The sequence below is a fragment of the Watersipora subatra genome, chromosome 2 (genome assembly GCF_963576615.1).
Source record: "Watersipora subatra chromosome 2, tzWatSuba1.1, whole genome shotgun sequence".
NCBI classification, from domain to species: Eukaryota; Metazoa; Bryozoa; class Gymnolaemata; order Cheilostomatida; family Watersiporidae; genus Watersipora; species Watersipora subatra.
In genome coordinates, this window is record NC_088709.1 from 17,362,605 (window position 1) to 17,476,692 (window position 114,088).

Sequence of the window (114,088 nt, forward strand, 5' to 3'; positions counted from 1 at the left end):
AAAATTTTTTGCTGTTTATGAGAATAAATACTTCAGAGTTATACATGTATTTAAAACCTGGCTCACATTATTACAGTGTATCATCAGTAATTCTCCAATATGTCAATGATTGTCTGTGATAACATTGTTCGCGCTATCACAAACCATATGTTTACATTAGCAAATAGTCTGTGACATAGCGTCTCATTCACAACGTAGGCACTGAATTGGCAAAATTCTAGTCCCGCAGCAACTATCATGATGGGGAAATATGAGCCAAGCAGTTTATGACAGGCAATCAAAACCCGAAGTGAGACATGTTGCACAGACTGTCGTGGATGCAGGGCAAAATATCATGAAGGTTTGACAGATACACTGTTTCCCGACATATCGACCTTGCTTTGGTGATGCCACATAGACTGCGAATTATCACCGAAAGTACGATCCCGGCATTATGTGATACAATGTGCACCAGTCTAAGCCTAAACTGCATACATGAAAGACCAGCCGAATGCCTGTTGCACGGGTAGTAGAATAATTACATAATGAGTTTGAGTAGCTTATCTAGAAAGCTAAGTCTTTACTGAAATCTTTACTAAAACCATACTTTAGCTTTTTAGGCCTTTACACGTAACGGTCTACAGTGCTGGTTATTTACCCCAATCAAGCGCTTCAAGCGTGAGTCTCTTAACTAATGTACATAATGACTATTTGCCCAATGAATCCATCATATTTAGTGTTAAGTTTGTCGCCGAGGTTCTGAGATCAAATCCAGTGCCTTGCGAATTTTTTATTGTTAGATTTTAATTGCAATAACTGGACACTGCCTATTACAGAAAAGCAAAAAGACAAACGTTGAAATTTATATATAAAAGATTATGCTGCAAAACAATGCAGCAACATATTAAAATTGGACCAATAATGAGGAAGAAGACAATTATGCGTGCCATCGAAAAGCCACTTTGATCTAAATGGTATGCTGGAAATGGAAATTTGATCTAATGGCAAAGCTGTGCCTAAATCAGAACTGGTTCAATAATTTGAACACTCAAATTTTTGAATTTGTTTCTGTTTTTCATTAGTTCACTGAATTTTTTCACCCGTGTGTTTACTGACAGAACATGGTATTCTTTATTCCATCATAAAGTATGTCCATTCATTATCTGATCTGTTTGGCAAATCTAAATCTTAAAGTACTTTATTTATATATATATATATATATATATATATATATATATATATATATATATATATATATACTAGCTGTGCCACCCGGCGTTGCATGTGTAATAGAAGAGTATTTGGACAGAAAATTGATTCATATTTAACATATAACAACATTTGCCATTCTAACTTTCAAACTACATATCATGAGAAAAGTTTTTTGTCTTATAAACAATGAGAAGTAGTGAGAGTTTTGCTATTAGGCAGTTTAATAATGTGAGCGAACAGCTTCTTGTGACGTTATGCTATGACCCGTGTCATAGGTAAAGCAGTTAGGTATTGCTCTGATATAATGCCTTATATTGGTAGGCTAGCAATTTGACTTCCATAGTCCAGGAGCTAGGCGTAAGACTTGTGAACAGCTTGGTCCGAGAACGAATCCTCTTCGGGTACGCAATATTTCTTTCAAGATTTTAAAATCTATAGCCGGATTTCCGACGAACACACGGACTTTGAGAAATATATATATAGACTAGCTGTGCTACCCGGCGTTGCCCGGGTAATAAAAAAGTCTGGACTGAAAATTGATTTATATTTAAAATATAACAACATTTCCCATTCTAACTTTCAAACTACATATCATGAGAAAAGTGTTTTGTGTAGTTGAAATAAATTAAGAGAAAAATAAAAACACCTGTGAAGGTTTAAAAGCTTTGTCAAATAACTATAATTTTCAAGCTATTAGCCTGGCACATTTCCAATGGAGAATTCCGGTAAGCTGCTAGGCTTCTAATAACGGTACTTCATGGCGTTGCGTCAGCATTGTTGTCCAGCTACAGGTATTCTAATAATAGCTATAGCCGGAATGCAGACATACGGACATACTTTGAGAAATATATATATAGATAGATACGTATATATAATAGATATACAGGACAGATAGCACAGTTGGTAAGGTATTGGGACAGTGATCATTAGGTCCTCGGTTCAAACCCCAACAACTGCACTTTTCTGGTGGTCCTTAGACAAGACCCGTGCTTGTGGACTGAACAATGGCAAAGAGCTTCAGTCGAGTTAAATCAAAAAACCTTCTAAACCTTGAACAATTTAGTACAGAAAAATCATTGCTGTCAGCATTATCATATAGAAGTTCTGATGCCCAAAACAATAAAATTAATTTAACTGTAGGAGTGAAAATGAACATATTTGGCTTTTTAAATGCTAATGGATAAATTATTACAAATAATCCGCAAAGTATTATAAATCATTGCAGCTACTTGCAGTTATTTTATTATAATATTAAAAAAGTTATTTGCTTCTATTAAGAATTATCTATGTTGAAGTATTTTCATAATAAAAAGGTTACTTTATATTGCTGCTTTACTCAGAGAGTAAACTCAAATATAGCTCTTGGGAACCTGATCAAAGTATGTACAGTAGCTCAAAACAAACCACTTGCTTTAGCACAGCATCATTTGGAGTATAATAGCTAAATACATTGGTAAAACTGAGGCTAAATGACAATTTATTAAATGATAAGTTTGTGCTCGATTATACTGTAATGCAACAGAGTAGAGATGAAATGAAATTAATCTGTATTCATTTAAAGGTAATGAAGATGCATGTAGTTGTGTATTTAGGTAACTAGCTGAAGTGTCATTTAACAAGGTTAAATGACACTTCAGTTAAACTCCTTAAATGACACATTAAAGGAGTTGTTAAACTTAAATTTGACAAGGTCAAATTTAAATTTAACGAGTTTAACCTTGTTAAACTCAAATTTAATTTCAGTTTGAATGTAACAAGTACTTACGTACAGTTTTTTTTTTTGTCTCGAAACTTCTGCGAGTCAGCTAGGAAAATCCAAAGTTGAGTGCTGCAAGAAAAACCCTTTCTAAAGCCATGGTAGTTTTCGACTATCATGTTATCCACTTCTTTAGGCACCTAATGTAAAACAACCTGTCCAAGTAACTTGCAGGGTATGCTTGTAAATAAAATGGGTAGATAATTCTTTTGATCATGTTTTAGCATAGGACAGACATTTGCTATTTTCCAGTCATTTGGCAATTTACATTTTTGTGTGGAATAATAGAAAATTTGAGCTAGAATTGTTGTTGTGGTGGTATGCAGACACGTGGCAACAATGCAGATATTACATTTATGCTTAAGTGTTGCTTCTTAAGACCATCTGGTCTAGGAGCTTTTCCATTTTTGTTCTTCAATTCATTTCATTACTCCATCTTTACATACTGACATTTGATGATTTGGTGTATCAGTTTTAGTATTTTTAGTAGTTTTAGTATTCAATAGTGTATCAGTTTGTCATTTTCAATTTCAGTTCTTTGTAAGTAATCACTCAAGAATTCATCTTTCAAGTTGTAATGTTCAGTTTTTAACTTATAAATTGTGGATTCGCAACACTTACCTTTATGATATAGCTAACCAGTGATTCGCTTACTCCTTCTCACAGCGGTTACTATAATTTTCTGACCATATACTCTTTTTTGTACTATATAAGTACTGTATATACTGTATAAGTTTTGTACTTTGATACTTGGAAAGTTTGTGTTCATTGGCACTACGCTTACAGCCATTAAAATAATTTTGGTTACTTTTAGACAAGACTTTTTGCTTTTCTGTATCATATGGAGTTGTTTCCCTGTGGTATTCTGGGTTTTATTTGATCAACAAATAAAGTTAGAGCATCAATAAATTCTCTCTGGAATGTATCCCAAACAGCAGATATTCCTTCATAATTTGATTTAAGCATATCTAATTCTATTTTGATTGATGGCGGCGATTGAGAGAAAGACAGATTATCAACTTTTTATAGCCTCTTAAAGTCTTGTTTGGCATTTTCAGGCATATCTGCCTAGACAAAATATGTAGGGAAAATTTTACCATATAGTGATCAGATAAACCAAGATTTACAACTTCTAATTTTTCTATTGCCAATTTATTGTTTGTACATACAAAGTCTAGGATGTTTCCTTGTATATGTGTTGAGACTACAATTAACCATTGCATATTTGAATCATTTAAACATAGTAGGAATGCATTATTGTTTACCAAAATTTTTTGAAAATTTAGATCATGCCAATTCATTACAGGTACCAATTTACCCAGGTAGGCCTGAATTAAAATATCCTAATACTATGTGTTATATTACTGGATATTTAGCATTTAGTGAATGTAGGTAGTCAATTATGTCGATGTTTATCTGTAACCAGTTTAGATGCCATTTTAGTTCCGAGAGAAGTAATACTTGACCACTTGATGAAATAAAATAATTACTGTGATTACGATACTATGGTTCCAGTGGAATTGTCTTCCTTCATAGACCCCATTTTAAAAACGGTAAATATCTTTTAGCGATACTTCATAAATTTATTATATATTTTTAAAAAATTTATTGACATTATTGTAAAAGTTTTTTTGGATCCCAAAAAATAAATTGCATATATTACGTACAACCGAACTTAAAAATAGTCTCATCCGGGTGACAAGACGCCATAGTACCCCCAGCGAAGTGAAGAATTTTGACGAACATGGCGGCATCCACGGTTAAGTGGAAACGCATTACTAATACAACAGGACCATCACCTAGACCCAGACATGGTCATAGAGCCGTGGCAATTAAAGACCTTATGGTTGTTTTTGGCGGTGGAAATGAAGGCATTGTGGATGAACTTCACGTTTTCAACACTGGTATGAGCCATTTATCATGTTTACAGATAACATTAGTTTTGGCGTTGTAGACTAGTATGTTTAATTTTCAAATGATAGTATTGTAATATGTAAGAAGGTACGACAGCATGTATTAGCATCATGTGATTATTAGCTTTGTTTTAGCAAAAAAATCTTAATTATGGTTTAAATAAGTTGGGTTTTACTCCCAGGTTTAAACTTAGGATATGAAGTATATTGGTGTCAGGTGTTGTGGTCTTCTTATGATTGCTTGATTGTTAGTATCTAAATATGTACTTTTATTTATAATACCGTTATCTATTTTAGTGAAGACAAGATATTTGTATATATTTTGACAATTTATGTGTTTTGACAATGTACATTCGCATATATCTTTACTGTATGTAGATGAATATGTAAGTACTTACATGTGGGATATGATAATCTTGTCTACAATATTAATTTATTTTTGCTTGCAGCAACAAACCAGTGGTTTGTACCAGCCGTGCGTGGGGATATACCACCAGGCTGTGCAGCATATGGCTTCGTTTGTGATGGCACTCGAATTCTGGTTTTTGGCGGAATGACAGAGTATGGAAAATACTCTAATGAGCTCTATGAGTTACAAGCAAGTCGATGGGAATGGAGAAGATTAAAGCCAAAGCCACCAAAATCTAACCCAATGCCCTGTCCTAGACTTGGTTAGTTGTGTATAAAAGGTTTTAGTGTCTTAGTAAAAAGTTTGTTTTATTGTACTTAATAAGCATACACCTATAAAAATAATCAAGTCAAGGTTATATTTCCAGCTTGAAAATGTTCATATCCACCTAGTCAGCTTGTTTGCTATGTTCAAAACCTAATACACATGGGAAATCTCAGTAAAATAAATTTGCTGTATGGGGCAACTTCAAACCATCGTAGAAATGCCATGGGTTTTGTTTTATGGTTTTCTACCCTGCTGGCTAGCAAGCTATAGGTATTAAAATAATTTTGCTAGTTTGTTAATATATAATTTTAGTTTGTTATTATCGTAAGATGTGCGCATAAAAATTTGGAAGCCAATCATTTTAGCTTTAGAGTTGTCTTGACTATTTAAAGATAAGACAACTGCTTGATTTTCAATCAGGCCTACCAACAATATTATGTTAAATTCTCTGATGTTGTAGGTCACAGTTTTTCTTTGTGGAATAATAAGGTATTCCTTTTTGGTGGATTAGCTAATGATTCAGATGACCCAAAGAATAATATACCTCGGTATGTATAAACAATCACTTATGTGTATGGAAGTGGGTATATTATATTATGTATACATAAATGTGTATAAATAATAATGGATTTATTGGTTAGTGGATATATTGCATTTCCTATCCATAGCTATTTATAAATATATATATATATGTGTGTGTAACTGTAGAAATATCGGCATATAATATATATGCATATAAACATCAGCGGGAGGTCATGATGTGTATACATGAGATGTACACATAATCACAAAAAATTAGGATACATTAGTATATTTGTACATGCATATGTAAGCATAAATCATCCCAGATATTTAGTTGAGTGAGTGTATCGTGTAATATGAAGGTATGTTTATCTTAATAGTTGCATTTGTGTCCGCTTGATTATTTATAAATCGTATTCAATTTGCTATGGTAGTATTTTTACTTATTTTATAGTTGTGTAGTCTATAATGTTTGTAAAAATTTTGACTCGTAGTTGGAATATACTTGCAGCTATTTGAATGATCTCTACATACTGGAGTTGAAGCCAGCCAATCTTAACAACGCTCTTTCCTGGGAATATCCGACAGCAACAGGCACTCCACCCTCCCCTCGAGAGTCACACACAGCCAATGTGTATGTAAGCCAGGAGGACATAGGTGGAACTCCCTACCTCATTATCTATGGTGGAATGAGTGGATGCAGACTAGGTGACCTCTGGACTCTCAACCTTGGTATGTGTACTGAATATGGTGATTCTTGGACAAACTGTAATCGTCTTTCTGGATACAGTAGATACTCCTTTAATGTAAACCTCATTTTACGTAAACTTCATGTAACGTAAAGAGGAAATGTTAGGTTTTTGCTTCGTATTATGTAAGAAATTCCATATAACGTGAAACATCAAATTGATGCATGTTGTCAAATGCGGTTTGAATAATGAGTTTGTCCTATAGTTAGCCTTAAAAATGGTCTTCTCTCTTGCCGCACTTGGGAGAGAAAAAGACGTGTCTGGGTATCTCTATTATATATATGAGTCTAGTGTGGTAGTCTAGTGTGCCGTGAGAGATCGTCAAGTGTGCCGATAAAGCATACAGAATAAGTGCACAATTATTCAGAAATATGTAAAGGTTGGTGCAGGTGTTAGAGTGTCTGTCTACCAAGCTGAATGTCACAAGTTTGAGTCTTATTCAAAGCTATTTTGGCCTTAAAATCTAACCCTCGCTTCGGACAAACGGACACACAGACAGACACTGCTTTTACTATAATTGTATATTTTTTACATTATTTTAGACATGTACAATATTTTTGTTTCACAGCACATATCTTACTGTCTAGAAAAAGGGAGAAAACCCCGAAACCTCGATTCATATTGACATTGAATGTGTGTGCTCCCCCCCCCCACTTAATGAAAATTGCTGTAATTATGAACCCTAAACCAAGTGAAAGTAATATGAGAAAATTTGTCGTTGCATACCAATAATACCACAGTTATTGTACAGTCATTAAATTAAAATGTTAGGCTTAGTTGGTTTCCTATTTGAAGGGCCAAATGGGTTAGTTTGATACAATCTTGGAATGCACTAAGCAATTTACAAGTATTTTTCAGTTTGAATAGAGTAAAATCCCTATAAAGTAAGTGTTCTCAGAACCGACGATTAACGTTTAATGAGTGTCTATTGTATTGATATTACATTTAGCTTGTCAATGTTGTCTTTGAAACAGATATTACATACACGAATGCAATACAAAAATTTCAGTTATTTTGAATTGTTTCACATTGATGAGTACGTTATGTTTCTGGATCCGAACATTGCAACAGGCGAAACATAAATTTCGCTTATGGTTCTACTATATAATTTTATTTTTGTTTACAAAGCATTGCCTATCTGGTTTTCACATTATTATTTTGATATTAATATATTAGTTCTCACCAGCATATATGCTATTTCTGATACTACTGGCAGATAATTCCAAAAGGAAACACAACTTTGTTTTCTTTGGTTTTTTGAACACTCGAATTTTTACATGCTTCTAACTAGATTTTTTATCCAGACTGATTTTGCTCTTAATCTAGTTCTGACTTAGATCTATGTCATGTTGCTATATCCTTGATGGTGCTTTTGTAGTTTGTTCACATCGCTTGTACAGGAGATAGCTCTAGTGGTACAATGTCTGATCAAGGCTTTTAAATATTTTGGGATATGATTGAATCGGATAGTGGTTTATTTTCTTATGCGGGAGATTACATAAATTATTGTCTGATTGCCTTTTGATACCTTTAATTAAACCAACCAATCCAAAAAATTTTAAAATTCTCCTAAGATAGCTAACATTTTCCACAAGTGTAAGCATGCCTTGCAAAAGTAATAATTTTTATAAATTCCAGTTTAATGTTGGAATTAGTGTATCTATTTTCTGACGCCTAGATACGCAGGGTTATACCGCAGCTACTGCTATCTTGTAATTTGAAGGATCACCGGTGTATCTTGTTAAATTGTGGCTTCATAGGTGAAGGTTTGGCACCGGTGTGGGTACTTGTTCTTCATCTGGGTACCAGAATTCATATGCTTCTCATTGAATTATTGGATTCTCAACAAGTGCACTTTTTGGGGTTTTTAAAACTTCACCAGAAACGATGTGCCTGCTATTATGGTGATTTTTCAGCTAATAGAAAAAGCAAATGGTCAAAAATGGCCTTAAATGTATAAGCGTCCTTTAAATAATATAAAACTTGTGTGGATATAATATAAAGGTGCATATAAGTCATCAGGAATAAAATAGTCATCATTAGCTACTGAACATTAGTGGTTGGAGATTTAGATAACTGTGGTAGAGACAATGGACGCTAAATAAATTGTCTTGCATTAAAAGAAACACTTGGGCAAATAAAGAAATAGCTGAAAGAGAGTTAAGAGATTAAACCATGCTTGCTTCCTATGGAAAAAAATCGATGAGCTATATATTACTTTCTCTGTCTGTCAGAAACACTTAACTGGACAAGACCAACGCTGGAAGGTCAGCCACCCTTACCTCGCAGTCTACACTCGTCTACTGTCATCGGTAACAAAATGTTTGTGTTTGGTGGCTGGGTGCCTCTTGTAATGGATGATGGCAAAGTTGCAACACATGAGAAAGAATGGAAGTGCACCAACACTCTTGGCTGCCTCAACCTAGGTAGGTAGCGGATGAACGTTAGTTCGACAGCCCTTATGTGTTAGAGCTGAATCAAACGAGTTGGTGATTCTAGCTTCTGAATGCGCCTTTCCCGCTAAGTCATAATGAAATTCTGGATATTTCGTGGGAAACATCTTTGTTTATGAAGTTGTTATGAGTCGCAGATGTCATAACTGATCTAGCCATGTATGTATTATTACATTCCGTTCACCTGGCCAAAGGTCTATACGTTGATTGATAAATGGTATTATGATTGATAAAGGTGAGATATCCTTAGGGACCTCTGTTTTGGTCAAGGCATGTTATAGATAAAAAAAGTGTCTCCTCTGATCTGTAGTGAGATGTTCTCGGACTATAAAACCATGTATGCCGGGCCTGATGGCAAATTTTTTTTAAATGGTGTTACCACAAGTTCACAACATATCGTTGTAGTAATGTTCATAAGCCGACTCCAGAGTATATGAAGCTTATTATGCTTGTCTCAATGATTTGAGGAACGTTGATAGGTTTGCAGGATTACAAAAGGTTCAACTTGACTCAACTAAGATGAGAAGTTGGTGCTATGTAGTAACATTTGAGGTGGTTTGAGTAGTTTTAATTATAATTTAATAATTTGTAATATTAATAATAAGCTAATTGTTCTTATTGCTTTCAGACACACAGCAATGGGAGCCAGTTCTCTATGAGATGGCTGAAGACTCTTTGCCTCGGTCACGAGCGGGTCACTGCGCTGTAGCCATCAATTCAAGGTTGTATGTCTGGTCTGGTCGGGACGGATACAGAAAGGCGTGGAATAACCAGGTCTGCTTTAAAGATCTTTGGTTCCTTGAAACTGGTGAGTGTATTTATTTGCATGTTATCTTGTCGGTCTTAGTTAATTATAGCATTCAAACAACTATGTCACAACCCAGAGGGTGGGAGTTGCTTTCTCTACAAATCTTCAATGATCGTAATCCCATAATCCCTTCTTTTGCACTAATTTTGTACAGTTTGACAAGAACGCTTTATTCTTACCGTATAACTTTGCTTGTAGCTGCAACTCGATAACCTAAAACTATAATACTTATCTGTTGTCACAATATGCAATGGCAACATGCAATGCCCATGCAAATAGCCATTTGCATGGCTGCTATCACCTTCTAACATGCCTTTAGCATTGTTCGCTAATCATTTTGGTTTTACAATTTTCTCGCCTGATTGTTTCGTATTATTTCATCATTTCGCTGTTTTTATGAGAGATTAATTAAAAACCTGTATTGCAAACACTTTATTATAACTATAATTCAGAGTGGGATGTGAGTGACCATTTTGAATTAGGCATATGACAGTTAGATGGCACACTTTTTATTGTAGAGAAGCCTCCTGCGCCATCCAAAGTACAGTTAGTCCGAGCATCTACAATGTCATTAGAAGTGTGCTGGCCTGGCCTCTCCACCGCTGATGCCTACTTGCTACAGATACAAAAGTTAGCTTCCCCTCCTTACAAACTCAACTTTGCTCGTGATAATACACTAGTCAAAACATTCTTTTAGCATGTTGTCTATATGTGGAAACACTTCTCAGGGTTCCTCTAAAATTTTGGCTCTAATGGCCAAATGAAGTTTGGGGATGGTGCTTATTGAACCCAAACAGTCACTGGGTGTCTCATACCCATGGCTGGCATCTGATGCTTAGGTTCAAACGAAGAGTCTGTTAATAGTTTGTCATAACAACTCTCGTTTCACTGCTTATATCATATCGCTATCCCAGCAATTAACATGCATAAAATGCTTCCATAATCCTTTTAGCTCTTGTTAATGTAACATTAAAAGACTTTCCAAATATTTTTGTGAACTTTGAAAAACTATGAAATTTTGCACTTTTGGAGCAGTCCTAGTATGACTCATGTCTCATTTCAAAAAGAATTTTGTGAGATCCTTTGTGAAGTTGAGGATGTTGCCAGTAATATGTTGACAGACCTGATGAAAGAATTGTTATGATAGGTATGATATGGCTCCCACAACAACTGCATCCTCAACTGTCAGCACAGCCACCACTCCTGGCACCCCGACTGTTTCTAAGATTGCTCCTACTTCTCCACGTATCATCCAAAGCGGCAATGTGCGACAGCCTGTCAAGGTCATCACATCGACTGCTACCCAACAGGTTTGATTCTTTACACATTGCTAGACCCATCTATTTCTGTATTGTGTGTATCCTTTGATGCGGTCAAATATTATTTTCTCATATAATAAAGCTTTTTCTGTATATCGTATCTAAAGGAAACTCACATTTTGCGTTGTATAGGTATGAAAACTAGCAAGTTTTTTAGAGGGTTTGAATATGATATCGCCGCTGTGCTTATGGCAGCTGAACCTGTGACATGAAACTCACTGAGTGTCTGCTTCACTAATTGATTAATCTATGGAAATTCCACAAATAACCACAAAACAATTTATATTGAAAGGTTTAGTGAAATGGTACTGGAGTGACTGTTTGTATACGATGTAACCAATTCTGAGAACAAAGATGTTGTTGTGAAGCTTATCAACTAGACATATTCGTTTGGAGCACTCTAGTTGAACTATGGTTATGTGCTACGCTTTTCTTTACAAAAACATCGAAGATTGACAATACTAAACAAAGATAATCAATATATTTTATTTATTTTAATGACTCCGTTTTTTAATCATTCATTTGATATATATTTCATAGCTGTCATGTCCATTTTCTTTAAAGGTTGACTTGCAGCAAAATTCACATTACAGTTATTTAGTATCAAAAGATTCACCATGTCTTACTCTGTTGTGTTGTAGGTGCAAAATATGTGGAAATGTGATTATAAGCTCTTAAAAACTCAAAAACGACAGTTAATCGCAGCCATCACCAAAACACCGTAGTTTGGAATCTCTTTATTTCGATGACGTACTCAAACATTATGGTTATTGTTTTGACACATGATGTTATCGCTTGAAATTAAAGGCCAATATAAGGCTCAATATAAAACATCTCGTAGCACTAGTTTATGACAAACACTTCAGGTTCTACCGGAAAGCCTTTATCAAATATAGATGCTCGCTACATTACAGTTTTGTTTCAGCTTGCTCTAATCAACTAGTCGTAATCTGATCATGTGACCCGTACTTCCTGTCAAACAGCGCGAACAATTTCTGCAGCACTTTTCGACTATCACAGGTGACCAACAGGCTCATGTTTATCAGAGGATGGTCTGCACTCCTTCGAACTAAGGTTAAAAAATTAAGCGAGTTTTTACGGTAGGTTTTGAGATGTCAGTGTAAAGACGATAGACATGATTTTATTGAATGCGTGAAGTATATTTGTGAAAATATTTCGACAAATGAGGTTGCATGAAAGTGTAACCAGAAGCCATCGTGTTCAACTACGTCCCATTTGAGCCATTTTGGAAAAGGATTCCAATCTACGGCGTTTTCGTGATGGCTGCGATTAACTGTTCATTTTTTGAGCTTTTAAGAGCTTGTAATCACATTTCCACATATTTTGCACCTACTACACAGCAGAGTAAGACATAGTGAATCTTTTGATACCAAATAACTGTAATGTGAATTTTTTTGCAAGTCGACGTTTAAACATGATGCGAAGCAATGAGCCAAAATCATTTCAGTATATTTTTATGAGCGTATGCATGTTAAAGTAGATCAGTGACTGCACGATTTATTATTCATGGATATAGCTCAACTCTCCTCAATTGTGTTTAAATGATTTGTTTCTCATCATGCAGAAAGAGCTTACTCAATGGTAATACACTAGCAATAACTCGGTAGCATCTCTTTACTTTTAGGAGTATTTCTTATGATAGCATATTTAGAGTTAATTGGAAAATAGTAAACCAAATTTATCACATAGAGTAATCCCTCACTTTTTGTGGGTAATGAGAACCGGTTTCCTCCACTAAAAGTGAAAATTCAAAAAATAGAAACTAATTTTTAGAGTATAAGTATGAACTGAAATTGAACACCAGAACGATTAAACTGTTTTCTAAACGTATTGTACTTATTTCCTATGTAAGAAATAAGTAAATTGAAGTTATGTTGATTGACTTAGTTTATATTTCAACTTTAGTCCCAGTATTTTGATACAGAAAATACAGTACACTTACGTAGTACGGGCGTAGTTTGAACTTCATCTGGTCTGAATAGTTGTACTTGCGACTAACTGGGCTTGCTGTGAGAAGGACGTCACATGTTTGTACTTATGTATTTTATGTATGTATATGTATTCGTGGATTTTATTGTTTTTTCTTCATTAATTTTCTCTCATTTTTTAATTTCTAACGGACATTTTGAAACTGTGAAGTAGTGAAGAATTACTTTATCTTCGGTAGCCATTCTAGTATGACAAGCAGTATTTATTATGTAGCTCTTGCTTTACTTTTGTGCATTCAGGTATGAAAACATTTAAATCCACAGATGTATTGCTCTCAAAGTGTAACTGTTACCCCTATAATCAGTTGTACTTATTAAAAATTTTCTTTTTAATATGTCACCCTTACGTCACAAAGTCAAGGTCGTGGATGTGTCCCATTTTAACACAAAGTGCATTTAAGTCCTGTTAGTTTTTGTAATCTGCTGACCAATTATTAGGATACATTGCTCTGTTTCCTCCCTGCGTCATCATGGAGGCTTACTGTCTTATCACTTTAGCCAGGGCAGATGTCTGGCATAGCTGCTTTAGCCGCTGCTGCCGCTGCTACATCTAAGATCAACACTCCTGTCACTCCAGGAGCCATAAAAGTTGTCACGCCCCAACACACTCTCGTCACTCCTCAAGGTGTTCGAGTGACCCCTGTCCAAAGTAGGTTGTCAGGATCTTTATTAGCCATGTTGTTTATAGTCTTCTGTTTAGAGCATACAATTTTTATTGCATATTGTTTAGAGAAGGCTGCAGGGGCTGCTTTTGAATTTAATATTATTTGCTAATAACTTACCAGTTCCTTTATTTGCATTATTCTTTAACTAGATGTTTGATGTTTCACTCATCTTCTTATGAATACTCAAAAGAAATTAGTATAAATTTTATAGTTCAACAATATTATTAATATTATAATTTAATAATAACTAAGTTATAACATTAGTAAACATTTTCTGTTGAAATATTCAGTAATGTTTTTTTCAGTTTTTGGTCTCGCTTATTAGTAACTGGCTTTCCTTTTGTTCGATACTCTAGATTTGTAGCATTTATCTAGTCCTTAGATTAGACATTTCCATTCTGTGTGACAGATAACACAGTTCAGATGGCTACGCAGGGACGACCAACGACTATACTGCGTACTACTACCCCCCAATACTCAACTACTCCAGGTGGTAAACAGATAATAACTGTACACAAGTCCGGCAACACCAACCAACCTCAGATTGTCACTCTGGTGAAGACTACACAAGGGATGACTGTTGCACCGGTAGAATATCATCCTACTCTTGTTGATGCCTGCTTGTTCGGTGTATGTTAGGCTGGATGATGCCTGCTTGTTCCGTGTATGCTGGGCTGGTTGTTACCTGCTTGTTTGTTCTGTGTATGTTAGGATGATTGATGCCTGCTTGTTCTGTGTATGTTAGGCTGGTTGATACCTGCTAGTTCCTTGTATGTTAGGATGATAGATGCCTGCTTGTTCTGTGTATCTTAGGTTCAGTAGGACTTGTTCAAAGCTTTAGGCTTCATTCCTTTGCTTTATTTCGTCAGAAAAGAAAATTCTTATGGTTATTTCGGCCAACAAAAACCGCTGCCAATAGTTATGTCATCCTGTTCAACAATTTTAGTGGGATACACATTTATGAACTACCGTGAAACCTGTATTTGAACGCCACCTCTATTTGAGAGCCACTATGTCATTCAAATCAAGTTTTTTACGGTATAGGCTCTTTACCTGTAGCAGGTGATTGGTTTATCATATCATAGAATATAATTGCGAGTCAAAATATGTTGGATAGCTCTTCTGTTTACCCAAATTATAATAGCCTGAGAAGTAATGATGCACCGTACAGTTCTTGCCATTGAGTTGTGTTTTACTCTTCACTGTTAGTGTGATTGCTATTCAGCATTTTAATATTAGCATACACAAATTTCTTGATGTTTTAATGTTGTGTTAGGTATGTTCTTCTGTTGGTCCGCTAACTGTTCAATTACTGAAGGTGTGATCGGGGTGTTATATAGCGGTGGGTAGCGTTAGAGTTTTATGATCTATTTCAGCAAGGGAAGAATCAGCTACCTCAGGGTGCCACTATCGTAAAGCTGGTAACATCGCAGGCTGGTCAAGGAAACAAACCATCGGCTATGATTTCAACAGCTGGCAACAACACGCAGGTTCCAGCGCAACAGATCATAGGCCAGGTAAAAGTCAAAGAAAATGCTTGGACTAAAAGCAAGAGTGTGATGATTGTTTTCTTGTCATTGATTGGCTGAAATGCTATAAAATCTACACAACAGTGTGCATACTCATTTTAATGTTTAGTACTTTTGTTGAATGCGTATCATGGCTCTAAATGTAGTGTTTACCATCTGTGCCGAGTCACGTTCAACTCATTTGCGAGTTTAGAACAGTTGGCTAGTTTGTTATAACCTCAAGGATGTGTCTCTTAACAGACTCTAGGTAAACCAGTCATCAAGACACTAACCAGTTCTGGCACAGTCATAAGCACAACAGGTGGTGTCTCAAGGCAAGGTCTTTCTACAGTTACCACTACTCAGGGTGGGAAGCAAACCATAGTTATAGCAGCGCCCAGATCCGCAGCGAATCCAGTTGGACAGCCTACTCGAATTGTTACGACTGTGCCCAAGACAGCCGGTATGTGTGTGTAGACTTTTATTCTAATTCTGTTTTCCTTGGTGTTGGTTAAAGTTGGAGTTAAACTTGGAGTTGGTGTTCTCCATAAATATTGTATTTTATTTGCTTTCGCTTATCAGTGTCCACCATATTTTAATATGTTATTTTTTATGTTAATTAAGTTGTAAGCTAACGCATAACATAAAACAATGACATTTCCTAGAAGGTTTTTACAAGGCGTACAACTGCAAAGTCCTCTACCTCAACTTGGTTCTTTCTGCTCAAAATTAAATGTCCTAAGTTTTATAAGTTGAATTATGTCGTTTTAGGTACTCCCGGGCAACAGATTATTGTGATGAACACAAGTGGTGTCACCAGTAAAACTCCAGTCAGCATTGTTCAAGCAGCAACCTCTAAAATAGGTCAGCCTTTCCCTAGACATTTATTTTATTCACTTGTTGATGCCTCGTTTAGGCCTGCCTATTTGATCTGGCATGGTTTCAATTGCTTAGTGAACTACGTTTGACTTGGCCAATTTATGTTATCTTAGCTGTAGAGAGTGCACGTTTGATGGTATGCCCATGTACAACAGAAGTATTTGTAACATGGAGAACAGAATTACTTCACACTGATCTCACATTCATATTCTCTTATCAGAACCTACAACCGTGCAGCCAGTGACCTCTGTAGCCACCCTGGTGGCGCCTGCTCCCTCGGGCAGCTTGGCTCCTGTCGGTGAACAGCCACCTGCTGACATTATGGACACAGGCGAGCCAGAGCCATCCCCAGCTATTAGTGCTGATGCCTTGGTAGCACCTGCAACAGTGGAGGCTACAGGTGTGTAGCCACTATTCTCTATTGTCTATATACCACGCAAACTGAATAACTATATATGTATAGATATATATATATACAGTGCGCCCTCGTAACCTGAGGGCGCACTATATATATATATATACACACACACACGATGTGCCCTCAGATTATGTTGACCTTGTTATAAGATTTGTTCGCCCTGCGATGTAGAACATTGATTTTTTCGACCTATTCATACGAATTATTTCTAGCCATACGAATATCAAATATGCCGATTTCCTATTCGCCGGAATCCCTCTAACAATTAATGAAAGAGATACGTTGCTTGATCTCGCTCAGTTCGGTGTTATTATTTATTGTGAAAATGAAACCTGAAAATTTCCTATTCGCCGGAATCCCTCTAACAATTAATGAAAGAGATACGTTGCTTGATCTCGCTCAGTTCGGTGTTATTATTTATTGTGAAAATGAAACCTGAAACAGATAGGTTAGAAAATTTTAGTGATGGAAATTTTGAAGTTCAGTAAAATAGTTAAAAATACATACCAAAACTTAGCTTCAAGTATGTGTTTAATAAGCTAAATTCATTTCAGTTAAATTCAACGTTTATATTATACACCTGCCTCGAAAGTAAGAACTGGCGATGGTACTTGATGCACATAGTACATTGTAACGTTACATTTTATCGCAGATCATAACCATTAAATACCCTAAAGTTACTGTAGGTAATTATAGTTACTTAGGTTAACATATTATTTTGTTACTAATTCTTAATACGTACAGCACATACATAAAATTTTGATGATTTTCACCAGGGAGTGTTTGCTTTAGGTATTTACTATGGGTTTCTATACCCCCTCATGCAAAATTTTTGCCTTATGATGCCAACCCTTGATGTCAAATTAAAATCATATGGCGAGGTCCGCTGTATATATATATCTATATATATATATATACAGCGAATATTCACAAATGAGAATATTCTGCTCATATGCGGTATACACACATACATGTATGTATGTGTGTGTGTAAAAGAAAGTGTTTGACAGCCTTTCTTTCTGGCTGGATCTATCTATATCATATTTTAGGAATTTGTCTAAATCATGGAACTTTGAAATTATTCGTAGTTGCCGTAAAGCATCAGTTTGAACGCCACCTCTAATAGAACACCACTGTAGGTGAATTGAAAAATACACCGCCACTCCTTAATTGAATGCCCCCCTCTATTTTACCGCTACTTTGACATGTCCACAAAATGGGACTAATAATGACTCGGTTGCATCAGTAACAATTAATTCTTCCATTGTTGCTTTCGTGGTTGCCATGGCTTTAGTGATGGTGTACTTGAGAAGGTCGGTCATCAAAACTACACTCTGATTCGAAGTCAGTAAGGTCTAAATCCAATCCATTGTTTTCAGCTTCGTCCATGATGTAGTTTACAAACCGGCCTGAAGATGTGAAAGCATTTTGATGAATGATGAGAATGTTCTTCAGGAACACCGTACGATGTAATAGCATTCATCGTTATGGCGTATCGAAGTGTGTTTTTTAACTCCAAATCTTTGCAGTTTTTTTCTTAAAAATTTGAAAGTGACGCCATCAAAATAATTAATACTCGTATGAAACTAATATTTTTTACTCAAAAGTAGTTCTCGTTTAATTCGGTATGATACGATGAAAAGCGGTTTAGCAAAAATGCTGAGGCCGATGGCATTAATGTCGCTCTGTCCTGAGGAGAGAGCAAAGTATAAGCTACATTGGTGATGTTTCACCCGATAAGGATTTAATTTATCTTCCCAAAGTTCTGGCAAACTAGTGGAAATATACAGCGCTACCCTCTATCCGAACGTTACCTCTACTAAAACGCCACTATAAGGGTTGAGAAATAGAGCGCCATGGTATTAAAATACAGATTTTACAGTCTGAATTACGGATGAAGCTGCTAATTGTAGTATAAATTGTTGCCGCGGAGACGAAACCATATACTCATTATGTGGATGAAACAAATGTTTACAAACTTCTTCTACAAATTTTTTTCTTGTAATTGTTCTCTACCTTAGACCTATATTAAATAAAAAATGTGAGATTATATATGTTCTGCAACTATCATTGCAGATGGTGATATGAAAGGAGACACAAGTGGTGATGCTGAGCCACCCGCTACTGTTACACTTACCCAACCAGAAGCTGCTGCTGCGGCCACTAGTCAGGGTAATTCGTTTATTCCTGCCTATATCCCACTCCGCGTCGTTATCTGGTATCCATTTGTCTTTGTAATATGCTCTTCTCATTTGCGGTATTCTATCTATATATAAATTATGTGTCTGTTAGTCTGTCCAGCTATAGCTATTAAAATCTTTGAATGAAAAGCTCGCATTGTGCTGGATTTGGACTCGCAAAGATTGCAACCGCATGTTTGAAACCAATCATATAACCGCAAGTCTACCAAGGTTCTTACGAATCCGTGGCTTGCTATATACCGTGTACCCTTTTTTCGATTTCACACCGGTTGAGATGCCCCTGTTCCAAAATATTTTTCGCTCAAGTTTATAAAACACTACCTTTTCGTCCTCGTCATACTAGGGCGAGTTTGTTTTTCACCATACGATATCAATAAAAATGTAACGATTTTTATAATGATTACGACGAATCTTTTTTTATAATGATTCCTCTGCATTAATATTGATTTTTGCTGTTTGTATTAATTGTATCATTTGTTTTGTAGTTTACATATTTGCTCTTCATTTCACATTCATATTTATTTGCTCTCTTAACTTATTAAATCTGCTCATAAGACATTTTTTCAGCTACACTATGTTTTCTTTTTACTCTGATTATAGCACATTAATTTATAGGGATTTCTTGGCGCTTACCTTGCGTTCCACAATCATTAAATACGAACAAAATGTGCTTTTCTTTGTATTGATTTACTTTTGCATCTGTTTTTCTTTTCAGTTTTTAAAAAGTTATAATCATTGCCTTTAGCAATTTGTAATTTTCAAATGTGCTATTTCAATCAAACTTCTATTTTCGGTTTTTCTATAGGGCATTCACTAACAATTGCAAAACTAAAAACTGTTCACATGAAAACTCTCGATTAGGATTTGCCTCTACATTCTCTCTCCATTCAGTAGGACAAAGTACCTTCATGCGCTTCACCAATGTATTTAATTTTGATATCCTATTTTTATATTTACACCTGTATCGAGAAGAACAAGTATCGTCGTATTCAAAGTTTGGATGGATAACCTTTGCTGCAACAGTAACCTTTTTCATAGACACACTTCTATGTGAATATGTTGAATTAATAATTGTTATTATTAATTCAACATATTCATGATTTTTATTTTGCTTTCTTAGTTCATATTAATTGTATCACTATCAAATTATTCTCCGTTGTAATTATTGTAGCAAAACACATTATCTAGCCATTACTTCCTAATTATTTCACATTTAAACACTTTTACAGTTGTTTTTTCTTTCCATTTATTTTCTCTTTTCATTTATTTTAACTGAACAAAACACTTTACTCATAATTTGAAGTTTGAAAGTTAGAATGACAAATGTTGTATATATTAAATAAAAAATAATTTTCTGTGCAAATACGCTAGCGACGCCAGACATTCACCTAGTCTATATATAAATTTCAAAGTTTGTCTTTGTTATTTAGTCTCTGTCCAGCTCTAGCGATAAAAATTCTGTATTGGAGAAGATTAGATGTTGGAACCTCCCATTCACAAGGCGACAAACTAACCTATTCAGCTGCACGGGATGCAACGGATGTATTGTTCGATATGAGTCATTATCTGGGTTAAAATACGCATGGCGACTCTGTGTTACACGCAACGACTCTGTGTTGCACGCAACGCCACTAAAGCTTACTCTCATGGTTTTTATTAGCAAGTCTAGCAATACAGATACTAGCTTACCCAAATTAGATAAAAGGCGACTACATTACCTGCCACTGTTTATAAGCTGTTTTTTAATACCCTGGCAACGCTGGGAATTTGGCTAGTATTAGCATATAGGCTGCGAAGTGCTACACGCATTACAAACTGTCTCACTAGTAGAATGGTAGTAGGAAGGTATTCTATACACCAAACAGGTTTTTATACATAAATTATTGTTGTCAGTTGGAAGCGAAAGCAGATATCTAATGTACCCCTTTGGGTAAAACATGCACTGCCTTTTACTGCTCAGCTAGCCACAAACATACACCTGATGGAAACAGTCCTTTCTCTGACAACACTTTGTTTTGACAAACGAAGGACTGTGCAAACAGTCTTTCATTTATATGACACTGAATAATTAATTGATTGTTGTTGCCATGTAAGGCTATCAACACACTTGGGAGCCCGAGTGTGTTAAGCTCTTATCCTATGTATTGAAAGTCTATATAAGGCAATCAATGCAGCGCTTGCTTAGCCTTTATCTTCTCTCCATGGTGTACCGGCTAAAGGAAAGGCACACTATGCCAATGGTGTGTCTGTTCTACGCACTCCCTGTAGTACAGACACATTTATACTACAGCGCTGCTACTGTTACACGCTTTCTGTATATTACAGGGAACGTGTAGTAGTAGTGCTGTATTGTAGATGTGTTTGTACTACAGGGATATATAGTCTCTGTTATCCTATACTACATGCTGCCTGTTAGGTAGTGGAGCTGTATGTTGCATATGCTGCCTGTTTGGTTGTGTGTTGCATATGCTGCCTGGTGGTCTAAGCAGCAACTGGGAAGCTGTGTAGGTTAATATTCCTAGTTAGTCTACCAGGTATTTCCTATCACGCTCTAGGCCCACAAGTACTAGTGCAAGTGGCTTTCCCTTGTTTCAAAGTACAATTTATTCAGATTTGTGCTTTCCCATTCACAATCCTCAGTTTGTTTTCACTGTCTGGTTTTCCACTTGGTTATTTGTTGTGGTAGTATTGACCACTTAGTAATGGATTGTAAATAATAATAGTACTTTGTCTTATGAATAGTGTAATAGCCATATCCATGTTTTGGCTTAATGAACTATTTGAGGTATATGACAGGTTTTTTCCATGTGTTTTTCCTTCACGCGGGGAAATAAGGCAGGCGGGGATTGTTAGGCAGGGTTATAGATTGTGTTGTTCCATTCATTGATGCATGACGCAATATCTATTCATAGCGGTGAATAGCTGTGAGATAATGGATATCGACAGCTATCACCTTACATGGCGTTGAATAGTTGAATAGTCTACTCCTAACTGTCAGGTGGTTTTATTAACAGAATGAAATGCACAACTATCAGTTTTTGTTTATAATTTTTTTAAACTACATGTATCTGTTTTACCTCGCCATCTTCTCTGGCTAAACTAATTGGGCCATGACAAGTTATGTATGTATGAGCTGATCTGCCTCTTGTGTTGGTAATACCACTTATGAACAATAATACATGAAAGAACAAACCATATATGCATTTGTATATTGCCAAATCAAAAGTACTGTATGTAAACAAGCACGTTTCATACCATACTGACTTCATCTAAATACCAAATTTCTCTGCTAGATCGAAATGATTTTTCACATCCAGTTGACCAACAGCAGATGATTGTTTGATGACTACACATTGATTAGCTTTTAGTGTTACCCAGTGACCATTTCCTTCACAGAAACCTTAACTGACCAATAGTTAGTTTGCTAACAAACAGTAAATACGAAGAACAGTCACTTGTAATTATTATCATTGCCTGTTATGTGCCGGTTTCTATATGTCAATGCTGAAGGTGATAGATAGTTGAAAACTTCACTTGCGTATGAAATTTTTTCAAAGAGGTTGTAATTGCCAGAGAAACTCATTTAGGCCAGTGCCTTACGTTCACACGAGAAATACACAAGTCGAACTAATTTTTCTGCTGTCTGTTATACATGTGTGATCTCATTTATCTGACCTGTTATTGGAACTGGTCAGGCTTGTTCCCATCCATTCTACCAATCATAATTAAAGACTGCTATGCGTTTTTGGTGACCTCATTCAATTCGCCACCTGCAATAATTGTGTACAGATATGGGATGGGATTAGATCATTTACTTGTTACGCGCATGCTAATTCCTTTTGTAGAGACCCTTAACAGTTCGTTATTAGGGGAGTTTTGTTTACCAAAGTTTTTGTTCTAAAATATGTATTATCGTTATTCATCAAGTAATATCATTGAACTTTTCTTCAATCACCATTGAGCTTTCTCGTTTATTGAGCTCCAGTGAACTTTACTATTAGAATAGAATTCCCCAAACCCATCTTTACAGCGGTTTTGTTTTTTGGTCATTTGTACTTGGGAAAAATCAATCTAATAAGTAATGTAACACGTCAACACGTCTACGCATTACACGTGTATTGATCGAAAGCCTGCTCTTAATATCTTGTTTCATTGGCTGTTAGAGCCGTATGCTCAGTCAGTGGGCTGCATTCGCCATTCGTATTTCCTATTCTGGCTCGGCAGTGGGAGTAAACAGCTTAGTTTTATAGGTCAATTGCTTGCCAATCACAATTCTAGTCAGACAGTTGGTTGAGTAATTATCTTGCTTCATAATATTGACATTTGATGGCCTTGCTATTGGACAAGGCGAGAGGCTTCCTAGCATAAGCCTGGATGTGTATGGCAGCTATTTCTCCTCCAATAGAGATTTTTTAAAGTCCTATCGGGAGACCTTTGGTACTCCCTTCAAAATGAATTTGTCAGATAATCTTCCTTTTACCTGTTCCTCAATAAGTTCCTGGCTCCATGATCATTTATTCAAAATGAGTGAGCTTAACAAGCTTCTTCTGTGGTAGAGGCGGCAGTTGCTCCTTCGGAACCCATCGAGCCCATTCCAGAATCTTCTTCCGCTGTTGATGAGCCGCCTTCAGCAGAAGAAGCAGCGGAGTCACATCCAGCTAGCGAGGAAAGTGCTGCTGCCGCCAGTGAAGGAGTAGCTGATGTGGACAGTGATCCGCTGAGCACTTTGGCCAGTGCGGCCATTACTGCAGCCAGTAAAACTGATTCAGATGAATCGAAGGTAAAATTATGTTTTGCATGCTAATCTGTTTACTTTTTGTCAAGTTTTAATTTTAATTGACATGAATCCAGCGGAGCCTTGGAAGAGTTGTTTTGTACCAGTTTAGCTGAAGGTTTTGCATTGTAATTACATTGTTCAGCTCCTACGCTGTCTACATAATGAGCCACAGGCAGTCAGTATTCAACATAACAAATGAGAGCAAGCCATTTTTAATCTCATGACCTTGTTTGGCAGCATCTTTATACCAAAATACTTAAAAATCTATTATAAGTCAACCGAACCCGAGACATCCATCACTTTGTACAGGTGAAGTATCTCTGCTTCGAGTGGAATGAGGAAACATAATTCTTTAAAAGCTGCCATTAAATCTTTCAATGTAGTGAAATCATTTCATAGATCGGAAAAGTGATGCTGATAGTCTTATTTTGGATTTATATATGATGTTATATATACCATTGCTTATAATTCACGCTTTGGGTCGTGCCATCTAGCAGATTCCTAGCTGAATATCCTATAAGGGAAATGTTCATGTTGCAGGCCTCCAATATTTAATATTTTATGCTAGTCTCATGAGTACGATAGGCTTATTGTAAATTTTACGCGTTTTTGGTAGACAGATAAACAAATGAACTGCTTTAAATGGAAGGTGCAACAGCACACACCACTTTTCTTTTCCCCAGTAGAACAGTCACTAGGTATGCACCAATTCCAGTATGAGCCAGGTGACAGACTATTTATAGCTCTTAAAAACATTTTACTTACATGACCATTCAGTGGCTTCAGCTGGCTGATTACAGGTAGGATCATGTAACAAGAATACTAGTCAAAATACTTAATTGCTTCTGAAATGCTATCTTACAGCTAATGTACCTCCAATATTAACTGTTGAAAGAAGTGCACTCTGGTTTCAAGAGAGCCAAAGAAGAAGGCTTCTTGAAACCAGTGTACACGGAGCCTTCTTCTTTGGCAGGTTACATAGATAGTACAAGAAGGTCCTTGTACTATCTATGTAATCTGTATGGCTAGGTTACATAGATAGTACAAGGACAGTTTTAACTAATACAATTAGTAGCTGACCAGCTTTCATCTAAAATTTTGTCATATCTCTGCAAAATACTGCCTCTCTGTAAGCAAGCTCTGATATATTCGGCACAATTATTTAAAAGAAGAAAGAATAATGAACACAAAAAATGTTGTTCTTTCACGTTTGGTTTTCACGCAGCTTTTTATGTTTTCACATTAATTAATTACATGCCGTATTTATTGTTAAGTTTGTGGGTTGTAGACTGGACTAGCCACAGTGCAATATAATCTTGTAAAACTATTTGCTCTGACATAACAGTTAAAGATAATAAGCAAATGTTGGAACATGAACTTCCTAGGTTGAGGTTTGTTGTCTTGTGAAGACCCTAAAAATTCCATATATTGAAATGATCCTGTGGTGGGTTTCTTTTGCTAGTCATCTATAGACGAGCAATTTTTGGTTGTTGCATTTTAATGCACAGTTTCGTTTTAAAATCACACTGTACTATCTTACTTATGTCAGCTGTTAGTGTTAGTCAGCGTTATGGCTGCTGATGACCATGCTACTCATTTATCGATTTGCATGTTCATACTGACAACCACCTTTATCCCACACGATGCATACTCTGATGTTTGTTGAGACAATTATCTCTTCTGAGTTGCTCACTACAGTACAGTTGAAGAGTCCAATGAAGTTTGGTTTTTGAATTGAACCTTGATCATGCTTTACAGTCACATGTTTTACTGGTGGCTGATAATGGCGATTACCGTATCATTTGAGTTATGAAATCCAATATGACACCCAGCATTATTTATAATTTATCATTAACCGTTATTTATTTGGCTAAGTCGAGGATTTTGTCCTAAATATTGTCATTGTTTGGTTTTGTCCGAGCACGTGGCTTCTCATGTTCTCGTTGTTTTGTAGCCTGAAACAACTGTGCCTGGAGCCAGCAATTCAACGACGGTTATGGTAAAAAAGGAGTCGGCGTCTGCGAACAGCCAATGGTACGATGTCGGTGTGGTTAAGACAACCAACATGCTTGTCACCCACTATTTTGTTCCATTAGATAATAGCCAGGCCAATGGAGAAACTACTACAACAGCGGTGAGATATAAGACAAACCATTAACTGTTGCTGATTCGTTTGTATCTTTTTATAAGACATTTTATTATATAGCAGAATGCAACTGTGTGCCCAGTTGCAGAGTGATATCGTTAATGAAAATTATTGCCTCTCCTGTAAAAGCTGCACTTTTTATCACAGTTGAGCCACAATCAGGCTCTTGTAAAAGATACTGATTCAGTGGGAAACTAGATACACAAGATAGATTGCTGTGGCTTAGCCTCCTGCAATCAGTTGACAAGCTTTAATGAATCTATAGCCTTTGGTTGGAGTATTTAAACTAGCATAAGCTTCCTAGAATCAACATGTCTGGGCCACTGGTTGTGAATACCTTGTGTATACATGGTCTAGGTGTATCACCCATTTCCTTGTCAACATGTGTGGAGAAACATCAATAAAAGCCTATGTGAAGGTGAACTGTCAATAAGTGTAAGCCGGCTTTGCACAATATACTCTTTCATGTAGATCCTGTGAACTTTTTTGTTTTGAAGCATTCCCATATTTTTACTCGCTGTTCGTCTGTTAGTAATAACACTCAGGGCCAGGTCAAACATGCCTGCTAACATCGCTTTTTAATGATTTGCTTCATATCTCTTTACCTCTAGGATGCTGACATCGCCAACATTAATGAGTTGAACAATGCTGGCAAGCGGCAGGTGAAACTCCAGCCTGGGATGGCATACAAGTTCAGGGTTTCAGCGGTGAATTCGTGTGGCCGAGGGCCATGGAGTGAGGTGTCGGCCTTTAAAACATGTTTACCAGGTTTCCCGGGTGCTCCATCAGCCATCAAGATCAGCAAGGTCTGTCTGTATGAGAATTTGATAATTACGAGCGGATTATATCCCTTCTGTAATTGATTCAGTCAAACCTATGCATATGGAGCTGATTCGGAGATCTCCTTCGTTTGCTGCAACTGCCATGTGTTGGGGCATACATTCTATGAGCATACGCTGTGATACAGCTCACTAAAACTAAAAATACTGCAGGTGGTTACACTCATATCCAAACAAATGCATTCTATGAAACTGTGAAAAGCTAATTGTAAAAACAATTTATATGTAACTTAATTGATGTTGTGTTGTAGTAATCGTATGTCTAAATGGCTGTTTTTGCTTTGATGACATGAAAATGTAGGCTCAGCAATATGTCAGTGCAGAGGTAGAGGAGGTGATAAAAAACATTGTGACTTGATTGTAACTGTTTTTTGAAATGTTTTGCCAGTCACTTTTACAAATTACAAGGCTTTCAGAAACTTCAAACATCATCTATTAGCAATTACTTCAGGTGTAAAAACTAATTTTTTTGGCATTTTACCCCATGGCAAACATTAGTAAAGGCTTGACTATACTTCTTATCGCCGAGCTATTTAGTTGAGCATGCTGTCACAGCTTGCGTTCTATGGATTAGCTCATATGATTTATGAGTTGATTGATTGTTACATACTTGCAACTTTTCACAAATCATGTGATGTTCTCATCCTCCATGCATTAGCAAACTATTTTCATAAAATCTGATCATCCCTACTAGGCTTGGCAGGTTTCCCATCTTAGCATTCTGTTCCACATATTGCATGTATAGAAAGCTGTAGCAACCTTACAGCTTAACTGACAACAAAATTTTATTGCATTAATGGTAGCAGATAGGATTACAGATTTGTGTTTGAATAATATTTGTGTGTAATTTCAACCAAATACTAGGTTTTATCGTAATTTTAAAGTCATGAAATTGAACAGGAAGATTCGCAGTGTTTGCAAAATATGTACCAGAAGCGTTGTCACGCTATATGATTATATTTAGATTTGAATTTTTTAAAATGGATCATCTAAAAGTGTGCATCCGAAATCCTTATGAAAGCAGAGCAGATGCTCATTGGTTTTAAGACCGGGCTACACACACCACACCATACACACACTACACCAAACACACACCACACCATACACACACCACACCATACGCACACCACACCATACACACACCATATACACGCCACACCATACACACACCACACCATACACACACCACACCATACACACACACACCACATCATACACACACCATACACATACCACACCATACACACACCACACCATACGCACGTCATACCATACACACGCCACACCATACACACGCCACACCATACACACACCACACCATACACACACACACACACCATACACATGCCATAACATACACATGCCACAACATACACACACCACAACACACACCACAACACACACCACACATGCCAATGAATTGCATTGTCTTGGATTGAATGAATTGGCCACGTGTATTGTAGGTGTTTGCTTTGCTGTATGGATCAAAGCTGCTCAATGGCGCGTCGTGTTGACAAACAGTTTAATCAAGCGAATTTGCTTCAGTCATGTGAAAGCCATGATATCCTTGGTAGTTTTTCAGTATTGAAGTAACATTAGCATGTTATTATTTAATGTGTGTCATCTAAAATTTGGAATAACAATAACGCTTGTGCAGCTTTTTGTATAGCTATATTTATAATAGTGGCTCTTGTATATTTGTTAATACTTAAAATATGTTCATAATTTGTTGACTGTATGAAGCTGCGTGATCATCATCATTAAAAAGTTGATCTTAGACGAAATTGGGTTGCATTGGAGATTAGTAAATTTGAATGAGATTGGTAGAATCAGCTATTTCACCCAATCACACGTGCATCAGTTGTACCCTATTAAAGAAAGTCAAAGAATGAATCACCAAAATATTCAGAACATATGAAGCGTATGATCATGGATCATCACATTCCGTTCAGCTCCTTCGGTTGTTGACACTATAACTTATTGTTCATGGGATCTGCTACCATGATGTAGTGTATATATGTGTATCCTAACTCAATGAATGCCGTTACAGAATGCAGCAGGTGCTCAGTTGTCGTGGGAGCCACCCCAAAATACCAACGGTACGATCCTTGAATACTCAGTTTATCTGGCAGTTAGGAACACGTCTCAGGTAGCTCAACCGGCTGGCAGCAAAACGACACAACTCGCCTTTGTCAGAGTGTACTGCGGAGCACTACCCGCTTGCACAGTTGGTATGTGTTTTCGTCTTGGTTGGTAGAATTGCAGGTGACTTTTAGGTTCAATCTAGCAATGGCTAATGATGAATTATCCTGAATTCCTGTTTTGCATATGCTGTTGAGTGTATCTCTTCTGAGCCTCCGTTTTTATTCGAATGTTAGCTCGTGTTTGCAAGGATGGTTACTACCGCTTCCACGTTTATTGGTTAAAATGAAAAAGAGTCAGTTGATTAAATGCTCTAATATTATGTTATCTAGGTTCAAGCTCGCTCCAGTCAGCACACATCGACTACACTACGAAGCCAGCAATCATATTTCGAATTGCAGCTCGCAATGAAAAGGGTTATGGACCGGCGACGCAAGTACGCTGGTTGCAAGGTAGGCAAACATATACCTGAATTCAATCAGCTCTTGGTCAGCATACAGTTATACTTGGCATCTCCTCATCTGTGTATCCTCTATAGGATAGACCGGATGTTTTTATTATGGCTATATTCAGGTTCTGACTGGCATGATATTTAGATAAGCTGTAAAAATGTTTTAGGTATGACAATCCGGCATCCTAATGAGCTTAGTTTTTCTCTCATATGTTGCGGAGAGTAGTGTGTCTGACCAACACAGGAGAGAATAAAATAAACAACCCTCAGGCTGGGTGGTAAACCCAATGGTAGAATTCGTGTGACACAGTCAGCTGGTATAGTAATTGCTAGTAGACATTGCCTAAACATTCCGTACTTCAGCTGGGAATCAGCTTGCTCTAGCTGACTCTCAGTGCCAGCTCTGTTGAGCATTCATTGGATGTTGTTCAATGATTTAATCAGAGCGTGCTCTAATTAATGGCATTGATCACTGCCTGGTTAATTCCATCCATGGCTTGTGTAATAACATAGGAATGCTTGGCTAATTCCTTAGGCTAGGCTCCTTTAAAACTCAGTTCTTGTTGCAACACAGACGCTGCTGTGAACGCTGGCAACTCTGTCAAGACACCGATTAAACGCACAATCTCAACTGGTGATGCTACTAAAACTCAGATCCTTCAGGTGACGGCCAATCCTAACAGCGCCATACCTGATGCCAAGCGTATCAAGGTTGAAGCCACAGCCAGAGTCGGGGATGTAACTCCAGGTGTATCGGCATCAGCTGAAGATGACACATCAGTTCCACTATAACCTCATCAGAAAAACCTTGCAAAATCGCGAATGACCTTTGTATATTAATAGCGATACAAAATTTACCACGCTTACTTGATCTTCATGCAATATTATAGAGTTAACAATATATTTTAGACAATTATTTCCTGTATCTATAATTTAAGTCACACCCTGTCTCTGTAAATATGCGCAGCAAGGATGGTTGCTTGGTCAAAAAAACTGATACTCTATTTAGCACGAAGAATCTATTACATGGCTACTATTGGCAGACTGATATATTTTGCTATTTACCCTATTATAGCTGTAGTTTGGGACTCATTATTTTCCACTGCACATAAGTGATACGTGTACATTGTACCACTATTAAGTTATTACAATAAATTGTAAACCTAACGCATCCATCCAGTCAACATTTCCATCAAAAAGATTTTTGACTTCAATCATGTGACTTCATGTTGTGAAGAACGCAGAGCTGTTTACAACTTGATGACTGAAGCGGCATCATAAAAAGGCCTTCACAATAAACATGGAGGAAGCCTCACTGGTGTTCTCGCAATAACAATTGAGCAGGTTTTGGCCATTGATGAGACAATGTTTCACTAGAATATGATTTATTTCGAGTATAAACATGTACTGTACAGGTGTAACTAATATTATTATTTGCAGCGTCTGATGGATTCAACAAGTGAGGTAGACATAAAACACGCATAATAGCAAATGAAACGGACCACTCAAAATGTACATACAGTAATTACAATTGTGTTGTGACCTACCTACATTGTTATAAATATCGAAAAATTGAGCAAAAGATTGTCGGCTCAAGCCTTCTCATACAGTATTGCCATAGCTCGCAGTATTGTCTGTATTCAGAACCGATAGAATTCCATACGAAACTGTAGGTTTATGGATATTCAGTATGATGAACTACTCATGAGTGTTACTTGCAATTCATTCACTGAATAATGCAGCATGTCCATTTTCCTCCAACCAGCATTAACACGCTCGCAAATTTGGCTTATCAATGCATGAAGATGTTGGCAATAGACGCAACCCTGTTGAATACATTGATTCCAACAGTATATGCCTGTGCCCAAAACTGTTCTTGATGGCGAGCTTTGGGACTTTTGTAGAACTGTATAAATCCATCCTGCAATTAAAATACATATGGATTACTATAGTAATTAGTTTCTTCATTTTGACCATTCTACAGATTAGTATAACACAAAGGAACTTTAATTGATGTTTTTGAATGAACAGTCAATCGTAATTCATATAACCAGTATTCATTTACATAACGATACTAACAATTAAAATACTACAAAACCGCTAACATATGTTAATTTATCGGTAACAAAGGTTTGACAGAAACAGTGAATAACAAAATACTGTTTGCCTTGTCGAAAAATTAATAACTGATCCTACACTCAAATCCTGTCAGCTGCATAACATGTAAATTGTACAGACGAACACTGCCAGCTATCACTAGGGTCAACTACCTACCCAGCCTCCATGTTGATTAATCCAATTCGAGAATTGGGTTCCTTCTAAATAATCTCCAGTCCAGTATATCAAATTTTCAACAACATCTGTGCGATTACAGTCTCTTGCTTTAACTGCAAGTAATGCCGTAAAAACAAATATACCGACTATCCTTCCATATTCAATTCCAGAATCACATGTGACGTTGAAAATGTTTAGTAAAACCTCATGCAGATCGTCCCCGTGTATGTTAATAGAGCTGGTCATATCGTCAAACGCTTGAAAGTAAGCATTGGTAAATTCGTCTCCCATCATTCTTAAAGTCCGCTTCAAACTAGCCGATGCAGTTGATATATTTTGTACATCAGAATCACTAAGGTCATTATAGCCAGCTTTTTGTAGTCTGTAGTAAACGAAATCTTTTACTAAATCCCGCGTAATACTTCTAGTATTTTGGTGGGTCATTTTTTAAAAATCAGATGTAGCCCGGTTGCTTCTACAATTCAAAATGACATCCAATCGACTATAAGCAGTGTTTATAACCGCTACATCGGCTGGTCGATGTTCAACGGAAATGAACAGGTCACGTGACTATTGCGCAAAACGATAGCTGTAGCATTGAAATGTAGTCTTTATTTTTATTCGGACTACAATGATGTCGCTCTTTGTTTTCGAGTTGAACTTTCAATAAGAAACAACTAGAACAAGCGAGTAAGAAAGTTCGAGAACACGCGAGTCGATTCTGTCGCGGCTTTCTTGGCGACGCGCGTTGTAAGAAAAAACCTTCATTGATTAAACTTCATTAGTAGGCTGTACGATATTAAGAACGTTTTCTTCTAAACAGATTGTGACGTAAATATGAACTCTGGAGGACAACCGGTAGTTGTTTTAAGTAAGTTTGAGAATTCCTGCAGATGATAACCCGAATGCCTGACCTCAGGCGTTGTAAAGCTTTCAAGCAACTTCTTTCTGAGTCCTTATTAAGCTTCCACCATGTTATCGTTGTTCTTTACAAATAGTACAGGTGTAACAATATATGGCTATGTAAGCTTTTTCACATTTTTGTTCTCATACGGCACGAGAAGATGATGTAAAGCTGGTGATAGATGTTTTGTTTGTTGTTAGAGATTCGAGTTTGTCCCGTAAAGATCTCCATAATTTGATATCAGTCTTAAGACAATGCACATTACTGGTGCTAGTGGTTTAGGATTAGCTGCGACTTTAAGCAAAGTGTAAAAACCATACGCCAGAGCGAAAAGTGGCATTTGCTAAGTCACCTGGAACATCATTAATATAGCAGAAAAATATGATGTACAGACGGTTCCCAACCTACGAATGAGTTACGTTCCGAACGATTGTTCGTAAGGTGAATTTGTTCGTAAGTTGCTTCAGTGCTATATTTTGTAGTATAATTTATGTTTTAGGCCTATATAAGTATATTGAAGGTTTATATAAGTATGTTTAAGGCTTGTATAAGTAACCTGTATTGGTTTGTACTGAAAAAAAATTTAATAAAATGGAGATAATACTTTGATGGACGCCGGGCCAGGATACTGCATTTCTTATTTATTGTACGTCTTGTCTATTTTTTATACAGTCATACTTCGACTTACGAGCCTAATGCGTTCCAAGACTGAGCTCGTATGTTAATTTGCTTGCATGTCGGTGCAATTTATTTACATATAAAAGAATTAAATATATATTGATTGGTTTCCAGACTCTAAAAAATGCAAATAAAACACTCAAAACAAGATATTGTTACAGAAAGAACATGTTGGTTATTGTCCTAACTTACCACATGCTTTCAAAAAGCAACAAATAAAAAATAATGCAAGGAAGTATGATTAATTAAAATGTAAAATTAAATACATACAATAGCAGCTAACGCTAGCATTTGCCAGGGAGGGAGATAAAAGTTATCCTTCATTACGACAATTGACTGTGATAAATCTGGATTTTATCAATGTCTTAAAAGACAAACTTAGAAGCAAACCTAAAAGCAAACTTTTATTTTCAACTTAACGTAATTAAAATTTCTTCGGCGTTCATAGTTTGAAGTTTCTCGCTGGTTAGCTAATTTTTTCTTTGTTTCGCTTTCACGACCAGCCGGCCGTTTTAAGATAAACCTATCTAAGAACGTTTGCCCTTGTCGCCCTTTCAACATGTTGCAATTAGGACGAGCACAGGTGTCATCGCAAAGGGTTAATGCACGACCACTAGCCAACTTGTCCGAATGTCTATTTTTATAGTTTTGATACATAGCACCGGCCTTTTCACATGGCATCGTTTCGGTACGCTGTCACCGGCCAAATGTTTATCTTTTATCCAATGCCTGAGCAGTCTCGCCATCAGCGGTCGTGAAGTTCGCTGTGCCATTTATAAACTATGGTTAGTCCTTTTGCGAACTAAATGCCCTAAATATAATCCTTCTGTTTGATAATTGTGGATGTATTTCTGTCAAATTGCTGAGCTAGCTCAATCACGCATACACATTTCGTATATTTTTTAATAGTTTTCCGTTTAATATCAACTGTTATCATTCGCTTTTTCTTTGCATTATCTTTCATTTTATTGGCAAATTTTCGGTCCACGCACAGTACTTTTAATTCACATAATTCTGCACTGAAAATTGTGCACAAAAAACACGGTACAAAAGTATAACATGAGCAGTTGAAAAATACAGAGTGATACTGTTCTCATAAAACACCTCCGGCATACTTAGGATGCACCTATCAATACCAGAAATCCATTACTATGTTGGTTTTGGTATGACCATTGTTTGCAAATGTAACTAGGTTATTGTTGACGGCACAAAGTTGAATGTGACAAGTAAGACCACTGCTGAAACCATGTTGTTCATGCTAAAGATGTTTGTACAAGGTCTCATTGAGGTAGCGCAGCACAATCAGCTCTATGAATTATATTTGTTACACGATTTGGTGTCATGTTCTGATATACTGGTTGCGTTTCCATAGTTGAGGAAGCTTTAATAATGAGTGAAAGACAGGCAGCAGTAGTATGCAAGTCGACAAGCATATCAGGTTTCCTGATTTCAACAGGCCTAAAGTATTTTTCATTTGACAAGCCTAAGATGACTTCACCCATGTTTGTCAAGATATCATGCCATATTGGTAATGTTGCAAACCATGAAAGTCATTGGCAAAATGCTATGCAGAAATCAAGGAGTTCAAAAGCCGCACAGTTTTTTGGGTTCTCCAACAATACCCCATGTTCATCTTTGAGATTTGTTAAACATGAGTTTTCATTTTTGTCTGCTCTCAAGAGATTGTACAAAAACCATAAGTTATTAATGTATTCTATCGAAAAAGTATGATTGTTGGATTACTTGCATACCCTTTTACGCTCACTCCTATTCTGTTCACTTCTGGTAGTACAGAGTCCATCGTAATTGTAAACTGTTTTTTCACATTGGTCAAAGCATCAAGACTGTATTAAACAAGAAACTACTATTAGCCTGATACAGTTATTAATTATTTCAATGGCACTGCTTTCAAAGTTATCAAAAAAACTAAGCTTTGGAGTGGAAAAATAGACTTTAATACGAACGGCAACCACAAAAGAAACCGAGTCATTATTTGTACGGTTTCATGGACACTATTCTACTAATCACTTGCTATTATAGGTTCGTAAAAATCAAAGTATTTCAAAGTGGCAGTCAAATGGAGGTAGAGTTCAATTGGAGGGTGTGCTCTATTTTTCAACCCTCCTATAGCAGCGGTTAAATAGGGGTGGCGTTCAAATAAAGGTGGTGTTCAATTAGAGGTTTTACGGTATGTTAAACTTTGACTTAGATAATCCATAACAAAGTCCTAACAAAAAAGCCTCCAAGTCGAGATTACACAAAAATTACGCATCACCTTTTTATTTCCTTATTTTACTGACTGATATTATTGATGTATATTAATAAATCGTTTCGATGAAATTTAGAAAGTAGCCCGTGTGAAGTAATTGCTGAGGTATCTAATGAAACAAGAGAAAGAGTTCAGAGATGACAAAGGCTGATTGCACAATTGCATAGCTAATCGAGACTATTCAAGCTCATGTGGGTAGTTTATGCCACACTTGTTCCATACAAACAACAGATGGCATAACATAGGACATTGTTTAAATTACCAATTTGTTACAAGTATGTTAGTTGAAATCTTCTTGTGTGTGAAATTTGTAAATTGTTATATTTGTCATGCGATCGAATGTATTTGTGCTAATGATTATGGTGAGGCAATCAATGCATTTTCTAGCATTTAATGCACATATTGAAAAATCTTAGCAATGTTGGTACTGTGGCTGTAATTTTAGTTGTATTTTGCTTTTTGTAAAGTTATTTCAATCATTAGGTTTATACAATCAGCGCATTAAAATTCTGTTTTTGATGAAACACTTCGATGAAAAATACTAACAAACGTGGAGTACTTGCCATAAAAAGATCCAACAGTGTTTGTTGTATGTTTGGCGTAATGGAACCAATAAAAAGCTTATGCAGCAATTTTCACAAAACCGGTTTTGTAACACCAAGTGCCAACAAACAAGTACTAAAAAAAGGAGGAGTTACTCATGACCTGTATAGGCAATTTTATATGCCTTCAGCAATACTGCTACACTATATCAACTGTTTTCAATTTTAACCTATGTCTAACTAGGAGCCCTGCGGAGCCTTCTACTTTTCATATATAAGTCGCATCTAAGCTCAAAATTACTTGAAGTTTGAAACCCTATTCTATTAAGTCTTCAAAAACTTCAATTTTAACTGACCCATTTTAAGCTGGGTGTGTTATTAGTCGTATTAGGTTGACATAATTGCAACATGGCGCCATTCTTTTCCATCCTATGCTGTAACTAAACCTTTATGACGTGTAGATCAGAATACTAAACGAGAGCAGGGACGAAAGGTTCAACTCGGCAATGTACAAGCTGGAAAGGTATGTAGCTTGCACACCATGGATCATCAATTTTTACCAGGAAGCTTTAGTGTTCACGAAAGAGCTTGCTTAGAACCGTGTTGATTTAGTAGTTATATTCCTTGTGAAGCTAGTTTGGTATTCACCCTGATTCCTACATGAATATTCATCCGGAAACAAACAATGTTGGCATATGTCGTTATTATCAGTAAATTAAACAAACTGACATGGAACTTGAAAAGGAGCATGAGGTCGCAATTAAATCTTCCAGGATGGTCCAATGTTGAGTATGGCAAAGATTTGATAAAGTTTCAGGTCTCAGGCATATCATCCTACGAGTGGAACAGCATCTGTTTGCTTATGGCGTTTGAGGAAAAGTTTTAGATGCTTTCTAAACGATTTGCTGCAGTAATTTATTCAAAACTTAAATTTCTTATCCTTGTCAGTGCTGTCGTAAAATTAAACATCAAAACTACTTTAACTACTCAAAATATCCTTCTCATTAGTTAATGCATTGACGCATTGGCTTAGCAACAGATTTGTAAAATGCTTTTTGTAACATAACATACTTGTGAAAATTCACCTTTTTAGGATATGTTCTAGCGAAAAGGCAAGATTTATAGTTTCATTGTTTTGTTTGTTTTTCATCTGCTGGCAGTATTTCCGTCATATTTTATACCTTCATCTCATGTCTAGTAGTTTATCGTTTTAGCTTTATTGGAGCTTTGACATTCACTCATTTAAAGGCATTCTATACTCGCAATCCATAAAAAACTAGCTTGTGTAGAAGATATTTCACTACCTCCAGTCAATTCGTTAAAGTACAGAGTTCATGTCCAGTTGAACACATCCTCCAGAGCTTTACAGATGCGCCTTTTAGGGTTACTTTTCCTCCAATCGTTTTAACAGACATAATTCACTTCGCTACTTACACTTACTACATCAATACAAACAACTCATACATATACTAAGTGTTAGGTTTGTCACTAAAGGCATGTTTTTATTTAAGGTTCAACCTTTCTCTGTTTGTAGACAATCGCTGATGTGATCAGAACATGTCTCGGGCCACGCGCCATGTTGAAGATGTTAATGGACCCGATGGGAGGCATTTGTATGACTAACGATGGAAATGCAATCCTTAGAGAAATTACAGTGCAACATCCTGCTGCCAAATCACTTATCGAAGTGGCTAGGACACAGGATGAAGAAGTCGGTGATGGAACAACTTCGGTGATAATTCTTGGTAATATGCTTTTTATTGTGGCCTATCATCAGTTGTTTCATTACGCTCATTGAATTTGCTAAAACATTGCTAATTTAACATTACCTAGTTCCAACCCAAAGACTGATCGATGTCTGATTCAGGGAATTTTAAAGGAAAAATATGTAAAGTTGAGGTGTTACGCAGTTGTCACTTGAATTGATTATAATTCACTTTGCATCTCAATTTTTTTTAATTGTCACATGCCACACAAAAATTAGATTTTCATTAATTTGTTAAACTTTGTCATACCTTTATTTAGAAAATATAACTACTTGTTTGATATAAAGCTTTTTATTGCATATCTCGGTATATTTTTAAGTAAATATTAAAAGCGCAAACAGCATGTTCATTACGAATAATATATTATTTACTCCTTAAAATGAAGCATAATTGGCAAGTGCAACCAGCTATATCATACATATCATTAAATTTATAATAGATTTTATTTAACATTGTTTATACATGAGTACTATACAGAGACCAGGTTTCTCATTCTGATCCGTTTGTTTAGTAAAAAAAACTGTGAAGTTGTCTTTTTAAACAAATTGCCTACAGATAGCCCAGATCAATCATTATTATTTCTGTTAAACAAGTCCACCAAAGATAGATTTTACTGTTTAATCAAGTTTCACAATTCTTTTTTGTAAGTTATCAACTTAGACTGTTAGTAACTATTGTTGCCTATATATCCTTGTAGCAAGAGCGTCTTTTTTTAATTGAAATAATTTTTATCAGTATTGAACTATCAAACAGTTGGTCCCATCTACATTCGCTAGCGAAAGTCCAAGTTTTGTCTCCTGTTTGATCTTCTTATTCCAATCATTCAGGAGATCCAACTTTTCAAATAAGTTTAGCTGTGTTACACGTGGTAGACTGGGCTGCGCGCGTGTTACATGTGGTAGACTGGGCTGCACGCGTGTTACATGTGGTAGACTGGGCTGTGCGCGTGTTACATGTGGTAGACTGGGCTGTGCGCGTCTTACATGTGGTAGACTGGGCTGTGCGCGTGTTACATGTGGTAGACTGGGCTGTGCGCGTGTTACATGTGGTAGACTAGGCTGTGCGCGTGTAAAGTGTTGAATATGTTTCAGCCGGAGAAGTGCTACAAGTGTCCGAGTCCTTCCTCACACAGAACATGCACCCAACAGTCATCATAGCAGCCTACAGACAAGCTTTAGAAGACATGCAAGACATTCTCAAGCAACAAGTTAGGTAATGTTTTCTACTCTTTTCTCCCTTCAGTTTTTAAAGATTTTCTCGATTCAACTATTGAAAACCTAATAAGCCCGGTGTATTTGTACGCTTTCTCAAGTAAAAAGTGCAGCGGTGAGATCATTGCAGGAAACTGGCTACATTGTTGTACGTCGCTATTGCAGTTTGGAGGTAGATGTAACCAACAGGGAAGAGATGCTAAAGATAATCAAAAGCTGTATAGGAACTAAGATCATCAGCAAATGGTCAGATTTAGCTTGCAACATTGCCCTTGACGCCGTTTCCACAGTCTCCCTTGAAGAGCACGGTCGCAGGGAAATAGATATAAAGCGCTATGCCAAAGTGGAAAAGGTATCAATTGTTGTTAGCGTGTTGTGGATATAATGGAATACTGTATTTCCCATATTCCATACTAATTCGTTTCAGGAAAAAACTAACGTATTATTAGTAATCACTTACTCCGCGTAATAGATTGCGTCAAAAACAATGAATTAGAAATTGTAGAAAATTTATTGTTGTTCTTATGCATTCCATTCGGAGCTATGTAATGGAAGCTTGATATAAATGTTACTACGGAGATTTTCCACTGATCAGTGAAAGCCCTCCATGGTTTTACCTGCGTTTGTTTCCTTGGCTAATTTAGAGTGTATTGCAACATGCACAAGTGGTAATTATATCAACATTGCGAAATAGGTTAGAGCAGTTGTAAACGCTGCATTGATCATGGTTGTACATTTAGTTATCTGAAGATCTCTTTAAGGCAGATATATTTCTATAGTTCAATTAAGCTTTGAGTGACCTTTGCAATGCTTTGCCTAGACATTAAAAAATCTCTTATCTATAATAAGCCCGCTATAGAAGAGCTTCAATATTTTCTTGCATGTCATACTGTGTGTCTAATTTTACACAATTGTTAAATCTTCCAAAAACTCCAAATGCTATTAGTTACCAGAATACAGTAGATGCTTCCACAACGTAAATAATCTGTTCCGATAACATCTACATTATAGGGATTATGCATGATGTGAACAGTAAATACAATACATGTGAATTGCCTGATTCACTCTAAGATCTTCCCAACTCATCTCTTTGACCCTTTAAAAAGGAAAAAGCTAGACTCATTAAATTAAAACTTGACGTTTTAATTTAATGAATGTAGAGTAATTGTAGTATTATTGGTTTGTATCGACAACTTTCCTCCTTTTTCTTGTCACTCGCACTCAGTTTATGGTCCATGATTATGGTAATTGTACGATAAGTTTACTATCAATTTACATCGATTTTGTGCAAAACAGCAAAGTTTATTCTGCCAAGAAAGATAATCAAAAATATTTTAAATGACTAAAATAATGTAAAACAAAAATATACCTTTACTATAATAATAGTGGTGTCTGTCTGCCCATATGTCACCAGAATTAGAGGTTGAGATGAAAAATAGCCTTTGACAAGACTCTCACTCGTCACATTCAACTTGGTATGCCAACACTCTAACACCTCCACCAATTGATCGCTTGCCTTTAAGTATTTTTGAATAATTTCCCAGTTACTTAATCTCTGTGTTTTATGGACACGCATGATGATCTCTCACGATGTACTAGACTGTTAGGGTACTAGTATATATAATGAAGATATCCCTACAAGACGTTTTCTCTCCCAAGTGTGGGAAGAGAGAAATTTTTAAGGCTAACAATGAGATTCTCATTATTCAAATCAAATTTGAGAACCTGCACTGACTTGACACTTTATTTTATATGGAATTTCTTACGCAGTACGCAGCAAAAGTTTCACATAAATTATTTACGTGATTTGGATTTACATTATAGGAGGTTTATGTTAAAGGAGCATCTGCTGTATAAACTTCTGGCTTGTCAATCCCTACAGTTCTGCTGTGTGACGCGTTTAGATACCAGGTGGGGCCATTGAAGACTCTAAGGTTTTGCGAGGAGTCATGCTCAACAAGGATGTGGTGCATGCCAAGATGAGACGGAAGATAGTCAATCCAAGGATCTGTCTACTCGATTGTAACCTCGAGTATAAAAAAGGGGAGAGTCAAACCAATATTGAAATTAGCAAAGAAACTGACTTCGCGTAAGTTCAGATGCTGCTAGTTTCACGCATACATCCTTAAAAGACAGCCTTTGCAACAGCTATTTGCAGAACTAAATAGGAACATAAATTATTTTGTATCTATGAAAAAAGTTTGCTATTACATACTGCTATAAAGCTGAGTATATAGTATATATTGTCTAGCAAGGTATAAAAGCTAGACAATCACCATTGAAAGGATACTCACCAATTTTGCTTTTATTTCATGAGAAAAGACATATCTAGTCAGTATTTGAACCAACCAAGGGTCGATATAATTCTCTTCTTTGAGACTTTAGATGCTATTGTTATGGGGTACCCTTAGGCTCAGTCAAGGTTATGTATCGCTCACAGATAACCCTCATATCACGAGACACCCCATCTATGAGACATTGTAACCATTTGACCTGCGTTATTTGTTCTATTTCATGCCCTTGACTGTTACAGATTAGATACAAGTGTTTAACTCATGATTGCAATTGCACATTCTTCTTGACGACATTACTTTCCATCTAGTTGTGATGTTGTTGTTTTCTTATATATCATTCTTTATTTACTCAATCTTATAACATATTGTCAGCAGTCTTGTTTAGCACTGTTGTAATCTTACTCTCTCCCGACTTGGCCTCTGCATTTGAGAGCCACTAATACCAAGCACAAATATTTCATCATCTAAGATGTTATAACACTCAATCAATCTAGTGTTTACTCCAGCCTCCTGTTGGCATTTACCAACACTATTGTCTGTCTATATGGTAATATTTGTAGCTCTTTCCCTTTGTGAGAAGTCTCTCAGTGTGGCCTATTTGTAAACCTGCTTCTCAGTATCGTATTCGCTTCAGTCTGAAACCTGTGGTAACGTAGTCATAGTAACATAACTATCGTTGATCCCCTATCGATTACTTATCCACATACCATTATATAGGAAATTTTTTTCCTTATCCACTCCCCTTTCTATGTGCCGCTAGAGCTAGCTTTGCTTATATGGTAGTATAATTTCCCAGTGTATCCGAGGGGAATTTGTGTTTGCCAAAAACTTCATCAAATGCATAACTGCTCTTTGAATTGAGGGGGTAGTAGTATTCCCAACATATTATATTGAGGAAATTTTTTGTTAACCATATCAAGTTGTTTCATTTGGAAACTGTTAAGTCTTCTTGATTTCAGTCGTATTCTCGAATTAGAAGAAGAATACATTCGACAGATCTGCGCAGAGGTAATCGCTGTTAAGCCAGATCTAGTCATCACTGAAAAAGGAGTTTCTGATCTCGCGCAACATTTCTTCGTTAAAGCAGGCAAGTCTGTCACGAATAGTTGCCATTGCATATGTCAGGTTAACTGTAAATTTCTACTGGTAGTCACTCTGCCAGTGTACGTCCGCTCTACATTTTCACTTCACGACTGTCTGCCTTCGCTTTACGTCTTCTGGGGTGTCAAACTTGCATTTACAAGGCTCAAGTGGGTTACTTATAGATTAAAACATACTCAACAATGCATAGTGGTGCTTGTTTGAGTTTTACTCATTGTCAGTCATTCATGCAAGGCACACTTGCGTATGCATGTTATAGTTGTATAATTTGTATAATGTGGGTCTGGCAAATGACAGTTATTGTACAGTGGACTATGGGGCAAACATTTTTTTGTAGTTATTTCTTTGATTATGGTATTACGGTGTTAAGCGTAATATCGCATATATAATGGAAAATAAAATTGTGTAGACTTCCATATTTCGTTGAAATTTATGTGCTTGTTTGCATGGAAACCTAGTCTTTCAATTGTGTATCTAAAACTGACCAGTTCTTCCAGTGTTAATATGAATGTTATACAACATAATGGCTTCAATTTCAAATTTATGTTACATTTTTATGTTTTAAAGCTCATGCATTTGGTAATATCTCATACATGTACGAATATGGATAATGTAATAGAGTTCTTTAAATAGTGATGATTGTTTTCATGCTTTGTTGATTATTCGAGGTGATTCCAGGCTCGTTGTTTATGCATTACACGCTGTACTGTTGATCGACCCTATATCGATTAAAAATGCGTGTCAGTTAATAAAATTTCACTTGTTGACAAAATGCCTTACAATATTTTTATCTTAGGTTATGGCTTGGGATAAATTATTTCAAAATGATGGCTCGTCTGCTACATATTATATTGTTTCGATCATGGATTAAACAAATATGTTGTGATAAGGTTTTTAATATTTGTAAACAAATCTCTAATCTTTATTAGTGGCCCTTGGCAGGTTTGCCCCTGTACAAGAATCCATGGAGTTATGTTTCCATTCCTTATTCTTTAAATTAGGTTTTTATTTCAACAGGTATTAGCGTCCTTAGGAGAGTTCGCAAGTCAGACAACAATCGCATAGCAAGAGCGTGTGGGGCTACTGTGGTGAACAGGACGGATGAACTCAAGGAAGAAGATGTCGGCACTGATTGTGGCCTGTTTGAAGTCCGCAAGATTGGCGATGAGTAAGTTAAAATTTTTGCTAATTGCCAGCGGCATATGATCATGCGCGTGCTGGACTTTGGTACGCTCTTGAACTTGGGATGTTTGTAATAGACTGATTGTGACTCCCGACTTAGTTTTAGTGACACCCAAAAATATGTTCAGATGGACTATTTTTCCTGTCAGGGAATAATAATCCATGAAGTAGTTTCAATATTTCAGCCTTCACTGTAAATTATTATAGGTTGGACGAGTGTTTGGTGCCTTTGTAAATATTAAAAATAACAACTAATTTTACGTATTAATATCATGTTTAACAAATGTATTTTTATGTACGTGTAGTTTACTTACACAGGTGGGTTTCCATTTCTGTAAATCCTTTCAACATTGCCACACATACAAACTACATATGTCGGCTTTCCTATGACCAATATGTTTGTTTATGTTCAATAGCAGCATGTGGTGAAAGCCGATAAGGATATGAATCACAAGGAAGCGATTGCGCAAGCCTCTAGTGTCTAGGGTTTTTTTTGTGGTTATCAGTCCTAGGAAACGAGCTATAAATATCAAACATTATGATAATAATCATTTGGATCCCCTCTAGTACAACATCAACTCTAGCAGTTATGTTCAAACAAGCCTGTAGAGAAACTTGTTCATCATGTTACATAAATTATTGGTTTCTCTCTCCTTGAGAAGATCTTAAAGCATGCAAGTTTAGTAGTTGTAGTGATTGATTGCTGAATCTATTGACAAATTTATTGTTTGTGCTCTAATGATAGAATACTTTCAGTAGCTTTCCATTGCTCAGTTTATCTGGAGTGAGTGTTGGTTGTTAGCAACCTTCAAGGATTGCTTCACGCCAGGGTATAAAAATTAATTTCACTCAGGAACTTTGGTAATATTGTTTGTACTGGTTTTATAAATTTTTGTCTTTTGTGTTATAAAGTTACATTGAAGTTACATAGAGTGTAGACTGGATGAGCACCTAAATAGTCCGATTACTGTATCAGCCTGTCAGAATGTGGTACATTCTTACAAGAGAAAGGTGTCAAATGCAAACACGAAATATTCATATATGGCCAACACAAGAAGACATATACTGTCATAAGCTGATGCAATTGACATCACTTACCATTACAGCGTCTCATACGGAATATTGATTCATGCAGCATCTTGTTGTGTATCTTAGGAGGCTACGTCAATTAGACCAGTCTGTTACTAGCTCAAATACATGTGAAAATAGGAATAGTGCAGCCTGGAATGAACTTGCTTCTCATTCACCACTGGTCTCAATTCAAATAGGTTGAAGTACTTCGAAAGTCTTAAAGAGTCACCACATTTACCAGTTTTATAAATTAATATTTTTCTGATTTTTGTTGAAACAAAATTTGAATTAGGATTTGCCTCTTGTCCACACAATCAACATCACCAAGTATCTATACATTTGCTCATATTAGCTTACGTAGGAAAGATAAGCATCTGCATGGGGGGGTGTTAACTAGAGATGCCCCGATTCTAAATTCACCAGCCGATTCAGATACCGATCCGATATACCGATCCTAATTGAAAAATAATCCGATTCAGATCTTTTGTGTTGCATAGATAGTAGCTCATTTTATTATGCAAATACAAACATAACGTAAAGAAAACATGAATATTATTGTATTTATTTGTTTGCATTTATGGAAAAAAATATATACATATTCATATACTGACATACCGTGCATGTAGTAACAAAACAGTCCATGTTTCTTGTAATTTGTAAATAAAGGTAATTACTGTTAGTGGTACAGTTCTATCTGTGATAACGAAGTCCCTCTTCTATTGTTGGATGAACTGCTGTGCCTGTACAAGTTTAGAGCAAATCAATGTTTCTTTTAAAAACCGTTAGTGATTCAATTATCTCAGTAAGACGTCTCTTTTCTTCCATCATTATCAATGTAGCCAAGCGTACTGAAGGGGGATTTCCTTGCAACAAATGTTGGAGGACAGGCTACATACCGATACGCCACTGGGGTTACCGTTTTTTGTACAATACAAACGATCCATTGTATCGTCAGGATCAAGAGAGTGATAGATAACTTTATGCGTCGACTGTTTAAATTACTTTCGTAATGCTAGTAAATAGAAATATTACACTGCGTTCTTGTTTCCCTATTTTGTTATCTTGTTCGTGATTGCTTGCAATAAAACCTATCGCTGTAATTGGGAAATACCACACTTTTTGTTTACGTTCTGGCTAAAAAGTTTCCTTCGCTGTGTTGATCAGGCTATAGACATGAAATAAATTGTGTGGCAGGCCTGAAATTCATTAAGTAAAAGTAAGAAGCTTACAGCTGATGATTTTTTATTAGTATAGCAGGCTAAAATACAGTTTTCTGCTAAATGGTTGATCTGTAAAAAGTATCGGAAGGTTCAGATTTTTTAAGAAAAGATCGGCCGATACCGATTCAGATACTTGACACTCATATCGGCACCGATACCGATTCCGATACCAAAATCGGGGCAACTCTAGTGTTAACAATACCTGCCCTGCCATCTAATAGGTATTTCAAATGAGTAAACTGCAAAGATTAATAGAGTTGAAGTAAGGTTTTTCGAAATCAATGTTGTCCTAAAATGATAAAAATGTTTTTGCCATCGACAGCATCGGAGTAAAAATTTTCTTCGAAACCAATAATCTGTATGCAGTAAAAATTCATTATTCATGTTATTGGCTGTCCTATTCTGTCCAGCTGTTGTAGTTATTGTGGTGATGCAAGTCTGTCCAACTCCAATGTGCACAAGCATCCATTTTCTCACAAAGTATGACAATGCTGCAGATGCAATACTGCAGCTGCAATGTTACTAAATAAAGCATATAATGAAGTGCAGCGCAGCTGTCAGAGATCTCAACTACATTGTTAGATGCCATCTTGATTTAGGTTTTTCATTACTTAAATACTAGCGTTGCCTACAAATATCTCACTTGTTAATGACATAAAAGTCCATCTGGTGTAGTAATATTGCTGCACTTTATTCGAAAGTGATAGAAAGCTGTTTACTAGCAATCTAGTCTAGCCTTTTTAAGACAATCATGCCTAACCGGTCCAGATCAATCCGGTTCACCAGTGTTGTTTACATGAAATGCCTAGACTGATGTATATCCAGCGAGTTGTGTATGCTTTCAATCAATGCATTCAGGCCTATTTTGTTTACTTTGTAAGTCATAATGATAGCTAATAATATTAACAATGCGTTATGCCCGGTGTTTACCATTCTAGACCATTCCACGTAGCCATGAAGTATGCGTTATAAGTATTGGTTACCTTCCGCCGTGCTGTTTTTGCTGGGCCGCCGTTTACTTTGATAATACAATTGAATTTCAATAAACAATCATTACCAGGCAATTTTGCCTTTGTTGTTCGGATCAGTCAGAGTGACTGACTGTCCCATTGAGTGTGCCAAGTGAAAAGGAAAAATGTTTCTAGAGCCTTCGCAAGTGAGCTGCCAGCAGTATCAAGCCTTAGTAAATAGTTTACAGCCAAATCGTAGCATTGAGGAACTTCCTTGAGCGAGTGTTTTGATATGGAGTCACTCTATATGAGAAAAAGGCAGTCTTTAGTTCTGCTACCTACATGTATGTGCAAGCAACAGACAGCGAAAGATTTCTTTCTAAGAAGCTTTTTTATTTAGCTACAAATGCAACATGTTTCAAGTTATTGACACTACCGTGCGCCGGACTTTTGCAAAAACCTACCATAAACACTTGTAGATTTTATAATGGTTTTACCAATATAAAGTTGAAATAAGCAATCTAAATAACTCAGCGGCAACCTACTTATTTAGCTAAAAACAAGTTCTAACTGCTTTAGGACACATGACAGCACTCAGCCAAACTTTTGCTGTTAAACATGACATGGAATGTTGAGAATTTTAATTCTACAGTTAAGTAAAGGAATGCATGGGCAGCAATAAACTAATGGCTCACTGAAGTTTCCCTCATCCAACTGTAAATTGAAAATTGCGGTGTTCAAAACACTTGAGCAACCTTTATAAATAAATGTCACTGCTAATCTCAGCACAAAATGTTCAAAGGTTTAATTCAATTTGAGAAAACACATGTTGAGATGTGTAAGAATAGCAATGATACTTGGACTTTAATCGGTGCACTGAAATCGTGGTGAAGCATTGCCACCCCAACCAATGGTGTTTACATTATGAAAAGTTTTATTGCCCTGATTTTATTGACAAGCGTTGTTCCTGCCTAGATGAAGGACCGGAACAACGCCTGTACTTCATCTGGGCCATCTCATTTAAGATTTCACTAATTTTGTGGATTACCTTAGATCTGACATTTTGGATATCTCTGAGCAAACCGTTTAAAATGAAAAATATTGTTCTGTTAATCCAAGTGACTAAAGACAATTGTTTTGTGATAATAGCAAATGAATTATATGGCATAGTGATGTTTATGCTAGTAAATTAGTTCAGAATGCGCTTCAAAGCAATGTGTTAGTCTTTGTGTTTTTATTCTCTTCCATGAAGCACACAAGCATTGTTTGCACTCACTAGCCATTGCTGATATATTGCTGTTGTCATTTTTACTTTTGAATAAGTTGACAATACTGAAATATCCGTTATTTTTATGCTTTCTAATTGTTGTATTATTATTCCTTACTTTCCATATTAAAATAAAAGCTGATCATTAGCGCTGGTGGAAAGTCTGGAAGTTGCTATTGCCATTCAGTTTTGTTGTGTTTCCAGACTCATACATCCTTTGCATGGGCCAATGATTTTTGTCTAAGTATGGTTAATGTTTCTCTCAAATCAATGAGGTTATTTCCTGAAACCCATCTGCCAATACTCAACCACCTGGCGTAATAGTTGCTTTGTTTAATCTCAGACTTTGGGCAGATATATATTGGTTCTTGTTTTGCGCTATTGTTCCTTTGTTTTAGAAAGGAAAGCGCAATTCTGTTAGTCTGTTTCCATGAAATGATAAAGCATTGCTTATCACCAATTCCTTCCATGGAAACAAATATTTTAGACATTCCATTGAAATGTAGCTGTTTTCCAGCTAAACTACTAGCTAATGGAAAAGTCACTAATTTTTCCATTCAGCTTTTGTTGCTTGGTGAAACAATGCTTTCTATGGCAACTAGCATAGAAGCGCGTGTTTGGTATAATATCCTAAAGTTGTATGCTAGTAATATACTGTTTGTAGGTATTTTGCATACATTGAGGAGTGCAAGAATCCAAAAGCATGTACCATCGTGCTACGAGGCGCTGGCAAAGATTTCCTAATGGAGGTAGAACGTAACCTCCAGGATGCTATGAATGTAGCTAGAAATGTTATGATAGACGCTAGATTAACTCCAGGTGGTGGAGCCACAGAAATGGCTGTTGCGTGGGTAAGCAGTGACTTCCTATCCATAAATAATGATGGCTGGTATGTTAAGCTAGATGTGACCTCGGCCAGGATAACGTTAAAGATTGAGTTCTACGAATATCATAAATAGTTTGACTTCCTTTCTAAGTTTTTTGGTTGCTTTCCTTGTCTGTCTCTATTCTTGTAACCAAGGATGTACTGACTTGCTCACTCAAAGTTTTGTTGAGAGATTCTTATTTCATGTCTTTTTTGCTGTTAGTGAAATAAATGTTCACAAATGTATGACTGATCAAGGTAAATCACTCAACTAAATGTAAACTCGAAGCTGCATATCAAGCTTTGTGAGTTACATCAGTTCAAAATATACTAACTAAAGTTACAGTAGACCACGATTTTAATATCGATTTGCTGATATTTTAGGCATTGAACGAGAAGGCAAAGTCGATTACAGGGGTAGAGCAGTGGCCGTACCGTGCTATAGCCAAGTCTCTTGAGGTCATACCGAGAACCCTCATACAGAACTGTGGTGCCAACACCATTAGGACTATCACTGCTCTCAGGGTAACAACAGTTCTTTCTTTTTAGCTGCTGGATATGAGAAAGAAATTCCAAAAACAGTGTATTTATTAATTCGCTGACGGCTTTTCCCCATTCCTACTCATGAATATCTTATTATCGTAATAATAATAAAATATTTGTGAATGCGTCATGCAAGGCTCACATACTTTTATAGTCGTTGATGATCTTCCTATTTGAAATAATTCAATTGATTAGTTCCTTGTGTAGTACATACATGTACATGTTGGTCTGTTTTTCATTTTTATTTTTTATACAGGCTAAGCACGCTACACCTGGTAACACTACTTGGGGTATAGATGGAGAGTCTGGTAATATCGTAGACATGAAAGAGTTTGGTATTTGGGAGCCATTCTCAGTAAAATCACAAGTTTATAAGACCGCTGTTGAGGTGAGTCCATGAAATTCAACAAATAAGTTGTAACCTTAATTTGCTCTTGGCTGTAGACCTTTGTACTTGTGTCTGTGTACAAACAGATAGGCTAATGATGTTTTAGTTACTGTTTTGTCAGTAATTATAATTAAAGATGTTGCATGCGTCACTATGTTTGATCAACATTGTAACGTGGTATTCTAAAAAAATAGACAACCTTTTGTCGCAATCGTCAACTATTGCCGAAATTGCTATAAAGTTGAATAGTGAGCAGAGTTTGAAAATTTTATCAACGATGAGGAAGTTCCTTCTTGAACTAGCTCAACTTGTCAGACGAAATGAGTAGTTATTTTTATGTAATGTACTGATGACTTTCCCTTATCAGGCTTTTTTGATTTGTTGATTGCTATGACTAGAGCTTTTTGTTTCGCAAGTAATTTATAAGTGGCCCATTTCCTGATTCATTTACAGCCAGTATATATGTTGTTTTTTGTACCTGCTAAACAACCCCTTTGTTAACATTGCACTACAAAACATTCGATTGAGTAGGCTGTATTACCAAAATTAGGCATCCCTCAGTTGCTATGCAAATTGCAAGCGCTCAGTAAACCTGAATTTTATGATACTGTCTGTAGAATCAGTTATCCAATCAGTGCTATTAAGTGACCTACTATAAGAAACCCTTGCTGTCCAATGACCACTAAGGATCTGGTCATAATAAAAGTTTAATGATTGTCAAAATTATTTTATGTGTGTCTGTTAGGAGAAACCATAAAATATTGCTAGTTGACTCAAATACTTTTAAACATATTTAGCTATTGCAATTGCAAGTTTATTACATCAGTTACAGATAGTAGTAAAATAGGGAGATACATGAACTGCTATGATGATGGCAATTGTCTGTTAAATATGTCAGTAATTAACTTATCTATAAATAAATCAACTCATCTTGAAAAACTGATTCGATGTAGTGCAGAACCTTGTTGGCTATTCCAGCATGTTACCACTGATCAGTGAGAGGCGAAGACCTAACTCTCACATGTGATTGATTCACTTCTCATTAAATATATAGAGCATCAGTTTTTTAAGTTTTCCCTCCAAGTGTCACGTAAAACCTTTTTTAAAATTACAGGTAAATTCTACTTGAAAATGTATACATCATTGTATAATTATCATATTTCTTAGGCTTTTGTTAGTTGGTTAATTGGGAATGTGCGAGGAACCCACTGCTTCTGAACAATAGTAGTTTTTGTTTAAAAATATTAGAAGACTTGAAATTTGGTAAGGTTACATTTCTGAATGAATAATAACAAAACATTCTGTTATGGCGTATGATTAAACTAAACATCAGCTTAACAATTTTCAGTTTGTATTGTTCACATAGTTCTCTGCAAATAAAATGAGTTAATCCCCAATTTGATCAACTTGGAAAATGGCTTTGTAAATATATTTTCGTTGATCCTTGTGGCAAACCTTTGAAAAGTTCAAGCAAGCTAGAAAGGATATCAGCAGCTCTTCCAAACTGCTTCATATTTTTTAATAGATCACTTTGTTTAAAGCCTGCTTTTCAGCATTTTGTAAGTTTACATAGGAGATAATTTTAGAGGGCTGTAAACTTTCTGGTTGAACTTCAGGACAAAAATGCTAGAAGCAAACATTAAGATTTAATTTTACATTCCAAGGAAACATTTTAAGGTTACCAATATTTGTAGTTGTATTGAAATGATGATTTTATGATTACTTCATCATATCTTTATATGGATTGAGTTTTATTGAATTATTTATATGGGGCTTAGTTGCTATACGTTTCTACAGGAGTTACCATTGCTCTTATAAATGTCACATTTATTCTCTTTTTCGGCTTGAAACTTCATTTTTAATGTATCTACAATGGCAGTGTAAACCTGATAAAACAGTTTATAGGTAATCTATGATAGATTAGTAGGCTCTTTGTTGTTTATCATGGATAATATATTTTTGAAGCTGCCATCGATTATCACTTTTTTCAACCAAATATTTCTTACATTTGTTTTTTATAAAGGTTATGTTAATCCAATAATATTTTAGAAAAACGAAACACAAATTTATAGCTTTTTGCTTTACTTGAGTCGTGCAGTCCCATTTTTCATCAAACTCGCAGCAAAGAATTCAAAATCATGGCAATCCGAGTGAGGTTTTGTTCCGCTTACAGTATATAAACCACTACTTGCCTACTCTTACTTAGAAATGGCTTATGATACAAATATGCAAGTATTGAACTCTACACCCAGTGTGGCTCTACCACTAATTAGAAAAATCTAATGTAAGACATGGAAATATTCCTATTATTAGGGTTATGCCCTATGCATATGCCTTTGCTTGTTTTTAATCAAAATAACATGCACTGTTTGGCTATTTATTTTTGCCACTGGGAATTTAATCATGCAATTTAGATTCAGAGTGAAAACTAATATGAACCCAGGGCAAATGGGGACCAATAGCACTGTTAATCTGTTTTACGTAGAGCAGCCCAGTCGTGGTATACTATTTCTGGCTCACTTGAAGACTCTTAAAAAAAAGAAATGTCTTCATATAGGGCAAACTCATAAGTCAGTTAGGTTGGCTTTAAACTCACTCTAGGTTGGCCCTAATAATTTACTTACAAACCTTATTTGTAATGACAGGTTTGTTTTCTTTTTTTATTGGTTTTTGTTTTGTAGACTGCAATATTGCTACTGAGGATCGATGACATAGTTTCTGGAACCAAGAAGCAGGCTGGCGGTGATGCCCCACCACAAGCTGCTGCATCTGAAGGACCAGAGGCCTAACTGTGTGAATATGCATTTATAAAGATTTTTTACTTGTGAGTGTATGTTGTTTGAAAATATATCAAAAAGAAATACTTCACAGTTGTTTAACTGTGTCATCTGTGTACCTCGTATTTAATAGCTTAAGTGTAAGTGAATGTTTTAGTATAATAAAAGGGAGGGTAAATTGCCATGTTACATGGTAAATGGTTATGACTAGTAGGGTAGATACATTTCCAAGACAAATGTGGTTAGCAAGGTAAAGGGTCACACAATAAAGACCAATACCGGTTGCACAATAAGCGGTTAAACTTGAATGACAAACACTAGTGGTAGGGTAAATAGTTACACTTCCCTTTTATTCCAAATCAAAAAGACAGATGATTCTGGTTCATAAATTGCTTGTGCAGCCTGTTTAAATAATATTGTTATCAAAACACGATGCTGCCTGCTATGTAGAAACACTGATAAAAACACACATTAGCTAATATAAAGTAGAAATAATCAATATAAGCCACAGGTGGCAAAGATATCTGGCAAATGAGTGAATAATTTTGCTTCAAGGGACGGTATTCTGATACAATGCTAGCCTCACACAAATACTAAGTGGCAAGTGATGCAAGTAGAAATCCAGGGAGCTTTAAGGACCATTCATAACATGTCGGTAACCTGCAGCTCTCATCTCCTCTATTTCACGAAGCAAATGATCATTAGTTTCCACCAAAGACCTGAAATTTTAAGAAAACTTGGTTAGTCAGGTAAAATATGTACAGCTTTAATACTGAGAAGTTGGTGACAAAATTGAGTTATAGAAAGAAATTAATGGATCAAACTGACAAAACTAAGTAGCCAGAAAAACAAAAAACTCAAAGGCTCCACAGTTTGCAGTCTGTTACTTACTTATGACTTTCTTGTAACATGGTTGCCAACTCAGACATCTGACTGAACTGCTTGAGCTTGAATTGCAGTTGATAATTCTCATGCTTGAGTTCATCTAATTCACGAGAGTTGGTAAAAGATCCTAGGAATAAATAGTTGCTCTGATTAGATGTTCCAAAGCTCCAGATTTTATGCGCACTCTATTATTTTATTTCATTATCAAGATTCATTCCCTCTTTGCTGCATGTATGGCAGTTTATTCCAAACCAGATTTATCCTGGAACTAAATATACTGTGACCATCTGCACATGGGATTATTACTTACCGGACAAAACAAAGTAATTTTCAGCTAGATTATAAAAGCAGCGTTAGCCAAGACAGTAAACCTAGCAACTGTTGCTTAGGTTTTGTTTACCACTAATAGCAAAATTTTGCTACAAATAAAGCGGATTTATACCAAAACATGTTAGGCGTAATGTAACACTCTCACAAGTCATCTGCTACCATTAATTATACACACTTGTGCCGGTTTGTCCTGACTGTGAATTTTGTGCAACTCGGAGTCTTGTGTTCTCTTCTTGAAGTTCTGAAATCTTTGTTCGCAGTTTTACCTAAAAATCAAAGAGCATGTGCATACAGGCTATTCATCCCTCAATTGTGCACCAACACCTAATAATGATATGAAGACTGGTTTGCCCAAGAAGTTCACATCGAGTCACTGCAACACAAACTAAAGAGTATCCAACACTGGTATGATTGTAGCAACTGATAATAAAGTCGATTTAAAATAAATTACTAAACACCTGCATTATAGTTATCATATTAAGACTTATGTTCACTATAAAAACATGAGAACACAACTATCACAAAAAACCGGGCTACAAAAGTTTTTGTTGTTACGAAAGGTACCTTTGGTTAATTTTCTATTACAGGAAACTTATACTTACCAACTCTGCTTCGGCCTGCTCTACTCGTGTCTTGACTCTCTTTAGCGCTTCATGGGCATGAGCAGTCTTAAGGAGTTCTTCATTCTCTAATGTAAGCTGCTTTATCTGAGCTTGCAAAGCTATCGTACCATCTGAAGACATTTTGGCCTGTAGTTCTGTGGCCATCTCTACAAAAATTCACCTGAGTGAATTCACAAAAAGGTAACGCCAAACCATGGAACCTCAATCAAGAGCACTTTTTTAATAATTAACAGTACCAGCAACAGTTACATCATGAGTGGAGTGAGATGTTGAAAAACCATTAAAAGCTATTTGTAGGTAAACAATGGAGAGAATGAGATAGCAGTAACGAGCAAAGAACAATTACCAATCTGAATAATAGGGCTATCAGACATTGCTTTCGATATTTCATAAGAAAATTAAGGTCTATATAATTTAAACATTATAAAAGCTCAATGTAGTACTCATAAACTTCTTGTTATCATGGAGAGACTTGGAGCCATTCCAGTATTTGTCAACAAGGTCAAGGAGAGTGTTCAGGTGTGCATTAGAAGATATCTCTTGCGTGCTGTTATTAGCAGGCTCTTCTCTGAAAAAGATAGTCCCTCAATTTGAAAAGTATTGAAAGTTTTATGACTCAATTATTCTTCAAGCTTTGTCCTTGAATAAATGTTTGAATTATCAAATTTGCCAAGATCAAAAACTTCATAGATCTATACGGAATTTGTGATTACATAAGCAAGACTTGAAATACCTTGGTGAAGAAGAGTTACAGCCGGTATCTCCAGCAGCAAGCTCAGGATTCGGAGTAAAGTGACCCTGTCCTTTGTATGTTGTGTATGCATCGACCTCTTGCTTGGCAATGTCATTGCCAGTGATCTCAGAGAGCCTACAGAATATGTATGCATTTTGTACGACAAAGCCTGAAAGCATGCTGCATATTGCTACTTCAGTCAAAATAACTGAAAAAATAAAACCGTATCTCAAACCATACCCATTACCTTTATGCATTATCATTTAGTTATAATATAAAAGCTGAAGCCAAAAGTGATGAAAAATGTATGTTCAAGTGTTATTAGCTCTTCATTTTAGAAAACATAATTATTATATCTATAAATATATAATACATATAATTACATATATATCTATATATATATATCTTAGTCACACTTGAAAGGTAATTCTTTTTATAAGGTAAATTCTTTTTATAGGTAAATTCTTTTTATAGGTAAATTCTTTTTTTAATATATGAAAACTATACATTGAAGGCGGGTAGGCATGTTAATTTATGACTAATGAAGTGTGGATAAATTTGTGGGCACAGTAACAAGCGATAAGAGATTAGAGTGCGGGTTATGTGTGAGAGCCCGAAGGTTCTATTCAAGAAATCATTCATCGCCTTCCTAGTCTACTGCCAAGCATGCACTACCGCCATAGTTAGAAAAAAATGAAGAAACAAAGGCTCAATTTGGCTTTAACATTCAAAATCGATTAAGAATAGTATTTTCAACAGCAAATGTCTACCAAAGTGCCCAAGGATACCTTGTCAAAATTTCTTAGCTAATGACAATGCTCCAAAATACATCTACATCTTCTATACCTATCTCAATGTTTGTTGTTTGTCTGTCATTGGTGTGTCCAGTTATAACAATGTGAATCTAGTAACGAAAAAACCGCTTCGCATTGGATTTGAACTCTGAACCTCCAGACATTTTACCCACTACGCTTATTCGTCTTTATCTTTGTTATATATCTTATCTACCCTTATCTAAAACCTTTTGGTTCGGCATTATTTTCCCGCATTGAATCAGTTCGGCTCTTCGGAGTTTTATTACCACTTTTAGTTCTGAGAGTGATTGCAAGTTACAGGCTAAGTATGTACTTTTTCTTATTAATTAATACTACCTTTTGTTTGTTGTTCTATTGAAAGTTTTTTAAAAGCCTTATATTTATTACTTTGTTCAATTTTTCATTGTTAAATGTGTCGCTTCAATTTACACGCCTTCGATTTCCAGTTCTACTAGCAACTATTCCTAAGGTCTATCACTAAAAACATTTAACAAAGACAGTTGTATGTTGCATCTTGAATAGGAGTTGCCTCTACATTCTCTCTGTTCAGTCAGACAAAGACAGTTGTATGTTGCATTATCTTGAATAGGAATTGCTTCTACATTCTCTCTGTTCAGTCAGACAAAGTACCCTCATGTGCTTCACTGCTTCAGTGATGTATTTAATTTTGATATCTCCTTTCTACGTTTGTATCAGCACAGTTGCATTAAAACATTTGTGGATAGCTTCCACTGCAACAGTAACCTTTTTATACACACACTTCTATGTAATCATTGTTATTATTATTTCAACATATCCAAGATTTTTATTTTTTCCTCTCAGTTCATATTAATTTTATCAGTAAAAAAATCATTTTTCATTGCAATCATTGTAGTAAAACGTACTTCATCTAGCCATTTCTTGCGTATTATTTTACATTTAAACGCCTTCACAGTTGTTTCATTTTGTCTCTAAATTTATTTGTGCGTCACAAAACTTTTCTTTTCATGACATGAAGTTCAAGTTAGAATGGTAAATGTTGTATATCTTTCATATATATAAATCTTAAAGTTGGTGTGTCTGTTCTTCTGTACTTCGGTGTATTCAGCTATAGCTATTAAAATCTTAGAATTAAAAGCTCACATCCTTCTGAATTTGAACTCACGCAGATTTCAACCGCAAGTTTCAAACTGCATTTAGCCACCAAGCTACGATTTTTTCACTATTCAATTGCTCTTATCATACATTGTATACCCTTTTCTCGTTTGCACATGCTAAATGAAGTATTAATTGAAACTCTATTAACTCTATGAAACACGATGATTTTTCGTCCTTGCCATACTAGGGTCAATTTGTTTGCCACCAAATGATATCAACAAACATTTCTTTTGAAATTAAAATTTGGTGATTGTATCTCAGTTCAGAGTCATCCGTTATGGTAAAAACGGATTCGGAAATTGCTAGGTGATAAAATTTTAGTTAAAAGTTTACTAAAAAATGCATATTAAAACATCCTTCAAGTATGTTTTAGTAAGCTAAATTCATTTAAGTTAGATTCAACATTTATTTTACGGTAAAAACTCTGCACGTAGTACATTGTAATGGTACATTTTCTTGCAGATCATAACCACAAAATGCACTAAAGTTATTTTAGGTAACTATAGTTACTCAGGTTAACATAGTATTTTGGCACGATTTTTTAATATTGATGATTTTTACCAAGAACTGGTTGCATTAGATAATTACAATGTGTTTCTAGACCACTCGATACGCCTATACAATATTTTCGTATAGACGTCACAAGCGCAGTGGTACGAGCTGGTGGTCAAATTCAAAGATAATTCTATCAAGTTTTAGTATTACCATCTACAGAACAAACCTTATTAGTCTGGTTTGGTTTTAACTTCAACTATGCTCATTTTGTTGCTGGATTAAAACTGGATTTGAAAATTAAAGAGGTGTAATTTAGCAGTTTATAATAGATATCTATCTGACAGGTATTAAGTTGCAGCATTGTGCAAGCATCTCTAGATGTAGTAGGTAAATGAAACAATGACTCGGCAGAGTACATAAAATATCACAAGCATATATTACCTGTGGGCTGGTATATTAGGATATTTGGATTGATAGTAGCTAGTTTTGCTAGCAAGATCATCAGGATTCATCATTGGATCTTGATTTTTACCCTTCTCACTTTCTAACTCAGCAGTTCCCATTGCTTTCAGTTCTGAAAACCAAGTTTATGTGATATCATACAACAGGAATAATTGTATTATGCATAAGTGACGTTCAATAAAAAATAATTACTGTGTAAACAATGGTGAATTAGTATGACTATCTGCTTAGTAGAGAACTGGTCTTTGTACAAGCTGTAACAAATATAGTGTGAATATCGGAATCAAAATGCTGATTAATATCAAAGGTTTCTGACAAACAAGCATTCAATTGTAATGGTTGAAAGAAAAAAGCTGACCTTGGAGGTTGTAGTCCTCTACAGCAGTTTGGGCATTAGATGAACCAGTGTTTGTAGTCGGTTCATCACACTTTGACAGCAAATCAAGAACTGCCCGATCATCAGCATCCATGGTAGTGGCACCCATGATACCTGCAATATAGCAGATTTAGCTTAAAGGCTGGTTCACACTGTATCGCCGTATCTCAGTGTTAATGCCACAATGCTTTGGTGATTGTCGATGATAACGATGTTCACACTATCACATACCCATCCGCGTTTGCATTAGTCATGTAGTGTTTTCATTTTTCTTTTTCACATTTCACAAAGACACCTTTTCGTTTTCGCATAACTAAAATCAAATACTAGTCCCACAGCAACGTTCATAAGCGGAAATAAATAAATCACGCTATCGGCAACTGCGAATTACCATCACTGAAATAGTTCACAGTTGAAAGGCTGTCGTCAATGCTCGGCGAAATATCGGGAAACTTTGACAACTGCAAACTTTCCTGAAGTGACCGCGTTGCTTCGTCGATGCCATTGGTTTACAGTTCACATAATCGACGATAAACGCCAAAATGAAAACGTGGACCTATAGTGTGAACCAGGCTTTAATCTTTATGCAGTTCTAAATACCTAGCCTTGAATCTTGTCTATGTATATATGCAGTAAAGAATACTGCACTGCTTGTCTGAACTGACACTTACAGATAATTAGAGGCTAATTGATGAAGTCATTGCAACGATCAACTGATGAAAAGCCCCACATTTAAGAAAATGATCAAACATCAGTCAAAAGACTCGGTAGTTGTAATGAATCTTTTTACAGTATGTATTATGTATCTAGATGACACAATTTTCAGTTTAGCCACAGCGAAATGTGAACCAGTCGAACATAATTACCAGAAGGAATAATTCTGTTTTTGCTCGAAGACAACGGCTTCACTTCAAAGAGTGGATCAGTACCAAATGCTTTCTGACCAAATATCTTAGTTGGAGCAAAATGGGCAGCAGCAGAATCCCTTTCACTTTCTCTCACAGGTCTATCATCTATAAAATATTTGCAACATGAGTTAAGATTATAGTAAAGCACGGAATCCTTGAGTCAGTGCGGCTGAGTCAGAGTGATACATACAGTGGGAAATGTCCAACAGTTGCACTATATTGTAGACAATTATAAGACCACAATGGATGCACACTCATTCAACGATTTAACAAAAGCGTTATAATTGCATGTGGGCCTATATAAGTTTTAATAGATTTTCTCCGCTGTTATTATATAACTATCTGAGTTGTAACTAACTTTACATTCCGTTTCCATGAATCGAATACTAATCTCTTCAATTTAAAACTATTTATATTTCTAATGAAGCCGTTAGGCAACCAACCATTGGCTATTAAAAAGAAAGTTCCTGATTGCAAGCAGAAATCAATAAATTGCAGTAGTTTAGCTTATTTAAAGGCTTAATGCATCATTAAAAAATGGCATAAAGTTCACTGAAACTCAGCAGAATTTGGAAAACACTTATCAACATGCTATGTACTTGAAAATACAGCTGTGCACTGACAATTTTCTAACTAAATAACATTCTATCGAAAAATCATAATTTTAAATAGAGGCCAAACTAGATTAAAACAGAAATAAATGCCTTTTAAGGTTCAATATTCTTGTCTTACGTTACAAATTTATATGATATGATTTTACTACTTACTCCAAAAATACTATGCCCAAGTTTAATCATTCAAATTTAGTTAATTGCAAATCATACCCAATATCTTGAGATTAGGAAGGATATTAACCACAAAGAGTCTGTAATCGGCTTCAGTTCTGGCAACTGGGTTGAGTCTGAGGTCGAGATTTGTAATCTTTGTACAGCGTCGGAGTGGCGATAAATCTTCCAGGGTTGTTAGATTATTATAGTACAAGTTTACATTCTCAAGGAGTGTGCAGTTCTCAAGGCCCTGTAGTAAATATCGATGAGAGCTTGTGGTAAAAAAAATCAACACCTACAGTCACATAATGTAATAATCACGTTAAACCGCCATATCTAAAGATATGAGCTTCCTGAGCCAACAAATTTAAACAGTGATTTTAAGGGCTTTTTGTTGCAATTGAGCTTTTATTAGCAGAGGCTTATTCATGACCAGTAGCTACTGCTCCAAAGTTTTTAACTGTAAAATATAGTAGCGAAAAAAAGAAAATAATGTGCTGAGAATTGGAGATATACCGGATGTTTGGGACCTTGGTGGAAACTGATAAAGAAAGATTTTTAAGTTGTTACAAATTATAAACAATCGTACTTCAAACCGAACTGGCTATCATTTTGGTGTCCTTTCCTCACAGTAAAAAAAGGAAATTGTACCTAGATACTGCCTCATTCATATCATCATTTTGTTGAATGCAAGTACCACTCAGTGCTCCATAGTTAAACAATATTTTCATCAAAACAAGATATAAAGAAAAAACCACCAACTCAAATAGCAGTTTCTAAACACCAAATAATTGGTAAACTTATTTAGCAAACGAAATATTTGGTGGTTCACAGAAAATACTTCTATTATCGTTATAACTTATGACTTAATGTTAAATGACAATTTCAAAATTGAACCAACAATAGATCTTATTAGCTTAATTTCACAAACCTTGACACTTTCTAAACTATTTCGTGACAAGTCTAAATTTTTAAGTCGAGTGAAATTGTGCAGCGATGTTCCAAGTGTAGTGATCTTCTCATGATATGTCCCAGGTAATGCTAGCGACTTGACATCTTCTACAACAACAACAAAAAACTATTTACTTACACAAAAAAGTCTAAAAATATTGCAACAGCTAGTCAATAAATGAACAGAAAACAACCAATGTGTGTCTACAACACAGCCCGTGGTGAACTCTGTGTCATTGAAATACCATCAAACCAGTAGGTTTCTGCTAAGATTTGACAATATGGCAACCACATACATTGTGTCTTGAACCTTCCAAAACTAGCAAGAAAATGATAACACCCAATATGTATAACATGATGTTTGTAAATCAAATTATACATATTTGATGTATAATTTGATGTATAAACAAATATATATTTGTTCATGCAAGTAATAGCAAATATATAATTTGATATATAAACAAATATACATGCATATATGTTTACATATCAAATTAAACATTTGCTATTACTGGCATGAATAATAACAAATATTTATGTATAGACTATAATTATGTTCTGACGCCAGTCAGCATTTGTTAAAGCGATTTAATAAATAAAACCATTTAACATCTAAACATTTATGAACGATGGACACATTCTACAGATGTATTCTGGAAATCTAACTAGAGTGGATAAATTTTAAACAACAAAAATCCATTAAAATCATAAATTTTGACAATGAAGCAATATTAAAATCGTATGTCGAACCAAGGTTTTCATGGTCTAATCCAACTCTTTGTCTAATCCATTCTTCGGATATTGCTGTTGTCAACGCCGCCATCATTCAAACTGACAAGCGCACATCTGCGGAAAGATTGACTAGCCTTTGCGAAAACACAGTATGTTCATTTGAATTTCGACTGGTGATGTTTAAATAACATTTGTAACTCTTAGGCTAGATTGATCTGGGGAAAGTTGACGAACTTGCTGCGTTTAGCTTTTTATTGACCTCTCATCGATGCTCATTTGTTTGTTTGAGAAATGTTGCGAAGAGGTTTAGCTACACACGCGCGGAATTGTGAAAGTTTCATAACATGCTAAAAGAGTACTAGAATTTTAGTATTTTCTCCATACTTTCCTCCTGAATGTTCACCTAAAATAGCTACATGTAATATTTTATGACTAATAATTAGCTTATTGTTATATAAAACATTGTTCCAACTTCATTTGCACAACTGACAAACGCATCGACAGGCTTATAAAATAGATTTACTCTCTTTGCCACATCAGGTCCATACTGCTGTAATGTATTTTTCTATTTGCTAGTATTGTTAAATATGTCGATGCGTATTGTTATTAGAGCAAAATAAGCATACATAAAATACGTGCTGCTGGTTGTCTAGAGCATTATTGCTATTACTGAAATTCCTTGGAAACTTATGTTAATAACAAAATACTCGTAGAAATATGGCAGAGTGAAAGTAAAAGGCGTATTAGGTGAATTTGATAGTGTGAAGCACTTTCATCACATCTAACTTTACAGTAATCTAGTTCTGGAATGTTTTTATTATAAACATTTTAGTTTGTGTGCTCTTCCAGATTGTTTCTCCCTAGTCACAGATTCGATGGTTTACTATCCATATAGGTAAAAACGCTAGGCATTTCTCGAGTAAGTAGCCAAACACTTAGCTTTTGAACGTAAAATTGTTTTTATTGTTTATCAAAATTACATAGAATGAATTGTGCCAATATTTATATTAAATAATGACACAAATACAAAAAAAATTAGATATTCTTCCAGCAGACGTGCAGTACAAATGTATTCAACTGATATAATATAATTTTGATGTAGCGCATATAGAAAGTAAAAATGCAAAAGTGAGTAATTTGATGTATATACCAAAATGGCTCAGCCATTCCTGAAACATTACCGTACGAGAACTCTATATCCTGGGATAACTTGAAGAATAAAACTTAGAACAGTAGTATGTCTACTATATGTCAGTTGCTCTGTGTTACATGTGTTGTAGTTATCGCTTTACAAGTTCAGCACCATTTCAGGTTTTAGGTATATATGTTGCATTATCTTAGGTACGGAATTATTTCTCTGTTGTTATTATGAAAATAAGAGTGATGCTTGTCCGTTCATCCATATATTCGTTCAAGGTTAGAATAAAAGATAGATTTCAACCAGACGCCAGCTCGTCACATTCAAAGTTTTTCAAGTTGAAACATTGAAGCATGTTAATATTTGTTACATAGAGAGCAATTGATGGATGATTGGTCAGGTTCAGGCATTGAAGATGGTAGGAATGCCACACCCAAGTCTCTTAGCAGATGCAGTCCAGATCTGTTCTCAGAAAAAATAAGCCAGTTTTCCGACTTTGATATAGAATCCTTCTGCGAAGCTTCCAATCACACCAGCGCATTGGGAACAGAGGAAGATGCAAGACATAGTGGTAACTCACTTATCCTCAAATTTACAAAAGTGGTCATTAATGGTCAAGTGCCAGTATTAAATGTTAACTTTTTATAATAAAGTACAGAAGGTATGGTTACTAAACTCTTAGCAAGTGTTATCAGCTGTTTTTCTTCTTTTGAACAATGATGTGGCTGATTGCAAACTTTAGTATGTTCAAACTGCAATTTGAACAACACCCTAGCTGTTGAGATGCAATGTTGTACACGCTTCTAAGGCGAAGACCGCAGAGTAATGAGAACATAAGAATCTTTTCAACTTTATTAATTTAGTCTGTATATATAGTTTAGCCTTTCAATTTAGTTTTTATACATAGTTTTAGTGCTATAAGCAATGAGCTGATTGTTGTTTTTGGGCTCTAGAGTGAATCGAGCAAAATACGATGTAGTCTAACAGTATTTGCTCAATCATATGATAGGCTTGACATAAGCAAATATTAAACTAGATCAACTTTGGTATGTCGGTGTTTGACGGTATAATTTGTAAAATCCTCCGGAGCACGCCTCCTTGAACAGCGCACATGTGTAGACTTGGCAATGTGTAAGTTAAGTGGTAGAATGATGAAAAATGCAGCAGAACTTGCTTTGATTCACACTAGATATAGTATAAATAATCATAATTTTCTGTATTTTAAATTTCTACCATCTTTTTTGTAACATGCAAAACTATTTTTTGCGAAATTCTGGATGTCTTATATTAAAAATGTTTTCATCGCAATATTTCTCAAAAATCATAATTTATAAAGATGATCTTAAATTGAGTTTGAACTGTGCATTTATAATGTTTTCAGATATTAATCTCAAGCCTCCCTTGATCTACTTGGGTCGCAGTTGTGTGTTAAACCGTTGCCAATTAGCCTACACATTTTTTGCCGCCTTTACAATATTTCATAAAAATTGAAATAATTCTGTTTTCATGTTTTAAAGCAACAAAAAATGTGAGATTTAGCTTGTGCCTTTTTGTAATATTTGAACCATTTTGATTTAAAATTTGGGCATTATTAATTTTCCTCGATTTTCAAATAGCAATTTTATATTGCTCGTGCTGTTAACGACCGCACACAATTGACTTAAATTCCCTAGCAATGTGTTCCTGAAAATTTAGGTGATTCAACGATATAACCATAACTATTTTTATAGTAGGTTTGTTGTTGTAGCGACTATAAAACTCTATTGAAAGAGTTTTACAAAGTCTTCTGATAATATAAAGTTATTAGGTAATATCGCATTGCTCATAGCTTTATGACGCTTTAGGCCTCCCATCAAATAGTCAATCGTGTATATGACTATGTCAATAAAACTGTTTGTCCTTGACCTACTTTATTGCTCATGATCATGATGAAACATTTTAACTTGTTTTACAAGAAAATTAAACCAGACTAGAATGAAGTTGCCAGTCCATCAAGGAGTTTCACATAATGCGTAGCCTCTGCTTTGTTACACCTCCTTTAACCTGCAAAGGTACTGTATAATTAGTCGGATGGCAAATCATTAGATGCTCTTCATTGCAATAATGTGCAATGAACTGTTTAGTTAGCTTCTGCTTATAACTCCATGCTTTTAACCCTTTCTGTAGTTACCCAAGTGCTACGAAGAATGGTTGTGTCACCCATGTCAATGCATGATGGCTTGTGTTGAGACTGTCGTTGTCTAAAAGGTTCCACTATGATACAGGTTTGACCAATGCTTTCTCAGATGGGGATCCCATTGCGTCTGGCGCCAACACTGATTGGCTCACCTCTCAAAGGGAGTCTAGCCTGAAAACGCAAAGATCTGGCTCACGCTCATCTGCAAGGAACAAAAGTTCAAAAAGTATGCGTTTTTTGCTTTTCTGTGAGCATATAGTTGTTGTTAACAGGTGGTGTCATTGGTAGTTGGCTCATTTGAGCAACGTATATTTCATACTTGATAACAATTATGTGTGTAATTAGTTTAGTATCAGCTCTGTGGTGCAAGATCATTTTTTCAAGATTCTTAGTTTGTTAAATGATCTCATGCTTGCGTACAACTGATTTGCTCTCATTGGATGAGAAATGGTTGCAGAGGGGCCAGAGTCAGTTAAATGGAGCCAAGATTTCCCAGATGATCATGAGTCGGTAGATCATGACGTCAGAGCAAGTCTCAATAGAGATAAAACCCAGGCACCTCCTTTGCCTAATTTCTCTTTCCTCAAGAATGGCAGTTTGCAGTCTAGTGCCAACTCTCCCTCGCCTCAAAAAGTCACAAGTTTGTTTCACAGTAGTGGCACTGGAAAACAGCCATCAGTGAAGCGTCTTGGAAGGTTTATTATCATTATATGTAACTCATTTGAGCTCACTAACTACTACTAGGGTGTGTTCGTACGCACTATTAAATGGTTTGTATATAATAAACTAAATATGTATAAATATATAAATAAATATAATATGTATATATAAATAAAATAATATAAATATATATAATTTTCAAGCATTACAAGTGATCATTTAGAACTCTATTGTATATTTTTCATGTTAAACACTTTCAATCTAGCACAATTGAATCGAATGTGCTAAGGTTTTTGTTAATGTGTTTCTTCAGAACTTTCTTGTAGGATTGTCTCCATAATTTTGTGGGCTGCTACAGGACCATAATATATTCATATTGTTTTGATTATGCCATCCTCTAGCCTGGATATATTTATTGTTGCAATAGGTTCAGCTACCCTCGAAGCAAGTCCAATGCTAGTACGCTAAGCTCTGACTCTGTGTTAGATGTAAATCTGGACCTGATAAAACCACCTGCTCTTTCTAAAGGTATCAATCACTTCAGATGTATATAAAATAGACCTTGTATTTTGGTGTATCTGCCTATCAAGAGGCAGTCTTGTCTAGTTCGTAGTTTCTTTAGCTTTGTGTTTGGCTCACTCGTTGTATTTTTATTTTATTAATCCTTTAACTGCTATTTCTGCCAGTATTAATACATACTGCATTAACCAAACACTACACATATACTAAAAAAGTCTAATGCAATTCGACCTTCTCACTCGTAGTCATTGCGCAAAGAGAATGTAATTTCTGATAAAGTTTATTGATATGAGAAAATAATATGATATTGTATAGTCTATCAGCAACATACTTCTTGTTGAAAATAGAATTGTGGTTTAGAACCTTTCAGAATTTAGTTTAATCATCTGTAATTAATCCCTGATGCAATGAGCTTCCTTCATGCCGAAGCAAATATTGTACCCGTTCAATTTTTGTTGTTTCTATGTTATCTCTGCTATACCGGTGGCGAATGAATAGAAGCTAATCATAAAGTAATATCGTTGTGTAGTTTCTATACAACAGTCTTTATAAGGAATGGCTCCTTGAGGAGCCAGTTTTTAGTGAACGCACGTTCTTGGCGATTGAGGCGATGAACTAAAGTTTAACATCTTTTTTGTTTCATACCATGTGAAACAATTCGTAAAATAGTAAAAATAAAATGCGTTTAGTGGTCATTTTTTACATCTTTATTCTACCTTTATTTAAGACCAAAACTTTGCCTTTTTATTAATCAAAGATACGTTTTGCTGCTAAGAAGCAACAATTTTTTGTTTCTCCGTGGTTGAGTACTTATATTATTTTATACAGCGCTAGCTCTGTTGGTGCCTTTTTATGTTCTGGTCTGCCTCTGAGTTGTGGTCTCTCGCATACACACACTTGCATTTTGGCCTTGTTCCTCAGTGGTTTGCCAGATTTTCTTTGGTGAAGCAGTTGCCTATGTGCTTGCATATATATTATACATGTAGCTCTGTATTGCAATGTCATGGTATATATATAACCTAGACTATATATCTATATATATATAGTCTAGGTTCTGATATTTGATTGGAACAGTGAGTTCTGATCATCATAATGTATGGTGTGATAGGCATTGTCATCATTTTGTCTCTTGCATGCGCTAGCAAACAAGATTTCGCAAGTCGATTTGACAAGAGGTCTTTGAGAGTCTGGCTATTATTGTCTCATTGTTTTTCGTAGACTTGAAACAGGAAAAACAGCCACTAGTAACCGATTCCAGAGCTGCCAACAGCGAGTCGGAGTCGCTGATGTCCGTTGTGGTTGACCTGCTAAAGCCATGCCCAGACTCCATGAACGATGAGACCATTATGTCTGTTGCTACTGTCAATACAGGTAAAACAGGTTTTCATGTTTGAGCTGTCAGACGGTTTTAGGTTGTTGGCTGTACTCTAGTTTGTGCAAATGGTTTGTTTCTCCGGTTGTGCTCCATGATAGCCAGTATTAAGCCTACTTGTTAACAAAGGATGTACCTAAGAGCCATCAGAGGTCAACTCTTTATTCATTGCCGACCATGAGTCGTGTATCGCCACTCGGTACATGGTTTGCGTATAGCACATGGTTTGCGTATGGCCTAGAGCCATGTCGTGTGGCTGTAGTGCCCGTCATACAAAACATTTCTGATTAGTGAGTAGTGATGCCTATCGAGTTTGTACTTAAACAAAGTGAAACGATTATCTGCCCGCATTGAGTCAATAAAAAATTCATTTACAGACCACTCTGAGTTTAGTTTCCCTTTGCAGAAACTTATCTTTCATCGTGGTTTCTTTTTCACCATGACCAGCCGGGTCAGATGGATTACAGCTATGGAGGTTTCACTAATTGTACATCAATGCACTTCGGATGATTGTCTATTGAACAATAGTTCTACTGAGTGATTATTCTATTTTAGCGGTAATAATAATGATGTAAGTTATAATAATATTGATAACTCGTTCGACTCAGAACACTACTTGTTACTTATGTTAGTAGTGGAAATAGGCCTAAAAAGTGTCCAAGCTCATTCTGCAACACATGTTTAGCCTTTTTAATGGCATCAGCTGTTGTAAAATTCTACACTGATTAATTTGGTATAAACATATTCATTGGTTCAAAAGATTCAATTCTGTGTGGTTCAAGCCTATGACAATTTATATGTATTCTTATCAAATATTAGGATTTGCCGAGTATCCAATTATGTCTTAGTAAAAAATTAATTTTAAGTTATCATGTCTATATCGGCACTGTTTAGGACACAGCTGGTGTATTTGTACTCATATTTTTAAAAGGAATACAATCGAACCACGACTTGTGATCAGGTCACTATACAAAGTTTTCAGCATGTCCTAAACTTTCAGTCAATGGTAAAATAATCAGCGTGTGCTATAGCCGGAATAACAGATCCACAGACACACATACTTTGAAAAAAATATATACACTAGATAACATGTTGTGATTTATCACAAATTTTATTTTTTCATATATACTATATTGTCTTGTTATACATATTATAATATACATGTATATAATCATTATATATAAATAATACATAATATAATCACTACATATATATAATTATTATATATAATATATATAGTATTTACATTATATATTATTTATATATAATTATTATATGTAATATAATTATTATAATTGTTATATGTATGTTATATAGTTAATAATTATATATATATTATTTATAATAATTATATATATATATACAGTGCACCCTCGAGATACGATTACCCTGATATACGATTTTTTCACCTTACGAAGTCAAACATTGTGATATCTTTACCTCGCTATACGAATTTTATTTCACCATACGAATTTGAGAAAAGTTTCGCCCGAGTTAAAATTTGGCCGTCGGTGTGCTCATAACACACGTCGAAATAAAAAAGTCACCGAAATATAGTTTGCCGAAAACATTCTTAGAACGTTTAGAAGAGACACGATGATCGACTTCTCTCATGTCCGCGTGGAAAATTTCGTGTAAAATACACAAGCGAGAGCAAATATTCATTTGTAGCGTTATTATAGCTTTTACTATAAACTTTTAAGTCAGCATACGTATTTAACTACAACTATCTACATTTAATTTGTTATCTATGGAATCTGAGACCGATACAAACGTTACAAAACGAAGGAAAAATGATTTCTATGTCAACAAAGTTGGATGTTGTAAATAAGAAGAAGGGACCCATATTATTAACATTGTCAAGGAATATGATCGCTACCAATCAGCATTTGCAATTATTATTCAAACAAGAACTCCATTAAGCAAGCACAAGAAAGAGCTTCCGACTGAAGATCTGAATGAGGCTAGGTCATGCACAAGATCAGCATTCAAAAGGAGCAACCATTTAGTAAAGGCGAGGATGTGGAAGATACAGAAAATCCCACATTCGCAAATATTTCAAGTGTTTAATTTAGTGATATGGACTGGTACATTAAAACAATGCATGTGTAATATATATTATTTATCTCTTGTGTGGCATGTTTTTCATATTTTGTTCATTTTGTTTCCTTTTGATTTTATGTTATATTTTCTTGTTTAACCATGTCTTTGCATGTGGGCTTGTTATCTTCTACGTGAATATAATTCATCGTATGTATGTAACTCATATAACTAGCTACTCAAGTTAGTTGACGCATCCACATTACTTTTTGAAACTTGCTAAAGCCCTGTCCTCCATAGGGTATAAATACGTACAAACTTTGTATGTATGGTTACATTGATTCTTGTGCACATTTCATACAAAACAAACTACTGTACCACATTCTCTGGATCCTTTTACAAGCGCTAGCTAGCAATTTTCTGCATTGCACCATCAATTTTTTCGTAGAAAAATTGGACAGGAATGGACTTCTTTTAGCCTGCTAAAAAATTCCAATTCATTACGTTTTAAATTTATTTTAAAGTGTACAGCACCATAATTAGCATTGATACGTTTTTGCCTCCTCTCTGCTTTACCCGCTACATGTACCAGCTAAAGCCACGTTACTCCAAAGGTATGTACGTCCAGTATAGAAAACATAATTTTATTTTTCTTTTCGGTAGCCATTAAATGGTCAAGTGTGCGAGAGGCCGCTTTCTATAACTGCATCGCTCGGCCTTACTTAATTAGGTTGAAAAAGGTTTCAACCAGATAGGCTAAAGTTTATAGTGAAAGTGAAGATAGGAACTGCTGAAGGATAAAATTTTGTGATAAAAAGTTGAAATTCAGTAAAATAGTTCAAAATACATACTAAAATTTAGTTTTAAGTGTAGGCATAGCAAGCTAAACTTGAAGTGAATTCAAAGATTATGTTATGCGTACCTTTTGAAGAAAAGATCTCCTTACCGTACGTACTACATTTGGTACACACATAATTTTGCGTTTTATTGCAGATCATAACCATTAAAATACACTAAATACAATACAGTTACTGTAGGTAACTATAATTACTAAAGTTAACATACTATTTTGTTGCTAATTGTCAATATGTACACATTTTTATAAAAAAAAATTGACGAATTTCACCAGGTGGTGTTTGCATTGTATAATTACAATGGTCTCTATACCCCGATATACGAATTTTTCACCATACGATGCCAACCCTGGAACGAATTAACATCGTATCTCGAGGGTGCACTGTACATGTATATACATTTTACTATACATATACTATTTTGCATTAGATACCAAAAGGCTGTTAATACCAATAGTCTATGTCTTCGACCTCGTACAGATAATAAAGACTGTTCGTGCTTGTTGGAAGATGATAATCTCAGCTTTATAACGGTGTGCAGCATGATATGGACATCTGCTCACATGATCCTAGATTAGCTTGTTGAAAGGGTAAAATTAGAATTTGTTCATAGTTGTAAGGGTTGTTTATGTTGTAGGTGCTTCTGATGCGACAGCCTTCTTACCATGTACACAAAAAGGTATTTATGATTATGTAACAGTTGTCTCAACCAGGAGACGTCTGCTCTCTTCAGCTAGGCGTGGGAGAAACTGTATTTGCACTGATTACTGATTGTAATATTGAATAGGCGTGACCAGAGAGGACAGTCAGAGTTTGGGAAGCATAGACATACCTCTTCAAGATGACTGCATACCTGCTGTCAAAACAGGTAATGTGGGGACTGGGGAGTCTAGTCCCATGAACAACTCTTTGAGAGTTGAAGTTGCTGTTACAATAGTACATAACAAGCTAGCTAATATGCGCTTTGGTCATTTGTTACCTGATGACTTTTCATGTTTCGGTATTTTATAAAATTAAAATTGTTAATTTAGCTGCTGATGTGATGGGCCCATCCTCATTCAACTCTCCTTTATTGGAACTGTCTCCGTCATTTCGTGCTCTCGCAGATGAGTTGGATGACCCAAAGGCGCGACCAAGCGAAACGCAGATCCGACAAGTAGAGGAGGAACTGGACCGCATCGCAGGTAGACTTTGTTCTGGGGCATGTTTGTAAGCTGTTTGTTCTAATTATATTTTGCTCAAAGCTGGCTTATTTTCTGTTGTTTGCTTTGAAGAAATTTTATTTGGTTTCGTTTACTTATTCTTGAACTTGACATCAATTTATTTTATGTATATGAACTTGTCAGCACTTATTTCTACTGATTTCTAGGGTATTTACCTTATGTCTAAAATGACTATATCGGTCCAAGTGTATAACTTGACAAAAAAATTCATAATTATTGATGTCAGCGATGTTGTGACCTTGGTCATGTTGTGTTAAGAGACTGAAGCATTAGTTAAACTGAGCAATAGGGTCATTAGTGCTCACTATGAACCTTATGATATGTGATTGTCATTCTTATGATGACATAACTCCAAATTATACCGAAGTTGTCTGTCCCATAGTTGTTATTGTAAAATGTTTAGTTCGCTGTCCTACTTTTAGAACCTGAAGTTCAGTAAATTAGTGTGAATTGGACAATATTTAGCCACATTGTTTTTTTTGATAAACATGAAACAATGAATAGCATTCATACTATTAACAGCAACTGTCTTCCTTTGTAGAAGACAACTCCAATTTGTCAACTTGAAAACTCAGCCAACTAATTATTAAACTTACAAGTTGCTAATCAGAATTGTATTTGTTATTTACATGAATATCATTATTGCTAGGCTTTGGGCGGTGGGCTGTACTACTTGTATTTTTGCTTCAATTGAAATGTATTTTAAGATATGTCATGATTGTTAGACGCCTTCATGTAGGTTGTATCTACTTAATCCTAAACATTTTGAATAAATTCTTTAAAAAATCATTGATGCTATCTAGTAATTGTCATGAAGAAGAACGTGAAAGTTCACTACTTTAAGTAAGACTGGGTTCATATCTCTATTACCACCTCTACCTATATACCATCAGTTTCCTGTATTATCAAGGCAACACCCCCATTTCCTTGTCAAGGCAAAGTGACAATCAATTCTTCTTTTTTCTATGACAGTTTTATTAATTTGGTTTCTTACACACCATTTTAATTGTTTGCCGACTATTATACAATGCATTTGTTTTACTGCCGCATTCAATTACCTCAAGTGTTGATTGCTAAGCTGTAGAATGAATTAAAAGAAATCTAGTGTAAAGTTATAGCTTGAGCTCTCCTTTAACAGGCAATGGATTAACTTCATATGTCGAAGCATGACTGCATATTGTTGTTTCATTTTTCAACTTTCGACAAAACACTTCGTTTTAGATGCTGACTTGCCTGGAATGTCTGGTTGGAGCAGCTTCCCAGACCTGCCGAGTCAGACTGGTGGGTTAACAGATGCTCATTCCCAACTCATGGAGAAGTATATGGGAAATGTTACTAGTGTTTGTTTTACTTTGATACTAACTCCACATCACAACATCATTGATCATGGCACAAAAAATATGTTGCATTTCTCTTCTAAAGAGAAGTGAAAGATGTGGGTCAGCTGTTTTTTAGAACACGATCAAATCTTGATTTTCCCTCAGTGCATTTCTTGCCATCCATATAAGTAATGTTTGTGTTGTACTGTTAATAGAACTAGTCATATTGGTTTTCTGTTATTTAGATTAATTTGCGCTTATTTGCACAGCTGGAACTGTACAGGAGTCATCTGAGATAATTTACGGTACAATGGATGACTCACGATGTGAGTCTCAGCTGCAAAAAAAGCACTTCACTACTGATGATGTAATAAATGCAACATTGACAGAATCACAAAAGATCTGCACCGATGCCGCCGATGTGTCAAATCAGGAAGTTTGCATGCAATCACCACCACCTTCTAGCAAACCGGTTTTATTCACATCGACACTAAAAAGAAAAGCAGCCAGGTCGCGAAATGTATCAGAGAGTTCTTCCAGCTCCAGCGAAAGTAGTGTGTCAACGAGTTCTTCTGAGGTAGAGTTTCTGAAATCCTCTGATGTTAGTGGATTAGCATTCGGTTCTACGCCTGCAAAGAGTTCTGCTCAAATTCCACATGAAAAGGGTTATGATGATCTTAAGGCCTCCAATGATTTAACTGCTAGTGACGAAGATGAAATTGCGGGTGTAATCTCACGAAAATCAAAAATGGCGATGTTGCCCGATGTGGATTTGACAAAAAGCTACTGCAAAGAACTTCTTGGCCTACCCGCTTTTGAGGTAGCCTCCGGATCCGAAGAATGTTCAGGTACTCCAGGTAATAGTTTAAGCAATTCAAAGAAGTCTTTCATTAGAAAACGTTTTCGCAATAGAGTTATAGAATCTGAGAGTGAAGATGAATGTGAACATGTTGATCGCGATACAAAATTCAAATCTGGATCTTCAAAGTCAACGCAAGTAAAAAGGTCAAGATCAGAGAGGGTTCAAAATGAAAACATCCCAAAACTGAGAACAAAGCAACACCGAAAAGCATCTAAAAATAAACCGGTAAAGACCTCGGTCAAGAAATCAGTTGAATCCAAAACAGTTGAGCCCATACTATCAGCACCTGCCAGTGAGCAGTACAAGAAAATTTCTCAACAAAATCAGAAGAATATTTCTAGAGAAGCCTTAGCACCCAAGGCTGATTCTAGTAAGATTATGGGCTTATTTCGTGATATCAGCAGAAATAAAGCTTGTGACATAAATGCTGATCTCAGCCATTTGTTGAAGGATGAAAGCACGACTCCGGATAGGGGTTTGATGAAAACGAACCAATTAGCTTCAAATGGGGTAGGAAATCCATTTGATCAAAGCGATCTAGTCTCAGACACCATTCAACAGAATTGTAATGCTTCCAACATTGTAGCAAAGAGCTTGATGAAGTCAGATGCTAGCCCTAGAAGGAGTCCAAGAATTACTACACTGAACTCCAAAACCAAAAATTTGCAATCTACGGATGTGTGTACTGCAGCTACTAAGGAGCAAAATACCAAGTCAAAAATGTCTGTCAAGTTGGGTAAAATGGTTCCTTCTCCATTAAAAGCAATTTCCACAAATAATTCTTGCGCTGGTCTACCAATTGCTAGTACAAAACGTTCAAAACGTAAACACCAAAAGTTTAGCGATGAGCGGCTAGTTATTGATGCAACCTTACCCCCAAGCCAGTCAAATTCGACTGAGCACGTTCAGTCACTTCTTCAGTTCCTGAAAGATCCAGCTTCAGCGCTACAACCACCTAACCCATTACGTCTTTTACTTCCAGATAACAATGCAAAACATGAACAGCAGATAAATGACCAAAGTGAAACATTTCAAGAACAAAGTTTGATAGTTGAAACCCTTAATGAGTTGGATAGATTGTCAGTGCCAAATGGCATGGGAGGCAAGGCCCCATCTGCAGAATATGAAAAAGATCAGATCGAAGTTTCAGAACAATCTTTTAAAAATAGTTCAGCTGACTCGCTGACACTTGATACTTCGCAGTGCAACCAATTTGCCATGACATCTCCAAACATTTCAAAGGAAATTACAACTGATAAGAAAAAAAGTGGTTTTAAAACACCGCCAGCTGATGAGGCAATGGCTGAATCTGTTATTTCTAGCCCATTGACACGCTCCAAAAAGAATAAACTTGACACTAAACAGTCCAACCAAGGTTGCAAAGCTAGAAAGTCTGATAGTTCATTTCACTCCGTCATAACTGAATACTGCAAGGATTTAAACGATACAAAAAGTGAACAGGTGACACTTACACCTCAAGGTTCAAAATCCAAGCTTGCTGACAAGCATAATGTAGATTCTTTAAAGGAGTGCATATCGTCTACCACGTCTAACAGTAGAGGTGGCGTTGATAAAGGTAGTCGCCATGAAGTAAAAAAGAAGCTCACCAATGCTCAAGTTGCTGTACGTAAACTAGATAGTGAACAGTTAGCAACATCAACAGTAAATGATGTAGGAGAGCAAACACCTTCTACCAAGCCTAAAAGAAGATGTAGAGGCGCTAAAGCATCTCATTCAACAGGCAAAGATATCCCTATTGTAGCTACTATGTTAGATCATCCTAGCTTCCTTGAGTTGATGGGCAATTCTTCTCCAAAATTTAGCTCATCTCAAGCATTGTCAACTAGTGAATCGGCTAGCATCTCAGCTAAAGCTGCTGCAACATTTGAAAAAATAGCGGAAGATAATACGGAAGCAGTTTCTCCTATGACTAAAGCACGACGATCACCGCGGATTAATTCTAAACGAAAATCTTCAGAACCTCATGCCTTTGAAGAAGTGGCTTCTAGGCGTAAGGCTTCAAAGATGGAAACTTCAGAGGAAAAGGTTATCATTAATTTTATTCCAACTAGTAATCATTTCGCCGTTAGTATTGTTTTTGCATCATTATGTAATGTTAATAAGTCTAGTTGGTGTGAATATGGCATATCAGGTAAACAACAGGCAAGACTTCATGGACCATGTAGTTCTTTTCATTGCTATCTAAACAATTGATCAGAGTTTCGCCATTGTTTGCAAACTGATGGCGCTGGTGAAATGTATGACATTTGTTGGAATAAATCGGACATATGTGCTGCTGCATAGTAAAGTACAATCATACCTCGACATATGAGCTTAATGCAATCTTGGACTGAGCTTGTATGTCAATGTTTTCATATCTCAATGCAATATTTCCCATATAAAATAACTAAATATATATTAATTCTTTCTCATACGCTGAAAAACAGGATATGTTATGTGTTATTAATTGTTGTAATTCACTACCTACGCTCACAAAGTAATAAATACATATTTAGTGGTTATAGTCTGCAATAAAATGTAACATTGTTATGTAGAGTACTGTATAGAGTTTTTATCTTTGAGGCATACATAGTGGCTAACAGCGGTGTAAGAGAGACTTGACAGCAACGCGTACGTGACACTACATAACATAAAATTTTAATTTAACTCAAATGTATTTAGCTTACCAAACACACACACACTTAAAGCTAAGTTTTAATCTTGTACTTAACTTTAATTTTGTCTTTGACGTAGTTTTTTATTATACTTTTGGCTTTGTGCTTTTTACCTCGCTTTCACTGTAACTTTTAGCCACCTTTTTTCAAACTGATTTGATAAGAAAACCCGCTTCTCGCATACTTTGTCATTTCATGGCCAGCGAGAACCGGCTCGCATGCACAAATCTCCAAGGCTTGTATCTCAAGGCGTATCTTGATGTTTGTTGGGCACTCGTATGTCGAGGTATGACTGGCATGTGCTACTGCATAGTAAAGTACTCTACTAAAACCAGTTGTCTAACTGAATATAATTTAGATATCTATTAATTTGTTCAATAGAGCATTTCGTCAGATGATGGTCCCCAGCATAGCAGCAGGAAGAAACTTCGAAAGAAAGAACCAATATGGCTAACTAAATACACTGTTTCTAGACACAAGAATCAAAAAACTGCAGATGGGCAGGTTGGTATTCTAGTTAGCTGAGTGTGGTTGCTAGTCAGAAGGGAGCAAACAAAATCTGTCGTGCTAACACAAAATGATCAATTAATAGATTACTCTAAAAGCTAAGGAAACTTAATGCATTGTAAATCACATGGCCGGTTAACATGCTGGTCATCCAGGGGCTTGCATACAATTCACTATGATAGCAAGCATTTCATTATCAACCAGTTTAGTAACTAAAATTAGTAGATGACTTATGAAACATCTTTAGTGTTCTGATGTAATACTGAAAGCTTTTCCTATTACTTTAGGATACAGGATTACCTACTCCTGCAGAGGCAGTGTGCAATTTGTTCACAAAGTCGTACAGTCGGAGGCGTGTAAACAGAGAGGAGGTAATTTCTAATTTGGATGCCATGACAACGAGCTCACTCGATCCAGGCAAGTAGCTACAGCTCTGAAGCTGGATTTTGTTACCTCAATCTCGCAGTCAATCTGTCCGGGGATGCTTGTTTCGCATCTGGTTTGGTGTTAAGGTTGTTATCTCATACGATAGACGCTCTTATAACGTATGCCTTCTATAACGTATGCCTTCTCTAACGTATGCCTTCTATAACGTATGCCTTCTATAACGTATGCCTTCTATAACGTATGCCTTCTCTAACTTATGCCTTCTACAACGTATGCCTTCTATAACGTATGCCTTCTCTAACGTATGCCTTCTACAACGTATGCCTTCTAATACGTATGCCTTCTATAATGTATGCCTTCTACAACGTATGCGTTCTATAACGTATGCCTTCTATAACGTATGCCTTCTATAACGTATGCCTTCTCTAACGTATGCCTTCTACAACGTATGCCTTCTAATACGTATGCCTTCTATAATGTATGCCTTCTACAACGTATGCGTTCTATAACGTATGCCTTCTATAACGTATGCCTTCTATAACGTAAAAATTTTATGTGAAGTTTTTGCTTCCTACTATTTAAAAAATTCCATATAACCGTAAAGTGTAAAGACGGGCGAGTTCTCAAATTCGATTTGAGAACTCGCCCTATTGTAGCTAAATAAAAATTAATCCGTTCCCATACTCTGAAAAAACACCTAAAAACGGGATATTACGATTGAAAAGTGTGTTTTTAATTGTTGCAATTCACTAATTACGCTGACAGGGTAACAAATACCTATCTAGCGGTTATTATCTGCGATAAAATGTAACATTACTCTGTACAGTGCTGTATAGAGTTCTTCCATTCAGGACAGATATAGTGGCTATCAGGGGTGTGAGAGAGACTTGACAGTGACACGTGAATGACATACGTGACACTACATAACATACAATTTTAATGAATTTAGTTTGCTAAACGCGCTTAAAGCTAAGCTTTAATCTTAAACAAAACTTGAGTCTAATTTTGACTTCATTTCCGTTATTTTTCGGCTCGGCTTTGCCTCGCTTTTGCTATCATTTTTAGCCAGCCTTTTTAAAACTTTTTCAAACTGTTCCAACTAGGAAGACCAAGCAATGTTGTTTTTGCATCCTTCGCCACTTAGCTATTACATCGAGAGTCAGTTCGTATGCTCGTAGCTCAAATTTGTCTCGTACCTCACTGTATGTTGAGGAATGGTATTGGTTTTAGTTTTTCTAATTCATTGTAACTCTACCCACAAAGGATGTCAACGATGCTGCCCATATTCGCATCAACATGGCAGCGTTCGTTCGCAAGCTAGTCTCACCAGTTTATTATCAGTACTGTACTTGGACAGTGGTCAATATGGAAGTGTTCTGCCATGCCCTACTCTGATTCACAACGTTTAAACAGCTGTTCTATACGGCAAATGTTTGCGCCGCCCCTTATCTAGTGGCGGTTTATTACAACTCAGGGGTCGGCAACCTGCGGCTCTTTCATCCCCTCACTGCGGCTCCCTCTGACTTTAGAATTTTCTCTTTTTATCACCATGTGCCAAGTAATTCATAACAATATAGAAATTTTATCTCTAGATTTTGTAATATAATTTTAAAAATGGTAAGTATGGTGATAAATCAAACATTGTCGCTTGCTAAGCGTCGTTATTTACATTATGTTGTATTATTAATACCTTATCACATGATCATCACGTGACTGTAACATAAAAGTACCGAAAAATGTAGCGAAGGTCAGATCGCTACGAGATACCTCCTGATATTATGTCAACGAACTGGATTAATTAAACAATTAGAAATCTAGTAAGGCTAGTCAGCCACTTAGGTCTGCAATATCGTCAACAACACTACTGAAAAACAACACTAATACAGGTAGTACACTTCATAACAGTTTATGCGCCAATAAAACCACCGAAATTATTTTATTGTTCTTTGCAAAAGTGTAATTTTGTTTTCTCAGCTGTTAAATCATTATACATGCCACAAATTTATGTTTTATGATGTAAACATTGTATAAAAACATTAAAAGCTAAACAAAAAATTTACATCTGGTATTTATATGTCTTTTAATTTGAAATATGAAAGGGGGTTTGTGGCTCCCACTGCGTTTTTTCTTGTTGAAAACGGGTCCAAATGGCTCTCTGAGTGGAAAAGGTTGCCGACCTCTGCCCTAACTAGTATGCACTTTGGTATGTCACTTTTCCAACTAATTGCCATGAGATGCAAAAAGTGTTTTGAAGTTATTTTATGTTATTTTACAATTCTCCCTTGTTTACAAAAACATGCCAGAGCTTGAAATCAGCCAATGGTCTCATTGAGTTATTTTCGCAGGGCATTATTCGGACTGTCTGGATACTTTGTCTGAATTAACTAGTTGTGTGGATTAGCAAGGTGATGTACACGGGATTATGGCAAGTGTTATAAAAAACGTTTGGCAGTTTCTACAAACGAAGTAGATAAAAGGCAGACTCTTAAGAAGAGATTTTGTCAATGTTTAAATGGTTTATTCAAGAATTTTTGTTATGAAAATATCCACCTACAAGAGCAGATAACCCCAAAGTGACATTTTTACCCATGCAAGAAAAAACTGTCTATTAGTTGAGTAATTACTGAGCCGAAATACTGTATGGAAAGCGTGTTAAAGATAATCTGTGATGTATGTATTACTGTACCATTAATTTGTAGAGCACTGTTGTATTAGTCATTCCTCATTTATCAGCTGGTATAATATATGTACATATAAGTACACTCATATACATATGTAAGAAATATTTCATTTAGGCTATATCTTTTTAGTCGTGCCAATGCTCAAATCTCGTGGGTCAAAAAAATTCTCAGAAGGAACTAGATTGGTGTGAGAGGGTCGGGCTTGCTCTATAAGTGACTTTGTGTCATTCTGCACGGCATTCAGTCTAGTTAGTATTGGTTTAACATTACTTTTTACGCAATATAACTCTTCAGATTCATACGTGTATATTTATGGTTGGTACCAAGAGATTTGGTCTTTTTTCAATACGGTAGAGGCTCATACAACGTATACCTCCTACAACGTAAATTCCACATAACGTAAAGAATTTATGTAAAGACTTTGCTTCGTACTATGTAAAAAATTCCATATAACGTATAAAGTGTGGAGTCGATGCAAATTTTTGAAATACAATTTGAATATAAAGAATCCCATAGTTAGCCCTGAAAATATCACTTTCACTCTTGTCATACTTGTGAAAGAAAAATGACGTATAAAGCCTGGTTCCCATATACGTCGCAAAGCACCGCAGGCTATTAGCGGTGAAATGGAAACCTACGCGCCGGGGACCGTTGGTAGTTGCTGGCGACAACGCAAGAGTTTAGTTAGCGCTGTTCAAATTTCGCGAATAGCCGCAGACAAAACCTTCTCGAAATTCAATGTACAGGTGAAGGTCAGCATTGTCGAAACGGCATTGCGAGCGAATATTTTTATGCCGTTATTAGCGATGCAGCTTTATGTGAATATAAGCCGCCTAGCGTCGCAATCGTTTTGCTGCGCAAGATTACCGCCGGAGTCTCGCAATCGATATGGAAACCAGGCTTAAGATTATCTCTGTTATATATACGAGTACCCTGACAGTCTAGTGTGTCGTGAGAGATCGTCAAGTTGTCATAAAGCATAGATAATAAGTAGCTGCACAACTATTGGTGCAGGTGTTACAGTGTCGATCTATCAGTCTGAATGTCATAAGTTGGAGTATTGTCGAAAGCTATCTTTCATCCTAACCTTAAACCTCGTAGACAGATGGCGGGCAGATAGATACCGCGCTTATTGTAGTAAATATATTTTTGTTTTACTTTACTGGTGACAAAATATCTTTTATTATTTTTCCTTTGTAGAATACACCTTCCTGTCTAGAAATAAATAAAGAAATCATTGTAAATTGGCGTCAAGGTGTGCATGCCCCTTAGTTTATAGTAAAATTACTTCAAGCTTGGTGAAAGTGATAAGAAAAAGGAGAAAAGTTGTTGATACAAACCAATAATACAACTGTTACGGTGCAGCCAATAAATTAACAAGTCAAGTCTAATTTTTCCTTTTTGAAAGGTTGACTTGCAACAGAATTTGCATTACAGTTATTTGGTATCAAAAGATTCACCATGTCTTACTCTGCTGTGTTGTAAGTTTATAATATGTGGAAATGTGATTATAAGCTCTTGAAAGCTCAAAAACGAGCCACAACCATCATGAAAATGGTCGTAGGTTGGAATCCCTCTCTCTCAAAACAGCTCAAATGTGACGTAGTTGAACATGCTGTGCTTCTGTTTACACTTTCATGCAACCTCAATCGTCAAAATGTTTTCACAAATATACTTCAGCAGTCAATAAAACCATGTCTGTTGTCCTTACGCGTCTATTTCATTATCATCGTAATGCTGTCATTTTGAGCACTGGTATCTCAAAAACCTAGCCTAAAAATCAGTTTAATTTTTAACTTTAGCTTGATGGCGTGCATATCGTCCTCTGATAAACATGAGGAGCCTGTTGATAACCTGTGATGGTCGAAAAATGCTGCAGAAATTGTTCGCGCCATTTGGCGGGGAAATATGGGACACATGATCAGATTATGACTAAATGATTAGACCAAGCTGAAACGAAACTGTAAAGTAGCAAGCATCTGTATTTGATAAAAGCGTTCCAGTAGAAATCTAAGTGTTTGTCGTAAACTAGTGCTATGAGGCGTTTTATATTGAGCTTTTTATTGGCCTTTCATTGTACTAATAACATCACGTGTCAAAATGATAACCACATCAAGTTGAGTACGTCATCAAAATAAGGGATTCCAACCTACGGCCATTTTTGTAACTGTTCGATTTTAAACTTTTAAGAGCTTGTAATCACATTTCCATATATTTTGAACCTACAACACAGCAGAGTAAGACATGGTGAATCTTTTGATACCAAATAACTGTAATGTGAATTTTGTTGCAAGTCAACCTTGAAGTATCAAAGAGGAGAGTTTGGAAAGATGTTGGGAAAGATTAAGCCATTTACATGTATTTTACTGTTCGTATAACGTAGATGTTCCCGGAGCTGATTAGTTACGTTGTAGGAGCGTCTGCACTACTAATTATTGTATACTCAAAGTAAAGAGTTTGTCCACTACATTTATTGACACAAATGAGCTTAGGAATGCTCATGCAATGGAGTTTGTATATCATGTAAACATTAAAAGCATATTTGATAGTCTTGATTAGGCGCCTAATGATGGCTGAAGGGGAAATTCGAGTTTTGGTGTCAAGGCTCTGGCTCACACTCATAACACCATTAAGGAAATTGTTTAAGTTTTGTTGTCATGTCTATTTTTATATAAATATGGGTTCATTTTATATCAAAAATGTTCATCTAATAAAGGTTGAATTGGCACATACATCTTAAGGCATCTACCCAATTGAAAAACAATAATAATGGCATTTTACACGCAGTCTTTTGTAGCATTTCGTACATTTTAGACCAAGTGACATTTTTTGACCTTTTTTCATGTATTTTTAGGTAAGCTCTATGTTATGAAAAGTGTATAAAACAAGTTTTCTTACCTCCACATTGATTTGGTTATTTAAATGTTTCAGAATTAGTTAAAACTGCTTCTACATCACCTCCTAAAGATACCAGTGTATTTGACTTCATCCCTTCACAGCCGAGTCCTGTTAAGTCAAAGAAGTGTGGAAACAAACGAAAACCCGCCAATACAAATGTATTTGGGGAGACAAAAGGAAAGCGAGAACCACGAAAAAACACTAAAAAGGCTCTTATCCAGAAGAAAATGCTTCTGAAACAGCTGAATGCTGATTGGGGAATTGATCAGCTTTCTGAAAAGGTTAAAGTCATTGATGAGATCAGTGAAACGGGTGATGGTAACAGTGAGCCGCCGATGAGTCAGACAACAGCCTTGCGTAACTTGATTGATGAAATAGATTGTTCCACTACTCTAACCATTGAAAGTGAGGTGCCCAAAAAACGCTGCAGATTTCGAACATTATCAGCTAGAAAAAAGGCTATGCGGTCATTAACTAGCACCAATGGAGATCAAAATGCCAGTCCTGAGACTTCTACAGAATTTTCAGAAAAATCTGGCCATGAGCTTGGAGTATCTGTACATGAAGTGACTGGTGAACGAGATGAATCAACGTTGAGTTCTTCTAAAAATACTCAACGCATTTCAAAAGCATCTATGTCATATGCTAGCAAGGTAGCCAATGAGGGGACTGAAGTAAAGACTCGAGATCAACTCGAGACTCGGAGCGAGCGTTTACGCAGAGTGAAAGAGAACCTCGATTATGATTCTACAGTCGTTCCCAACAGACAGCCTGTGGCGAACCTATCAGCTGTTAAAATAGAAATTGGTGCCGATTGTTTATCCCCTTCAAGTATTAGGGTTGAGGCTAAGTTAACTCCTTCATTAAATGATAAAACCAAGGAGCTTAAATCTAACCACTCCACCACAAAGAAGCCTAAAGACCATGCCGCAACCATAACTGATCATGCTAAACCTGAGAGTAGAGAATTAGCTCGCATAGGTTCCCCAACATTGAGCTCTAATGCAGCGGAAGGAAATATCGACTTAAAATTAAGAAGCACCAGATCTTCACGTCGAGGGCCACAGTCTAAGAGGACGGAGACCAAGTATGAAAATTGTGCACAAAATAGTGAACCGAGCAACATGAGCACACGAGTAACAAAATCTCCAACTTCTATTTCAAATGTAACTCCACGCATTAGATCGAGACGTACTCCAGATGGGAAAGAAAATTATCGCCAAATAGATCGCAAAGCTAAAGGTGCAAAGGCTACTGGAACCAGTTTGGCGGGCAAAACCACTTCGCAATCAGATGTTAGGAGTTTTTCTGGCGTGGCCAAATCTCCAGGTACATCATCAAATGGCGTAGTCATTACTCCACATGTCTAGTTAATCGCTAAATTGAAGTCTGTGTTGTTTGGTTACCTATAAACTAAAAGTCTTGTCTTTATGTTGAAGCTGTTTTGTATAGTTTGAATTTATTTCACAAAATGCTTCAGCTTGGCTAGCAAGTTCAGAAAGACAATATATTTTACTGCGCTTTTACTATGCTTGTAAAGATTTTGTAACAAACCAGAAATTAAATCCTATCTTGGGTGTCATTACAGTATTCAGTAAGAAAGCATAAACTATCCCTTCAAGTTCTCAAGTTATCTACTACCTATTTACTTCATATTGTTTGCAGGTGCAACCTCTCAGGACACCTGCACAGGCTTGTCGCCACCTATTAAACGTGGAAGGCGCACAAGAGTGATCATCGCTGATTCTGATTCACAAGTTTCCAACACAATTCAGAGTCCTGGTTGGTGATGAAATCTTTCCCTATGCTATTAGGTTTTTCAACATACTGTCTGTATGGCTTTGCTGTAGCAAAAGTAAAAAACAATTAGAATGCACAGCTGTTAGCGATTTGATTGAAATTGGTTACACAATTGATATTGATAAACCGACTGCTCATATTTATATTCCACCCCTGAGCTGTCTTTCTAGCATACAGCACCATGAGCAATGGTATCGTAGGCACTTTTAATTTAATGTGTTAATATTATAATATTAGCCTATTCCTTTTAAATTTAGTTTCTAATCCATCTCATATAATTCATTTTTATTAAGAATGTTGGTGTAAACAGTAACCAGCGAAGGCTGTATATTGATAGTTGTTGTACATGACGAAATATAATGGAATCAAAATATTTAGTTGAAGAAGTCATTGGCTTAGCTGATATATGTTCTGGTAATGTAAGAGCTCATTGTCTTCCTCCCCTCATCATTTATTCACTTTATTGTGTGTTAGTCAAGTAACATCCAATCATTTAGTTGACGTTTTACGCTTACATCTGTATAGACAGTCCTTGGTGAGCATTGTCATAGTGCAATTTACAAACCATCCAGTTGTGTTTATGTATTGCATGAATGGAATCTCGACGACTTCGCTTCTGGTTCTCAGAATCAACTCCAGTCTCTAGCTGAGTTATGCATCTTTAGGGAAGCTGTTCGATTGTTTTTTATTTACTTGGTGAAGTGTCTCGCGCTACATTAGCATATCTAAGGCATTAATCAACTATAAAAGTTGCCACGTGGACATTACCTGCCAGATTTGGCAAACAAGACTAGCTTTTTTGTGTGATCTGTTTGGTTCCTTATTTGCCTTACGTAATTTGAATTTATCTTATGTTAATCATAAGCCATATTGGTTTTACGCCCATATGTGTTTCCTGTGTTTTGTTTGAGCTTAAAAATAGTCACCTAGCGTGTGAATAACGCTTCTGGGAAAAAATGTAGGGTGGAAGGTAATTGGAGTATAGCGTATTGATGAGTTGTATCTGACAATCTCTTTCTATTGTGTCAAATTACCCTGTTATACAGTTTTTGGTCTTACAACTCAAGAGCACGATGTTTTTCCGTCCCCGTCATTCTCCGCCATACATCAACCAAAATTTCTTTCGAAATTTAAATTTGACAGTCGGTGTGATGAATACGTCGAAATTACAAAGATGCTGATACACTATTCACAGAAATTTTGATGAACCTGGAAACAGATAGGTAATAAAATTTTAGCCGACAAATTAATGTTTAGTTTAGTAAATGCATACTAGAACTTAGCCGCAAGTGTGTGTTTAGTAAGCTAACTTATCTAAGTTAAATTAAAAGATATGTCTAAAGGCAAGAACTTCTTACTGCACACAGTACATTGTAATGCTACATTTTTTTGCAGATCACAACCACTAAATACACTAAAGTTACTGTAGGTAATTATAGTTACTAATGACAACATACTATTTTGTAAATAAGTTTTAAGACTTACAGTTTTTAATACGTATATAAAATGTTAATGTTTTTACCAGGCGGTGTTTGCATTAGATAAACACTATGGGGTTCTACACCCCTCTATGCGACACTTTCGTCAGACGATGCCAACACTTGAATGAATTAATGTCGCATGGCAGGGTGCACTGTAGTCCAATTATTTGGCTCTATATCCAAAATAATTCATAACATTCTTAAGTTTTTTACAACACTCTAGTTTTTAAATACTCAGATCTCTTTCACATAGTTTAGTTTAAAAAAAGTATTAGTGTTTCATACTTTCTTTTTAGTTTTAAAATCATAGATCTTGACGATGAACTTGCACAAAATTTTAGTAGGTTTTATCCAAAAGTATCGGCATTTTTTATCTTAATTTTTTTTTTATGTGTGAGAGTATCTGACTGCCAGGATGTTTCAAGATTAAATCGAAAAATTTTATCGCAGGTAAAACACGCAAATAAAGCAAAAGTGCGATTATTAGAGATGTCCCGATTTTAAATTCACCAGCCGATTCAGATACCGATCTGCTCAAATTACTTTCGTAATGCTAGTAAAAAAAAATTACACTGCATTATTTTTTCCCTTTGTTATCTTGCTTGTGATTGGCTGCAATAAATCCCATTGCTGTAATTGGGAAATACCACACTTTGTGATCACGTCCTGTCTAAAGCAAAAAAGTTCCTCAGCTGTGTTGATGTTGATCAGGCTATAGACATGAATTAAGTAATGTACCACACCCGAAATTTATTAGGTAAGAGTAAGGAACTTGCTGCTGAGGATCTTTATCAGTGTAGCAGGGTAAAATACTGTTTTCTGCTCAATAGTTGATCTGCAAAAAGTATCTGAAATTTCAGATTTTCTAAGAAAAGATCAATAGATACCGATTCAAATACTTGACGCCCATATCAGCACCGATTCCAATACCAACATCGGGGCACCTCTAGCGATTATGATATCTATAGTTGCAAAGAGACTGATAGAATAGAGATGCGTAACGCTGCAACTTGAACACAATAACTGATATCAACTACAGCAATGATAGCAACTAGTGACATCATTTCATCATTTCATTTGTGTGTGTTTTAATCATGATCAAGTTTTCATGTCGGATCACGTCAAACATCAAAACAATCACATATAATTAAAAAAATATGGATACTTTCCAATAAAATCCACTAAAATCTTGTGTAAGTTCGTCTCTAACACCAATAGTGCGGGGGTAGTAGCAGTGCAAACTGGAAATTAGCTACACTTTTCGTAAAATTAAAACAGCAATTAATAGGAAAACGTTTTCAGATTAGTTCATTAAAATAATCAGTGTTTGGATAATATTAAGCAGTACTTCATTTTTTTTACTTATACAATCACTGAGTAGTAGTAGCAGTGAAAAAGGAACGAAACAACGCTTTCCATAAAAAATCATGATGTGAAATATGTAGACTAATTTCTTTAAGGTCTATGAAGCTGTCTAGTAGTTTTGTGAGGAAGAAAGTTGTCATTACAGTATGTGGAAGTAAAAAGAGCACCGGATAATTAGGAGTAAATGTGAAAATTATAAAACACATAGATAAGAAAACTCAATTTAAAGTTCATGCAGCACAAGTTAGACTAGCTCTGTACCTTTATCACTACCGCTACTTACATATAAGTTTTCAAGTGATTGTTATGTGTGATGAAAAGAAATGCATGTAACCGCTGCTGTTATTACAGCAATGGACACTACTCTCTCCCCACTTGTTCAATCTCGACGGCGGGCTAAGAAGCCGTTAATCTCGAGTGCTTCGGAGACCTCCATAGCATCTACCAAAACTTCTAAAGTTCAGGTTAGCTATTGTTATCTTATTAATCTGTTTTTAATAGCATATATTTGGGTTGTGGCATCTAAACAATGAATTGAAATTTTTACAGGGAGACAATTTAATGAAGAATGTAATACAGTAAATTATTGTTTGGTGGTAGTCTGTAGTTTGATCAGTTAGTGTGTGTTTAGTCAAGCAGAAGTGAGCGTGTTTGGTTGCTGAATTTATTACACCTGTTCTATCCATAGCTCTAAGCTTGTCAAACAATTTGGAGTTGTGCTACTCCATAACAGTGATCATAGTGTCTTGTCTTTATGCTAAACACAAGTCCTTTGCACAAGTACTTGAGTTCGTTAAGCAAAAGTATTTCGTTAGTTGTAAGAGAACAGTCTGTGTGCCTCAAACATTCACTACTTTTGAATATATAAGTAGGTAAATATGACAAGGTTCTCTCACCAGGAGGTTGAACACTTACGCTGTTTTATAGCAGCTTCCATTCGTCTTTTAATGCCAAGTTAAGTGATATCTAAGAAACTGCTCCAACTAGAACACTATACATTTAGTGTTTACTTCTGTTAAACCGTGACTCAGCTGAAAACATCTGTATTGTTTTTAATGCCAAGTTAGGAGATATTTAAACCATAACTGCCACATACAACTTTTATCGTATTTTCTAGGTAAATTAGACACACTGATTCCGATTTTGTACTCAAAATAAAGATTGGTCCACTAACTTTCAGAGTAATGAAGGCTTTTTACAGTGTTTTAATATTGGTCTCGAAAACAGCACAATCGGCACATCAAGCTAAGCTCATAAATATGTGACGTACACTTGCTTTTTAGGAATGGAAATTGGGGATGTTTAGTCCGATTTAGAATGATAAAGATGGCTGTCTTAAAACCCATTATCATCTAAATTCAGCCTTAAAAATAATCTTAGTCTTTTCTGAAAGATAGATAAGCTATTTAACATTGCATATTTAAAAATGAGCTCATAAAAGCGCGATTACAACGCTAGCTTGTAATAATATCACGTTTTTTTGAGCTCATTTTTCTTAGCGTTCAGCCTATTAAACATCCTGTAACAAGCTATGAGCAATTTTAAATATTTTATCTACCTTCATAAAAGACAGATTATTTTGAAGGCCGAATTTAGATAGTAATGGGTTTTAAGACACCCATCTCTATCATTCTAAATCGAGCTAAACATCTCTAACTTCCGTTCCTAAAAAGCTAGGCTACGTCAAATATTTATGGGCGTAGCTTGTTGTGCCGATTGTGTTGTTTTCGAAATGGATATTGAAACGCTTTAAAAATTCCTTCATGACTTTGAAAGTTAGTGGACCAATCTTTATTTTGGGTACAAAATCGGAATCAGAGTGTCTGGTGTATCTAGCAATAACGATAAAAGTTGTACATGGCAGTTATGGTTTGAATATCTCCTAACTTGGCACACCCCCCCCCCCCTCCTGACCAATGATAGGTTGGTCAATAGACAGCAAAAATAGGTTTTTCACATCGGTTCAAAAAGGAGTCATTGAAGCCAAAGCTAAACAGGGTCAGACGTGTACTATTTGATTTGCTGAGGCACAGTCAACCTCAAATTTGATTAGACAATAAATTGCTACCAAATACAATTTTTACTTAATTTTCTGCTCATGATTTTTAGTAATGCTGTATACTCACATTTGATATCACAGTGTAAAAAATAATAATGTAATAATAATGGAAAATATAATGTTGCTATGATAGATTGAGAAATAGGAGCTATGTTATTTACTTGAAGTGGCATCCCTTTCCATTCAAGTGTGATTAGGTGGCTTGTTATTGGCTATCTGCATGTACCTGTATATTTTACTACGTACATGTATTTATTTGGGCATTTATTTATCCATCTTTCTACATTTATTGATATATCTGTATGTATACATATATTAGCTGAATGCCCGGCGTTGCCCGGGTAATAAAAGTCTTTGCACAGAAAATTTGTATTCAACAAATAACAACAGTTACCATTCTAACTTTCAAACTTGATATCAGGAGAAAAATATTCTATGCAAGTCAAATAAATTAAGAAACAAAGTAAAACAACTATAAAAGTGTTTAACTGTTTAGCGGCGTTGCCCACATGTTAAAAATCAGCTATCGTTGGCAAATATTGTTGTATGTAAAATACTAATAAGTTATCTGTCCAAAGACTTTCTTTTATTACCCAGGCAACACCGGGTAGTACAGCTAGCATATATATATATATATGTATATATAATATGCTAGCTATATTATATATGCTAGCATATATATATACATATATGTCTTTTGACTTGTCTGTCTGTCCGTGTCTGTTTATTTATAGTTATTTTTTAAATCGAGTGACATTGTTCTGCTAACTTTACTCGCATTGATTCATATATGATATGTAGATATACTCTTCAGGGAACTGGCTATCTTTAATTTTAATTAGTTGAATTAGTTGCACCTAATTACCTGAGCTTGACATTGTAGCCCTTGTCATAACACAAATCAATGCTGATTGACTGCACTGAAGCTCAAGCTATCCATGAACACCTCTTTCACTACTGACCTGCCGGTTTACGTGGTTGTTCATTGCATCATCTTACACCTTATGCCATCTTACACCTGGCATCGTTGTTAATAGTTCTTGGTTTTAGCTATTTTTCTTACAATGGGTCACTTAGTCGATACATTGATGGGCTGATGGAATTGCTATTCTTAGAGCAAGCATATGGTTTCTGCAGTGACTTTTCATGTTATGTAAGAGCAACCAAGTACCATAAAACCTGTATTTGAATGCCACCTTTATATGAAGGCCACCTCTATTTGAATACCACTTTGGGAAAAGGGTTGAAAATTAGAGCGCCACCCTTTAATTGAACACCACTTCTATTTGAATACCACTTCTATTTGACCTCCACTATTTGACATTCTTTGATCTTTACTAACCCATAATAGCAAGTGATTAGTAGGAAAGTGTCCACAAAAATGTGCTAATAATGACTCTGATTACATTAACAACAATTCGTTCCTTGTTTCTGTTTATATCAAAGTTCGTTTTCCAACGCAAAGTCTTTAGGTTTTTTTGTTAAATACTTTGATTGCAAGACCATGGAAATAGTTAGTGACTGAATCAGGCTAATAGTAGTTCCTTGTTTAACGCGGTCTTGATACTTCAATGTATGTGAAAACCTGTTTAGTAATTACGATGCTTTGGATGACTGTGCTAAGTACGCATCCGGCTAAAACTTATCATTATTTTCGCGAAAGGTTTTTTTCAGATAGCAACACGTAAAAGTTTTGCTCTGCTAAAAAATTTGTTTGAACACTAATATCGACCAGTTTAGCAGTGCAGAAGAAGAGTTCAGGTCAGCAGATGCTGTGGAAGGTATTGAAAAGCCAGAAGGTGATGAAATGTTTTCACATGAAAGCAACAATCAGAAAGCAACTTGCCGAGTTATAGCATGCAGAATATAGCTATCCAAGCAAACAATGCAAATATTTTTGTTTCTAAAATGTTAATTTTTGTTTTTGCGTGTATTATAATTATGGTTTGTTCATGTCACTTGTTCTTGAATATACCGTAAAACCTCTAATTGAACGCCACCTCTATTTGAACGCCACCTCTATTTGAACGCCGCCTCTATTTGACCCCTACTATAAGAGAAGGGTTGAAAAATAAAGCGCCACTCTCTATTTGATCGCCACCTCCATTTGACCGCCACTTTGATTATCTTTGATCTTTATGAACCCATGTCAAGTGATCAGTAGAACAGTGTCCACAAAATCATATTACTAATGACTCGTTTACATTAATAACAATCAATTCTCTCGTTGTCCAACTCAAAAGTTATTCACTTTTTTTCGTTAAAACTCTGAAAGTAACACCATAGAAATGATCAATAACAGTCTCGGGTAATAGTGGTTCCTTGTTTTACGCAGTCTTGATACTTTGAAGTAGTCTACATATATATAAAAAAAAACGTTTTTAATTTACAATGGTAAATGAACTTTGAAAGCAGCACCATAGAAATAACCAATAAATCGCCCAGACTAATAGTAGTTCCTCGTTTAATGCGATCCTAATACTTCGACATACATATATAAAAAACGGTTTGCAAGCTTTGGGCCAATAGTTACGTTTAGCGAGCAAAACTTTTACGTGTTGCATCTTGTGCTAATTGCAACGCATGAACGTTTTGCTCTGCCAAAAAATTGTTTAGACGCTAATATCGACTAGTGCAGCAGTGCAGAAGAAGAGTTGAGGTCAGAAGACATTGTGGAAAGTATTGGACAACTAAAAGATGTTCATTGCATTGAAAGCAACAATCAGAACGCAGTTATCCGAGCAAACGATGGAAATATCTCTGTTCTAAAAACGATAATTTTTGTTTCTGCATCTAATATAAGTCTGCCCTCTGCTGCTAAAACAACTTATCTCCCTTAAAAATAGTTTTTCGCTATGCAGCTGGTCAATTTTGCTCTAATTACTTAGTTTGAGCAAAATTCTATTATATAATTCCTTTAATGATCATGTAATTTATGTCACTTTTTCATGAATATACATTTGTAGCATTTGGTAGATTATCATTATATAAATTTGCAAATTTATAGCATATTATTCGAATGCATCATTGTGGTAATCTGATCATACAATTGATCGACGCTCGTAACTCCTCTTCTATTGCACGTAAAAAGCTAGTTTTGGCTGCAAACTGTAGCAAACATATCAATAAGTGCAATGGGCTTTTTGTAACATTGGTAAATATACAATAAAAATATGTCTTCAAACTTAGAATGAATTGAAAATCGAAAGTGCCAACAAATTGTAAAGAAGGACACAGGCTATAATATTAACGCAGGTCAATTGCAAGCAATAGATATCAACTGGTAAAGAAATTTTTCGGTTTCTCAACGCATATTTAATAAGAGATCTTTGGCAAGTTAAGGTAAGTTAGCAGATTTATTGCATCCAAAAAGTTTATCGCTCCACCAGAAAAAGAGGCCAAAAATACGTAACATTCGCTTGGCCCGTAATAGGGCTAAATTTATCTTCCAAAAATTCTGACAAGCCATTTGAAAAATACACCGCCAGTCTCTATTTGAACGCCGCCTCCAATTGACCGCTACTATGGAGGAAGTGTTGAAAAATACAGCGCCATGGCATTCAATTCGAGGTTTTACTTTTTTTAGCATTTGATAGATTATTATTAATATAAAACTTCTAACTTTCTAGATTTATAGCATATTATTTAATAGCATCGCTGCGGTAATCTGAACTTGGCTTACAATGGATCGACGCTCGTAACTCCTGTTCTATTGCACAAAAAAGCTAGTTTTTGCAGCAATACTTGCATCATTTGATCGGCCTGTTGCTTTTGTTTGGAACGATTTTATCTTCTGTTCAATACCTTCCAAAGTGTCTGCCGGCCTCGAATATTTTGCCGCACTAGTTTTGCTGCGCTGCTGAACTAGTCAATATTAGTGTCTAAACAATTTTTTTAGCAGAGCAAAATTTTCATGCTTTGCTATTTGACAAGCTTTTCACAAGAATGATGATAAACTTTCAGCTTATGCGCACTGCACAAGTTATAGTCTGAGACAACTTACGAACAAATTTGATTAATGAACGACCATCCGAAACTCATCTCATTCTTAAGTTTGGGAGCGTCTGTACAGTGAAAAAATAGTCTCGATACAAGATTTTTGAAAACCGATCTACCATTACCAATATTTTATACTGCTTCCGTTCAAATGACAAATAATATAGAGTTCCATCACAATGGAATGCTCTCTCAATAGTTTTACATGAAATTTCAACCTTTGGTAGTTTTAGAAGAGATTTCAAGAGCCTTGTTAAACTATAATTTTAATTTAAGTTAAAGTTTAACATTAACTTGTTAAACTTAAACTAATCAAAATCAGTCTACTTTTGTAGTTTTGATGACATGGTGAATGTTGTCTTCATTGTTGAATTATGCCAACTTCTGTTGGCCCAGTTCCTTGATTAGTCGCAGTGCTACTGTGCATGCGGGTCTCATCATACTTTGTTATGTAAGAATTATGATTTTCTTTCATTTAATCAATATTGCAATTATATTTATCTTTTGTTTTATGATATATTTTTACTAATTGATGAAATATAACACACACAAATATTTGTGGATGAATTTTTATCGCACCAACCTTTCCCAGGAACATACTGTTAAGTAAGTTAGGTCTAGTGCATGATGCTGCTGTCTAACAGTACGAGCAATAATATATCATTATTGCAATAGCTTGACATTCTGGAAAGTTTAATATTACTTAGATTTTGTGCTAAAATGTTTGAAATATTGGAAATGAAATCATACAAATTCTCGCATTAGCTGATCTAGAAAAATGAAAACAGTCAGACTTTACTAATTTTTTTGCCATAGGAATTTTGTGTAGGCATCAGCTGAGCTGCTCAGTTTGCTGCATTTAAAACAGCGTCGTGTTAAGGGCGGATTGAGTGCAAGGCAAACCTGGAAATTGGTTTTAGCATAAATTAAAATATGTAAAAGTTATTACTCCCGCATATATAGCTTCCGCAGTGCTCATATTGCATCTTCATCTTACAGTCTCACCTGTCACCAATGACCACCATCATCCATCACCGTACATTATTTATTGTCTGTCTCGTTAGTGTCTAGTTTCACTTTGCTGTAAATTTCTCCAAATTAAGTAAACCGCAGTCCTTCCAGTGTACAAGCAAGAGCAACGCACTCGTTCATAAAAAATATTTTCATTTAGAAAGTTGCCGGTTTTAAGCGTGTCATTGCTAATTACAAGTTGTATTTGAAGCATCAGATTATGTCAATGAGTTTGTAGTTGAATGAGTTGTGTCCTCTTGCTGTCTTTGCATCAGTGTGTATCGCTCTTGAGGTCCGAGTTGCTCATCGATTGCCTTTTTTGTATGCATTGTTTTTCATCTTTACAAAATATGACCTTTGATAACCTCTAATGACCTTTTTTTCACACAAGAAGCAAAAGTATCCAAATTATACACTTTTTTCTCGCCCTTCATGTTGTCTCCCCATGTATCTTTTGGTCTTTTTCACATGTTCTGTTTATCTCTTATTCACATCGCTCAATTACCTTGTTTCATTTGTATATTGACATACTTATTGTTTCTTTAACATGATAAAACATGTTTGATCTTTCGCATGCCTATTTTGTTACCGTATTTCAAGCAGTTGTTCTAAAATTGATTCATATTCATACAGAAATTTTCTAATGACGAGAAAAACACGAACAAGGTTGCTAAGAATTCAACGACCTCTCCGAGGGGTTTGATAAAAGCACCAATCATTAAGGAGTTTGGCAGGCCAACACGCAACACTCAGGTAAGCACTCTTGTGATACTCTTTCTGTTGTCGGCTTTCAGCTTGTTCTGGCAAACTAACAGCCCTCTCCTTTGATCTCAGAGTGTTGCAGAATGAAGGAGCAATATGTTGTGCATTACCCTTAGTAAGTAGGGGAAATCTGTCGGCAAAGTATGATTTATGGGGCTCGGTAAATGACGCCGTTTACAGAGTCGTATAGACTCTCACAGACGCTGGCTTATGGTGATGTAAATATCATCCAGAGCAAGTCGTGCAGTTGAATAACTAGTGTCTAGCATACTCTTTAGGGTGATCTCGGCAACGGTGATGCAGGGTGGAAGCCATTGCAACGACTTTAGAAACAAATGTTACTGCGTCATTTCACTGTTGTATCCATGACTTCATCCACTCTAGCTTTCTAAATAAGACTAGCTCGCTGCAAACAATGGCGATGTCAGAGCTTCCCGACTATGAGTGCTCACACTCCTAAGAGGTGCGAGCTGTTGGTCGCGGTGGCGCAAGAATTAATCGTGAATACTGGTTATCTAACTCTCGAAAAACATTAAGAATTCTGTGCTACGAATGCATATGCTACAACTTAGCTGTATGAATCCAGTTTCTCATCTCCTACATAGCTAAAATAAATATTGTTAAATAAATATTGTTAAATAAATAATAAAATAATAATTTATAAAAATAATAAATATTGCATCGATCCTAAAAATGATCTGCCCATTTCACTCGTATGTAACCACGTTTAAATCAGATTATAAAGAAAAAATTGTAGGAAAAAATTTATCAACCATAAAGCGAGTTGTCTTTTATATGTTGTTGCTGTATGAAAACGTTAGGCTCTTTCTAGAATGACCTTCCAATAACATATTGCTTTTATATTCTAAGTATGTGTGTTTTTCATTGTTTTGAGTCTTGTTTCATTTAATCGAGAGATGTGAGGTTGCCCTCGTCACTCGTAGGAGGTTCAGCGATGAAAACGAATAGGCAGCGCCTCACTATGTGATCAAGATGTGGATTGTAGTCCGACTTTTGGATTTTTTAGTCAATTACTATTACTGATTCCATCCTGGCTTATGGTGTTGTGGTAATGTCAGCATCTCAACAAGCTACTAGTATTTAGTGCTGGGACTTTACAGTAGTATATATCACTTTGTTATGAAAGCTGTTCTATGGTTAAAGTAATATGAATAACTACTGATGTATATTCCAGTCATTCACATCAGAGTGAAACTGAGATACAGCCACAACGTGCAGTTGAACTTCTATGTATTAGTGCCTTGGCGTACAAATTGTCCAGCATGTAATACAGTATTGCAATAATAATACATAGTAATAATAACACGTAATACAATATTTACAATTTGCAGCCAAAACTGCCTTTTCGTGTGCAATAGAAGAGAAGTTATGACCGTCGATCCATCGTCACCTTTATATAACCGCAATGACGCTATCAAATAATATGCTATAAATTTGCAAATTTATAAGTTATATAATGATAATCCATCCAATGCTACAAATATACATATATTCAAGAACAAGTGACATAAACAAACCACACTTAGCCTATAAGTTATAATACATGCAGAAACGAAAATTAACATATTTGAAACAAAAATATTTGCCAGTTGCGTTCTGATTGTTGTTTTCTGTTTGGAGCGATTTCATCTTCTGGCTGTTCAATACCTTACACAATGTCTTATGACGTCAACTTTTCTTCTGCACTGCTAGACTAGTCAATATTAGTGTTTAAACCATTTTTCTGGGCAAGCGAATCTTTTACGAGTTGCGTCTTGCACAAATAGTAATAAACTTTTAGCGACATCACGAAGCACAACTTGTAGCCTGAAACTAGCTCATATACCATCATAAATGTAAACTGTTTTTCGCATACGTCGAAGTATCATGATCGCGTTGAAAAAGAAACTACTATTAGCCTAATACAGTTATTAATTATTTCTATTGTGTTGCTTTCAAAGTTTAACGAAAAAACTGAAAAGCTTTGAAGTTGGATCACATAATTGTATGATTTAGTACGATTTTGTGGACACTTGTACTGCTCACTTGTTATTATGGGCTCGTAACGATCAAAGATAGACAAAGAGGCGGTCAAATGGAGGTAGAGTTCAATTAAAGGGTGGCGTTCAATTAGAGTATTACAGCAGTTACAGAGCAGTTACAGTATTTGACTTTACATATGAAGTTTTTTCCAGCACAAAGCTGAAAGTTTTTTCAAATGTGAACAATGATGCAAAAAGAAGAAAGTTTGAAGTGGGTATGTAGAGGTTGAAGTGTACACGTAGAGGCTATGGATATGAAGTGTACACGTAGAGGCTATGGATATGAAGTGTACACGTAGAGGCTATGGATATGAAGTGTACACGTAGAGGCTATGGATATGAAGTGTACACGTAGAGGCTATGGATATGAAGTGTACACGTAGAGGCTATGGATATGAAGTGTACACGTAGAGGCTATGGATATGAAGTGTACACGTAGAGGCTATGGATATGAAGCGTACACGTAGAGGCTATGGATATGAAGCGTACACGTAGAGGTTGAAGATGATAATAAAATATAATAACTATGGTTTAAAGATTAGCTGGTCTCAAGTCGAGCCGCTTTGTGTACATCCTCACATTTACCTGCGCATCGCGTATTCACCAAGACTACGCATCTGTTAGCTATGCGTCTTAATTGAAGTGACAATGACAATCTCTTTTCATTGATTCTTATCTTGTTGATTTAGTTGTTTGCCTTTCTCCTATATAGCGTTTTTGTTTTTTATTGCGTTATATGTGCATCATTTATTAGAAATATAGGCTTTGGGCTGTAGAACGAATTAATGTATTTTTATGACAATATGATCCAACATATGAAGTAGCTCCTGCAAGGAATTATATTTGTATGTAGAAGCTCAACTACAGTCCATGTGGCACTGTTTGCTGTTACTGCTCATTCCTTTCTATCTATAGACATGTCAGAATTTCGTGCAATATATGTAGCTAAGTCCTATAGAACTAATGTGTGGGGGGAATTCAATCTTCTTTGCTCTGGTGAATCTCTGTACAAACCCCTACCAAGTCAGCTTTCCGACTTTCAATTTAGCCTGACTTATTTATATCCATCAGATTGGTGAAAAGCTGGTCTTCACTCACACCTCACTCTCTAAGGAACAGAAAAAGTGTGTCGAAAACTGTGCCAAAATTCTTGACGCGGATGTTGTACCCAATTACTCGTCTGCGGGTGGGTGGAGTTCGTCTTCCTTCATTATTTGCTCACATATTTGTCCTTCTCAGTCCTGTCTAGTAATAATTGACTATTGTCGTGATGAAATGGCATGCCCTTCTACGCATGTCCTTCTACGCATGCCATGTAAGATGAGAATTTCTCTGGCACGCTCACGGTACCAGCCAGCCATCTGGCACATGTCGGAGTGTATGTACCTACTGTATGTAGAAAAAAAAGTTGATGCCTATCAATGATCTTTTGTTGAGAAGATAGTTTTGTTGGCCACATATATTTTTATTTATAATCATGTTCAGAATGCTGAAAGAAAAAATGCTAAAATGATTCTAATTTTCCGCGAAGGAAAACAATCTATTGTACATTGTCTAGTCTTCGCGTTAAGAGTAGCTCTATATCATTTACTTGGTTCATTTAAAATTTACCAGTGGCCCATGCTTTGTTTATTTTTCTAACCAGTTCCTTCTAGTTGGCCTCAAGTATTGTTTGAACAATGGTGGAAACTTCATATTCACAGAATTTAAGCCAACCATTGAGCAAAGAAGGCGTTAATTAAGAAAGGTTAGTTAGTTAAGAAAGGTGTAGAAGTTGCTACTCTGTAAAGCATTAGAGCTGTTGCTAGAGCTTTATGATTTATTCTGTGAAAACCTGTAAATTTTTGCTGATATTTTTTGTATATTTCAACTTGAAAAGAAACTGTCCTGTGTTTTTGATAGTTTAAATCATTTATTTCATGAATAGCCAGAGAATGAGTTTATTATAAGACTAGAAGGCCTGTGTGTTTAGTTTCAGTATCACTCAGTCTAAAGATCGTCAGACGTGAGATAAATCACCATTACAAGATTATAACGTTTATAGGATTGGTGATATCTCTTCAAATAATGGCGATTTTCAAGTCATCTACCTTAAAAATCGGCCCAAAACAATTAAATCGCCTCATCGTGAAGTATTGGCTGTTGGTAGTCGCTTTATGATCTAGTTGACCTCAACCAGCAGCGTTTGTTTATTCAACTTTATGTTAAATCTACAAGACTAGCCTTTCTGTTACATCAGATAAACTCATGGACATCAAGTAAAAGCAATCAGCAAGCATACTTTTCATGTTGCAAACTGACACACCCACAACCTCTTAATGTAGCACCTGCCTTGCTGTGTCAAGTTCTGTATCTATATTTGGAAACTGTCAAAACTTCTTAAATCTGCACCTGTTTTGTCTTATCAGGTTCTATTTTTCTAGTTGAGAACTGTTATACCCTCCTAATGTTGTATCTCCTTTTTTCTCTCCTTCATCTGGCCTGTGGCTACAATTCTATTCCTATCCTATCACATGTGTCAAGCAACGCCCTAGGACACGTCCCTCTTTTCGAGGCGTTGTCACCAGAAGTACTTTAACAAGGGTGATCAAAGAGATAGTTGATCTATCGCTGGTACGAGTTCAAGGTTCAAGGTCTTTTCTAATCCATCATCAAGGAATTTGTAATTTGTTATATTTTAAATCCAATGCACGCACTCAAAGTGACACCTTTACGCGTTAGTGCTTATCTGAGATCAATGTATTTGCTATTCTGACAGAAATAGCATAATTTTCATAACATTGTAAATTCTTTTTTGACATTTTGAAGCCCTGTGAATATGTATTTTAAAAAACTGGTGATAAGATCAAATGTCAAGTCTTTCTTGCTGTGCTGTATAAATTCTTGTCATTTTTCCTTACCAAGTAACATTTTTACAAGTTGAAAATCATTTGTGTTTCTGTAGTTATTCAGATTTTGTCAGTAAAGATACTTTTTTATGGCCATTGCGACAGTCCAGATATGAACTTTAATTTGGTCTATTCCCTGCACTCATCTCTAGAATTGATTATCAGAAATTAATAGATATAATTCAGGTTTAAAAATTAATCTGTATTTAAGACTTCTCAGTGACTTGTCTCACTCTGGAAATACTTGAAATATTGAAATTGTTTCAGCACCACCACTATAGCAGTTTCTTGCTATAGCAGTTTCTTGCTATAGCAGTTTTTTGCTATAGCAGTCTCTTGCTATAGCAGTTTCTTGCTATAGCAGTCTCTTGCTATAGCAGTTTCTTGCTATAGCAGTTTCTTGCTATAGCAGTTTCTTGCTATAGCAGTTTCTTACTAGGTTGAAAGTTTACTACTGTCTAAGGATGGAATAAAATCATCCATTTAGGGATGACTTGCTATTGTTGCTGAAATCTAAAATCGGATTGACAGACTTACAATATTTATTTTTATTGCAACAAAAGTAATGATTATATGGAACTTTACTGACACAAACTTTTTGTTGTCTTTAAAATCACCTCGAGCTTATTAAGTTGAAGATCCAGTGAAATCAAATAACACCTGTGATGTGATGCCTAGAAGTTTGATCACCAAAATAGTTTTTATCAATCATATTCCCACTCGAGTTGAAAAGGCGCCAAGCTTGCATGGTGAATTCTACCAAAAATATTAAGTGTCAAAACACATGATCAGTCACCATGGATCTCTCTTCGGCAAACCAATTTGGCAGCCAGCCAAACCCACGACACACCAAAACAAATTTTCGTGGCTCACCCGTCTGAACACAACAATTCTTTAAACCCTACAAAACAATGCAGCAGGTAATCAACAAGCAAAAAAATCCACGGATTCATTTACACTCCCACCCAAATATAAATTTTAATGAACTATATTTCTCCTGCTTGTTGTTCATAGTCAAAATCATCACTTTTTCTCTCCAAATTGTTGTGATACACTAACAGTTTTGCAGATGTTCTCTTTTAATTAATAGCAAATATTCTAAAATTGTCGTAGCATTACAACTAAAAGCAGTAGGTTCTATTTCGATAAAAACACAAAGTTCTAAATAGTCAGTAGGCACTCCTATAATATAAATTTTACATGACATAAATAATTCATGGAAAGTTTTTGCTGCATATCACGTAAGAAATTCCTTATAATGTAAAGTGTCTAGTCGGTGCAAATTTTCAAATTCAAATTGAATGAGTCACATATACTTGAAAGTATCGTTTTCTTTCTTGGGTGCACTTGGAAGAGAAAATGATGTATTGGGTTACCTCTATTATATACTAGTACCCTGGTAGTCTAGTGTGCCTTCAGAAAGAGTCAGGTGTGTCGATAAGGCACAGAGTAGCCACACAAGTATTCAGAAATACGTAAAGGTGGTCCCGGATTGGTGTAAGCGTCAGAATGTTGGTCCACAAAACTGAATGTCACGACTTGGAGTCTCGTTGAAAGCGGTGTTTTATTCTCACCTCGAACACTGGCAATGGGTAGACGGATAGACATACAGAGCTTGTATTATAGTAAATATGTTTTTGCTCTATTTTATTTTAGATGGATGCAGTATTTTTAGTTTTTGTAGCATAGACTTTGTTGTCTAGAAAAAGGTGAAAAAATCAATTTAAGTTGACATTGGCAAGTGTGTGCACTCCCATTAGCTCATCGTAAAATTACCGTAATCATGGATACTAAAACGACTAAAAGTTAAAAAAGAAAGGAGAAAAGCTGTTGGTATGAACCAATAATACCACAGTTACTGAACAGTCATTAAATTAAAAAGTTAAGTCTTTTTTTCTCATTGAAGGGCCAAAGGGATGAGTTTGAGAATCTCTTGTAACAGATTACGCTATTTACACGCATTTTATTTTACTGATTAAATGCAAAATACCTATCAAGTAAATTTTCCTGGATTAAGTCATTTACGTTGTAAGAGCATTTACTGCATTAGAGTTACAATTAAAAACAATGAATAAATCGACTATCTACAGTGTTTTATCTAAACTACATTGCTGTATGTGATCCACTGTGTGGCATGTAGTTTACAGTGTTGTGTATAGTTTACTGTGTTGTGTAGTTTACAGCATTGCATGTAGTCCACTGTATTGCATGTGATCTACAGTGTTGTGTGTAGCCTACAGTGTTCTGGGTGGTCTAATGTGTTGCATGTAGTATACTGTGTTGTGTGTTGTATACAGTGTTGTGTGTAGTTTACAGTGTTGTGTGTAGTATACTGTGTTGTTTGTGGTACACTGTGTTGCATGTAGTCTACAGTGTTGCATGTAGTCTACAGTGTTGTATGAGTCAACTCTCACACCACTTATTACACCATCTATCAGTCAATGTTCACAAACCATCCGAATATGATGGAGTTGCTATAGATTTCTCTGCTGTCCAAATGTTTAGACAACTAAATGATTAGTTTTAGAGTCAGCTTTATAAAGTTCAAGCATCTTGTCGTTTTAATATACTATTTTTTCTTAGCGTTTTGTTAGCATATATTTTTATTGTTTTTATATAAATTGTCAAATAGTTTTAGCCAAAACCATGATTTAAAACACTGAATGTTTGATTAAATTTGTCGATGTTCGACTGTAAGATGAGAAAATTGACAAATACCACAGAACAAGTTCTTATCAGGATTTCTGCTTGTTATTTATGAGGCACAAATGTTCTGCTGTTGTTATCGTCTTCTCAAAAATCATACCGTTGAGTTCTGGAATTAGCTAGAAGCTCTAAAATGCGAAATTCTTTTGCATCTCTCAAGTGTGGCCTGTCCTTGCATCATCCGTAACAAGACTTAGCATCGCCTGCGCAGCAACTAAGGCATTATAAACATCTTCTCTGTGGAGGTCCGGTATCAGAGTTAGACCAATGCAACTCCAAGAGCGGAGTATCGCTAGTACAGGTTGTTTGAGTGTATTAAATCATATAGTGCATGCAAGACTTATACACATTACACATCGATTGTACTGCAATATAAATCAGTCTCTTTTATGATAACTATTGTCCTTGCTGCACGCTCTAGTTCCTATTCAACTGGATCATTCATACAGAGAGACATCTGTTACGTGTTCAGTAAAAGTAGTTACTGGCACACATCCTCAATATTTAAAGAGGTTACATGGACATAATCCAACGATATTGCTCATTTGTATGCAAATTATGTGCATCTATTGTAGACAGTTTGGCCGGACATGTACTAATGTTTCTATATTTTTAGATTTTCAAGTAGAATGTGTTGCGTCTCTTTCGCACGTAGACCAAAGAATTATGTAAAATTATAATGGAAATATAATTGGCAAGGAAAATTTCATAAACCCATTTGTCTGTCAACTGAGTTTGTCTTCATATAACTGTACTACAGTGCCCTTCTTCCTAGTGTCATAGCACATTCAGTGGACATAACTCATTGTTGTGCATTTTCTACTTGCAATGGTATTCGGCCCTGCTGAATCCAATCTACGGCGTTTTCGTGATGGCTGTGATTAACTGTTTGTTTTTGAGCTTTTGAGAGCTTGTAATCACATTTCCACATCTTTTGCACCTTCAACACAGCAGAGTAAGACATGGTAAATCTTTTGATACCAAATAACTGTAATGTGAATTTTGTTGCAAGTCAACTTTTAATGGCATCAGCTCATGGTTACCTCCAGAACCCGTGAGAGACGTTTTGGCGTATGATGAGCCCTGGTTATTCTTGGCCAAAAATCGCGGGCAGGTATATTTCCAGAGAAAAAATGGGTATTAACCATTATGTAACTTGGTTGGCCTATTTTATATGAGGTATTCAGATACATTAATAGGTTGCTCATCCATTAGTAGGTTGCGTTTGGCCGATAGAATTGACATCTGTTGGTATTTTTAAATATTCATGCAGAAGACCGCGATTAGTGAGTCTACCCTGTTTTTTGTGTTGTGTGTTTTGTGTGTGTGTGTTGGGGTTGGTGGGTGTGGTGGAAATCCTTGAGTGCGGGACCAGGCTAGCCCATGGTTCACATGATGCGATTCTTGGTCAGCGGGAGAATCAGCTTGAAATCGGCTAGTTTGAACAGAGCTTAACAGTTATGTCCATAGCTGCAGCATACCCCAATTACTTTCAGAGCCCTTTGCGGTCGGCTTCTTTGTCAGTTAAAGGACTTCCTATGGTCGGATTAGATATTTCTTAGCTATTGCTTCTGCTATTGTTTTCTACTGGTCATGGTTTTCACCTGTCATTCTATCAGACGATAATAAAGCTCTTTGGTAATCTCATTGCCAACTATTCTCGACCTAATTAGTTGTTAACCAATGATTTAGTAGTTTTTGCATTAAGTGACCAATACACTAACAGTAATTTTGTAGCTCGCACAGACTATTCTCAAGCATTATTTGCTTCTGAAACTGGACAAAGTAAATGGTATCCTTGTTCCATATAATTAGTAACCCTTTATTCCTGTTTTGATAAAAAGCAGTCGATTGTCATCGGCCCTAGCTAACATCTCAATAAAACTCAGCAAGTTTTTTTATTCAAAGATACTACAGTAGTTATTTACTCTTTCACTATGTTTCCATGACATGGTTACTCCGCAAGTTTGCGATATCCGCAAGATGAAAACCTTAAAAATCTGCGAGTCAAGTGAGTTTAGTTACTCGCAAATTTTTACCGAATGTTTCATACTGGCAAAAAATGGAATTAGCACTTGCAAATAAAGCACAAAAAATGTTGTGCAAGCTGTTCCATTTTAAATATTTTCCACACTTCAGTCGTTCTTATTTTGATATGTGTGTGCATAACTCCTAATCCGAGACATGGAACCACGGTGATTCTCAACCTGCTCGTTTTCTCTGTTTGTCAAAAGGCAGATGTTAGTCTTACCATTAACCATTACTGTTAACTGCACTCTCTGACTTTATATCTTTATAGTTACACATGTGATTACATCGGTTGATGGGGACCTGTGCTGTCCAAGGACACTTAAATATATGCTGGCCTTGCTTGAGGGCAAGTGGATCCTCAGCATAGAATGTGAGTCCTTATAATGATATATCCACTGTGCTTTATTTGAGAAAACTCGGGATTCTGTTGGGTGTCACTCGTCATACTAGGCTGTTTTTATTAGATTCAAAGTGCTTGATATATAGAGTTTTTTTTCTAATATTTTGCCACATTATATCTACCAATGCATGCATGGTAATGATGGAGCGTTTCTAATGACTCTGGTGTGGTTTGTTTTTCAGGGGTTACTTTGTGCCTGGAAGAAACCAATCGTGTGCCAGAAAGCATATTCGAGGTGAGAGGTAGTTCCACCGCACCAAAGTCAGCAGCGTCCAGTAGATCGAGAGAGGCTTTCACCAGAGGTGTAAGTATATTAATGTTTAGCAGCTTGCCCGATATGTTATTGACCAAGCAACCATTTAACCTTCAATGACATGGTTGAACCTCTGTAGGAGCCTGCCTTGCTGAGTGGCTGTGAGTTCTACCTCGCTGGTGATTTTAAGCCTCCATCCCCACCAAGGGATCAGCTGTGCCAGCTAATAAAAGTGGGTGGAGCTAAGGTAAAAGCGTAATTACATATTTTATAAACATTTGTCTATAAACCCTGTGAGGTGTTTAAATGCTAATACATAAGATTTGTATTAGGATGATCTAGAGTTAACGTCGAGATGTAACAGCATGTAAAGACTCTTGGCTGCATCACTTGTCATTTCTGGTTGTTAGGTAGCGCTCCGGGGACAATCAATGTTGGAACGCTCTATGAGAGCTACCAGCTAGATCCTCCTTAGCATCCTATAATTGAAAAAAATGTTTATCACACCGCTGCCTTTTTGAGTATAAGTCAGCTTTTTGGGATTAACCTACAGAGAAAATATCCTTTTCCTAATGGGCTATTTTATTCATGTACATATATAACATATATAACATGTCTCAAGTTATTGACGATGTTGTATGCCTAGCTTACTTTTAGCCTCACGATCAACGGCTTTTATTATAGAATGTAGTAATTAGGAATGTAGTAACTCAGTACAAACCTACTACTATAGCCTAACTAATTATATTTCCTATTTGTAAATACTTAGGCAACACTTTGGCATACTCATTTCAGACTTAGCGTTCAGCTTTAACAATTTGAGGAGGTTGATGGCTGCACATCGTGTAACAACTTGTGCTAGTAGCAACACTACCCACCTTTCATTTGTGCACAGAAATCAGCCTAAAGTATACCGACTCACAAGCTACGAGTCTTACAATGACAAACTCATTTTAGACTTGGTGCCTAGCTTTAACAAGTGTAGTTATCTTGTCCATATCTCTTTTTCCTATTTTATTACTAATTATATGGGCAACACCTGTCCTATATACTAGTTGGCTGGATCATTCTAGATTTATGTTTGAGATTTATGTTCTGGCCACTCCTGAGCAGTCTGCGTGGTAAGACAGAGCTATGAGTTATGTGACGAGTATCTGGAATTTGTGGTATCAACTTTAGAAACACCCTTTTTGCATGCGGTGCTTGATCACACTGTGATTGTCCGAGGATTATTGTTCCGTCATTGTCTTTCCGTGCTCATGAGTGTCAACATCTCTGCTCCGTATATTGTTGAATTAGTACCTCATGACGTCCTGCGCTATTGTTATCCTGTGTTGGACTCTGTTCCATACAAAATGTTATCCTAGTAGGGTGTAAATAGCGCATGCTAAGTCATATTTTTGCTCTACGTAAATGTTTTCTCTAGTCATGGTCAGGTGAAACAGTCTGTTAATACCATATTGTTAACAATCTTTTAACACCATGTTGTTAACAATCTGTTAACACCATGTTGCTAACAATCTGTTAACACCTTGTTAACAATCTGTTAACACCTTGTTAACAATCTGTTCACAACTTGTTTTTAACAATCTGTTAACACCATGTTGCTAACAATCTGTTAACACCTGGTTGTTAACAATTTGTTAACACCTTGTTGTTAACATGGTGAATGGTAAAAGCAATCTTTTTTTCTAAGGCATTTTTTATGAAGAATCAAATTTCAAGCCATTTAAAGCATGAGTTTACTTGAAATCAGTCTCAGCCATGCTGTTTATAATAAAAAGTGAGTCAAGTTGTCTATAGCAACTAACCACTAGATTAACAGCATTCATATTCTACATATAGAACAATCGTACAAAGACTTTGCTGTTAAGGGTATATCATTATTGAGTTAGATAAAGAACTGCTTCCACTTGCATCATCATTGATCATTTCTAGTAATATTACTTTTTTGAAGAGTGCAGACTTCCGTAAAGTGATGTGCGGGTTAAGTTGGTCGGTCAAGGTCAAATCTTTCGCTAGTTTTACTAAACATTGTAGGTGTAAGCTCAAATGTACTACTGAAATGTTCTGCGCATACTGCGAGCATTAAATATTTTTCTTGAAAATAGACCACGATTAGTTGAAGCAATTAAGAACTCGAACTCGCATTTATCAACAGTGTGCCATTCTTTTTATACGCCATCAAAGGACCCACCAAGACCCTAGTTGTTTTTAGAGCTGCGGCCAAATATGTATGTACACTAGTACACTAACAGTCTACTGTACCATTAGATATCCTCAGGTGTAATAACTAACTGTACAAGTATTCCGATATAAGGCAAGGCGGTCATCGGCAAGTCATAAATTTGAATCCTATTAAAAACATTATTTTTTACTAATCTCTAAGCGTGGCTAACAAATGGACGGACACGGCTCTCATTGTAGTAAAGATTTAGCCAGTTGAAAGGTGGCTTAGTAACAAGATGGTAAGAGGTTGTTTTTCTTGAACATGGCTCCCAGAACCTTTGATACATAATTATTTTTCTGCGAATCTATAAAAATGCTAGAAATTATTACCAAGTCTTGTTATCAGGGCAGTATCCACCTGTTTGAAAATGGTACTGCAGGGAGAGTCAAAGAGGGGTACCGAGCGCCCTCTCTGTGGGGGGAGGGGGGTCCGGGGGTTGTCCCCCGGTGCAAATCTAGCACACTTGGCTCCTGATGGGGTACATGTTGCAACAGCAAATTTGACATTATAATCCAGTTTTCTAAATATCAAACTGTTTATTGAGATTGTCTTTAACAACGCTTATTAGAAATATAATGTGAATGAGAGCTGCTGAAGGGTTGGCCACAGCTAGCATGAGGTAGAATTATCACCGGGTGCAACGCTGAATGGTGTAGGAGACGAGTAGTCTCTTATGAAATAATTTACTTAAATAATATTGTAAAGTTAAAAAGTAAAATTAATATAGCACCATGTCAAAAATAATGCACTTATACTATAGTCTATAATACTGAGCAAGTAGTAGTAGATTTAAGTTTGTGCTATGCATGTTACATGCATAGCTCAAACTTAAATTTATTTCTATGAACAAAATCTTTTGTGCATAAGCATTCATTTACATATCTACTACTACAAAAAATACAACCATGTACAATTGTCTCTGTATGAAATGCTTGGAAGCACTCTTTTCGGTAGAGTCTAACACTATAACGTTGCCGTGTGAGCTACCATAACGATCATTTTTCTCTGTATATTCCAAGTATAATAAAAGTCTAAAAGGTTTACATCACTTCTATCATCTGAATTATTGTTATTCTAATCACACCAAAAACACTTACGATCGGAGGAGCAAATAATATTATATTTTACCGTTTTGAAAGTCAAGCCGATGTTGACTAGTATTTCCAGCTTTCATTCTTTTGCAAGGAGGCGCGATTTCTTTAGCACAAAGCATCATCGTCTTTCGGATAATCGTTTCATATCTTAATTTATCGACTAATATCTTGTTGATGATATTTAAAACTTACTAGCATTCATATCCTTTGTTTAACGTTACTAGACAGCAGCTTTATAAACGTCTACCGAAAGTGTAAATGCCATTTCCCCACGCAACCGATAAACGACATTTTGGCCATTTCCCCTGCCAAAGTATTAAAATCAAGCAAAAATGACGTAAATTCCGGGATTTTGAGCCTCAAAAATGGTACTGCCATGGAGCTGCAGTATAGGAGGATACGGCCCTGCTTGTTATACCCATAGTAAGATATCTTATCTCTATTTCTCTTATTTTACATCACAGTAAAACAATACAGATCATCTTACTTCTACAGAATGAAATTTACCGATGTTATTCTACATAAAAATGTTTTATTGGTTCCTTATATTTGCTGTACTACTATAAACAGCTCCTTTAAGTTAGCGAAATCCAAAAAGCGATTCATAATGTAAACACTATAAATAGGTCATTGCATGCAATACAGAATATATAGTGTAAACACTATAAATAGGTCATTGTATGCAATACAGAATATATAGTGTAAACACTATAAATAGGTCATTGTGCCCAATACAGGCATAGTGCAAACACTTCAAATAGGTCATTGTCTGCAGTGTATAATTTCTTTATGAAATGTTAGTGTATAGCAGAAGTCTTCTACAAGCAAACTGTTTATAGTGGGGAATTTTTACACTGCTAGCAACATTTCATTGTAGTACAACTAAAACTTTGTTATTTAAATTACCAAAACTTATGATACGTTATCTTCATTTGTTTTTAAATTGAAATGTTCTGTTTATTGTATAGGTTTGCTATAGCGTGGTCTGTAGTAAAATGTTAATGGTAAAATGTTTTCAATATTACCAATATGCTAATTGCAGCCGTCATCACCAAGATATGCAGAGCGGTTTGGTCATTCGGCGTAATGGCCATTTCTGTAAACAACTGTCCTAATTGCAAGCATTCTATGCATTATTGATGCAATTCTTGCATATTTCTTGCTGTTGAATCATTTTAATGTGTTGACAGAGAATGGAAAATACCAGCAATGCTAATTCTTCGCATTATCGTATCATACATCCTGTAATCTACATATTTCCTGTTTGAACCCACTCGGTTGGTTCTACTGCTGTCAGTTCATTTACGTACGGTATTTGACATTTGGTGCATCCAGAAGTTGATATTTGATTGGTTTCATCTGATTCATCAAAAAGTTAAACTGTTTATGATTCAATGTAATTAAACACCTGTTATACACCCAAACCTCAATATACGAGTTTACTTCTTTGTGGGGCCTGTTACACATCTTAAAATTTTCATAGGTTTCATCAAACATGTCCATAGGCTTATACTGTCATGTGTTTACTTTATTCAATAGTCCAAAAGTCTACGACATTAATTGCTGCTACAAATAATTACAGTAATAAAACAAATGCAGTATTGAAAATTACTGAATTTTTCTTAAATGAATTTGATAAGCATTAGTCAATAAAAAGAAACCCGTATTATTTCAGGCTTAGCAATTCCTAAGTGCGACGGCAATGATTGAGATATGATATACAGTGTAATTTGTTGTTGAATATATATTTGCTCGACCGTTGCATCACGTGTTGAAAAATTATTAAATTAATTTTTTGTATTCGACTATAAGCGTTGTATTCAAACTGTAAAGACGTAATCATAATTCACTAAATCCTTTTATTTTTTTAACTAGTACATTGGCAATCCCTGAGCGCTGCGAGAGATCGTCGTATGTAATACTTGGGCATAAAATTATTCATAGGTGTGGGAAGATGGTCGAGTGGTCCAGTGTGCACATTTGGCTTTAAATTTATGTGTTCGACTCATGTACGGTGCAATCTTTTTTTCCTTATGCTTTTAGCGTTTGGATGGGCAGACGCGACTCTTATTATAGTAAACATTGTAGCAAAGATTGGTGAATGTGGTCTAATTAAGCTTAGGGCAATTTTTATTATCTTTTCCAAAGCTTGTATTTATGTCTAGTATATCGTGAATGTTATGAATGAACACTGCTTGTTATTGACTAGATTCCAAGGCAAGACAATAAATAAAAGTTTTTCTCTTTCTGTATTTAGTCCCTTAGTTGTTATTATTGTCTAGAGTCTTTGCACTTCGATGGAACGCCTACAATGAATCCAATGTTAGCAAAATGGGCGCACACTGTTAAGAAGACTGGTTTTTCTCTACTTGTATGTAGAAAATATCAATGTATCTTTTCTAGAAATCTCTGTATGCAAGCTATAGTAACTCGGTATAAGGGCACTTGATTTCTGATGAATAACTGTGGGATTTATTTTTAGTAAACAAATATAGGTTCATGTGGTCATTATTACATAGATACATAGATACATAATAGGAAGTATGTTATGTATCTTGAACAATGCTTAAGATAGCGTGTCTATGAACACTATCGCTATTTATTATTATTTCATTTGTGTTGTTTATCAATCTTTGCTAAATGTATTTGTTTCTGCTCGCCAATTATTCTGATCGGGTATTTTCTCATGATTAATGAAAAACTGAAGGTCTTTCATTTATGAATGTGAATTTACTTTTAGCTGCTCAATAGGCTACCACGAGAAGGCAGCAGTGTTGGTGCTTACCATGCGCCGAAAGGAGGTCGTTTATCCAAATGTGGAACAATAATACTGAGTACAAAACATGATTCTATAAAGATACCATCAGCCACTTCTGTTTCGCCATCCTGGCTCCTCGATTGCATAGCGCAATACCAACTTGTTGATTCAGCAGGAAGTTGATGTCCGCTGTTCAACCGACTCCGCTTCTATAACTTGACTTGTTATTTTCTTCTAAATATTTATTATTTTATCTACTGATAGTAGTGAATTATTTGCCAACAAGATTGAAAGCGTATCAACTGCTTGCATGTAGAAAGTGTTGAATTATCTATCCTATTAATCTTTATACGCAAACTGTGGTAGTCCATTATTATAGCATATTTGATTTCGGTCATCAAACTGTTGAATATATTTTTATTAAGCCATTATTACCACAATATATCATTCATAGCTGTTAATTATCATGGGAGAACCTTTGATTCTATCTAAAGACTATCGACCTGGCAAGGGCTCAGCACCTGTCAATTGTCAGTGCTCATTTTCGTTTGTGAAATCAACAGTTCTGTAAAGTGCCGCTAACCATTAAAAGATGAATGTCAATATTTTGTAATAGCGCAATAATCTTTGTGGCCTTTTGAAAGGCAGAAAGTATGAGAAGTAATACATTCAAATTTCAAGGAATTTTCTCATTAAAAAATATTTATATTTTTACATTGTATCTGTTACGCAGAATATTTTGTACTTTGGACATCAATTTAACTACAACACAATTTAGCTTGTAAATCAATTTTTAATGAGGTAGAGAGTATTGCTATATAGTTATATTTTTTCTGTTTACATCTACATAACTGATCTGACAGGCCTTGGTACGGTTGTAAATATTGATGTCAACAGTGAAAAGCTCAGATACTAACAGATTAAAACAATCGCCTTCCATTTTTCTCACTGACTGGATTCTATGCTTCTACATGTATATTTGCAATCTTACAATCATTTAACAGTACCATAGTTCTATCAGTTGTTTTACCAATCCAAATTATAAAAAGTTAACGCTTAGCTCAAAAATCTACTAAGAGCATATGCTCATTGTATTGTAGGTTGTTAAATGAAAGTATTATAGATTGGATGCATAGAATCATTTTATTAGTTGGCTAGCACTTGTATTACCGTAGTTGATGTGCTGATATAACCTCTGTTGCAGTTGTGTGGTTGGGCAAAGCCTACTCCTTTCTACTACATGTACATCTATGGTACAAACCATACTTGTCTTGCATCAAATATAGTATTGTGCAACTTTGTAAAATAGAAAATGCTGACATAACAACTGTCTACAAAAACTGCTGACCTTACAACTTGCTAAAAAGAAGATAATGCAATCTTGACACGCTCTATTATGGCAATAGTCTATGACAAAGCTACCCTTAACTAACTTGTGAATATCACCAAAAATGTTGCTATCACCTTTCAATCAAAACATGACACTTAAAAAACTATTATAAAGCTATTATAAATATATTAAACGATACATTAATTTGTAAAACCACTCAAGTTTAGAAAATTTGTGTAACTTTCAATACATGTACATTCTGCTTCAAGGGTATTGCTTCAAAAAAATATCAAAACATTTCTATTCTCTACATGTACAATCACAGAATTTATGTATACCTGTGAGGTCTTCATCATTTATAATTGTATGTCACTCTAGAAAAGACAGTGGCCTAGCTAGCGATATCACTTTACGGTAGCTTAAGTTCTGTATTCATGCTAATGATATGAAGTAGACTTCATTTAAAAGGTGGTGAATGCTTATATTAATAATTTGGTGATCTTTCTGTGGTATTATGTGTACCAACACAGACTTTTAAACCTCAATAGATTCATGGTATGCCTTTTACTTGGTATAACCTAAGTTGACATTACTGACCAAAAGCTATAAGCTATGTTTATGGTTAACATTACC

At 35.8% G+C, this 114,088-nt stretch overlaps 6 protein-coding genes across 8 annotated transcripts; 4 read left to right on the forward strand and 2 right to left on the reverse strand.

The window, feature by feature from the left end:
- The first annotated feature begins 4,678 nt into the window (after positions 1-4,678).
- Positions 4,679-30,584, forward strand: LOC137388884 (host cell factor 2-like). The gene is made up of 21 exons (XM_068075365.1): positions 4,679-4,851; positions 5,310-5,531; positions 5,997-6,084; positions 6,570-6,790; positions 9,042-9,233; positions 9,889-10,068; positions 10,587-10,698; positions 11,216-11,378; positions 13,895-14,045; positions 14,471-14,649; positions 15,438-15,578; positions 15,831-16,032; positions 16,341-16,433; positions 16,669-16,848; positions 18,943-19,038; positions 23,624-23,847; positions 25,799-25,978; positions 26,602-26,796; positions 28,880-29,060; positions 29,304-29,423; positions 29,997-30,584. Exons 1-21 carry the CDS (start codon positions 4,692-4,694, stop codon positions 30,212-30,214), a joined length of 3,498 nt encoding a protein of 1,165 aa, XP_067931466.1. The 5' UTR covers positions 4,679-4,691; the 3' UTR covers positions 30,215-30,584.
- Positions 30,585-30,790: 206 nt separating this feature from the next.
- Positions 30,791-32,235, reverse strand: LOC137387409 (bcl-2-like protein 1). The gene is made up of 2 exons (XM_068073823.1): positions 31,697-32,235; positions 30,791-31,343 (listed from the first exon to the last, which is right to left on the reverse strand). The coding sequence occupies exons 1-2, from the start codon at positions 32,138-32,140 to the stop codon at positions 31,215-31,217; spliced, it is 573 nt and encodes a 190-aa protein (XP_067929924.1). The 5' UTR covers positions 32,141-32,235; the 3' UTR covers positions 30,791-31,214.
- A 179-nt stretch (positions 32,236-32,414) lies between these two features.
- Positions 32,415-52,834, forward strand: LOC137386745 (T-complex protein 1 subunit gamma-like). The gene is made up of 12 exons (XM_068072869.1): positions 32,415-32,567; positions 36,551-36,612; positions 37,624-37,834; positions 38,947-39,067; positions 39,232-39,418; positions 40,971-41,155; positions 42,320-42,447; positions 43,479-43,629; positions 48,816-49,002; positions 49,401-49,541; positions 49,816-49,947; positions 52,629-52,834. Exons 1-12 carry the CDS (start codon positions 32,534-32,536, stop codon positions 52,734-52,736), a joined length of 1,647 nt encoding a protein of 548 aa, XP_067928970.1. The 5' UTR covers positions 32,415-32,533; the 3' UTR covers positions 52,737-52,834.
- A 175-nt stretch (positions 52,835-53,009) lies between these two features.
- On the reverse strand, positions 53,010-62,042 carry LOC137387683 (centrosomal protein of 72 kDa-like). 2 transcript variants are annotated; one of them, XM_068074169.1, is made up of 12 exons: positions 61,957-62,042; positions 61,187-61,314; positions 60,313-60,505; positions 59,447-59,593; positions 58,563-58,694; positions 58,184-58,316; positions 55,296-55,430; positions 55,006-55,130; positions 54,542-54,708; positions 54,115-54,205; positions 53,616-53,736; positions 53,010-53,443 (listed from the first exon to the last, which is right to left on the reverse strand). In XM_068074169.1, the coding sequence occupies exons 1-12, from the start codon at positions 62,030-62,032 to the stop codon at positions 53,356-53,358; spliced, it is 1,536 nt and encodes a 511-aa protein (XP_067930270.1). In that variant the 5' UTR covers positions 62,033-62,042; the 3' UTR covers positions 53,010-53,355. The 2 variants fall into 2 exon arrangements, with proteins under 2 accessions (XP_067930270.1, XP_067930271.1); XM_068074170.1 differs by having other exon boundaries at positions 53,616-53,753; positions 54,111-54,205; positions 55,287-55,430.
- A 1,418-nt stretch (positions 62,043-63,460) lies between these two features.
- On the forward strand, positions 63,461-74,670 carry LOC137388008 (uro-adherence factor A-like). Its single transcript, XM_068074528.1, has 10 exons — positions 63,461-63,647; positions 65,341-65,478; positions 65,710-65,892; positions 67,650-67,802; positions 71,335-71,376; positions 71,485-71,565; positions 71,729-71,881; positions 73,142-73,201; positions 73,509-74,576; positions 74,663-74,670. The coding sequence occupies exons 1-10, from the start codon at positions 63,461-63,463 to the stop codon at positions 74,668-74,670; spliced, it is 2,073 nt and encodes a 690-aa protein (XP_067930629.1).
- A 158-nt stretch (positions 74,671-74,828) lies between these two features.
- Positions 74,829-112,586, forward strand: LOC137387428 (serine-rich adhesin for platelets-like). 2 transcript variants are annotated; one of them, XM_068073852.1, is made up of 12 exons: positions 74,829-76,147; positions 77,158-77,280; positions 77,571-77,700; positions 83,283-84,578; positions 84,915-85,031; positions 88,247-88,359; positions 95,595-95,714; positions 98,837-98,951; positions 105,659-105,760; positions 105,973-106,094; positions 106,183-106,290; positions 112,108-112,586. In XM_068073852.1, exons 1-12 carry the CDS (start codon positions 74,843-74,845, stop codon positions 112,306-112,308), a joined length of 3,852 nt encoding a protein of 1,283 aa, XP_067929953.1. In that variant the 5' UTR covers positions 74,829-74,842; the 3' UTR covers positions 112,309-112,586. The 2 variants fall into 2 exon arrangements, 1 of the variants encoding a protein (XP_067929953.1); XR_010977907.1 differs by lacking the exons at positions 98,837-98,951; positions 106,183-106,290; positions 112,108-112,586 and having other exon boundaries at positions 105,973-106,017.
- The last annotated feature ends 1,502 nt before the right edge of the window (positions 112,587-114,088 follow it).

What these genes read in the sequence shown, in the direction of transcription:
- LOC137388884 (XM_068075365.1), top strand. Translation starts at nt 4,692, where the DNA reads ATGGCGGCATCCACGGTTAAGTGGAAACGCATTACTAATACAACAGGA. An exon ending in CATCGACTGCTACCCAACAG is followed by an intron (nt 11,379 to 13,894) that starts GTTTGATTCTTT and finishes TTATCACTTTAG; the next exon opens with CCAGGGCAGATGTCTGGCAT. An exon ending in AAGGGATGACTGTTGCACCG is followed by an intron (nt 14,650 to 15,437) that starts GTAGAATATCAT and finishes GATCTATTTCAG; the next exon opens with CAAGGGAAGAATCAGCTACC.
- LOC137387409 (XM_068073823.1), bottom strand. Translation starts at nt 32,140, where the DNA reads ATGACCCACCAAAATACTAGAAGTATTACGCGGGATTTAGTAAAAGAT. An exon ending in TTAATCAACATGGAGGCTGG is followed by an intron (nt 31,344 to 31,696) that starts GTAGGTAGTTGA and finishes TTTTAATTGCAG; the next exon opens with GATGGATTTATACAGTTCTA.
- LOC137386745 (XM_068072869.1), top strand. Translation starts at nt 32,534, where the DNA reads ATGAACTCTGGAGGACAACCGGTAGTTGTTTTAA. An exon ending in ACAACCGGTAGTTGTTTTAA is followed by an intron (nt 32,568 to 36,550) that starts GTAAGTTTGAGA and finishes TATGACGTGTAG; the next exon opens with ATCAGAATACTAAACGAGAG. An exon ending in AGCAAAGAAACTGACTTCGC is followed by an intron (nt 41,156 to 42,319) that starts GTAAGTTCAGAT and finishes TCTTGATTTCAG; the next exon opens with TCGTATTCTCGAATTAGAAG.
- LOC137387683 (XM_068074170.1), bottom strand. Translation starts at nt 62,032, where the DNA reads ATGATGGCGGCGTTGACAACAGCAATATCCGAAGAATGGATTAGACAA. An exon ending in CCTAATATACCAGCCCACAG is followed by an intron (nt 55,431 to 58,183) that starts GTAATATATGCT and finishes CATATTCTGTAG; the next exon opens with GCTCTCTGAGATCACTGGCA. An exon ending in GGACAAACCGGCACAAGTGT is followed by an intron (nt 53,754 to 54,110) that starts GTATAATTAATG and finishes ATCTAATCAGAG; the next exon opens with CAACTATTTATTCCTAGGAT.
- LOC137388008 (XM_068074528.1), top strand. Translation starts at nt 63,461, where the DNA reads ATGGATGATTGGTCAGGTTCAGGCATTGAAGATGGTAGGAATGCCACA. An exon ending in CTTACCATGTACACAAAAAG is followed by an intron (nt 71,377 to 71,484) that starts GTATTTATGATT and finishes AATATTGAATAG; the next exon opens with GCGTGACCAGAGAGGACAGT. An exon ending in GGAACTGGACCGCATCGCAG is followed by an intron (nt 71,882 to 73,141) that starts GTAGACTTTGTT and finishes ACTTCGTTTTAG; the next exon opens with ATGCTGACTTGCCTGGAATG.
- LOC137387428 (XM_068073852.1), top strand. Translation starts at nt 74,843, where the DNA reads ATGGTTCCTTCTCCATTAAAAGCAATTTCCACAAATAATTCTTGCGCT. An exon ending in AACGAGCTCACTCGATCCAG is followed by an intron (nt 77,701 to 83,282) that starts GCAAGTAGCTAC and finishes TAAATGTTTCAG; the next exon opens with AATTAGTTAAAACTGCTTCT. An exon ending in GAGAGGCTTTCACCAGAGGT is followed by an intron (nt 106,095 to 106,182) that starts GTAAGTATATTA and finishes GAACCTCTGTAG; the next exon opens with GAGCCTGCCTTGCTGAGTGG.